The sequence below is a fragment of the Vipera ursinii genome (assembly GCF_947247035.1).
Source record: "Vipera ursinii genome assembly, chromosome: 3".
NCBI lineage: Eukaryota > Metazoa > Chordata > Lepidosauria > Squamata > Viperidae > Vipera > Vipera ursinii.
Genome location: NC_139516.1, coordinates 202,741,617 through 202,885,795, shown reverse-complemented (window position 1 = coordinate 202,885,795; position 144,179 = coordinate 202,741,617). Strand labels below are relative to the sequence as shown.

The following is a 144,179-nucleotide window of genomic DNA, read 5'->3' as shown; positions in this document are numbered from 1 at the left end:
AGGCTCTTGAGAAAACAGACAATGTTCTTGCCTTCATTTTGGAAGAATCAGCTGTTCTCTCTGTAACCACAGCCCAAACTCACCTTAACCTATTTCCAAGGGTCAATCTTTACAGAGATTCTCAATCATCCAGGTCCTGGTTGTCCCAAAGATGCTTTTTCTTGGGGGGGGGGGTTTCCCCCTCTGAAAACATTTAGCTTCTCATCCAAGGAGTTTCTTCACTTCTCATGAAGTTGCCGTGCTCCCATTCACCCTCTCTATTCCTTTTTCTCATGAGCAGACACCTCCAGCGGCCTCAGCAAAGAGTCAAGAATTTTGCTACCATCGGGCATTCAAAGGTGTAACTACAGCAACTGAAGAGGGCTGGAGAGATGAAACTCTACAGCTTAAAAGACTGTAAAAATACTTAGAGAGATAAAATACTGAGCTAAACAGGATGAGATTTATTTGGGCCAGTAGAGAACACAACAAAATAAACGGTATGAAAAAATAAAGAGAGATATGTCAGACATTGAAGATCATCAAAACAGGTCGAGGTAGATGTTTCTGGGGGAAAACAATGAACATATAGAGAGGGTCCTGATGAAAACTTTGGCTGTGACTTTTATAGAATCATAAAGCTGGGAAAAACCTTGGAGGTTTTCTAGTCCAAACCCCTGCCCAAGACAGGAGTCCTTATAACATCCTGCACAAATGGTTGTCTGATCTTTTCTTGAAAAACACCAACAATGGAGCACCCACAACTCCAGGAGACAAATTGTCCCTGTGATTAATTGTTGTCATAGTCAGGAAATTCCTCCTTATTTCCAAGTTGGATCTTCTTCTGAGGATCTTCCTGCTATCTTGTCCTGCTCTCAGGTGCAAGGGAGAGTAAACCTACACCCTTTTCCGTGTGGCAAAACTTCAAGTATTGGAAGACATCTATCATGTCACCCCTAAGCTTTCTCTTTGTTAGACTAAACACAGCTAGTTCCCTTAGGTCAAGGGTAGGTAACCTTGGCTCTTCTATGACTTGTGGACTTCAATACCCAGAATTCCTGAACCTGCCATGCTGACTCAAGACTTCTGGGAGTTGAAGTCCACAAGTCATAAAAGAGCCAAGGTTGCCTATCCCTGCCTTAGGTATTCATTATTCGATTTTGCCTCCAGACCCCTTATTATTTTTGTTCCTCTTCTCTGCACTCTTCCTTGGACCTTGTATCTTCTTTTTGTAATTTAGAGCCCAAGATCATCCATTAGTGTTCAACTCACCCCTTGAGGCTAGAGTTCAGATACAAAGACATGACTTTTTTGGTAGAGGTCCTGAAAGCATGATCATTAACTGAGATTCCATTTGGGGGGATGGATACCTTGGATAATTGTCCAAGGTATACAAATGGGAAATAAGACTGAAAAATATTGAAAGATTTGCAATATAGCTTGATGAGCAGTCTCAGGGGTTGTTGTTTTTCTTCCACCTCTGCAGGATGTTTGTGCATCGGCTGTTTTACAGCACAGCCAATACCGACAAACTCTTCTGGAGTTTCTTAACGTTGAACAGTCCAGTATTCTCACTCACTTTTTCAAATTAAAAAAGAGTGAGCAATTCAAGCTTGGGAGAATATTAATTAAAATATTTGTTACAATAATAATAATAATAATAATAATAATAATAATAATAATAATAATAAGAAGAAGAAGAAGAAGAAGAAGAAGAAGAAGAAGAAGAAGAAGAAGAAGAAGAAGAAGTAGTAGTAGTAGTAGTAGGAAGGGACCTTGGAGGTCATCTAGTCCAACCCCCTGCTCAGGCAGGAAACCCTATACCATTTCGGACAAATGGCTGTCCAGTCTCTTCTTAAAAATTTCCAGTGTTGGAGCATTCACCACCTCTGGAGGCAGGTTGTTCCACTGGTTAGTTGTTCTAACTGTCAGGAAGTTTCTCCTTAGTTCTAGGTTGCTAGGTTATCCCCATGCTCACATAGCTACAACTGATAGTTGCTACAAGACCACGGGATTAATATTTTGGTATTTTGGACTATTTTAAAACTTAATTCCTGGGTCAAGGGGAATCTGAGAATCATATGGGAGGATTTAGTGGTATGGGTTTCTGCCTACTGTCCAATATCTGACTCTCTTGCCCGTAGCTGGTTTAATCTCTAACTAGGCCAGACTAGGATCCTCATTCCTGACCTAGATTTTTTTTTACATGATTGAAAATGCTAGGGCATATATATAATCATAAGGTTTAGAAGGGACTGCTTTATTATGCTGTCCTCTGCTGCTTTACTGTAGCTATTCATAACCTCTGGAATTATTGTTTTCATTAATTTTTCCCTCCGTCTTAAATAAATAATGCAATGCTTTTCATTCCCCGGTAATAAAATGAATTTGCTCAGTGAGAAAAGAGTCTGTGAAGCAGAAGTATCAGAATTAAAAACAAAGCTGGGAGGGAGCTTCAGGGGGAAAAAAAATCTAAAAATAAATAGATTAAAACACAGGTAATCCTTGAGTTACAATCCTTGATCGTTGTAGCTGTCAAATGGGTCAATCATGTGACCGACCTGATTTCACAATCTTTTTTGAAGGTTGTTAACTGAATGCAGCGGTTGGGGGGGGAAAGTGCAGTTTTTAAGGGAACCCATTTGTTCACTGTGGCACAATTTCACCAAAAAATAGAAGTAAGTGCCAGTTTTCGGCAAAACTATTGTAAAACACAGTCACGTGACCGAGGGACACCACAAACGGCCGTATATGCAGCTGTGTTGCCAAGTGCCAGAATTGTGATCATGTGACCACAGGGGGAGGGCCTCATAACTTTGGATCCAGATTGTGAGTCTCCTTTTTGTAACTTTGAATGGTCGTTAAGCAACCAAAGCTGCCAGGAGGTATGCTAAATTACATAAATTACATTCCTTTGATTCTTCAATAGCTTCAAGTTCTCCAAGAAATTTCAGGGCGGGAGTGGATTTTGATAAGTCTGCATAGTAGTAGGTTTGTGAAATTTTACTTTAGCCACTGATCATATTCCAATATCTCAGAGGTTGCAATAAAGAAGACGGAGTCAAGCTATTCTCCAAAGCACCTGAAGGCAGGACAAGAAGCAACAGATGGAAACTAACCAAAGAGAGAAGCAACCTAGAACTAAGGAAACAATTAACAATTAACCGGTGGAACCACTTGCCTCCAGAAGCGGTGAATGCCCCAACACTGGATGTTTTTAAGAAGAGACTGGACAGCCATTTGTCTGAAATGGTATAGGGTTTCCTGCCTGAGCAGGGGGTTGGACTAGATGACCTCCAAGGTCCCTTCCAACTCTGTTCTTCTGTTATTTTGTTCTATGGTCAGTGATTTCATCCTATTATTGTTATTTACGCTTGACAATTTTGCCATTTGCCAAAGGCCTTTTGCATTGAGGAAGTAGAACAGAAAAGAGATTCAATTCCAACAATCCCATTATCTTCCTTTTACCCCTGCCAAACACATCTCCTTTCCCCGCTCTGGCTCTTTATGCATTTCTGATTTGCTGCATTTTCCGTTTCTTTCCTGAATACAGCAGTTCCAAAGTACAGGCTTTATTGCTTATTGTTCTTGCAAATCTCGAATGCCTTAAATGCCTTTGTTAGTGTAACTTGCTGTGGCATGACAGCTTCAAAACACAAAGGCAAAACTGAATCAGCAAGTAAGTCAGTTTATCATGGGCGGCTCTGGGTTCAGCTGCACTTCAATTTCTGAGGATTTTTTTTCCCCCTTCCAGCATTCTTTTGAGAAAGATGGTTGAAAGGCAGCCTTGGAAATGGGAGATTCGCCTGCTAAAAGAATCGACTTTCAGATTTTAATAGCCCTTTAATCTCGCCACTTAAATACAAAACATCAGTTTTCCTTTGATACTTTTGAGGGACAGCAGAAAATGCAAAGGGATAATAAAAATGTTTCTCCCGGGGCTACACTAGGCGACATTCTTGTGATTCTTCAGTAGCTTTGGAAAATAGTTTGACTTCCTCGTCTTTGTAGGAGCCCCTCAAATTTTAGAACACTGCTATTATGTCTCCCCTAGTCCTTCTTTTCATTAGACTACTAGACATACCCAATTCCTGCAACCTTTCTTTGTATGCTTTAGCTTCCAGTCCCCTAATTATTCTTGTTGCTCTTCAGGCATACAAAAGCGTATAATATTATTAAATACATTGGTGCTTGTTTGGGTAGCTTCAGATGCCTGCTGCTGATTTTTTTTTTACTACCGGTAGCACTAAATCATTCTATCTATCTATCTATCTATCTATCTATCTATCTATCTATCTATCTATCTATCTATCCATCCATCCATCATCTATCTATCCATCCATCATCTATCTATCTATCTATCTATCTATCTATCTATCTATCTATCCATCTATCATCTATCCATCCATTATCTATCTATCTATCTATCTATCTATCTATCTATCTATCTATCTATCCATCCATCATCTATCCATCCATTATCTATCTATCTATCTATCTATCTATCTATCTATCTATCTATCTATCTATCTATCTATCTATCTATCTATCTATCTATCTAGTTTCCTACTTGCATGTCTTTTACTTTAGGCCAGTGGTTCTCAACCTCAACAACTTTAAGTTGTGTGGACTTGAATTCCCAGAATTCACGCTGGCTGGGAAATTCGGGGAATTGAAGTCCGCACATCTTAAAGTTGCTGCCCTAGGCCCCATCCTTCCTTAGTTCCAGCTTTTGTCATCTTTCCAAGTATTCCTTAGCTTTCTTTTTAAATATTTTTTTCATCCTCCACTATTGAGTCTTTATCCCAGCAGATACATAGCAAGAAAAACTCCCAGCATTAGTAAGATGTCCTCTATCGTGGGAAAACAATAGTTTTCTTCGGCTATCATTCTTTTGTCATATTAATACATTTCTTAATTTGAAAAAAGTCTTTTTTTTCATTCCCATTTACCACTTGAAAACTCTAAAATTCATGTCGCAGCTCCAAAAATAGTTTTCTAGTACCTCTGCTTCTAACTGTAAGCCCAAACCTCTGTTTCATCATCCCCTCGTCTACCAACACTTCCCTCTTTCTTACAGATTACAGTTGCCGTTTGATCTTGATATCATATCAACTGGTGCGTGTATCTAAAATAGGCACTTAATGTCAAGGGGGAAAAAAGATTTCTCTGTTGTTCATGCATTCAGTATTAGGTGCCCTTGGATATGGTTCCTATAAGCAAGTACCAGCAATGCTTGCTGATAAAAAAAATGCTAAAATTAAAAAATGCTTAAATTTACATGGTACTCTATCACTGTTTATGAAAACTACCGGCAGAATTTGCTATATTGAGAGACTCTTTCCCATACAAAAAATATGTGTATACGCTTCTTTTAAGATTATGTTGGCTGTAACAGAATAACAGAAATGGAAGGGACCTTGGAGGTCTTCTAGTCCAACCCCCTGCTCAGGCAGGAAACCCTATACCATTTCAGACAGATGGTTGTCCAATCTCTGCTTAAAAACCTCCAGTGATGGAGCACCCACAACTTCTGGAAGCAAGTTGTTCCACTGATTAATTATTCTAATTGTCAGGAAATTTCTCCTTAGTTCTAGATTGCTTCTCTCTTTGATTAGTTTCCACCCATTGCTTCTTGTCCTGCCTTCAGCTGCTTTGGAGAATAGCTTGACACACACACCCCTCTCCTTTGTGGCACCTCTTAGATATTGGAACTCTGCTATCATGTCACCCCTAGTCCTTCTTTTCATTAAACTAGATGTACCTGGTTCCTTCAATGTCGTATGTTTTATCCTCCAGACACCTAATCAACTTTGTTGCTCTTCTCTGCCCTCTTTCTAGAGTCTCAAAATCTTTTTTATATTGTGGTGACCGAAACTGGATGCAGTATTCCAAGTGTGGTCTTACACACTTCTCTGCACTCTCTGAGAACAAAAGAAATAATTGTTGCTCCCCTCTGAAATTATTTGCCTTACTTCTTCCTTTTGAAGATACCTTTTTCAAGCAAAGGTAGTCCTCAATTTACAGCCATTTGTTTAGCAACCATTAGAAGTTACAATGGTGCTGAGAAAAGTGACTTATGAACCGACCTTCACATTTACAACCATTGCAGCATCCCCACGGTCATGTGAGAAAATTTGGGTGCTTAGCAACCAGCATGCATTTGACAATGTTTGCAGCATCCTAGCGTCATGTAATCTCCATTTCTGACCTTCCAGACAAAGTCCGGGGAGGGGAGAGACAGATTCACTTAAAAACTGCAGTGATTCACATAACAACAATGGCAAAAAAAGTTCCTAAAATCAGCAAGACTAACTCACCCACGGCCTTGGTCAGCAAGAGAAATCCTGGTCCCAACCATTTTAAGGGAAAATAGAATGGAATGTAGAACTGTGCATCTCTTGGACAAGAGAAGGGGATTTTAATAAATTCCTAGTGATGATTCTGGAAAAGCAAAAATATTGACATAAGTACAAAAAGCAGGCTAGTTAGAGCAACAGCCTTCCCTGTAATGATGTACGGGTGTGAGAGTTGGACACTAAGAATGGCTGATCAAAGAAGAATTGACGTCTTTGAACTGTGGTGCTCACTAAATTATTGCCAAATACCATGGACAGCCAGAGTACCGTAACTAACAGAGAGATGTTAAATCATACAAAACCAGACACATCACTAGAAGCTAAAAATCATGAGACTACGTCTGAATTATTTTGGCCATGTTATGCATGCAAATTCATTGGAGAAGTCAATATGCTAGGAATGGTTAGTGGAAAAAGAAGAACGGGCAAGCAAAGGGACAGAATCAAGATCATACGAAGTGTTAGTATCAATTTACAATGCCTTAGTAAGGCCACACTTGGAATACTGCATGCAGTTTTGGCCACCACGATGTAAAAAAGATGTTGAGACTCTAGAAAGAGTACAGAGAAGAGCAACAAAGAAGATCAGGGGACTGGAGGCTAAAACATATAAGGAGTGGTTGCTGGAATTGGGTATGTCTAGTTTAATGAAGAGAAGGACAAGGGGGACATAATAGCAGTGTTCCAATATCTCAGGGGCTGCCCCAAAGAAGAGGGAGTCAAGCTATTCTCCAAAGTGCCCGAAGGCAGGACAAGAAGCAACAGATGGAAACTAGTCAAGGAGAGAAGCAACCTAGAACTAAGGAGAAACTTCCTGACAGTTAGAACAATAAACCAGTGGAACAACCTGCCTCCAGAAGTGGTGAATGCTCCAACACTGGAAGTTTTTAAGAAGAGACTGGCCAGCCATTTGTCTGAAATGATATAGGGTTTCCTGCCTGAGCAGGGGGTTGGACTAGATGACCTCCAAGGGGCCTTTCAAGATGATGATGATGATGATGATGATGATGATGATGATGATGATGATGAAGAAGAACATGCTAGCTTGATAACATCAAAGTTGAGCATCCAAAAATCGAAAGAAGCTGTGCTTGACAGGGCTGCATGGAGAGCCTTAGCCTATAAAGTCACCAAGAGTTGAACATGACTAAATGGTTAAAAACAACAGTGATGGTTAGTTTAGCTCCAGCACAAGAGAAGCTGATGGGTACAAAAGCTTGTGGTAAGTGAAAGTTTGTAAAACATACACACTAAAAGTACAGCAAAAACAGTTCCAGTTAGGGAAGAAATAAAAGACAGCGGCAGAAATCAACATGACTGCAACCCCCCCCCCAAAAAACAACAACAACAACAACAACAAAAAGCTTAGCGAAGATCCAAAACCAATAAAGGACATAAAAAAGAAGGTAGATTAAGGGACAGGAGGTTTTTTCCCCCAGACATTTATAGGACTGAATTAGCCAGAATTCTTTGCCCCAAGGGACTGTTTTGATGGCATCTGAGAATCTCTGGGTTAAGTAGGAGATGAAGCCTACGGATGGAAGGAGGACACGGTTATGCAAAACGAGTGTCATCTGCTAATGGCAACAAGCGAGTGACCTGCTGGGCAATTGATTTCTTGAACTGTCTGAAATGAAATGGATGGCCTCAGCTGGGTCTAAGTGGGCAAATGAATTAGGCTTTCTTTTCATAGTCTAGGACTGACGTTAATGAATATTACCACTACCGTCATTTTTTTTTCTCCCTGTCTTCTGAAATGGAATTACCTAACACGACGGGGTCAAAGGGACATTTCAAACAGAGACAGATAAATAATCTCGATATGGGACGTGCAGCTGCTTGCCTGTTATTTTTTCTACCACTAAAATAATTTATGATTCGCTGGGCTTGATAGGAGCCTATAAAAGTGGTGCAACCAAGCCCCCATGGGGTTTATCAAGCTTCCCGTGTGGATAGTTTGCAGATTAAAAAAAAAAGGCTGGGCGATCCCAGGGTAAGACTGGGACCTGTTGGATCGCCACAGGCAGTCCTCATCTTAAAACCATTGGTTTAGTGGCTGTTTAAAGTTACAATGACACTGGGGGGAAAAGGGACTGATGCTTTTTTTCCCCCCACCCTTACAACTGGTTACAGCATCTCCATGATCACGAGATCAAAATTGGAATGCTTGGCAGCTGGCATGCCTTTATGACAGTTGCAGGTGTCATGTAATTACCTTCAGATGGGGAAGCCAGGTTTGCTTAACAACCATGACACTAACTTAGCAACTGCAGTGATTCACTTAACAACTGTGGCAAGAAAAATAAAATGGGGCAAAACTCATTTAACAACTGTCTTGCTAAGCAATGGAAATTTTGGGCTCCGCTATGGTCATAAGTCAAGGTTTATCTGTATGTGTTTATTTATTTACTGTATTTTATATTCTGCCTTTGTTAATTTTTTTGTAAATAGCTCAAGGCAGTGAACACACACAATATTCCTTCCTCCTTCTAATATTCCCACAACAACAACTTTGTGAGGTGAGTTGGGTTGAGAGAGGGAGGGACTGGCCCAAAGTCACCGAGTCAAGCTTTCATGCCTAAGGCAGGACTAGAACTCACAGTCTCCTGGTGTTTGGCCCAAAGTCACCCAGCTGGCGTTTATGCTCAAGATGAGACTAGAATTCACCGTCTCCTGGTGTTTGGCCCAAAGTCACCTGACCAGATTTCATGCCTAAGGAGGGACTAGAACTCAGAGGTGAGTGGCCCAAAGTCACCCAGCTGGCTTTCATGTGTAACCCAGAACTAGAACTCACAGCCACTGGCTTCTAACCTGGCGCCTTAACTACTAGACCAAACTGGCTCTTTAGACCTTGCTTAACCACTAAATCATTTAACCATTAGACCAAATTGATCATGAACTGGTGCACTCCCTGTGTGCTAGCCACCATTTTGGTTATCTTACTTGTTTTTATTTTTAATTTAAAATTGTGGTTCTATTATTTTTAATATATTTGGCTTTTAGGGAGTCTTATTTTATCAGGTATGCTGCCCAGATTCACTGTATGAGATGAGCAGCTATGCAAATATGATAAATAAATCATATTTGATGTAATTTATTAGATGTAATACATACATAAATAAAACCCCAACCAAACATGGGAAACTATGCCCAGTTCAACAGACCTCAAATTATATAACCTTAGTATAATGCCACAACAGGCCCTACAGATATATTGACTGGTCCATGTATTTCAAGGAGACCTTAAAGACCCTATATATCATGTCCTTTTCTTCAATTGATCCTTGATACCTAATGCATAAGTTCCCATAAAATGATAGAGAGATTGAGCATTATAGCAAAGCTCTATTTTAGCGCAGTGGGACTTATTCTAAATATTTCATGAAATCAAAAGCAGCTATCGTTCACAATTTCCTGTTAGACAGTACTTTAGAAAGAGACAGCAGAAAATAAAGATAACTTAAACACCTGCAGATACACAAAATGTGGGGTACAAACAATATTTTGTACTCCTACATCTCCTTTCTAAGCTCTACCCCACCTACAGTGAGTTTAAATTGATCCGAAAAAGCACTTAGTGAATTAATCACCTAAAATGGAAACATCACCTGTCTCTCAAGAAAATACTGATATACCAGCATATATAAATGGATTATAGGCATGTTGTTTCTTGACATTAATTATTTTATTATAAGAACAGATTATCACATAGAAATAATACATAACATTAATGTCCTAATTTTACCTATTTTAAATCAAGGTGGAATATTTATACCACACACACACATTCCTGTTAGAGTTTGTGACGAAGAGTTTTAAACAACTTGTCAAACCTTCTGACTCTTTAAAATGTTCTGCAACAACAGAAGCTGAATATCTTAAATCTTTAGTTATTAGAATAGAATAGAGCTGGAAGGGGCCTTGGAGGTCTTCTACTCCAGCCCCCTCAAGCAGGAGAACCTATGCCATCTCAGACCGGTGATTGTCCAGTCTCTTTTTGAAACTTTCCAGTGATGGAGCACCCCCAATGTCTGGGGGTGATTTTCCAGATGTAGTATAAGGTGGTGGGCAAAGTGTTTTGCAGGACGTAAGGCAAAAAAGTCAGTATGTCAATTACAAATAGGGTATCAAAGTCCTGTTCTTAAAGTACATTATGATACTTATGAAAAAGATTGTGGGCTGTGGGCAACATATTTTTTTTTTTGACCCACCTCTGCAGATGCTCCTAATGATGGGAACTTAGGGTAAAATGGACTAGTATTATGAACAGAGTTGAGATTAGTCCAGTTGTCCTCAATCTGATTTCCTTCTAATGAATTGGGGTTACAACTTCAAATTCCTGGCCATCTTCTAAAAGCAATACAGGAAGCCCTCGACTTACGACCACAATTAAGCCCACAGTCATTAGGTTGTTGCTGTCACTAAGCAAGGCACCCATACAATCCCGGCTCTCCCCATTGCAGTCATTATGCAGAGCACAGTGGGTCTCGGGGATGAGGGAAGCTCGGGGTTGCTGAACAAATGGTCAAAATCTGAGGATCACATAACAGAGTTGGAAGGGACCTTGGAGGTCTTCTAGTCCAACTCTCTGCTCAAGCAAGAGAACCTATACTATTTTGGGCAAATGACTGACCAATCTCTTCTTGAAAACCTCCAATAATGAAGCAGCCAGAACTTCTGGAGGCAACCAGTTCCACTGGTTAATTGTTCTCACTGTCAGAAAATTTCTCCTTGGTTCTAGGTTGGTTCTCTCCTTCATATGTTTCCATCCATTGCTTCTTCCCCTGCCTTCAGGTGCTTTGGAGAATAGCTTTGCTCCCTCTTCTTTGTGGCAGCCCCTTAGATATTGGAACACTGCTATCACGTCACCCCTGGTCATACTAGACATACCCAATTCCTGCAACTGTTCTTCATATGTCTTAGCCTCTAGCCCCCTAATCATCTTTATTTCTCTTCTTTGCACTCTTTCTAAAGTCGCAACATCTTTTTTTTTTACATATTGTGGCAGTTTTAATATATGGAGACGAAATGAGCCATATTTTTTTTCAACCTTCACACAAAACCACATACCAATGGTGGACTAAAATGTAACTGCCTCTTTTTTGACCTGACAGTTATGCAAAACATAGCCTGTGTCATTTTTCTTTCCTGAGGAATTTGGATATGACCTACTTTAACATCACTGCAGATCAGCCAAGAGCAGCAAACATGGGAGAAGTCAAAAGGAGCACGAATTTAGCTTATAGGAGCTTAAAGGTTATAGGCATTAGTACTGGAGAGACTTGGTAGGGATATGAATGACTGATGGCTACAATTTTTTTGCTGAAATATGAGCATAGATGAGAATAGGCAATTTTGGGCTCAGTTGGCCTGTTAAGTCGAGGACCACCTATATTTATAGGTTAAAAAATGGGCATATATGGTATACTGAACTTTAAAAAGGAATTTTAGTTTGGAAAAGAATTATACTGTATGGGATCATCCACAGTTCAAAAAAAATATGTGACTTCTTGGATCAGGAATAGGGAACCTCGGCTCTTTTATGACTCATGGACTTCAACTCCCAGAATTCCTGAGTCAGCATGACTCAGCTTAGAAACCTCTCCCTTTCCCCTCAGCATGGCTGGCTCATGAATTCTGGGAGTTGAAGTCCATGAGTCATAAAAGAGCCGAGGTTCCCTCCCCCTGCCTTGGGTACAACCACGACCCACTTACTCAAATCAGTTGAATGCTGAACGATCTCAGTCTCCTCATGCAGAATGCTAGGCTTGTTTACTTTTACACTTGATTGGTTCATTGTTCAGTGTGTTGTGTAAACACAGAAAATGGGTAGATCCGGTAACCAAATTAACCACGCCGAGTAGACACAGTGGATGTTTCTCACCATACGACATCCTAGAAGAATAATCATAAGACTATGGCTCCCTTTACATCAGGGGTCTTCAAACCTGGCCCTTTTATGACTTGTGGACTTGGTGGAGCAGTGGGCTAATGCCTCCTTAAGTAACACCAGCTGCCTGCAATTAGTGCAGGTTCGAGTCCCACCAGGCTCAAGGTTGACTCAGTCTTCCATCCTTCCGAGGTAGGTAAAATGAGGACCCAGACTGTTGGGGGCAATTAAGCTGACTTTGTAATAATGCCGCTAGGGCCCCCACTCGCCCCCAAAGCCCTAATAAGCAGGCATATACATAGAATGAAGGCTACTGCTAAGCTTGTAAGCCGCCCTGAGTCTTCGGAGAAGGGCGGGATATAAATGGAATTAAAATAAAAAAAATAAAAATAAACTGCCAGAATTCCTCAGCCAGCGCACCTAGCTGAGGAATTCTGGGAGTGGACGTCCACAAGTCATAAAAGGGCCAAGTTTGAAGACCCCTGCTTTACATGATAAATTAAATTACAAAGAAACCAATCACACTTGTGTTTGTGTTTTATGAGCTCAGCTGAGTTTAGTGCTCATCTGGTGTCAGGCTAGCCAAGAAAATCAGAATAATTGCATAAAAAGGATGGTTAATTGGTACATAGGTTTTTGGGTTTTTTTGAAGACACAACTCTTAAGTAATCCTTGATTTACAATTGTATTTTTGCCTACAGTTACAGTTGTAAGCTGTGATGGTCATTAACCAGGTCATAACGTAACTATGCCTGATTTTACAACTTTTTGGGGGGGCAGTTGTTAAGCACAACCATGGTTCACGTTAGGCGTTCTTTTGCAGGAAACCAAAAGTATATGCTGGTTTTCAGGGAAAAAACAATGCAAATTGTCATTTGATCTCAGGACACTGCAAATGCCCCAAAATGCGGGGTAGTTGCCAAGCATACAAAATGCGGCAATGTGACTTTAGAGGGCACCCGGATGTCAGAATTTCAAATGTGGGTCATAAGTACCTTTTTGGGGATCCATTTTAAGTTCAAACAGTTGCTAAGCAACCGATTATAAATTGATGACCAATTGTATTGATAGAGATAGAATAGAAAATAATGGAATGGAATGGAATGGAATGGAATGGAATGGAATAGGAGCTGGAAGGGACCTTGGAGGTCTTCTAGTCCAGCCCCCCGCTCAAGCAGGAGAACCTATACCGTCTCAGACAGGTGACTGTCCAGTCTCTTCTTGAAAATCTCCAGTGATGGAGCTCCCACAATTTCTGGGGGTAAGCTGTTCCACTGGTTGATTATCCTCACTGTCAGGAAGTTTCTCCTTAATTAAAAGAGTTAAAAGAGTTCTGAGTGTAAGTAAGAGGAAAGAAGTATTTCCAACAGGCTAGTCTTGAACACCAAGAAAAGACTTTTCTTAGGAACCTGCCTACAAAGATTCGAAATTATCATTTGTTTACTGTCCTGCCCCCAAACAACAAAAGGAAAATATATTCTTTGTACCGCTGAAAGGGCTGTAGCTATTCCATACTAGGGACACACCCTTCCAAACAACCACAAAGGGTTCACCCTGTTCTCTGGCTTCCTTGCAGTAGAGTCCATTTTTGATTCATTGCTGTACTATGCTAAGAATCCAATTCATCCCAAAGTAGGGAATGCAAGCCATTGAATGACAGGATTAATTAAAGGCAAGGATCGGAGCCAACTCTATCCAGAGGAGGTTGAAACAGAAATATGGAGAAAATGCATGGGTAGGGTCGGGATGTTAAAGTGGAGGATTCTTATCTGATGTTTCCACCGTCTACTCCAAGAAGCACAGAGTAAGGAAATTTCAGTTAAAGTTCTTACCAATTGAACTTTAGTTTTTTTGTTTAATGTTTGTGTTTTCCAAGGGGGAGGGAATGGGGAGAAGCTTCCCGAAGTCCAAGTCCAATTACCACAGCTAAATTACAGATGAAACACTGTGAAAGCACTGAGTCCTCCGGGAAAGGGTGGTATATAAATGTAATAAAATAAATAAATAAATAAATAAATAAATAAATAAATAAATAAATAAATAAATAAAAACAATAGAGAGCCAGTTTGGTCTAGTTGACTAAGGCACCAGGCTTGAAACTAGGAGACTGTGAATTCCAGTCCCACCTTAGGCACTAAAGCTGGCTGGGTGACTTTGGGCCAGTCGCTAGAAGACTGTGAATTCTAATCCTGCCTTAGACACGAAAACCAGCTGGTGACTTTGGGCCAATCCACAGGAGACTGTGAGTTCTAGTCCAGCCTTAGGCATGAAAGCTGTTGGGTGACTTTGGGCCAATCACCAGGAGTCGGTGAGTTCTAGTCTTGCCTTAGGTATGAAAGCTGGGTGGGTGACTTGGACCAGTCACTCTCTCACAGCCCAACTCACCTCAGGGGGCTGCTATTGTGGGGAGAATAGGAGGAAATAAAATATACATAGGGAATTTTTCCAATAATAAAGACATTTAAATTCACTTCTGTATGACACCTCAAGTCTCACATTTGAAATACATACCGTAATGGTGCTGATGGCAGCATTAAACATCACTGCAGTTATCAGGATGTGCTAAATTATCTTGCTGTGGTGGCAATCACTTTCTTCTCATCTGAAAATTGTTTGTAAAATGAAGACGCCCCTTTGTGTTTCACAGTGAAAAGTTCAAAACCGCTAAAACGCCTAATAAATTTCAAGGCTGCTATTGATTACACTTTTATTTGGTCTTTATATGGCTCTTCAGTGCTGACAATACTCCTACTGTATATGCTATAACTGTAGGGTCCTTGATGCTCTCTGAGCTTGGTTGTCTTCTTAAAGACATTTCATTACCAAACTAGGTAACATCATCAGTGCTAGAAGGGAGTAGTGTTTGCACAGAGGAGGAGGAGGAAGAGGACTGTGGGGTCCTTGGTGCTGTCTGAGCTTGCTTGTTTTATTGAAGACATTTCATTACCAAACTAGGTTATATAGACATAGTTGGTACTGAACCATTTGCAAGAAAACAACCAAGCTCAGAGAGCACCAAGGACCCCATAGTTCAACCATGAACTACAAATTTTCTATCAGTATGTTGCAATTGTTGTAAATACATGTTGATTGCCAAGAGCCCAAATTTTGATTACTGCGGTCATTAGGTGAAAGGACTGACAGTCGTGTATTTTTTCACCGCCACTGTTAAGTTCCATCACAAGTTGCTGCAGTCATGTGACATCACACTTTATATCTGTGTCATTTAGCAATGCAGTTCGCAATCCCAGTTTCCCTTGTTAACTGAGGACACAAGCGAAGTTATGGCATTTCAGAATGCCATTTTTTCATGCCAGTCACACAAAGGTGTGAATAGGGCTTCTGCTCAGGGTTTACAATGTCCAAGGTCCCACAATGGACACCAGTGAATAGTGGCTGGTTTAGGAATGAAGGTCTCCTGCCTGAGCATCCCACCACTATTCTGGTAGGATGAGTTGAGTGAGCTGTTTGGCCCATAGGATAGAAGACGTGACAAAGAACGAGATGCCTAAGACTGGGGTGTGATGTGTCTTTTGCTGAAGGGTTTTCATTTTTCTGCCCTTTGTCCTCCTCTTCTATATTTATCTATTATTTACAGGTAGTCCTTGACTTACAACAGTTCATTCAGTGACTGTTCAGAGTTACAATGGAAAAATAATAATAATAATAATAATAATAATAATAATAATAATAATAATAACAACAACAACAACAACATGCCAGATATCGCAGTCATAGAGAACCGAAGCATACAGTTGATTGATATCACTGTACCAGGAGATGCCAGAGTTGAAGAAAAAGAACTGGAAAAAATTATGAAATACCGCGACCTGGCCATTGAAACTGTGCAATTATGGATGAAACGCGTAACAGTGATACCCATTGTCATCGGGGCACTGGGAGCTATGTCCAAAAACCTTGCAAAATACATCAAGAAATTGCAGCTTCCTGCAATAACTCCAGCAAAGCTACAAAAAACTGCGCTACTCGGAACATCTTACATTTTAAGGAGGTACCTGGTTGATATCTAGGATGCTGGCAGCAACCCGTGTCAACCATTAGTGCCAGTCAATTTGAGTGTTCAGTTGTCTGAGTTTCATGTTTTATGAATAAAAGTTTTAGAATAATAATAATAAAAATAATAATAATAAAGTTGGAATGTATTTTAGAGGTCATCTAGTCCAACCCCCTGCTCAGGCAGGAAACCCTATACTATTTCAGACAAATGGCTGTCCAGTTTCTTCTTAAAAACTTCCAGTGTTGGAGCACTCACAGCTTCTGGAGGCAGGTTGTTCCACTGGTAAATTGTTCTAACTGTCAGGAACTTTCTCCTTAGTTCTAGGTTGCTTCTCTCCTTGACTAGTTTCCATCCGTTGCTTCTTGTCCTGCCTTCAGGCGCTTTGGAGAATAGCTTGACTGCCTCTTCTTTGGGGCAGCCCCTGAGATATTGGAAGATTGCTATCTATGTCACTCCTCATCCTTCTGTTCATTAAACTATAGATACCCAATTCATTTTTGATGTGTGCCGTTGTGCCCACAGTAAAAAAAAATGACAATAAAGGTTATCTTATCTTATCTTATCTTATCTTATCTTATCTTATCTTATCTTATCTTATCTTATCTTATCTTATCTTATCTTATCCAGCAGCTGTTCCTTATATGTTTTAGCCTCCAGTCCTCTAATCATCTTTGTTGCTCTTCTCTGCACTCTTTTCTAGAGTCTCAACATCTTTTTTACATTGTGGTGGATGCAGTATTCCAAGTGTGGCCTTGCCAAGGCCTTGTAAAGTGGTATTAATACTTCAAGTGATCTTGATTCTATGGCTTACGACTGTTTTTCACACTTATAACCATCCCGGCATCCCCGTGGTCACATGATCAAAATTCAGACGCTTGGCAACTGATTGATATTTGTGACGGTTGTAGTGTCCCAGGGGGGGTCATGTGATTCCCTTTTGTGACCTCCTGACAAGCAACGTCAATGAGGGAACCAGGTTCACTTAACAACCGTGTTACTAACTTAATAAGCGCAATGATTCGGTTAACAACTATGACAGGAAAGGTCGTAAAATGGGGCAAAGTTAACAACCGTCTCGCTTAGAAACATAAATTTTGGGCTCAATTGGGGTCGTAAGTCGAGGACTACCTGTATTGGTAACTGCCATGAGGTCAGCTGCATATTAATTTATTTTAGGACAACTGCTAAACATTTGTATTGTTTGTAATGCTAAAGCCATCTGACTTCATACTGGCAAAACAATGACTATAATTCCATCACTTTATACTGGCCAAAATAGTATTGTTTAGGGCAGAACCAAAATAACAGAGCAAAACAAAAGTCTTAGCATCCATCCAGCTCATGGATAGAGGAGGATTACGAGAGTGGAAACTGAACAGATCCAAAGGTTATTAAGTTAAGAAAGAGTTAGTTGGCCACTTTTCAGTTAAGATTTCCCCCAGATCTAGTTACAAACCCCAGAGAATAGGACTGAGCCTGGAATGTTTGAGTTACAGCTCCTCTTGAATTTGTAATTCCAAAATAAGAATATTTGGTGAGTCTAAATCCCACTGAAATTTGTGGGATTTCAACAGATGTTTAAATTACAAAGTATTTGTCATTCTCCAGATTCCAGTCTTAATGATATTTATGAAAGCATAAAGCAGAGATGCCAGAAAATGGGATTAAACCTCCTTTTTGCTTTATTAAATTTGGAATGATTCGAGACATACACATTTCCCCCACCCCAAAGCATTAACATGGGCAGAGAGAGTAAGTTAACCGAAAGCTATGATGAATATAAAGGGGACTCCTGTAATTGCAGCCAGAACAGGAAGGGTAAAAGGAAAAATAAAACCTTCAGCCCTTTCCTTTGCATTCGTCCTGCATGATATTGCTTCGCTAATAGTCTGCATGTAAATTAACAGACATTCCAGGGAAATACGTTTGATTGAAAATCCACTGGGGAATATAAAGTGAAGGATGTGGAAAGCTAAATTGCTCAAGGCAATCTGAGGGACTAAAATAGCAGGGAGGGAAAGAGTTTTATTTATTTATTTATTTATTTTATTTTATTATTTTAATTCCATTTATATCCCGCCCTTCTCCGAAGACTCAGGGTGGCTTACAAGCTTAGCAGTAGCCTTCATTCTATGTATATGCCTGCTTGTTAGGGCTTTCACACACACCCCAAGCGGCATTATTACAAAGTCAGCTTATTGCCCCCAACAATCTGGGTCCTCATTTTACCTACCTCGGAAGGATGGAAGGCTGAGTCAACCTTGAGCCTGGTGGGACTCGAACCTGCACTAATTGCAGGCAGCTGGTGTTACTTAAGGAGGCATTAGCCCACTGCTCCACCAAGGCTCTATTTATTTTATTTTATTTTAATTCCATTTATATCCTGCCCTTTTCCGAAGACTCAGGGCGGCTTACAATTTAAGCACAAACCAATGTGCTTAGCAATAGCCTTCATTCTATGTATATGCCTGCTTATTAGGGCTTTCAACCCCCCCCAAGCGGCATTATTACAAAGTCAGCTTAATTGCCCCCCCAACAATCTGGGTCCTCATTTTACCTACCTCGGAAGGATGGAAGGCTGAGTCAACCTTGAGCCTGGTGGGATGCGAACCTGCACTAATTGCAGGCAGCTGGTGTTACTTAAGCAATACCTCACCTAGTTTGTTTTCTCCTGATTTGGTTGTAACACAGTTCAATCCTCATGCACTCCAGCCCCAAGAGCAATATGTTTCATAGATTCATAGGGCTGGAAAAGACCTTGGAGGTCATCTAGTCCAACCCCCTGCCCAAGGCAGAAGTTCTTATAATAACCTGGACAAATAGCTGCCCAATCTTTTCTTGAAAACCTCCAGCAATGGGGCAGCCACAACTCCTGGAGGCAAGTTATTCCATTGGTTAATTGCTTTCACAGTCCAGAAATTCCTCCATATTTCTAGGTTGGATCTCCTTTTGAGGAGCTTCCACCCATTGCTTCTTGTCCTGCCCTCAAGCGCTACAGAGATTAAGGGTAAGGGTTAGGGTTTATTACAATGTTTATTCCAAGTGGTTGGTGAAAAACCATCTCTCTGGTTCGTTCACATTGTAAAATGATGTTCAACAGATGGTGAGAGTTCATTTTTCACACATACACATACATACTCATTTCAGCAGGGGCCAAAGGAATTCTCACACACACAAAGAAGCCACATCAAACACTACATTTTCACTAGGTGAAAGAAATATGTCAGGCCTCCATCGTACCTGTGGTATTAACATGCCTCAGTTACACCTCCCCCCCCCTGCAGTTTCCCATGAAACTTCACAACTTCTTCTTGTGGTCAAGTTCTTAGCTGTACCAGTGTGTTATTCCTCTTTTTCCACTTCTATTGAAAGACAAACGTGCAAAATCTGTGACATTTTCTCTTAGCTGGAGAGGAGTGATTTGAATCCCAGGCAATCACACCGGACTTATTTTCTGTTGAATGGGTGCGGTGTCTGCCATATTCTGCTAATTTCAGCATTTCCCTGCCGTGCTCCACTGCCTGGCAATTAAAGTACAGATTCAGAAGGTGTGATCTTGGGGAAGTGATGATGTTACCTAGCATGGTAGTGAAATGTCTGCAAGAAAACCACCAAGCTCAGAGAGCACTGAGGACTCCACACTCTTGGGGAAGTGGTGACACACATGGTTCCTCCTTTGTCTTGGGTGATCAATGCTGGAGTTGCCCCATTTTTGCAATCTCCTCCAGCAGAGTCAGTCCGACTTTCCAAACCAGTACACCAGCCCCATTTCTCTAAATGTTCCTATTTGACTGCTCAGAAGCACCTGAGAAGCTATTCCATCCGGCAAAGCGAAGCTAACCTCAGTTTGACTTTTTACCCTTTAAAATTCTTTGAATTCAGCTGAGGAGATCCAGCTGAATGCACCCTCTCCTTCCTCCACCCCCAAGCAATAAACAAAGGAACAAGTTTGTAGAGGAAATGTGGGTCAGTCTACTTTTTAAAAAGAAAGCCTAGTGTGACAAAGGAGAATTAAGTGGTTTGTGGCTTTCCCTCCAAAACTTGCAGCTTTGTTTTAAATTCACGAGGTTCCATCCTGGAGTACCTTTTTGCATGAGTTCCCACGAAGGGGGGGGGGGCACTAGAAGTCAGAGTCTCCTAATGTTGGCCTAAAGTCACCCAGCCAGCTTTCATGGCTAAGACAGGACTAGAATTCCCAGGCTCCTGGTGAGTGGCCCAAAATCCCCCATCCAGCTTTCATGGCTAAGGTTGAACTAGCATTCAGTGTCTCTTGGTGATTAACCCAAAGTCACCCAGCCAGCTTTCATGGCTAAGGCAGGACTAGAATTCCCAGGCTCCTGGTGAGTGGCCCCAAATCCCCCATCCAGCTTTCATGGCTAAGGTTGAACTAGCATTCAATGTCTCTTGGTGATTAACCCAAAGTCACCCAGCCAGCTTTCATGGCTAAGGCAGGACTAGAATTCCCAGGCTCCTGGTGAGTGGCCCAAAATCCCCCATCCAGCTTTCATGGCTAAGGTTGAATTAGCATTCAATGTCTCTTGGTGATTAACCCAAAGTCACCCAGCCAGCTTTCATGGCTAAGACAGGACTAGAATTCCCAGGCTCCTGGTGAGTGGCCCCAAATCCCCCATCCAGCTTTCATGGCTAAGGTTGAACTAGCATTCAGTGTCTCTTGGTGATTAACCCAAAATCACCCAGCCAGCTTTCATGGCTAAGGCAGGACTAGAATTCCCAGGCTCCTGCTGAGTGGCCCAAAATCCCCCATCCAGCTTTCATGGCTAAGGTTGAACTAGCATTCAATGTCTCTTGGTGATTAACCCAAAGTCACCCAGCCAGCTTTCATGGCTAAGGCAGGACTAGAATGCCCAGACTCCCAGTGAGTGGCCCAAAATCCCCATCCAACTTTCATGGTCAAAGTGGACCTAGAACTCAAGGTCTCTTGATGATTGACACACTCAGCCCGCTTTCGTGTCTAAGGCAAAACTAGAACCCCGTTTCCCTGCTTTCTAGCCTGATGTCTTAACCCTAGACCAGGGGTAGGCGCAACTTTGGGCTGTTTTATGAGCGGTGGACTTCAACTCCCAGAATTCCTGAGCCAGCCCTGCTGAGGTGAAAGGAAGAGGTTTCCAAGCTGAGCCATGCTGGCTGAGGAATTCTGGGAGTTGAAGTCCACGAGTCATAAAAGAGAGCCAAGGTTGCCTACCCCTGGCCTAGACCAAACTGTCTCTTTCAGGTAATTCAGAATTTAATCCCTTAACTGAGCCCAACTCCCTAGCCTAGTTGATGCTTGAACCGGACAACCATTTGTCTGAAATGTCACAGGGTCTCCTGCTTGAGGAAGGGGTTGGGCTAGAAGACCTCCAAGGTCCCTTCCAACTCTCCTGTTAGTCTGAACTGAGCAAGTCCCTTCTCCTCTTAAGCTTGATTCTTCTTCTTTCCCAAACAAAAGCAACAAACGGTTTGACCGGGAAAAGCAAAACCTTCCCGGTATATAAGCATTCTTGGCGGCTTTTATTTATTATTTATTTATTAATTTAATTTGTATACCGCCCTTCTCCCGAAGGACTCAGGGCGGTGAACAGGGCAATACATAATAAAAACAAGATACAAAAATTAAAAATTATTAAAAGTAATTAAAAGTCTCTCTTTTTTTCCCCCTAAGCCAGGGGTAGGCAACCTCGGCTCTTTTATGACTCCTGGACTTCAACTCCCAGAATTCCTGAGCCAGCCAAGCTGGCTCAGGAATTCTGGGAGTTGAAGTCCACGAGTCATAAAAGAGCCGAGGTTGCCTACCCCTGCCCTAAGCAAAGTCCAAGTCACACCGGGGACATTTTTCGGTTTGATTCGGAGCCACCAGCCCGGAGTCAGGGATGAACCCCCCCCTCCCAAAAAAATGGGGTTGCCGCGGGCACGCGCGCGGAGGAGGAGGAGGAGGGGCTGCTATTGCCCAGCGCGCGCCCGCTCCCTCCTTGCCAGAATCCCGCCGCACGCGAAAAAAGGGACGAGGCGCGTGCGCCGGCCGCTTCCTTGTTTTCCTCACGTGACGCGGCGGCGAAGCCGGGGTGGTGGTTGGTGGTGGTGGGGGGGAGGGAGAGGAGTGGGCGGGGCGGATTAGTCAATCATTCTCTCTCCCTCTCTCTCTCTCTCTCTCTCTCTCTCCCTCTCTCTCAAAACAAAAACTTACCCCGGAGCGCATGCGCCGCTTGGAAGGCTTTGAAGGAGGGCGCGCCTGCGCGTTGACGCCCGCGCTCTTTCTCTCTCCATCCTCCGGAGTAGGCGGGGCAGGCGAGCAGGCAGGCGGGCACGCGCACGCGCGCGTGCGTTCTGCTCCGCCCGCTCGCCCGCTGGCGGAGGCGGCTGCAGCGGGCGGCGCGGGAGCGCGCGCGGAGGGAGGGAGGGAGGAGGGAGGAGGGAGCGAGGAAGAGGCGCGTTGCTCGGGCGGACGGACGGACGGACGGACGCGCATCCTCGGCGGTCCTGCTCGGGGGGGATTGCAGCCGGGCTTCTCCTTTCTCCTCTCCCGCCGCTGTTGCTGATTTTCCCCCTCGCCTGGTCCCTTCCCTCTCCCCCCCCCGCCGGCTGCAGCTTGGGGGGGGCGCAGCGGAGGGGTCGAGGGGTCGCCTGCGCAAGTTAGTAGCTCCGGGATGAAGGGGAGAGACCCTCTCGCAGCAGCCCCGCCAAGGGGAGAGTGCTCCGTCCCTTGCAGAGCAGTTTCCTCCCCCCCCCCAGTTTCCAGGATTGGGGGGGTGGGGGTGAGGGCTACGACCCGGGCCAAGAAGGAGAGATGGACTCCCCCTATTTTGGGGAAGGGGAGATGCCAAGGGGCTGGTGTACCCTCTCCGGGGCTGGAGGAGATCTTGGCCGAGCGCCCCTTCCTCTCCTGGGGAGGCTGCCCACCCCTCTTTCCCCCCCCCCCCACTTCTCGTTGCTGGGACCAGGAGAGATCCAGTGGCTTTCTGGAGCTGGGAGAGATCACTTCGCATTTTTGCAAAAAGGGGGAGGGGGGGTTGAATGGCTGGACCTGGCACTCTGCTGGCAGCTTGTTAGCAAAGTCTGGGGAGATCTTGGGGGTGGGGATAGTTGGGGGTGTGCCTGGGACGCGCCCCCTTTGGGGGGTAGGGGCTCTGGGAAGACCTGAGCAGCCCCTGTTGACTTTGGATGGCGGAAGACGAGCTGGTCCTGGGGAGACAGAGGTGGCCCAGGGGAGATTCCTCCCCCCCCAACCCTCATTTAGTATAATCGCTTCCCGGAAGGGCATCCTGCTTCTCCTCTGTTTTTAGCAGGTTCCCACTGCAGTCAGAGCCGAGCTGATCTCCTCTCCTTGATGCCCTGCCTTGTCTTTAATGCTCTCCCTCTCTTGTCTCTCCTTTCTTCTCCTTGTGGCTTTCCGACTGTCCCCATTGGGCAGGACCATGCCGGACCAGATCACTGTGTCGGAGTTTATTGCTGAGACTACGGAAGATTACAATTCCCCAACGACGTCCAGTTTTACCACCCGGCTACTGAACTGCAGGAACACCATCACGCTGCTAGAAGAGGTACAGTACATGGATGTTTGTCCTCTCCGTTTGGGCTGCGGATGCTGCCTTGCGTCCTTCGTGATTGTGACATGTGTGCTCTGGGCGATAAGGGGCTACAGAGCTCCTGCACCCATTTGAAAGGCTGGGAGGGAGGCCAGCCTGCGTGCTCTCCCTGCCATATCCTGCTATTTATTTGGCATTCATGGTGACACTAGGGGCAACAGAGGCAAGATTGTTTGTCCATATAATTACGCAGAGGAAATGGTTGTATGGAATGAATGAAGCTTGGTGTATCTTTGGCACAGGTGAAACAGTAAATAATTAGTGGCAAGGACAAGCAGTGGAGGAAATTGCTCACATATGCGGAACCCCAGCAAAGTCTCCAATGAGAAGTTGGAAGATGATAAAAGTAAGGGAGGATGCGGTGGTTTATTTTGTGACAGGAGTAACGTGCTCAGTCTAATCCATTTTCCCCAATATTAAATGTCAAAATTAGCAAAGATGTCCTTAATGTCTGCAAAATATACATGTGGAATGGACTGTACAAATCTTGCAGACAAGAAACTGTGTTGTTTTTATAAAAAGAATGCATAGCAGAAGAGATTTTTGCAAAATGAAGCAAAAATAACCTATTTCATTTTTCTATCATGTCATTATATCATTCCTTACATCGTTATCCCATCATCTTACAGTCATTGGTTAAAAGGCTACAGAATTAACTTAGTATTTTTCTGGCATCCTTTAAATTATTGCTGGCAGAAAATGCTTCCTGGCCTTCTTGAAAGAGCTTTAATTCCCTGACACACACTGAGATTGCACTGATAATGCTTTTGCTTTAGGGAAGACAAAATGACATTCTGAAAGATTGGTGGTAATTGTGTCTTTTATTCAGAGAAGTCTTGCTTAAAGCCATTTTAATGTTGTTAAGTAATTGGATAATAGAACCAAAGATCAATTTCATAAAATGTCTTGTTGAAGGAATGGCATTGTTTCATATTTGTAACTTTCTACTGTGCTGTGGCTGCTTGATAGTTTTTGCTGTGTAAGTACTGTTTTGTACAATTTCCCAAATGATGAATGTAGCCAATCAAATTATCAAGTGTTCATTCAGCTTAAGAGATCAGTGTGTTATGGGGTCAATGGGTTTGGTCCTGAATCCTTTTGGCTGGCTCTTCCAAGGTCTGTTGATCATGTTGAGTCTTTCTCTTAAATCCCATTATGTCATCTTTCAAGCTTTCTTCTGAAAGGAGTTTGGTAAGATAAAGGAAAATCAGAGCTTTGCTTGCAGTTTGACAAAAGATAAATCACTCCTGCTGCTACCATCGATTTCTGGTTTTCTGATCCCAAAAAGATGTAGACGGGAGGAATTTACAAGTCATATGATTCTCTGTCATCTTGCCTGGATAGGGTGGGGAAACAGCTGGAATCTGACAATTCAGGACTTTTTCTGGGTGACCTTCAAGCTTTAATAAAGTGCCTTTGAGGATTGTTGTTATTTAGCAAGCAATTTTAAATCCAGTTGCAACTGTGAAATACTAAAAGACATTATGTTACTCAAGTTAACACTTTTGCCAGGCAAAATGTATCCACAGTGACCTTCTGTGTTGGCTGCATAGACTTAATGTATCAATCTTCATAGTAAGCTTAGAGTTTTACTAGATTTTTTTTTCATTAGAGTTTTGTAGAAGCTGCTACACTTTGGCTAAAATGTGTTATGAAAGTATTTTCTTGAAGGCTGTAGTCTTAAAGCATCTTGGGTAAAATAAACTCTTGAAATAAATTGGATATAATTATTAGGTCAGCATGTATTCAAATCCTTGGCAATGTTCAGAATAGTGAATTTAGAGATATTTTTATTCTTTTTGAGAATGCTCAGAAATATTGTTGGACTAACCCAGTTAGTCCAGTTTTTAATACTAGGCTACTTCAAGATATATGGACTACAATTCCCAGAATTTCCCAGCATTGAAATCCACATACCTTAAAGTAAGGATCAGGCCTTTGTACCATAATTTCTTAAAGTTATTTTATACATTTCTTTTCTTTGGTTAATCATCGAATCTCTCTTCTTTTTCTTGGTAAGAAAATAACAAATATCAGTTTTTTTTAAAAAATTGTTTTCTCTACTAACAAGAAAGCAGAAAGATGTTTTTTTCTTGTATTTATATCATAACAAATGGAATTAACGGAGAAAGAAAAAGAACTAATGAAATTCAGTGGTTTTATTGATTGTCATTTTTTGTTGTTGTTTAAGTAGCAAGCCAGATTGTTGATTGCTTGGTTTATAAAAACTTAATGATTTTCTGTAACATTTTAAGGACTTAATTTTTCTCTGCTGGAGAAAAGAATCCTCAGCATGGCCAATTGAAAACTATTTAGTGAAATGTTTGAAGCAGAAATGGTTGCAGTTGATAAAATCCCTACTTTACCTAACGGATTATATTTTTAAGAATAATTACCAGTATTTTTTTCTTCAAAATAGTTCTAAATCAATTTGCTGAAGAATGTTAAGGGAGAAAAAACTATATGCTACCAATATGCTTATTTATTTATTGAATTTATATGTCGCTTATCTTAACTGTTGAGTGACTTTGGGCAGCTTACAACATCATAAAACAATAAGAGATATTAAAATTATTAATATACCAATAATAATAATAATAATAATAATAATAATAATAATAATAATAATAATAATAATAATAATACACATAATTAGGCCATGCAAAGATGATATTTTTCCCCCTTAGGTGCCCTGTATTTATATTCTGATATCACCAACATTGTTTGGAGATACTACTCAAATACCAAAGATTTTACCTTGAATAAAGACAATGTAAGTTTGAATTGCAAACAATGATGGTCTATCCCACTATAGTTCTGCATTTTGAATACTGTTTACTCAGATGATACAACATAGAGAACCGTGATGAGTATTTATTGGAAATCTTTCTGTGTGATTCGTTGAGATGTCTAAAAAAACACGTTTTCTACTGTTGTCTCTAGTTTTCTCTTTCATTACTCTGGCAGCATGGGCTTATTAGAAGTATTTTGATGCTACCCTGACCTTGAGCTAGAAATGAAGCATTTCAGAGCTTCAAGGAAGAAAGCTGACATTTTGAATGAAACTGGATCCAAAATGGCTATCTTTTTTTGCCTGTTAAGTGTATTTGGAGCCAGTTATCTTCTCTGAAGCCTCTGCGGGACTTTGGCAGATAAGAGTTTATTCCCAAAGACAGTAATCCATTGTGTAGACCAGGGTTCTTCAAACTTGGCCCTTTTATGACTTGTGGACTTCAATTCCCAGAATTCCTCAGCCAGCGTGCCTGGCTGAGGAATTCTGGGAGTTGAAGTCCACAAGTCATAAAAGGGCCAAGTTTGAAGTTTTCAAAGTTGGAGACTTTATGGTGGGTGGATTTCAGCTTCCAGAATTCCCCAGCCAGCCTAAAACCTGGGATAGATTTTCCACCCATCAACTGATGGGTAGCTATATAAAACAGATGGAGGATGGCTGCATGAATAATATGACCAGTTTCAGCTTATTGAGAAGGGGTATCCAGAAGACTGCTTTTGAATTGTGGTGTTGGAGAAGGCTCTTAAGAATCTTTTGAAGCAATGAGATCAGACCAGCCAAGGAAATCAACCCTGACTGTTCTTTGGAAGGACAGAGACTGAAGCTCAAATGCTTTGGCCACTAAATGAGAAGAGAGGTTGCGGGTTTTTCGCACCCGGCGGGCTCCTCATGAACTTGCCAATAAATGAGGACACGTCTCTCTGAGCGTTCTCGGGATGAGGGCCCAGACCGAAGTCCCAAGCTCTCTTTTATTGAGATACCAGCGGTGGAAATATCACAGGTTTCCTACAAGAGGTATCATTGGAGAAGATCCTGGTGTTGTGAAAGATTGAAGGCAAAAAGAGAAGGGGACGGCAGAGGAGGAGATGGTTAGATGGTGTCATTGGCACAAAGAACATGAATTTGGACAAACTCTGGGAGATGGTGGAGGATAGGGGAACTGGCATGCTGTGGTCCATGGGATAGCAAAAGTTGGACACGATTTAGTGACTGAACAACAGCAAAATCCAGAAGACCCAGCAGTTGTAATTGATAGTTACAGCTGTGATGGCGCAGTGGTTAGAATGCATATGGCAGGCTAACTCTGCCGACCGCCAGCAGTTTGATCTTGACCGGCCCAGGGTTGACTCAGTCTTCTATCCTTCTGAGGTCGATAAAATGAGGACCCAGATTGTTGGCGAGAATATGCTGGCTGTTGTAAACTGCTTAGAGAGAGCTGTAAAAACGCTATGAATTGGTATATAAGTCTAATTGCTAGTGCTATTGCAGACATACGGAGTTTGGCATTTGAAATGCTTTCCATTCGCTTTACTAACTTAGCTCTGGGTCATGTGACCAGGAAGGATGTATGGAGCAGACACAAATATTCTGAGCCTCTGCCTTGCTGTTCCTCTCGTCGGAATACACGGGGAGTTTTTTTTTTTTTAAAAAAAACCCTTTGCAGTCTCTATCCCAGCGTTTCCCAACCTTAGGAACTTGAAGATGCGTGGACTTCAACTCCCAGCTATGCTGGCTGGGGAATTCTGGGAGTTGAAGTCCACGCATCTTCAAGTTCCTAAGGTTGGGAAACACTGCTCTATCCTGATCTAGCTTATTTTTCCAGTCTGACCTTTCTTTTGTTGACTTCTACCCCCCACCCCACCCCATCAAATTTGATCCCATTCTGTTCAGTTATTTGGGAGAGTTATGCTACCAGTGGAGACAAATCCTTTTACTTACACTCTTTTTCACATTCCATTGGGTTGGAAAGAAAAATAAAATAAAAAAAAGAATCTCTCCTTGCAGAAACTCAAAACTCGCAGCATTCAAATTGTCAAAACAGAATAATGTCATATTTGTTTGACTCTATATTCATTCCTGGCAATTATCATTATGCAGTTTGACTATGTGCATGTGTATATCTATATATGTATGCAATATATTTGATTATATTGTAGCTGATTATATTATAGCTGATTATAGTGTAAATATAATTTGTGGGAGTCCTGCTGAATGCGATCAAGTGCCCATTTAAGACAGTATCCTGTTTCATAAAATGTCTAAACAGATGTCTCTGGAAAGTCTACATATAAGATATAAAGACAGTAATTTATTTTTTTAGCAGTTTTGGGTACTATGTGGTATTCCAAAGGGATCTAAAAGTAATGGTAAAATACAGGTAGTCCTTGACTTATCACCACAATTGAGCCCCCCCCCAAAAATGTGTTGCTAAGTGAGACAGTTAAGTGAGTTTTGCTCAATTTTATGGCCTTTCTTGCCACAGTTGTTAAGTGAACCGCTGCAGTTGTGAAGTTAACAAGACGGTTGTGAAGCGACTCTGGCTTCCCCATTGACTTTGCTTGTCAGAAGCTTGCAAAAGAGAAAGTTTCCCATACAATTAAATTTCAATTACGTGCTCCGTTCGGTTGACCATAAGAGTCCTGCTCTGTAGTTTTCCTTTTTTGCTTTCTGCAATTTGTGACAAAAGAGAGAGGAAACAGGATGTTGTGGAAGTTGAAAACCTACTGTTGGTATAATATAAAACAAATATTTTTATGTCTTGATTCATTATTCATTATTCTGAGGTGTGTCGACATGCATGCACCATAGTATAATTGGTGCAGTTGCAGTCTGGTTGTTGGTGCTGCTGTTTTTAGGCAGTGAACAGTGCATATGTTATCAGATAAATACCATGAACCATCCTGTTCTTTCTGGATATTCAACAGTAGTTAATGCCTCATCGTTGGAGTGCTTCAGTGCAATTTATTATTTTTGCAGGCACATTAGCACAGTCCTTTTAGTGTGCTGAATGGAAATGGTCTCTTAAGCTAGTGAAGTTTGAATGTTTAAAGCGTACAGCTGCAGGCGGTAATGGCTTTAGGAAACAGAATCCAACAGCAAATGCTATACATTGCTCAATATTTATGCACATTGGTTTTTGTGACTATATTTGGTTGAGACTCGCTCTGAAATTTTGCACTTAGAGGTCTGTGGTGCACGCATGTGCCTTTAATCACTAGACACGCTCGCTACAAATTTTAGTCTTCAGATTCCATAGCAGTGGAATAATACAATACAAGCTGAATTGAAATTCCACATGGATTTTGCACGAGGATATTGGCAGATACGATTATTGCAGCTTGCTGTTGTAATTAGTACCTTTATCCTACAGTTGTAGAAATGGCAGGAAGTATTATCTGCTATAAAGCAAAGATAGCCTATAACAAGTTATTCGGCTTGAGACTTGCAGGAGCAGTGGGTTGATTTTTCCAGACTTCTGTGCTCATGGGATTATTTTCAAATAATTAATACCCTAAAAAATTAGGAGGGGCGTGATGGCTCAACGGTTAAAGATTCTGAACTTGTCAGCTGGGAAGTTGACAGCCCGGGTTCGAGACTTGAGCGTCGTACAATGAGATGAGCTCCTGTCCCTTGCTGCAGCTCCTGCACACCTAGCAGCTCAAAAGCATGCAAATGCGAGTAGATAAATAGGTACCACTTCGGTGGGAAGGTAACAGGATTCTGTGTGCTTCGGCGTACAGTCATGTTGGCCACATGGCCATGGAAGTGTCTTCGGAAAAACGCTGCCTCCCTCGGCCAAGAAGCAGTGATGAGTATCGCACCCTAGCATCAGACACGACTGGATAGTGGAAACTTTTTACCTTTTTTAATCAATTAGGAAAATCACACCCTAATCAAGGAACTACCAAGAAGAAAACCATAGTCACACCAACACCAACACTGACAGGGCAACCTATTGTATATAATCTGGAAGCAAAAGCCAGTCCCTATCAGCACTGAAGATCTAGTTGGGTAATGAAAAATCTTCCAGAAAAGAGCTAAGCTCAGAGAAGATCAAAGACTTCAGTCCTAAACCAGGGGTCCCCAACCCCTGGTCCGTGGACCAGTACCGGGTTGCGGCATGCCAGAAACAAGGTCACGCAAACAAGCATAGCCCCATCCGTGGATGCAGGCACACTCTGGTCCGTGGAACCACGGAACTGGTCCCTGGGTACCTCTGATCTGAGGAACACTTTGCATGGACAGCCAAAAATGGGATCATAATGCTTAGATCAGACATGTCAAACACAAAGCCAGATCCGGCCCGCGAAGTGGTTTCATGCGGCCCATGAAGCCATCCTGGAAACAGTGAGGGAACGGCCCCCACTGCCTTGGCCCTGGCCCAGAGACCCTCCTTCTGCCAGAGACCCTCAGATCCGTCCCACTCCTGCCCAGGCCCCCATAGGCACCCTTGATGCGAACGATGTAGAGCAGGCCACGCCCACCCAGTAGGCCATACGCATTCTAGCCACACCCACCCAGTAGGCCACGCCCACCCAGGCCACACCCACCCGGCCCCCTGAGGGCAACCACAATACTGATGCAGCCCTCAATGAAATTGAGTTTGACACCCCTGCCTTAGATATATATATGTGGATCTTTGGTCATTCGGGTTTTTTCCCACGTAGAATTGCAGGCGTAAGAGCAACGTTTCGACAAAATCCCATCCGTCATCCTCAGGCTGGTGGCTTCAGCTTCCTTCTTCTTCTCCCAGATTATATATATATAATAAGAAAAAGTTAAACAGTTTTTATTGCTAAAAGATCTTTTTATTTCATCCCAGTGTTTGCTTAGTTTGGTAATTTTAATATGCCTGGGATTCGCATATTTAATCTTATCAAGGAATATATACATAAATAATAATAATAATAATAATAATAATAATAATAATAATAATAATAATAATAATAATAATAATAATAATAATAATAATAATAATTTTATTTATATACCACCCTTCTCCCGAAGGACTCAGGGCGGTGAACAGGGCAAATGTATAAAATACAAAAAATACAAAAGTTAAAAGGAATTAAACACAATGCCCAAGGTAAAAAACAATAAATGCAAATATTAAGAACAATAAAAAACCCAACCCACCCCCCATCAGGCCAAGCCGGCTTGTTCAAATAAATGCGTTTTCAGATCGCGTCGGAATAATATATATATGAATGAATATAACCCTTGATTCTAAAACCATAGCTGTGTTTTGAGGATTTGTTTGACGTTTATTTTTTTTTCTTCAAAATGTAGATGTACAAGAGGAAAAGCATAATAGCATTACGTGAACACAACATGCTTCCCTGCCCATGAGGATTTAAGACACTAACAATATGCATGCACACACACACACACACACACACACATGCACACAGTCCTCAACATTCGAGCATAATTGAGCCGAAAAATTTTAAGTCTGTTTTGCCCCAGTTTACAACCTTCCTTGCCACAGTTGTTAAGTTAGTTACATGTTTGTTTAATTAATTAATTAATTAATTAATTAATTAACCAACCAGTGGAACAACCTGCCTCCAGAAGCGGTGAATGCTCCAACACTGGAAGTTTTTAAGAAGAGACTGGACAGCCATTTGTCTTAAATGGTATAGGGTTTCCTGCCTTAGCAGGGGGTGGACTAAATGACCTCCAAGGTCCCTTCCAACTTCTTCTTCTTCTTCTTCTTCTTCTTCTTCTTCTTCTTCTTCTTCTTCTTCTTCTTCTTCTTCTTCTTCTTCTTCTTATTATTATTATTATTATTATTATTATTATTATTATTATTATTATTATTATTATTATATCCCCATTGACTTTGCTTATCAGGAGGTTGGAAAAAATCATAAGTCACTTTTTTCAGTGCCATTGTCACACCAAACAGTCATTAAAAGAACTGTTGTAACTCGAAAATGTCCTGTACACACACACACACACACACACACACACACACACAGAGAGAGAGAGAGAGAGAGAGAGAGACAGAGACAGAGAGACAGAGAGACAGAGAGACCGAAAAAGATGGTAGCATATGAATACCTTGAAACTTTTCTCCACTTTGCAGGTTTTGCTATGTGGTCTGTGATAGGGTTTTATCTTATCCTACTGCTTGTGCTCAAATGCTGAAAGAAAAATATTGATGTTAATGCCCAATGAATGTTTAAGCAGAACATCCAGTTATTGTTAGGACAGAAAGCAATTTGCTGCAAAATAAAACTCAGTGTAACTAGGCCAGCATATCTGTAGTTGTTTTTTTTTAAAAAAAAAAACCCAGAATGATTCATAATAAGGGCAACAAATGGATGTGGGGGACGATTGCTAAGTCACATTATAGTTATAATTAAGTCCCAGAAGCTGCTTGGACATGAATTTCCAATCTGAGTAGATAGCCACTAGCAAAATACTTTTTGTCTTCTTATCCTTCAAACCCCGGATGACCTTTTTTGAGAATTACTTTGTTTTTTTCCTCTACACAACTGGAATTTCCTTCTCCTTTTGAGTCTGGCTTTTGGAATTTTTTTAAATGAACACCAGAACCCTCCTGTAATTTGCTCTACAAAAAAAAAAGCGTCATGATGATTTTCTAGAAGTGAATGGCTTAAGCGGGAGTTCTTAGTAAGGCCACTCTGCTGTGTCTGTTTTCCAGTGAATTTGTTCAAAATTGGGCTGAGTCAAATAGAAGGAATAGGGAAAATGTAGGTGACTGGCTCTGACTTTACTGTCCTTCAGATCTATGGATTTTAGTTTCAGACTGTCTGGCACTAGTCAAGCTCCAAAACACCTGAGGGCAGGACAAGAAGCAATGGATGGAAACTAATCCAGGAGAGAAGCAATCTAGAACTAAAGAGAAATTTTCTGAAAGTTAGAACAATTAACCAGTGGAACAACCTGCCTCCAGAAGCTGTGAATGCTCCAACACTGGAAGTTTTTAAGAAGAGACTGGACAAAGATTTGTATGAAACGATATGGAGTTTCCTGCCTGAGCAGGGAGTTGGACTAGATGACCTCCAAGGTCCCATTCTATTCCATTCTATTCCATTCCATTCTATTCTATTCTATTCTATTCTATTCTATTCTATTCTATTCTATTCTATTCTATTCTATTCTATTCTATTCTATTCTATTCCATTCCATTCCATTCCATTCCACTCCACTCCACTCCACTCCACTCCACTCTACAACCATTCCATTCCATATTTTCTATTCTATTCTATTCTATTCTATTCTATTCTATTCTATTCTATTCTATTCTATTCTATTCTATTCTATTCTATTCTATTCTTCCATTCCATTCCATCTGAGATATTTTGGAGATTGATTTAGGATTGGAATAAGTCAGTGCCATGGTACTTCGGCATTGAATCAGGAGCAGCATTATAATTACTGAAAAGATATTGAGAAAACTTTGTTTGGGTTAGGATATCTTTTGTGGGATCCTTGGTGCTCTCTGAGCTTGATTGTTTTCTTGTAGACAGGCAACATCTTCAGTGGACTTCAGAAGATTCAGTGCATCTTCAGTGCACTCAAGCACTGATGATGTTACCTCGTTGGGTCATGAAACGTCTGCAAGAAAACATCCAAGCTCAGAGAGCACCAAGGACCCCACAGTCATTGTTCTCCTCCTCCTCCTCCTCCTCCTCCGCAAACACCATTCCCTTCTAGCACTGATGATGTTACCTAGTTGGGTCATGAAACGTCTGCAAGAAAACATCCAAGCTCAGAGAGCACCAAGGACCCTCAGTTCAACCCTGAGCTACAGCTATTCTCTTCTGTTGGTATATATCTTTTGCATTCCCACTTAGATTGAAATTCTAAAGCAATTGCTGTAAGACATAAGAGTATGATGAACACCCTTTTCATACCAAAGCTACCAAAAAGGAGATTGCTTCTGTTTTCCACAAAAGACAGTCTGTTTTGGCTAAGCCAGGGCAAACTGTAATGATATGAAAACGATCGCATCCTGAGCTTGTTGGGGAAAGGATGAGGGACAGACAGATGGATAAGCTGCTAAACCGCATCTTTCACAAAAACCCTCTTTTTCACCACTAGAATGGTATGAGACCCTTTTTTCAAGAGGTCTTTAAAAATTTATACCCTGGCAAATTCTTTCAATCTAACTTGAAAAATAAGTTAATTACTATTGTTATGAAGGACTGTAATTACATTGTAAAATATGTAGTGTGGTTTTTTTTGGAAAAACCCTGCTAGATATTGAAGTTTTTGGTTTACAATTGCCATCTCAATTTCTGCCAAACAGATTCTTCCTCCGTCATAGTGGCATGGCTAACCCAGAATCTGAGTCAGAGTCCTTTGTTTTAAAATCCATGGTGAATGTTTAAAATTTTAGAAAGAGTAAACTGACAATTGAACATACAGAAATTTGTTTCAAGTGATGGAAAACGCCACCTCTTTTAAAAGCCCATGAAATGGATCTTTTTGATGGTGTTCAAATACTGTACTTTTCAAAAAATGTTGCCATTTTTTTTAGATTATGATATTATATATTGGTGTTATTATTTGTTTGATATATTGATATATGTTTGATATATATATATATATATATATATATATATATATATATATATATATATATATATATATATATATATAGGTCTTGGCGTATTCGGGTCTTTTCCTGTGTAAGATTGAGAGTGTCTTGGCGACGTTTCGGCAAGGTCCCACTCATCATCTTCAGGCTGGTGTCTTCGGCTTCGTGCTTGTGCGAGCAAAGTGTGATCGGAGCTGCTGTCTCTCTATAAATAAGCACGAAGCCGAAGACACCAGCCTGAAGATGACGAGTGGGACCTTGCCGAAACGTCGCCAAGCCAAGACACTCTCAATCTTACACGGGAAAAGACCTGAATATGCCAAGACCTACATACCTGTACCTGTGAAAATCTACGAATATACATGTACATACACATACACATACACATACATACGTGTGTGTGTGTTTTAAATGTTTGTTAAGCATTCAGAATACATTTGCTTAGTCCCAGACACAGTACAAATCTTATTTCTTGTTTCAGCCTAGCCCAAGGCCATCTACAGGCAGTAGCCACAGCAGTGGCAGCTCATATTTGTGTTAATTTTTTGGCTTGCTAACAAAGAATAAAGGGAGACTGATATGATCATTTCAAACTTATTTGTTCTCATCAGTCAGCCATACCCTTCTGAGATTCAAACCTGGGCCGACTGCATCTTAAGCAGTTGTTTTAACCCCTAGGCCACAGAGTCTCTCTCTCTCTCTCTCTCTCTCTCTCTCTCTCTCTCTCTCTCTCTCTCTCTCTCTCTCTCTCTCTCTCTCCCCCCCCCCCTCGGGCTAGGCTGAAACAGGAAATGAGAGTTGTTTCATTACTCAACTAGGCCACAGGTCTGCAACCCGCGGCTCCAGAGCCGCATGCGACTCTTTCAGCTGTCTCCTGTGGCTCCCAGTTGTCTGCCATATGCAGTCCAAAAAAAAAAGTGGGACTAAAAAAGTTCAACCAATCAATTCAAATATGCAGGGTAGGTGCATATCTCACCTTGGCTCCATTCTTCAGTCAAACCCTGTTCTGCACATGCGCGCATGTATGCGCATATGCAAACATTTTTTGCGGCTCCCAGTTTTTCCTTTTGTGAGGGAACCGGTTCCGAGTGGCTCTTTCACTGTTTCAGGTTGCTGACCCCTGGACTAGGCAATCATTATTTCACAGTATCCATGAGGTATACAGTGTTTGTATACTATATAGCATACGCTGATGCGTTACCATCCCTAACTTCATTTCTTATTCAAGCTACTGCACAAACAAGTTTAGGATTATAAAGAAGGTGAATGACATTGTCTATGTTGTTATTTGGTATTTATATTACATATTGAATTTGTGTTGGTTTATTTTAATGTGGGTTAAAAAATTAATTGTTCCTTTAATTTATCTTGATTAAGATTGTAACCTTTTCTGAAATACAGGTAGTCCCTGAATTATGAGTATAATGGAGCCGGCCTATTTCAGTCATAATTCATGTGACGGTTGTCAATCGGGTAAACCACGTGACTGACCCAATTTGTTAAGTGGACCAATTGATCCTCTTGGGGTGGTTTTTGCCAAAAATCAGAAGTAAATGCTGGTTCTTGGCAAAATAGTTGTAAAATATGGTCATGTGACTGCAGGACACTGCAAACAGATTTAAATGCAACCCAGTGCAGTTAACATGACTGGGGGGGGGAAAGCGGGACAGCTGTCATAACTTTGAATCTAGGTGGAAAGTAGATTGGGGAGGGTCTATCATAACTTTGAATGGTTGCTAAGCGACGGGTTTTAAGAACTACCTCTGGATACCATTGCTATGGAATTTTGTACATCACTTCCCTAGCACATTGGGACATAAGAAAAGTTGATTTATGCTGCTTCTTGTGTTTCTCTGGATGAACAAAATAATATGCTACATCTCAGGTATTTCTAGATCAAATTAGCAATGTCAGTAGCTTATACATAATATACGTACATGTGGGTGCTCATTACATGTACGTAATTGAGAAATGACCTTATGAGGAAGTTTACTTTAAGGAAGTGCTTTAATATATTTTAATACCTTTTATCTTGCCAAATTTAAAATTACTGTTAAGACTGTATTTATTCCTTTAAAAGTAAACTCTTATATTTAGAGCTTAGAAAAATATCACTTAAGATTGTATTCAGTGGTGACTTTACTGAGAAGGAAGGAAAAAGATGCTCCTTATATCATTTGGAAGAGTCTTGTTATTATTTTTGGATGGATGATGAAAGTGGTGTTTAAATTAATTTTAAAAACCTCCTATCACAAATGTATATTAAATCAGGCTTGTATTGGCAAGATACAATTGAACTCAAAGGATCCATTGAACAGACTTCAGATTTATACCTCTAAACATCTATAGATTTAAGATTGTAGATTTCTCTCTCTTGATGTTGATGATTCCTTAGATCAGTGTTTCTCAAACTTGGCCAGTTGTGTGGACTTCAACTCCCAATTTTTAGACATAATGGACGTCAGGTCCCAGAATTCCAGAGTCAGCCATGCTGGCTCAGGAATTCTGGGTGTTAAAGTCCACACATCTTAAAGTTGTCAAGATTGAGAAATGTTGCTCTGCATGTTCACTTTGGTTATTGGCAGATGGTATTTTTTTAAAAAAAAATATGTCCAGCCTTAATATTAAAAAAAAATAAAAATCCTTAGCCTGAACAAGCTGGTCATATTCCTGCAATCTGAACATTGCAGACAGGAGTAATGTGTATTTTTAAGTAGCTGACAAATGTGTATTTTAAGGTAGGTGGAAGAACGTTGCTCATGTTGATCTTCAAAAATAGAAGAACAAAAGAAACAGACTTTTGAGGTATTCCATATTTCAACCTGTTCCTTCCATATCTTACAGCATTAATCCATAAGCTACAATTCTTTTGCCTCTGACTAATTATGTTATCAGTGAAGGCAGCATTTTAAAATAAATCCTTACAGGAAATGTGGTTTTGCTATATCTTTCAGGTAGGGATTGCTATTATTATGATTTAGTTTGTGTATGAAATTTCTGTTGTAAGGTACATTTTTACACAATGTAGGTTGTATATTTTTGCGAACTATCAAAACAGAAAATTGAGAACATGTTTGGTGTAGTGGTGAAGGTGCTGGCCTGGAAATTAGGAAACTGAGTTCTACTCCTGCCTTAGGCATGAAAGCCAACTGGGTGACTTTGGCTAATCACCAGGAGATTGTGAGTTCTAGTCCCACTTTAGGCATGAAAACCAATCAGGTGACCTTATGCCAATCACTAGGAGACTGTGAGTTCTAGTCCCACTTTAGGCATGAAAACCAATCAGGTGACCTTGTGCCAATCACCAGGTGACTGTGAGTTCTAGTCCCACCTTAGACATGAAAACCAGCAAATTTGGCCATTTTGTAAGTCAGGTTTTTCAGTGTCAAAACCAATGGTTTTAGATAACGGTTACTGCTCTCTCACACTTCGTTGTTATGCTGTTTAACTTGTGCTTTCTATGTTTTTCCATTTTTATCTGCTGTAGTTTTTCTTTCAAACTAAACTTATTGCTACGCATAGATATAAACGAACATAAGCAATTTCCAGAGATTCCCATCTGCTAACAGTACAGAATCTGCCAACAGAATGTTTTCTTTAGCCATGTATCATCCAGATGCGTCTCAAGTAGTTGGGGGGCTCTTTGGACCAAATTGGAAGATTAGGGAAAGGACCTGTTTGTGTGTTTGCGTGTCTCTGTCTGTGTGCACGCACTTGCACACCAGCAGGGCGAAGAGCAGTGAGCAGGTCTCCTTAGCTGAGCAGAAATCTGCCTACCTAATATTAGTATGGAAATGGCAAAAGAAATTGTTCTTGAGTGTGATTAATGTTTTAGGTATTATAAAAGAATGGAGTTTGTTTTTTTTAAAATAGCATTATGATGGATACAAAACATTGCAGACAATTCTCCAAGTTCATAAACAGTCTTGAAAAAGACCCCACATTTTAGAGGTCAACTAAACAGATAGTATGAGTGTAAGGACTAAGGGACTACAACATGATAGCAATGTTCCAATATCTCAGGGGCTACCACAAAGAAGAGGGAGTCAAGCTATTCTCCAAAGCACCTGAAAGCAGGACAAGAAGCAACGGATGGAAACTAGTCAAGGAGAGAAGCAATCTAGAACTAAGGAGAAATTTCCTGACAGTCAGAACAATTAACCAGTGGAACAACCTGCCTCCAGAAGTGGTGAATGCTCCATCAGTGGAAATTTTTAAGAAAAAAAAAAGGACAGCTATTTGTCTGAAAGGGTATAGGGCAGGGGTGGGCAACCTCGGCTCTTTTATGACTCATGGACTTCAACTCCCAGAATTCCTGAGTCAGCCATGCTGAGGGGAAAGAGGGAGGTTTCCAAGCTGAGCCATGCTGGCTCAGGAATTCTGGGAGTTGAAGTCCACGAGTCATAAAAGAGCCGAGGTTGCCCACCCCTGGTATAGGGTATCCTGCTTGAGCAGGGAATTGGATTAGAAAACCTCCAAGGTCACTTCTAACTGTTATTCTATTATCTCTGCCCAAAATATCTTCATATTGTGCCAGAACACTGGTTTTATGTGGTTTACAAAAAGCTTTCTACTTTTGGGGAAATCTTAATTACTGTACTGTTTTCTATGGTTACCAGTGATTAAGGAAAGAGTGAGGTGTTGGGCAATTAGGAAAGTAGGTTGGGGTTTTCAAATACCTTTGAGAGCTATTACATCTTTAATTTAACATCTTTTAGAATTATACCACTCATTAGTTTATCTTTTGTTCTATAAGCCATACTTTGGGCATAAATACGTATCTCTTTTAATCAATTTAAATAGAGGCCTGTTGGAAGCAGGGAATATAGGTGAATTATTCTTTCATTTCCAGTTGGCATGTTTAGTACCTCTGTAAAGCTACTAAAATTGCATTCAATGCAATCATTTAACGTGGGTTAGGTGACATTATTTGGGGTCCTGCTCTGTACATGAATTGTGCAATTTGCTGGATTTGAATGAATATTTTTTACCGATTTGCGAACTACACAAGTTGCTGATTTTTCTCTATTCACTCTCTGTTATACCATTAAAAAAAACCTTAATCCAACTTAATCAAGCTTAGCTAGGTATTTATCTGGTCTGTTTAAACATGTTGTGCCAACGTCGCTGCTCAGATTTGCTGCCTTTTTAAAGAAAATAGCAGTTACTGTTTGAGCCTTATCAGAGCTAAGTAGGTTTGGTTTGTGATCATGCTATTGCCACAGATGATTAAAAAACAATGATTGTTTTAAAGAAGGGGCCTTAGATATGATTATAACAGCACAACTAATGAAGTAATAGGGCAACTCTGAGATTGGATGTAATCAGTCAACCATTATCTTTACTCTCAAGTCTTTTTCTGCTTCAGTTGTTCTCTTTTCACCTGACTTGGAGTTCAAACTGTTATTGGCATTTCAAGTAATAGGAATGACTTTGCAACCAGTGTTTCCAGAACTGAGCAGTGACACACATGCATACTTTTGTAGTTGAGTATGCGAGTGACATGTGTGCAATTTTTTTCCTTTGATGCTAAGAAATGTTGATCTTGCAACTTCTTTATGAATCACAAACAATTTTACAGCATTTCTGATTGCATATTTATGTATTAGGAAAAGAATGTTCAGTCCTGGGTTTTTTTTTCTATATGAACTGGAAGAAATGGAGAAATTCTACTGTAGAACTTCCTGTTATTAGTCACTGAAATGTTATACAGCATCATGTATGTGCGCAACTAAAAGTAGTTTCCGTGCAGGTATCCCTCGGCTTACAACGATTCATTTAGTGACCATTCAAAGTTACAACGGCACTGAAAAAAGTGACTTACTACCGTTGCAGCATTGCCATGGCCACATGATCAAAACTTGGACACTTGAGAACTGGTTCGTATTTATGATGGTTGTATTGTCCCAGATGAATAGAGGAGGAGTGGAGTGGAGTGGAGTGGAGTGGAGTGGAGTGGAGTAGAGTAGAGTAGAGTAGAGTAGAGCAGAGCAGAGCAGAGCAGAGCAGAGCAGAGCAGAGCAGAGCAGAGCAGAGCAGAGCAGAGCAGAACAGAACAGAATAGAATAGAATTATAATAGACTAGACTAGACTGACCAGAACAGAACAGAACAGAACAGAACAGAATAGAATAGAATAACAGAGTTGGAAGGAACCTTGGAGGTTTTCCACTCCAACCCCTGTTCTAGTAGGAGACCCCATATCATTTCAGACAAATAGTTGTCCAATCCAGAACATTTACAAATTCTGCAGGTAGGTTGTTCCACTGATTAATTGTTCTGACTGTCAGGAAATTTCTCCTTAGTTCTAGGTTGCTTCTCTCTTTGGTTAGATTCCATCCGTTGCTTCTTGTCCTGCCTTTGGGCGCTTTGGAGAATAGCTTGACTCCCTCTTCTTTGGGGCAGCCCCTGAGATATTGGAAGACTGCTATCATGTCACCCTAACACCCGGTATTATGTAATCCCTTTTTGCAACTTTCCAACAAGCAAAGTCAATGGGGAAGCCAGGTTCATTTAGCAACTGTGTTACTAACTTAACTTCAGTTAGTTAGTTGGCAAAAAAAGGTGATAAAGTGGAGCAAAATTCGCTTAATATCTGTCTCACTTAACTACAGAAAGCTTAGGCTGAACTGTGGTTGTCAGTCAAGGACTAACTGTACTAGCTGGAGCAGGGGCATTTGTAAACCAGGACAATTAATTGCTGATACTAACTAATTACAGGTAGTCCTAGAATTTTGATCGTAATGGAGTCTGCCGATTATGGCCATAACTTATGCCGGTTATAAAACACAGTCGACCTGATTTTACGTCCTTCTTTTGTGGTGGCCGTTAAGCAAACGCTGCAATTGTTAAGTGAGCCAGTGATGCACTATGAATCAGTTTTGCTGAAAACCGGGAGTAAATGCTGATTTTCACCAAAACTATTGCAAAATGCAGTCATGTGACCACAGGATGCTGCAAACAGCTGCAAATATGGCCCAGTTGCCAATCATCTGAAGTGCAGTCATGTGACTTGGGGGGGGAAGCTGTTGGAACTTCAAATCTCATTTTAAGTAGGCCCAAAGTTGGTCCATCAGAAATTCAAATGCCCACTAAGCAACTGATTGTAATTCGAGAACTACCTGAATGAATGTAGGAGGAGAGCCACGCTACTTACTACATGGCAGCAAAACATCTGAAGCTGTTTGGTGGCATCTTTTCAAAGTAGCAGATATTATTAATTATTTGCCTTTCCAAGCAAACTGCAGCTCACAAAATATTGTGCCTTTTAATAATATTTGGTGACTTTAAAAGGTGCGTTGGGATTCTTTCTGATTTTTGACTAGTTAATGTAAATAGTGGTACAGAAAATTGGAATGAGTCATCCCCTCATCTTTTGTGGTAAGTCTTTACTCAATTTCAGGAAATCTTGGAGGAGTTTTAATCCATTTTACTCCTAATGAATAGCTTGTTAGATAATTACAGTCTAATGGAGACTTTTCTCAACAAGCACCTGTAGGACGAACAATTTGCTGCTTAGCTACCTTATGTCGTTCACTTAGTGTTACATAGATATTTTTTTCCAAACTGTACCAACTGGCTTTAAATTTATATGACTTTTAATAAGTATATTTTTGAATTAATTATTCTGTGGTGACTGTTTTCTGTGATTTAGTGGAAGAAAATGCTTATCATGTAACTATGAAAAGATATCAAGTACACGTATCCTCAACTTACAACAGTTTGGTTACTAAAGCTACTGTATAATGCACTGGAAAAAACTTTATGACCATTTATGACCATTGCAGCATCAGCATGGTCACGTGATCAAAATTCAGAGGCTTGGCAACTGATTCATATTTATGATGGTTGAAGTCGCCTGGAGTCATGTGATCCCCTTTTGCAACCTTCTGACAAGCAAAGTCAACAGGGAATCCAGAATCACTTAACAATCATATTACTAACTTAACTGCAGGGATTCACTTAATAATTGTGGCAAGAATGATCGTAAAATGGGGCAAAACTCACTTAACAAATGTCTCACTTAGCAACAGAAATTTTGGGCTCAATTGTGGTTGTAAGTTGAGGACTACTTGTATAGTCTTTCTTTGGTGGCCAATGTGTAGCTTAAGAAATCCAGAAACTAATCAAGGAGAGAACTTAGAACTAAGAAGAAATTTCCTGACAGTTAGATGCTCCAACACTGGAAGTTTTTAAGAAGAGATTGGATAACCATTTGTCTGAAATAGTATAGGGTTTCCTGCCTGAGTAGGGAGTTGGACTAGATGACCTCCAAAGTACTATTCTATTCTATTCTATTCTATTCTATTCTATTCTATTCTATTCTATTCTATTCTATTCTATTCTATTCTATTCTATTCTATTCTATTCTATTCTATTCTATTCCATATATATATGTAGAAAATTCCCTCATAGAGTTCAGTCAAGGATTATATTCCTGTTTGTCTAAATTAGGCATATCAAACTGTCGGCCCGCAGGCTGGATGCATCATGCCGAAACTGCGCCCACCCCATTGCCAGCAATGGGGGAAAAGTTGCGATACATTGCACGATGTCACGTGTTCGCGAGTTTGGCATGCCTGGTCTAAAATTCTTTCTGGGCAATTCTGATACAGTAGATAATTCTCACTGCATGAAGAAAAGAGAGGTCTTATCTTATTGTGAATGTTTATGCTTATGCTTCCATTTTTAGGAATGCAAATTAATCTTTTATGAAGTAAATACATCTGAGCAGGAACTGTTGAATTCAGAACGTAATAAAACATATTTCTACTTGAACTCTCATGCTCTCAGTTCTCCTACAGCCCCTGTTCTGCCTAGAGCAGTATTTCTCAACCTCAGCCATTTTAAGATGAGTGGACTTAAACACCCAGAATTCCCCAGCCAGCAATGTTGAACAGAACATTGGTGAAATCTGAAGGATCACATTGTTCACATTGAAGAAGCTTGGATAAGCAGAAAACTCCATACATGTCCATGCAAAGTGTTCCTTAGATCAGAGGTCCCCAACCTTTTGGGCACCAGGGAGCGGTTCCGTGGAGAAAGGCTTTTCCACAGATTGGAGAGTGCATGGTTTTGTGTGCTGCCTGCATCCCACGGATGGGGCCTTGCTTATCTGTGCGGACTGGTTGCTAGCATGCTGTGGCCCAGTACCGGTCCATGGACCGGGGGTTGGGGACCCCTGCCTTAGATTGAACCACATGGTTTTGTTTAGGTTGCAGTTCCATACTTTGAAAAATCCTAAAGCCAATCATAATGACTCTGAAGGAGGGTTTACTTTTGCGTCTGTGCTGTATATAATTTTGCAACACGATTTTTGATTTTGTGCTTATTTTTAATACTTGTAACTTGTTCTTTGGAAGCAGTGACATGTTACTCGGATTATTTTTGGAAGATTACACAATTTTGGCAGCAAGAAATGCAGAGTGATTTACAGGGATGCAAGAAAATTTTGTGTTGATACCCATAGAAGAGAATTAATTACACATTAACTACACTACTAGTTCAGAACTACATAATAATCTATTTTGAATTTGTCTGACTGAAATGAATAATCTTAGCCACAAGTTAGAAAGAAGAAATGATTTCTATTTGTTGTTCCCATCACTCTCTTGAACTTGTAACTCTAATTTATATTTGTTTCTGTAATCAGTGAGAAAGAATTCAACATAGGTTAGAGTAGAGAGAGTTGTTCTAGAGAGAAAATTACCAATTAGTTTTGAACAGCAAGTCAATGAAAGTCAATGGTAAAGGATACTTTGAAATGTAGAAAAATTCAGTTAAAGGGTGTTGTACAAGTCATAAAAGGGCCAAGTTTGAAGACCCCTGTTGCAGAGTGTTCGGTCAAGGTAAAGCACCAAGAGACAACATGATGACATGTAGGATATTTGGGAGTTGGGAGAGAGACAATAATATGGACTTCTAAGATTTTATTTTAACTTTACCTTGAGATGTTAATGCTGCTATCAAATACTAACAAAAACTCAACTAACAAAATATTAGAAATTATTAATTTCAAATTAAAATTGAATTTATTCTTGGTTCACCTAGCTTTGGCTATCTTGATTACTTCCATATATTTTGAACGACAGGTAATCCTCGACTTACAGCAATTCATTTAGCGACTATTCAAAGTTACAACAGCATTGAAAAAAGTGACTTATGATGCTTTTTCACACTTATGACCATTGCAGTAGCCCCATGGTCATGTGATCAAAAGTCAGACGCTTGGCAACTGACTCATATTTATGACGGTTGCACTGTCCTGGGGTTATGTGATCATTTTTGTGACCTTCTAATAAGTAAAGTCAATGGGGAAGCCAGATTCATTTAACAACCATGTTACTAGCTTATCAGCTGCAGTTATTCACTTAACAACTGTAGCAAGAAAGGTCATCAAATGTGGCAAAATTCACTTAACTGTCTCACTTAGCAACATAAATATTGGTCTCAATTGTGGTTGTAAGTCAACCTGTACAGTCATCTGGAAACTATGTTGTGATTCAATATTGAAATCACAGGATTTCAAAATCTTGCCTCCTTCATTATTTTTACTGAAACCTAATGTTAATCTCATTTGTAAACCTGACTAGAAAGGTTCTTCCTTAGCATTCTTAATTAAAAAAATAAATAAAGTAACTGGACTGTGGAAAGATGACTTTGCAAAATACGTTTTGTAGCATTCATTATGTCTATTTTGTTCTAGATTTCCTGGGTCAATATATCACTGAAAAATAGTTGTTAAACCAAATTATTGAACTTGGTTAACTTATTTTATAGTGACTGAGTATAGCTCAATAAAAGGGACGCGGTGGCTCAGTGGGTTAGGACGCTGAGCTTGTCGATCAGAAGATCGGCAGTTTGGCGGGTCGAATCCCAAGTGCCGCGTAACAGAGTGAGCGCCTGTTACTCGTCCCAGCTTCTGCCAACCTAGCAGTTCGAAAGCACGTAAAAATGCAAGTAGAAAAATAGGGACCACTACGTTGGGAAGGTAACAGCGTTCTGTGCGCCTTTGGCGTCTAGTCATGCCGGCCACATGACCACGGAGATGTCCTCGGACAAGCGCTGGCTCTTCGGCTTTGAAACGGAGATGAGCACCGGCCCCTAGAGTCGGAAACGACTAGCACACACGTGCGGGGGAACCTTTACCTTTTATAGCTCAATAATTGTAATTGTAGCTCAAATATTTTAACCTGTAAATTAATTAATCAAGAGTCTCTAATTTTACTTATGGGAGAATATACTGAAAGTATTCTTTATCTTGGATAACAAGATGTGGTAACATTTGCAAATTGCTGATCAAAGCTGGATTATTTGAGGTCCTCGCAGTGAAAGACCTATCTTTCTTATCAGTGTATATAGCAGAATACCAGATGCTGTATTTCAGTTGTAAAACTAATTAAGCTGAATAATCTTTCAGAGAAGTGAAGCTTATTCTTTAGTATATTGATAATTAATTCAATGTGTTCTTTTACAAAGCTGTATATTCTCTCTTTTAAGCAGTTATGAAATACATTTCAAAGGAATACCTTCCCTTTAGAAGGCTTTCTTTTTCATATAATTGTTCACCTAATTAACATGATATTAATAATTTAGTGCACTTGAAAAAAAATGAAATCTCCATCTTAATTGTCAGTGTTCAGCATGATGGGCTTTTTTATACAGAGTGTCTTTTAATATTGTTACTTTGGCTTTTATTAACTGAATACAAAAACAAACTGAAAAATATACTATCTGGAAATTTTAAAAAGAAAACAAAACAAACAGAAGTAACGAAAACAACATTTATTTGTGGATTGTTGTTGTTGTTAGTTGCGAAGTCGTGTCCGACCCATCGCGAACCTATGGACAACGTTCCTCCAGGCCTTCCTGTCCTCTACCATCTTCTGGAGTCCATTTAAGCTCACGCCTGCTGCTTCAGGGACTCCATCCAGCCACCTCATTCTCTGTCGTACCCTTCTTCTCTTGCCCTCAATCTTTCCCAACATTAGGCTCTTCTCCAGTGAGTCCTTCCTTCTCATTAGGTGGCCAAAGTATTTGAGTTTTAGCTTCAGGATCTGGCCTTCTAGAGATCAGTCAGGGTTGATCTCCTCTAGGACTGACTGGTTTACTTATTTATTATTTATTATTGGGACTTATATGCCGCCCTATCTCCCGAAGGACTCAGGGCGGCTAACAACAGTAACATATAATAAACACAGAAGTTAAGATAAAAATTAAAATTAAAGGCCTCTGTACAATAAATTAAAATTAAAATTAAAATAAATAAGTTAGAGTTAAAAATTAAAAACATAATTAAAATCCCTGTCAGTCCAGGTCAGCCAGGTGGAAAAGGAGTGTTTTGAGGCCGCGGCGAAAGGACCGGAGATCTTGGGCCATCCGAAGCTCATGGGGGAGCTGGTTCCACAGGGCTGGCGCTCCCACAGAGAAGGCCCTCCCCCAAGGTTTGATCGCCTTGCAGTCCAAGGGACTCGCAGGAGTCTTCTCCAGCACCATAGTTCAAAGGCCTCAATTCTTTAGCGCTCAGCCTTTCTTATGGTCCAACTTTCACTGGCATACATTGCAACTGGGAAGACCATAGCCTTGACTATACGCACTTTTGTTGGCAGGGTGATGTCTCTGCTTTTTAGTGTGCTGTCTAGATTTCCCATGGCTTTCCTCCCGAGGAGCAAGCGTCTTTTAATTTCTTGGCTGCAGTCCCCGTCTGTGGTGATCTTGGAGCCCAGGAAAATAAAATCGGTCACTACCTCCATTTCTTCCCCATCTATTTGCCTGGATAGAAATACATACCCATCTATTCATGGATAGAAATACATAATATAGCCATGTGTATGCAAGTGACTAAAGAAGACTATTTGTAGCTCAGGGTTGAAATGAGGGGGTGCTTGCTGCTGTCTAAGCTGGGTTGTTTTCTTGCAGACGTTTCATTACCCAAACTAGGTAACATCATCAGAATGGAAGTTTTTCAGAAGAGATTGGATAACCAGTTGTCTGAAATGGTATAGGGCAGGGGTAGGCAACCTTGGCTCTTTTATGACTTGTGGATTTCAACTCCCAGAATTCCTGAGCCAGCCACGCTGAGAGGAAAGGGAGAGGTTTCCAAGCTGAGCCATGGTGGCTCAGGAATTCTGGGAGTTGAAGTCCATGACTCATAAAAGAGCCAAGGTTGCCTACCCCTGGTACAGGGTTTCACGAATGAAGGCAAATGTATGTGTCCCAGGATAATGTTGCAGGATCCGATCTGGGTCAGTCACTGGAACTAGAGATTTAGTCTTCTGAATTTTCTGACTTGTGCTGGAGCCCATCCTCAGGAAATTTCTGTCTCTCCAGAATACGTGTATACAGTTTCCTGCTTGAGTAGTGGGTTAATAATTTAATTTAATAATTTGATTTCTATACCACCCTTCTCCCGAAGGACTCAGGGTGGTGTTGCACTAGAACAGTGGTCCCCAACCTTTGCAGCATGGCAAGGGGGAGAGGGGAACCAGGCCATCCAAGCGTCAGGCCAGTGCATGCACACGTGCAGCTCAACTTGCACACACAGCTCAACTTGCTCAAGATGAGCTCCACACATATGTGTATATGTGTCAGCCCACTGCTCACATGGCCCGGTTGTGAATAGGTCATGGCCTGATAGTAGACCATGGCCAGGGATTGTGGACCCCTGCATTAGAGGGTCTAGGACAACTCGCTACAGTCAAATCGTGACCAACTCACCACGGGACAGTTCATCACAGCCAACTCGCCGCAGGACAACTTGCCACGGGACAAAGGTTACTTCATGTCGAAGAAATGGTAAAGTAGAATCTTAAGAAAGGATTGAAAAGGAGAGACAAAATGAAATGGGAACATCAAAAGTTAGAATAATTTTTTTAAAAAATATTTTAAATAATGAAATGAAATTTTTGAATTGGCCTGCGGCTCAGTTTTCCCACAGCGAATTGGCTGCAGTGAGTGAGCTGTGGTGAGTTGTCCCATTCTGGCACTAGAAGACCTCCAAGATCCCATCCAACTCTTGTTATTCTGAGAAGGAGTGTGCAGGGTTCACAAGCAAAGAGGGGAAGGAGGGTGCAGTGCGTGCGAGCGAAGGGGGGAGTGAGAACGAAGGGAAGAAGGAGAGCATGTTACCTGTCAATGAAGGGGGAAGGAGGGGACAGGGACTGTGATCAAAGAGGGAAAACAGGGTATGGTGCAAGTGAAGAAAGCCCCCCCCCCCGCGGGGTATGTGTGAGAATTCACTGGAGTGACCTGAAATCTTTCCTGCTGGCTTCCCCATTGTTTTTTCTTGTTGGAAGCTCGCAGGAAGGTTACAAATGGCGATCACATCAGCACGCGATGCTGCAAACAGTCATAAGTGCAAGCACGGGATACTGCAAACAGTCATAAGTGTGAGCCAAGTGCCCAAATTTGGTTCATGTGACCACAGGGGTTACTGCCACAGCCAGAACTTTGAGGAGTGGTCCTACGTCCCATCATTAATCACTGTTGTCACTTTGAGCTTCACTCTTAGCTTTTTCTACAGGCTAACATTTGTAGTTGGATTGAAGGAAATGGTTCATGAATGTCTCTCAGAGACCGATAATGGTGCTTAAACAACACTTTACAGCTGGCAAAACTATTCTGCACTGCTTGTTTTGCAATGAAATACACAAATTGAAGCAGAAGTTCTTTTTTCCCTGATTTGACTTTCTTTCACTCCATTTCCTTTTTCCTTCTAGGCCTTAGATCAGGACAGAACTGCACTACAAAAAGTGAAAAAATCTGTAAAAGCAATATATAATTCTGGGCAAGGTAAGCTTTATTTCTCTATATAATTATTTACTATATGTTAAAAAAATAATAAATACACTTGAAATAAGTTGTTTTGAACGATGAGGATTAGGAAGAATTTCAAAATATAATGGAGTGGGAAAATATGGGTTATTATTACAATATTTTGACAAGAGATGAACCAGACTAAAGAAAGTAACTTTAAACATTTTTTTAAAATGCAATTTTTTTCGATTTACATCCTTTTGTTTATATTCCTAGAAATTATTGAAATGTTCATGACCTACCTTTTAAGTGTATATATACATACTCTGTGTGTGTGTGTGTGTGTATGTGTGTGTATATACACACACACATACTGTGTGTGTTTGTGTATGTTGTGTATATATATGTGTGTGTGTATATATATATATAGGTAAAGGTAAAGGTTCCCCCGCACATGCGTGCTAGTCGTTTCCAACTCTAGGGACCGGTGCTCATCTCCGTTTCAAAGCCGAAGAGCCAGCGCTTGTCCGAGGACGTCTCCGTGGTCATGTGGCCGGCATGACTAGACGCCAAAGGCGCTCGGAACGTTGTTACCTTCCCACCGGAGTGGTCCCTATTTTTCTACTTGCATTTTTACGTGCTTTCGAACTGCTAGGTTGGCAGAAGCTGGGACGAGTAACAGGCACTCACTCTGTTACGCGGCACTCGGTATTTGACCCGCCAAATTGCCGACCATCTGATTGACAAGCTCGGCGTCCTAACCCACTGAGCCATAAAACCTTTTAAGTGTATATATACATACTGTGTGTGTGTGTGTGTGTGTGTGTGTGTGTGTGTGTATCAGGGATGGCAAACCTTTTAGACACCGAGTGCCCACCCGCTCTGCTGCCCGCCCCACAGGGCCTCCTACTGCCTCCATGGCCTGCCGCAGCAGTTTTCCCAGGCGGCCCTGCAGTGTCATAGCGGCTACACCCTCTGCCTGTGCCCCAAAGCAGCAGCTGCACGTGATGGGGTGCGAGGTCAGAGTCTTGTCCCTGCTGCCCAGCTGCCATGTCCTGCTGCTCTGCGTGGGCCGCACCCAGGGGTGGCTCTCCAGGGGGGCTGCTGGTGAGGGGGCTGCAGGGGGGAGGCGGGGCTAGGGCAACGGTGTGCATGCGCACAGAGTGCCATCACTGGCACGTATGTCATAGGTTCGCCACCACTGATAGATATACTCCTAAATCTTAGAAATAGTTATGGTTTTCTTTTAGTTTTTTTTTTACTTCTAAACACAATTTCGGATATATATTTAACACCCAGATTGTTGGGGGCAATTAAGCTGACTTTGTAATAATGCCGCTTGGGGGTGTGTGTGAAAGCCCTAATAAGCAGGCATATACATAGAATGAAGGCTACTGCTAAGCTTGTAAGCCGCCCTGAGTCTTCGGAGAAGGGCGGGATATAAATGGAAATAAAATAAAATAAATAAATAAATAAATAACATACTGATTAAAACTAGAAGAACCAATATTTGACGCAAGTGGCGATCACCAGAAATCATTGGAGGATGAACTTAACTCAGAGAGTAGGGAGGCCTCCTTTCATTTCCACTTGCCAGCCAATATTTATTTAAAAATATTTATACGGATGCTCTTCTTACACAACACAACTCTGGGTGGCTCACAACAACACTCAAATGTCATAAAACACCAAAAGAAATAAAAAATATTTCAGACAATCAGGGACACTGTAGCATTCTTCAACTGCTATATCAATCGTCATGCAGGTAGTAGCTGGATGATTTTATATGCATGCACTAATGAATCTTAGTGGTGAATATTAACAGCTTTGCTAGAGCAGAATAACATCTGCTTTTAGCAGCTAAAGTGGCAATTATGCAGCGTTGTTTACATTCATCATTAATTTTTAATCTCTCTTCCCTACGTTAAAAAAAATGCGCTTGCATTTTTTCATGTACGAAAAAGAAAAATTTGAGAGTTGACATTTTAAATACTGGAATACAGAATACTAAATAACAGAATAACAGAGTTGGAAGGTCCTTGGAGGTAACAGTAATAGTAGTAGTAGTAACAGCAACAACAACAATAATAATGAAGTTGGTCCCTTTGTTCTAGCAAAGCTGTTCTTTTCTATCCTATCCTGTCCTGTCCTATCCTATCCTATCCTATCCTATTCCTCTCCTCTTCTCCTTTCCTCTCCTCTCCTCTCCTCTCCTCTCCTCTTCTGTTCTGTTCTGTCCTGTCCTGTCCTGTCCTGTCCTGTCCTATCCTATCCTATCCTATCCTATCCTATCCTATCCTATCCTATCCTATCCTATCCTATCCTATCCTATCCTATTCTCCTCTCCTCTCCTCTCCTCTCCTCTCCTCTCCTCTCCTCTCCTCTCCTCTCCTCTCCTCTCCTCTCCTCTCCTGTTCTGTTCTATCCTATCGTATCCTACCCTACCCTACCCTATCCTATCCTATCCCCATTCCAACCTCTCCTAGGCTTCTGCCATTCCCTTGTGTTATGTTTCTGTTCAGAACCTTTAATGAAAAAGTAAGTTATATTCCTAGAAATAAATACGTTGTTGAAAGCTGTTATATTGCTTTGCATCATGGCAGCTTTAAAAAGCCAAAAGCCCAAATTAAAGCCAGATGAGGTAGAAGAAGCGGCAGGCACCAAGAGAGATTTAGGACTTTGTTGAGTTTCCAAAGAGCAAGCATGTAAATTTGTAAGAGGAAAGCATCAAAGAAAGATATAAAGATAATAAAACTGCCAGTTCCCCTTCTATTTATTTATTTGTATCCCGTCTTTATTGTTTTTACAAATAATTTGATGTAGTGAATATATTGAACACATCTTCCGTCTCGTATTTTATCCACAGCCACAATCCTGTGAGGTAGGCTGGCTCAAGGCAACCCAGCTGACTTTCATGGCTAACTTGGGACTATAACTCAACATCTCACCATGATTGGCCCAAAGTCATCCAGATAGCTTTCATGCCTAAAGCGGGACTAGGGAGTTACCCTCTTCTGGTGATTGGTCCAAAGTCACCCATGTGACTTTCATGTCTAAGGCAGGACTAGAACTCACAGTCTCCTGGTGATTGGCTCAAAGTCACCCAGCTGGCTTTCATGCCTAAGGCGGGACTAGAACTTATCCTCTTCTGGTGATTGGCCCAGAGTCATCCAGCTGGCTTTCATAGCTAAGGTGGGACTATAACTCATAGTCTCCCACTTTTTAGCTTGATGCCTTAACCACTAGACAAAGTTGGCTCTCATTTGTTTAATTTGTTTAGTGCAACTGGTCTTATTTGTTTAAGGCAAAATTTTGTAATGCCTGTTCCTAAAACCACTTTGTGGGAAGATGAAACAGCTGCTTACCTAAGGCAGATAGTTGTTACCGGATTTTGGTTGTACATCTTGTTAGCCCACTCCAAAAATGTATAAGAAGAACATCTTTTTCCCCACAATACAGGTAATCCTTGACTTAACAACCATGACTGCAGTTGTTAGTCATTGTAGTCCAAAATCGAGGTATCATGTGACAGAATTTGATTGTTCAGCATTTTTGGAGGTGGTTGCAGCATTTTACCCAATGTTTTTTTTTACTGGAAATGGAAATTAAAATGCTAGAAACCCATGAAAAACATCCAAAATCACAGTCTTGTGACTTCAGGAGACTGCAAATGGTCATACAAGTGGACCAGTTGCCCCAAAGTGTGACCACAGGGGTAGGTGTAGCAATTGTAACTTTGATATTACATTGTAAGTGACTTTGCAGCCAGTCGTAAGTCAAGGACTACTTGTATACTTGCCTTTCACAGTTGTTTTCTGGCAAATGGGCAGCATGTATGTTGGTTAAATAAACAGACAATTAATTTGTAATTCAGGCTTAATATCGAATTGTGAGATTGATTAAATTTTGTCTTTGAATTCTTTCTGCAGTTTCTGAAATGTAAGAATTTATATTCTGTGCAGCCTTTCTTGGTCCTTTTTTAAGCAGATTGGATATTATATCTTTCTATGACAAAATATATTGCCATAGGAATTTCTGCAGTTGGGGCAATAAAATATTTCTTCTTTGGGTCCCTTCCCCCCCCCAGCATCTTATGGCCGTGATGCACTTATTTAGCATTATTAATATATTCCATACTTATATTAACTATATTAAGCATCTTGCCTAGTGCAGCTTTTGTTGGACAGTCACAGAACAGAAGAGTTTTAATTAACCTTTAGTTTGTTTGCTGTGATTCATAGCCTTTATTTATGCCATGTCCTTTGTTACTCAACCACAGTCAAGGAGATCAAAACTCTTAAGTGAATAATTTGTTTCTGATTCAGGGAGGAAAACTTCTGCTTTGTTCTAGGAAACATTCTTTTCTTTTTGCTTGTTTTTCCAGTTTCATCACTGGCCATTGCTGTTTTTCTTTCTCTCTTTAATTAACATGCTATTAAAGCATGGTGATTCTTTAACTAATATGCTATTTAAGCATGTCCTGACAATTGAACCAGGGAGCGGTCTTTAGTGTATGCATATTCAGGCGCAGGTAGTCCTTGACATATGACCACCACGGAGCCCAAAATTTCTGTTGCTAAGCCAGACATTTGTTAAGTGAGTTTTGCTCTGTTTTCTGACTTTTCTTACCACTGTTGTTAAGTGAATCACTGCAGTTGTTAACTTAGTAACACGGTTGTTAAGTGAATCTGGTTTCCCCATTGTCTTTGCTTGTCAGAAGGTCATAAAAGGGGGATCACATGACCCCAGGTCACTGCAACCATCATAAATATGAATCAGTTCAAATTTTCATGACATGACGATGAGGATTTTTGCAACGGTCGTAAGTGTGAAAAGCAGTCATAAGTCCCTTTTTTTCCAGTGGCGTTGTAACTTCCAGTGGTCACTGAATGAACCGTTAGAATTTGAGGACTACCTTTATGTACTACCACAAGACGTTCCTGGAATGATGATGTGATGTTGCTGCTGAATTTTTATTTCCAGGTCATTCGTCAAATTCTTTTTTTATAGTCTCAGCTTCAACTCTTTGTAAGAGAGCAAAACATTGTTAGGATTATTTCTCCCTAAAAGTCCAATATTGGTCCTGAAATTAGCATTATTAGCATTAGGGCCTCCCAAACCATGTATCTTTGGTTTAGGGCTAATACTTCGGTATCTTCTCATGTGATGTTTAAGGTCTTTAAGACCTCTACAAACGTTCTTTGCCATGTATTTCAAGGGCATCCTCTTGGTCATTTCACATCGGGGAAGAATCCATTTCATTGCCATCTCCATATGGAGTATATAACTTGCAAGTTGAAGCCAGCTGCGTGCAACTAGGTTATGTAATTTGCAGGAGAAACTCTTTTGGAGCATTTCTTCGTTATTAACATGAACAAAATAGCAAATCTTTAGGATTCGATGAAGACATCTTTGTTGGAAGACGTTGAAGAAACTTCACTTCCCATTCAAGAAACTTCTTCAGCTCTGACTGGATGAATGGAAGGATTTATATTCCTTGCAGTCAGCTGGTCATTTGCATTCTTTTAGAGAGTTTTTGAAGTCCCTGGAGACTTATCTGTCTTCAAGGTCACCTGAGTAGTGCAAATGGGTGTGGAGCCTTCTTGGAATTGCTGAAAGGACTGTTGGTTGTAGACTGGAGATTGATGATGTCACATCCCTCCACCCCTGTTGAGAGAGGGCTCTTGTTAATAGTTAAGAGTCTCTTGTTAATACTTGCTGATGCCGTCCAACTGAAAATAACTAAATGAAATAACATAACTTTAATATCTTTGAAATGAAGAAATGACCAATTTTAGCATTGTTCTTCTAGAAAAAAAATATTTATTTTACTTCTTTCTGCTGTTATTTTGTCTTCTCGCAGAGTGGAATTAACTAAACATTTTTCTCTTTTAGAACACGTCCAAAATGAAGAAAGCTATGCACAAGTGCTAGATAAATTTGGAAGTAATTTCTTAAGTAGAGATAATCCAGACCTGGGCACTGCTTTTGTAAAATTTTCCATGCTAACTAAGGAATTGTCAACACTGCTTAAAAATCTGGTAAGATGCTTCTATTCCTTTTGTCCTTCAATATATTTACAATTATTATTATATAAGGACTGTTATATAAGTTATATAAAATGTAGGTTATATTGTTACATAAGCATTGATTGTAATAAACAACTGAACCCTTTACATTTCTGGAGGGAGCATTATAGTGTAAATCCAGCTCTATGCAGCTATGGAAAAAATGTTACATTTATTGAGTACTAACGCAATGTTTTTAAGCACTTGGTCCAGCTGTGTGAATGACTGAAGCTATTCAGTCTACACAATCATTTGTAATAGCATTTGCCCTAAATCTGGATTTTAAAACTAATTTTCTTGTCTGCTTTTTTGTACTGGATATTTCTGGAGAAACGGTTGAAATGCTGTTGAAATAATTTTAAGTGAATGTGTATTTTTTTTCTCCTTCAATCTCCTCCTGTTCAGTACATTTAATAAATCTGTTCAGTATTAAAATAATAACTTTTCCATTCCTCAGAACACAAAACTGTAAAGCTATAAAATATTGTTTTTATTGTCTAAATGTATAGGAATTATTACTACAAGGTACAAATACATGCCATTCAATTAAGCTTATTTTGAGGGATACAATAACAATTAGACTTATATACCACTTCACAGTGCTTTACAACCCTGTCTAAGCGGTTTACAGAGTCAGAATATTATCCCTAACGATCTGGGTCCTCATTTTACCCACCTCGGAAGGATGGAAGGCTGAGTCAACCTTGAGTAGGTCAGGATCGAACTCCAGGCTGCGGGCAGACTCATCCTGCAATACTGTATTCCAGGGGTATCAAACTGATGGCCCATGGGCCGGACGCATCATCTGGAAGCCGCGCCCACTCCATTGCCGGCAAAGGCAAAAAAGGATCCGATACGTTGCGTGACGTCACGAGTTTGACACGTCTGCTATATTCTAACCACTGCACCATACAAACAATAGAATGAATGTAATATCTCATCCAACATGTGATCATAATTTGCCCTCCTTCTCTTTCTCTTCCCTTCTTTCACGTTCTCTTCTTTAATTCTCCCTTGTAATTCTAGTTTGGAAAGTTAGTGTGTTGGATGTGCTGGCGACCTGTGGCTGCCACAAAATGGGAAGTAATTTTAAGAGGTGACTAAGATTCAGTATGGAAGCATACAGTGGAAATCCTGTTCCTGTAAATGAATTGTATTTAATTTTGGGTGTTCTTTCAGGTCAAAGTAGACATTGGAGATTTCCTGGACAAGTTTATTGCAGTTTTCATACCATTATTTTTAGGAAGTGGTGTCCCCCTTTCTTCTTCCTAGGGCTTAGAAAGAATAAGTGGCCCAAATTCACCCAGTTGACTTTGTGTTTCAGGTGGGACTGGTACTTATAGCCTAATTTCTATAAGTAATAGAAATTCTTCCTTCTCTAATACCATGTGAAGCAAATATGTAGTATTTGTTATATTCTAAATGCTACATTTGCATTTGTTCCATTGGTATAAAGTGGGGGTCACCAAACATGGCAGCTTTAAGACTTGTGGACTTCAGCTCCCAGAATTCCCCAGCCAGCATGAAGAATTCTGGGAGTTGAAGTCCACAAATCTGAAAGTGGGCCAAGTTTGTAGAGCCTGATGCAAGGGAAATTCTAAGCAGTTGCTTCTGTGGGGTCCTTGGTGCTCTCTGACCTTGCAGATACTTCATTACTCACCAGGGTAACATCATCAGTGCTATTGAGTGTGGGGTTTGCTACCTGTTAATATACAGTAGCTTGGTCTACAAATGTTGGTGGGGGGGTATGCCTTTTTTTTGTTAGTTGCTTGATTAGGGTTGTTTTCTCCTTGACTGGTTGTCTGATGTTAATCCCTGCATATCTAGGTATTGGTTACAGAAGAAGATGTGTTCTGATCTTTTTAGTTCTTTCTTAGCTTTCTTATTGCCTCTTTCAAATGCTGGGTAAATGTAGTTTATCTCTATGGGTCTGTAGATGGCTGTTTTTTTCTAAATGAAAAGCTTCCAGGAAGGCTCTAGCAGTTTTGAATTTGGCTTAGTCTAAGACAGGGGTAGGGAACGTTGGCTCTTTTATGACTCATGGACTCCCAGAATTCCTGAGCCAGCCATGCTGAGGGGAAATGGAGAGGTTTCCAAGCTGAGCCATGCTGGCTCAGGAATTCTGGGAGTTGAAGTCCACAAGTCATAAAAGAGCCAAGGTTGCCTACCCCTGGTCTAGGATGTCACAGCTTCCTAGTTGAAGCTATTGTTGAGTCTCTCCAAAGTTGTTTTTGGAAAATAACCTCAGTTATTCTGTCAAATCCATCAGCAACAACTTCCAAAGAGGGTCAATCTGGCAAAAGCAGCATTGCACCCTGTAACACAAGCGCCACTCATTTCTAATGGAATATCTGGATGACAAGGGGAAGAGATATTGCCTAGGAAACAATCAGATAAGGCAGGCAGGAGCCCAGAGTAGCTTAACACTCAGAGAAAGAAATCAAGGACAGTCCTTTCCTAATGTGTCATGCAATTAAAGACGGCAGCAGGAAGCTTGTACCTTTCAGACTTGCAAGATTTCTTTTAACGTAGCCTTACGGTAAAGTAGAATTAATTTCATTTAGTTGTGTTTCCTGTCTGGATTACCTGGGAGGGGTGACACCCATTTTTTATGAGTGTTTTGATGTTGCACATACATCCAGAAGAGGTAGGCTTTTGCTGTTTTGAAGAAAGCAGCAGGAGCCTGGGACATCCATGGCTATCAGATAAAGAATACTTCCTCAGGGCTCTTCACGTCAAAATGACAGCATCTTGCATGAACCTTAGCTAGTCAGTACATAGCAGCTTTGAGTTCATGTAATATGAATGTATAAATCTTGAGCTTCCGTATTTAGTATCAACGTTTCTGCTCTTCCATTGGTTCCTCTCTGGTACCCCAGAGCAATACAGGTAGTCCTCAACTATTTCTTTAGTGAATGTTCAAAGTTACAAATGTGATCAAAATTTGGGCGCTTGGCAACTGGTAGGTGTTTACAAGAGTTACAGTGATTGCCCTTTGCGACTTTCACAGTCAGCTTCTGACAAACAAAGTTATGGTTTGATTCCAAATAGAGCTGGAAGGGACCTTGGAGGTCTTCTAGTCCAACCCCCTTCACAAGCAGGATACTCTATACATTCCAGACAAGTGGCTGTCCAGTCTCTTCTTAAAAACCTCCAATGATGAAGCACCCACAACCTCTGAAGGTGAGCCAGTCCCCTGGTTAATTGTTCTCACTGTTAGGAAGTTTCTCCTTAATTGACAGGCATGTCAAACTCGCAATGTCACGTGACGTCGCGCGACATATCGGAACTTTTTCCCATTGCCGAAAATGGGATAGGCGCGGTTTCTCCGTGACGCTCCAGCCCGCGGGCCAACAGTTTGACACCCCTGTTCTAGGATGCTTCTCTCCTTGATTACTTTTCATCCACTGTTTCTTATCTTGCCTTCTGGTGCTTTGGAAAATAAGTTGACTCCCTTCTTTGTGGCAGCCCCTCAAATCCTGGGGTATTGCTACCATGTCACCCCTAGTCCTTCTTTTCTCTAGACTAGCCTGTAATGTATTGGTATTTTACTTGAACTATTTCACGTGTCTGTTTGAATGCTGCTTAAGGTTGCTCAATTGGTATGTCTGTGTAACGGTCACTGACTAAGCCAGACTTGTTGTCTCCAAGAAGATCATTGGATGATTTGGGGTGGAAATGGGTTCCTTTAAACCTATTGGCCGCCGCCTAGTGGCCAACCGTATAAGTAGCTGCGCAGAAGCCTCTGTTTCAGTTCTGTTCCTGTTTGCCTCAATAAAGCAATGCTCCTGTTTGCAACCTCTCGTCTCGCTTATTGCCAGTAAAGAACTCACTACACAACATAGCCATACCCAAATCCTGCAACCGTTCTTCCTATGTTTTAGTCTCCAGGCCTTTAATCATCTTAGTTGCTCTTCTTTGTACTTTTTCCAAAGCCTCAACTTATTTTTTCTAATGTGGTAACCAAAACTGGATTGTAGTATTCCGGTGTGGGGTTACTAAGGTTTTATAAAGCAGCTCTAATACCGTACTTCACACGATTTTGATTCCATGCCTCGGTTTATACAACCAAGGATTGTATGAGCTTTTTGGTTTTGCTCATCATGCATTGGCTTCAACATCTTGTGATCTTTTGGATTAATAGTTTTTAATAAAACGAACGACAAATCTGCAGACGGTTGAGAGATGCAGGAACGTTTGAAGCTGATTTTCAGGGATCAGATTTCATACATGTAAACTTCTTACCCCAGTGTTTTTCCGGCCCTGGGAAACTTGAAGATTTACAGACCTCAACTCTCAGCATGCTGGCTGGGGAATTCTGGGAGTTGAAGTTCACACATCTCCAAGTTACCCAAGTGGAAAAAACGCTGAACTAAATCCTACAAGCTTGCCCACGGACTTTGCCTTCATTTCTTTCCTTTTTTATGGGACCCTACTGGTCCTGTTTTTTTCCCCCTTGTATCTCCAAATGCATTGGCTTGCCCTAGCGCCTTGAAAAGGCTTCACAATTTGACTCAAATCTCAACGTTCAAATTATTTTACTTTTTTCCTTTCTTTATAAAAGGCAAAAAAAAATAATAATCCTCGGGAGCCTAGAGTGGGACGAAGCCTCATCAAATGGCTTATCTGATTGATGGTTGTTGCCAGGGGTGGGGATTATTGTTCTTACTGTTTGCCTATTGGGTTTTTATTTTTGCAAGCCCCCAGAGTCACGGAGAGTGAGTGGGCGGCCGTATAAACCCTCTTAAATAAATAAATAAGTTTCTCAACAGAAGAACAGTTTGCCTGTTCTTCAAGGTAGCCTCCCCAGTTCTGTTTTAGTTTTGAAAACTAAATGAAAAACGAAACGGAGAACTTCTTCCCCCTTCCAAAAAACAAACAAAGAAAAAAGCTGTGAAGTTCAAAAGGCTCCCAGCTGCTTTAAAGAAGTAAAATCTTTGGAAAGCCCATGGATGATCTTCAGCGGTGGTTAAACTGTGTTGGCTGAATATTGTTCCGCAGTGCTTGAAACGGTTTACTCTTTTATCTAAAAACACCTCCTTGAAATCCTTTTCTTCTTGGTGTTAGCTTTGTTAACTAGGATAAAACCTGTGCTGTGCAAAGTTTGGTCTACTGCCAATATGCATGAATAAGTTAAATTTCGGCTCTGGAGTGCAAATGCCTCCTAGAAACAAGACAAAAAAATGAGGTTGATTCGGTACTCGTAGACTAGACCTTGACTGACGACTGCTAAGCTTGTAAGCCGCCCTGAGTCTTCGGAGAAGGGCGGGATATAAATGGAATTAAAATAAATAAATAAAATAAATAATTGAGCTCAAAATTTCTGGTGCTAAGGAAGACAGTTGTTCGGTAGGTTTTGGCCTATTTTACGACCTTTCTTGTGGTTAATAAATGAATCGCTGCAGTTGTTACGTTAGTAACAAGGTTGTTAAGTAAATCTAGCCTCCCCATCGACTTTGATTGTCAGAATGTCACAAAAGGGGATCACTCAGGACACTGCAACCGTCATAAATAAGAGTCGGTTGCCAAGTGTCTGAATTTTGATCACATGATGCTGCAAGAGTCGTAAGTCTGAAAAATGGTCACTAGTCAATTTTTTCCCAGTGCTGTTTTGACTTTGAACAGTCACTAAATGAATGGTTGTGAGTTGAGGGCCACTAGTAGTCCATTTTAAATTCACTGTTTTTAAAATACTGAATAATATTGCTTTTTCTTCCTAGCTGCAAGGGTTGAGCCATAATGTTATCTTCACCTTGGATTCCCTGTTGAAAGGAGATTTGAAAGGAATTAAAGGGGTAAGCCTTGACATTTAATATGGGCTTTAATAATAGGGTGGTGGCTTCTCTGGTTTTGCTGTTACCTATCAATGTAACAGGGACGCGGTGGCTCAGTGGGTTAGGACGCTGAGCTTGTCGATCAGAAGGTTGGCAGTTTGGCGGGTCGAATCCCGAGTGCCGCGTAACAGAGTGAGTGCCTGTTACTCGTCCCAGCTTCTGCCAACCTAGCAGTTCGAAAGCACGTAAAAATGCAAGTAGAAAAATAGGGACCACTACGGTGGGAAGGTAACAGCGTTCCGTGCGCCTTTGGCGTCTAGTCATGCCGGCCACATGACCACGGAGACGTCCTCGGACAAGCGCTGTCTCTTCGGATTTGAAACGGAGATGAGCACCGGCCCCTAGAGTCGGAAACGACTAGCACGCATGTGCGGGGGAACCTTTACCTTTACCTATCAATGTAGTGGGGATAGTATCACGTTTGCATGAACAACTGACAACCTCTGCTTGCAACTGCATGCTTATCTTTCCCATCAATCCTTTTTTAAAAAAAATAAACTTGAGATATACGAGCTCTTAAGATTCAGGGTGGGGGGGAAATACTTAAAGCTTTTAAGTCATTGTATAAGCGTGGAACGATACCTTAAGTGTACACATATAAAGATAGCACTGCCATAAACTTATTTCAAGTTAATTTTCTCTTCCCTAAGGATCTCAAAAAACCTTTTGATAAAGCCTGGAAGGATTATGAGACCAAATTGTAAGTATGGTTAACTTTGCTGAACAACCAGTTGTGCTTAAAGTCAAGACGTTTATTGTACACAGCCCAGAGTCCCTCTTTGAGCGGGATGGGCAGGACGGAAATGTGAAAAATAAAATAAAATAACCTCCTGTCTTTCTATACAGGTAGTCCTCAACTTACAACCACAATTGAGCCCGAACTTTATGTTGCTAAGTGAGACATTTAATGAGTTTTGCCACAGTTGTTAAGATAAGATAACCTTTATTGTTATTTTTTTTTACATTGAACACATTAAAAATGAAATCTGTTGCCTATTCTCAAAAGAAAGCATATATCTACCCATACACATACATAACACACATATACATATGCTACAGTAGTGGCCCAAAATTTGGAAAGCTTTTGGGAAAAGTGTATAGTAGAAATGCTAGCTTTGGTTAAGTTTCCACAATTTTTTCTTCTAATTTCTTTATAACTGTAGCCTTGTTCACTTAATAATACTATTTTACATCGCTTTCTGGGCAACCAGTCAACTCTTTGCACCATTACTTTAATTTTATTACGTTTTACAAGCTCACTAAATGAAAGAACACACACACAAAAAAACCCAACCCACTTGATAGCGATCACACAACACACTGACAAATGTCCTCCTCTCAGCTTCAATAAACGACATCAATACCTGAACCCTACTGTGCTCTGATTGGCTCATTGCCAAAACAAGTAGGATGCATAAAGGTAAAGGTAAAGGTTCCCCCGCACATGCGTGTTAGTCGTTTCCGACTCTAGGGGCCGGTGCTCATCTCCGTTTCAAAGCCGAAGAGCCAGCGCTTGTCCGAGGACGTCTCCGTGGTCATATGGCCGGCATGACTAGACGCCAAAGGCGCACGGAACGCTGTTACCTTCCCACCGCAGTGGTCCCTATTTTTCTACTTGCATTTTTACGTGCTTTCGAACTGCTAGGTTGGCAGAAGCTGGGACGAGTAACAGGCGCTCACTCTGCTACGCGGCACTTGGGATTCGACCCGCCAAACTGCCAACCTTCTGATCGACAAGCTCAGCGTCCTAACCCACTGAGCCACCGCATCCCTTATATCTATATCTCCACCCATACATACACCCACATATACATATATACACACACTCCATTTTGAATACATAATAGAAGGAGGAAGCTTGAGAGTTCACAAGGTTAATACAGTATGGAACAATACTGTGACTGAATCTGGATGCTCTGCTTCGGATACCACAGAGCCCCCTCCTGTAGGAGGAAGTAGGAAGGTTGGAGGGAAAGAGGAGGAGAAGTGGGGAGAAACGGGAGGGGAGTGGTGAGGGAAAGAGGAGAGGAGAGGAAGAAGAGGGAAGTAGGAAAGAAAGGAGAAAGGGAGAAAGAAAGTAGAGAAGAGGGAAGAGAGAGAAGGAGGGTGGATACAGTGAAACGGGAAATGGACGAGCAGCACCCAAACCTACGTGTATGTATTTATGTATGGCGCTATATTTGTTGACGTTTGTGGAAGAAATGGGAAAATGAAATTGAATATATAAAATAAAATAAAATAAAATAAAACAGAGCCCCCTCCTCCTAGAAGGTAACTGTTCTGTACCAGCCTGCTACCGGCCTTGCAGAAAAGGCAACCCCTTTACAGACGGCAAGAGGCTGGAATACCTCTGCCAAATTTATTACAAAAACAAACAAGACACGAACCAAGATACCGGAGCTTTGAAACACTATCTGAGCGGTTGCTTTCAGCAAACCAGCCCTCCCCACACAAGTCCTTTATAAAGAGTTCAGGGCGTGGCCTCTCTCTCCCTCCTTCCGAGAAGCCCCATTGCCTTCCTCTGTTTACTCCTACTTGACTGCCTCCTGCGTCGGGCGTCCTTGAACAGGGCCAGCTGTGGGTCATCTTCATCCACCTGTCAGGCTCACACAGCTGGGTCTCCACCAGGTGGGAGGGGCCTGGCTGGGGGCTCTGCGGAGCCTCAAAGCCATCATCAGCAAGTTCTTCAACACCCCCCTCCTCCCCCTCATCTGAGTCATCCGACCCAACTGCCGAACCCACAGGCTGACCCTGAATCACAACAGTAACAGGGAAAACAGGTCGTGAAGAGGATGCGTAGTGTCCCAGACAATCTTGCGGACCCTGCTCAAGCAACGCTTGAGTAAAGGATTTCAACTGTTAAGTTAGTAACACAGTTGTTAATGAATCTGGTTTACCCATTGACCTTGCTTCTCAGAAAGCGGATCACATGATCCCGGGACATTTCAACCATCATAAATAGGGGTCAGTTGCCAAGCAACTGAATTTTGATCACATGACCCTGGGGAAGCTGCCGCGGTCGTCAGTGTGAAAAATGGTCACGAGTCACTTTTTCCAGTGATGTTGTAATTTTCAACGGTCACTAACTAAACTCTTGTAAGTTGAGGACTACCTGTACTTGAACTCATTTCACATGTCTTATCACTTCATGGTTCATCGTGTCAAAAATAAATGTATAACTCAGCCCCACTTAGGAATTTGTAGCAGTGCATCCTACTGTTTGTTTGTTGCCCACGGGTGGGGGAACCCCAGACCTGAATCACGTTGCAGTTTTTAAAAGTAATAAGTAAATAAGGATTCAAAACATATTGCAGTTCTTTTTTGGAACAGGATTGCTTCCAAAGTTAATTTCCTTAAAATGAAGCGTAAGATGGAAAAACCTCCAATGCCAATGCCAAGGTGGTATATAACTCGAATCGTTCTTGACATGCTCATGTTGGATTTCTAAAATAGAGTCCTCTTCTTGGTTTTTAGCACTTAACAGCTTGCTTTTAAGGTGGAGAGCTATTTTAGTTTTGGATTTATTGTTTGACAATGTCTGATAAAATGCAAAACATGAGAAATGTCGTTTCTATATCCTAGATACTCAGTGGGTGGTTTCTTGGGATTGACAACATTTGACAGGTTTCCTAAATGCTTTTGGGTGGGTCTTGTTTTGCAATTTGACAGCACGAAAATTGAAAAGGAAAAAAGGGAACACGCCAAACAACATGGGATGATACGAACAGAGATTACTGGAGCTGAGATAGCAGAAGAAATGGAGAAAGAGAGAAGGCTGTTTCAACTCCAGATGTGTGAAGTAGGTCACGTTTTAAAATTTAAATGATTAAACATTAATAAAGGAGAACATTTGTAGGTCAGAGTTGACATGAGGGGTCCTTGGTGCCCTCTGAGCTTGCTTGTTTTCTTGCAGACGTTTCATTACCCAAACTAGGTAATATGATCAGTGCTAGCATTGGGTAATGAAACATCTGCAAGAAAACAAGCAAGCTCAGAGGGCGCCAAGGACACCTCATGATTAAACATTCTATAAATCTATTTATCCTGGCCACAATGTATAACACAACTTGAAACCTGTGTTCTTGGTGCTGTATAAACTTGGTTGATTGCCTACATACATTTCATACAGACATCTCTAAGCGGTTTACAGAGTCAGCATATTTCCCCCAACTGTCTGGATCCATATTTTACTGACTTCGGAAAGACGGAAGGCTGAGTCAACCTTGAGCTAGTCAGGATCAAACTCCTGTCTATAGGCAGAGTTAGCCTGCAATACTGCTTTCTAACCACTGTGCCACCAAGGCTCCATGGTTATTTGTGTCAGTTATCTCTGCCATAATCCAAAGCGATTCTAGGTGTTTACAGATAATCAAAACGTTAAAAATGAATGTGATGCTAGCATAATTCGTAAGCAGCATTTATGATGAACTTGGACTTTGCGTATGGAGTTGTAGCATATTGAGGAACATACAAACCTGAGGTTTGCAGCTTTTCATGCATCTAAATGTATTTAGTGCAGTGGCGTACTGTAGAACAGGCTTACTACTTTAAAGCACTTAATGCAAATTTAGACCAAGCTAAATGATGTTTAAAAAGGATGCTAATTGTATTAGGAAAGAAGACATAACAATAGCGTTAGACAACTTAGAAAGCACTATTCATCACAGTATTGGTTTAATATAAAATATCCTTGCTATGTTTTGCTCTTCTACATAGAACACAATTTTAATCACACATTAGCAGCGTGCCTTTAGATGCTAGCTGTAAACAACTTGTGAGATAATTGCTAAATTTGTTAAAATAGATTTCAAATAGAACCTGCATTTGAATGCAGCTAAGCCCAAATGTATAATTATCTACTGAGCTTTTATTTATTTTTTTCTCTCCACAGTATCTCATTAAGGTTAATGAAATCAAGACAAAAAAGGGCGTAGATCTTTTGCAGAATCTTATTAAGTATTATCATGCACAATGCAAGTGAGTATACTTTTTCAGATATTCATCTGCAATGGGTTATTTAAAATTTAGAAGGTTTTTTTTTTTCTCCCCGGGGATGACCTCACCTGCTTTTATTGAAATTTCTCCATTTCAAGAAAAACAAAATTTGAATGGCCTTTGTTCAAAACCTCAGATGAAGTCACAGATATTTCATTCCTATTGTTTTCGGCATAGAATGTTTGGTTTGATTATCCTTTCACTGTCGCACAAACTGGTTTGAAAAACGATTCAGGAGGTGACTTGCTATAATCTGGAAAGAGAAGAAAAAAGCTGCTTTGAATGTAAGATATAATTCACATTGAAGGAAATTTACTATTGCTTGGCCTGTGCTTGTTAAGTGAATCATGCAGACATTAAGTGAATCTGGCTTCCCCATTGACTTTGCTTGTCAGAAGGTCGCAAAAGGTGATCACATGAGCTCGGGACAAGTGCAACCGTCATAAATACATGCCAGTTGCCAAGTGCCTAATTTTTGATCACGTGACCATGGGGATACTGCAATCATCGTAAGTAGGAAAATGGGTCATAAGTCACTTTTCCCAGTGCCATTGTAACTTTGAACCGTCACTAAAGGAATGGTTATAAGTCGAGGATTACCTTAATCAAATTTATATGGGGACCCATCTCATATAAAATGACTCTGGGCAGTTTATAACAGTCAGAATAAAAAAAACAACACACACATAATCATAAAAAAAATAAAATCGATATTAAAAATGAAATTTTGTAAGAATCTAGAAACCCCAGAGAGAGAATGAGTATATTCATCTCAGAAATGGAATGGAATGGAATGGAATGGAATAGAATAGAATAGAATAGAATAGAATAGAATAGAATAGAATAGAATAGAATAGAATAGAATAGAATAGAATAGAATAGAATAACAGAATAAGAATGGAATAGAATAGAATAGAATAGAATTACAGAATAAGAATAGAATAGAATAGAATTACAGAATAAGAATGGAATAGAATGGAATAGAATAGAATAGAATAGAATAGAATAGAATAGAATAGAATAGAATTACAGAATAAGAATAGAATAGAATAGAATTACAGAATAAGAATGGAATAGAATGGAATAGAATAGAATAGAATAGAATAGAATAGAATAGAATAGAATAGAATAGAATAGAATGGAATGGAATGGAATGGAATGGAATGGAATAGAATAGAATAGAATAGAGCTGGAAGGGACCATGGAGGTCTTCTAGTCCAGCCCCTGCTCAAGCAAAAGAACCTATACCATCTCAGACAGGTGATAGTCTTCTTAAAAATTTCCAGTGATGGAGCACCCACGATATCTGGGGGTAAGCTGTTCCACTGGTACATATCTCTGGTTCCCCTGTTGACATGGGGATGTGAGGAATGGGGCAAACCTAAATATTGGGGGAGGGGAACCTGTGAAATTTAAAACCCGATTCCAATATTGCTGATAAATAACATTTTATTTTCATTATAGTTTCTTTCAAGACGGCTTGAAGACAGCTGATAAACTCAAACAGTATATTGAAAAGCTAGCTGCTGATTTATATAACGTAAGTCATTCACAAGATAGGGCCTTTTTTGATAATTACCTACGGCGGGGTACACTTATCCAAGAATAAAAAGTGAGGTGAGATTCACAAAATCACTTTCACGAAAGGACTAGCTGGCCTTGCCAACTTTCAGACTTCTTAAACTAACTGGACTAGTTTGCTTAGATTGCTGAGAATGAAACGTCTATGGAGATTCTCAGTCATCCAGGTCATGGTTGTCCCGAAGGTGCTTTTTTGAGGAGGCAACTGGATATTCCCTGTTTTTCTTTGAAGACGTTTCGCTTCTCATCCAAGAAGCTTCTTCAGCTCTGACTGGATGGTGGGGAATGGAAGGATTTATATTCCTTGCTGACAGCTGGTCATTTGCATTCTTTTGGAATGACCAAAAGAAGACTCAGAGAAATAAAATAAAAGTATTTGGCTGTCTACACATTTGAATAGCCCTCTGGTAGATTGGCTCTGTCATGGTACATTATAGAAATAAATAACCTTATTATAATTTTAGGAACTTTTGAGGAGCTATTTAAGCCAATCTTTCTTAACCTTGGCAACTTTAAGATATGTGGACTTCAACTCCCAGAATTCCCTAGCCAGCTAATGCTGGCTGGGGAATTCTGGGAGTTGAAGTCCACACATCTTATTATTATTTATTTATTATTTGGATTTATATACCGCCCCTCTCCCGAAGGACTCGGGGCGGTGTACAGGGCAATTAAAACACTATATACAACACATAATATACAAAAATTAAAATAAATTAAACCAGGTAGCCCTAAACAATAAAACACATTCTAAAATGTAAAATTTTAAATTTTAAATCTAAAAATCCCAGTCCCTCAGTCCAGGCCGGCAAGTTCGAATAGCCAAGTCTTCAGGTCGCGGCGGAAAGAGCGAAGGTCGGGAGCCATCCGGAGCTCAACAGGGAGCTGATTCCAGAGGGCAGGCGCGCCCACAGAGAATGCTCTCCCCCTGGGGGCCGCCAGTCGACATTCCCTGACCGACGGCACCCTGAGGAGGCCCTCTCTGTGGGAGCGCACAGGACGATGGGAAGTTAACGCCGGCAAAAGGTACTCCCGTAAATAATCCGGACCCATGCCATTTAGTTGCCAAGGTCGAGAAACACTGCTCTAACCTATACCTTTTTTGAAACCCATTGCCCTGCACCCATGTGGATATCACAACGACTTCAACATTACGTGGGAATCTGTTCCAGCAATTTTCTTTTTTAAATTCAACTATATTTCTATAACGTACCTCTTATGTACCTAGGTTAATACTCAACCAGCCCCACTGTTCCAAAAGTCTCCTGTGCTGGCAGTTAGTGTAAAAAGGATTTGTGTGGTAAAATGGTGTTTTGTAGCGTGAGGAATGCCTGACTTTGTGGTCAAACCATGGGATCAGTAATTTCTTGAAAGTGACTGTGGTTGTTTTACAAGAGACTGAATGTACTTCCTCTATTTAGCTTGTTTTGAATATATACATTGGTAAAAAAAGAATAAAGAAAATCTGCATTCTCAATACTTCCTTTCTGGAGTGAGTAGATTATAGTTTTCAGATAATAAAAAAATAACGAAGAGAGGAAAAAAGCAAATATTTCATCTCCACTACACATAAAGGTAAAGGTAAAAGTTCCCCCACACTTGCGTGCTAGTCATTTCCAACTAGGGGCCGGTGCTCATCTCCCGTTTCAAAGCCGAAGAGCCAGCGTTTGTCCGAGGACGTCTCTGTGGTTGTGGTCGGCATGACTAGATGCCAAAGGCGCATGGAACGCTGTTACCTTCCCACCGTAGTGGTCCCTATTTTTCTACTTGCATTTTTTCACGTGCTTTCGAACTGCTAGGTTGGCAGAAGCTGGGATGAGTAACAGGCGCTCACTCTGTTACACGGCACTCGGGATTCGACCCGCCAAACTGCCGACCTTCTACACATACATACAGATAATTAAAGTATAAGGCATTGGGCTAGGGACTAGGAGACGATGAGTTCCAGTTCTGCCTTAGGCATGAAAGTCAGCTGGGTGACTTCTGGCCAGTGACCAGGAGACTCTTGAATTTTAGTCCTGCCTTAGGCATGAAAGCCAGCTGGGTGACCTCTGGCCAATCAACAGGAATCTACGAAGTTCAGTCCCACTTTAAGCAGGAAAAACATCTAGGTCAGAGGCCCCCCAATCCTTTGGGTACCAGGGACCGGTTCCATGAAGAGGGGTATGTTTTCGTGTGCTGCCTGCATCCTCAGATGGGGCTTCAATTGTTTGTGTGGCCCAGTTTCTGACAACCTGCGGACTGGTACCAGTCCATGGACCGGGGGTTGGGGACCCCTAATGAATGAATGAACCTTTATTGTCAAAGTACAACCATGTATACATTGAGATTAGCTGAGCCTCCCTTCGTGCTCCCACCCCCCAACTCACAGTGAGAACAAACCCTCCATCTTATTACACCATGTGAACTAATTGTACCACAAACTCTAAGCAACTTTGAGTTAATCACCAGGAGACTGTGCGTTCTAGTCTTCTGGTGTCACCCAGCCAGCTCGGTGTCCTTGGGCCAGTCACACACACTTAGCCCAATTCTCCTCAAAGTGTTGTTATGGGGGGGGGGGAAATAGGAGGAAATAGTGTTAAAGTATGCTTGCTGCCTTGGGTTACTTATATACTAATAAAGGCGGGATAAAAATCTAATATTATGCACAGCCACAAAGACAGACGCTTAAGTAGATTGATGTTGATCCAAATAATAAAGGAATGTACATGAGTAACAAGTTGTGGATTTTTTCGCTCTAGATAAAACAGACACAAGATGAGGAAAAGAAGCAGCTCACTGCATTGAGGGACTTGATAAAATCCTCATTACAACTTGACCAAAAAGAGGTAAGAATCACAAGCAAAACTAGTATCAGCAAAGGGTTGGATGCTGATGCATTTTACGCTGAGTAAAGTCTGCATTTAAAATTACGCTAACAAACCCCCCACCACCACCACCATTCCTAATTGGGTTATTTGCATTATATTAATTATTGATATACAGTATGGAATATGTCATTTCTTGTAATTAATAGCTTATGGCCAGAGAGTGTGGAAAACAAAATGAAGAAAGAAAACACCCAAGCAGATCCTGGGAAAGATTTGTAATATTATAAAGTCTCCTAATCTATTGCAAGTTACTTATCTGCCATTCTTCAAGGATATCACAAGTGTGACTCAGACATGCTTCTAGCTTGTGGTATATATGTGAGCCCTATAAGGTAAACCAGAGTAAGAAGCCTACTATTTAATCTTTCCAATGTTAAGTCTTTTGCATTATCTTTTAAAGTTTTGTATCATTCTGCAAACTAGAATCACTGTAGCCAGGGCTTTTTTTCTCATAGAACGCTCATAACGGAGTTCCGGCACCTTTTTTGGATGGAACCTTATAGGATAGGCAAGGAGGGTTGTATGACATGTGTGAGTTCCGGCACCTTTTTCTTTTACAAAAAAAGCACTGACTGTAGCAATGAGATGGGCGGAATATAAATTTAGTAACTAAATAAACCAATGCCATGTAAGTCTAGAACTACTTTTATTGGAACAGTTCTAGCGATAGAATCTTGCAAGTCTGAATGGGCTTCCCTCCTCCCTCCCTTTCTCTTCATGAGAGTTGGAGAGGGGCCTTTCTGAGGCATTTTGCCAAATTACTTTCTTGGAACAGGCTCAAACTGTACTTGTCTGATCCTTGCTTTAGTGCAGTGTAATCCTTCTTGTAATCCTTTAAGGCCATTCCCTAAGACATTTGTAGCATAATTCTTGCGATGGAAAATACCAGAGTTGTTGGTTCAACTCTCTTGTCATTTCTTGAACCCATTCCTAGAACGGGACGGTCTGTCCCCCAAGTTCATGACAGAAAACACCTTGCTTTCTGTCCCAAAAGTGGACAAATCATCTTCTGTTAGGACTAAGCATATCTATATCCAGCTCATTCAGCTTTCATAGCAGTGAGTTCCTTGATCATCTCTGAGTTGGGCTCCATTTTATGACCTTTCTGCTGTGGTTGTTAAGCAAATCACTGCCATTATGAAGTGAGTCGTAGTAAGTGAATCTGGCTTTCCCCATTGACTTGATTATTGGAAGATGGTTGGGAAAGTTGCAGAGATTCCTTAATTTTCTCAGGATTTTTCGGCTGACTTCTTTATCCTCTGTCTTCTACTTCAGTCAGGCGTGCCATCTTCTTAGTTGGACAGCTATTTGTCTGAAACGGTGTAGGGTTTCCTGTCTGAGCAGGGGGTTGGACTAGATGACCTCAAAGGTCCCTTCCATCATCATCATCATCATTATTATTATTATTATTAAATTGCTACCATTTCTTTTACATGCTGGCATTTATGGCGATGTTACTAGATTTGGTTGAAATTGGGCATATTCATAGATCAGCTCAGATAAATGAAAAATGCTGTGTGGCAAAATATTAAGTCAACCTGTGTCCTTTTAAAACCATCCATCCCATTAGGTTCTCAGGTATTCTGCCAAATTATTTGTCTATTTGTGAAGTACAGTTGCAAGAAAAAGTATGTGAACCCTTTGGGATTATGTGGTTTTTTGCATGAATTGGCCATAAAATGTGCTCTAAACGTCATGTAAGTCACAACAATAGAAAAACACAGTCTGCTTAAAATAATACTACACAAACATTAGCTGTTGTCATGTTTTAATTTAAGATAAGATGGAAACATTCACAGTGCAGGGTGGAAAAAGTATGTGAACCTTTGGACTTAATAACTGGTTGACCCTCCTTTGACAGCAATAACCTCAACCAAACGTTTCCTGTAGTTGCAGATCAGACCTGCACAACGATCTGGAGTAATTTTGGACCACTCCTCTGCACAAAACTGTTTCAGTGTAGCAATATTCTTGGGATGTCTGGTGTGAATCGCTCTCTTAAGGTCATGCCACAGCATTTCAATCGGGTTGAGGTCAGGACTCTGACTGGGCCACTCCACGTTTGAAGTTTGCAAAAGAGCACCTGGATGTTCCACAGCACTACTGGCAAAATATACTGTGGACAGATGAAACCAAAATTCAGTTGTTTGGGAAAAACACACAACACTATGTGTGGAGAAAAAAGGCACAGCACACCAACATCAAAACCTCATGCTCACTGTAAAACATGGCGGAGGGAGCATCATGGTTTGGGGCTGCTTTGCTGCCTCAGGGCCTGGACAGATTGTTGTCATTGATGGGAAAATGAATTCCAGAGTTTATCAGGACATTTTGCAGGAAAACGTACGACCATCTGTCCGCCAACTGAAGCTCCGCAGAGGATGGGTGATGCAACAGGACAACGACCCAAAGCATACAAGTAATTCAACAAAACAATGGCTTCAACAGAACAGAATACGCCTTCTGGAGTGGCCCAGTCAGAGTCCTGACCTCAACCCGATTGGAATGCTGTGGCATGACCTTAAGAGAGTGATTTACACCAGACATCCCAAGAATATTGCTACACTGAAACAGTTTTGTGCAGAGGAGTGGTCCAAAATTACTCCAGATCGTTGTGCAGGTCTGATCTGCAACTACAGGAAACGTTTGGTTGAGGTTATTGCTGCCAAAGGAGGGTCAACCAGTTATTAAGTCCAAAGGTTCACATACTCTTTCCACCCTGCACTGTGAATGTTTCTATCTTATCTTCAATTAAAACATGACAACAGCTAATGTTTGTGTAGTATTATATTAAGCAGACTGTGTTTTTCTATTGTTGTGACTTACATGACGTTTAGAGCGCATTTTATGGCCAATTCATGCAAAAAACCACATAATCCCAAAGGGTTCACATACTTTTTCTTGCAACTGTAGTTAGCTCCCTCTCCTTCTCTCTCTCTTTCTCTCTCTCTCTCTCCCCCTCCTTCTCCCCCCTCCCTCTGTGGATTTCTTTCTGAGTGTTTGATAATCATTTGCTTATCCAGCTGTTTGCTATAGATCTATCCTTTCAGCTATCAGCTAGCCAGCCAGCCAGCTCCCTCCATCAGGGGTGTAACTCTAGGCACCTTACATATTATGGTTAGATCAGAAAACAGGTAATAGAAACAGCAAAAGACAAAAATGCATATCATGCACTACAGAAGGACAATTCCGAGCAATCAGAATAAGCTATCAGGGAGCAGATTATCTTGCTTTAGAACCATATTTTTATAGCTTTATGAAAGAACCATTAATGTATGGGTCACATATACCTTGTGATGTGATCCAGACAGGAAGCACGCCCTGATGAACTAATTCCAGTTTATTGTAAACAGGAATCTTGCAAGTCTGAAAGTACCTTTCCTCCTAAAGAAAATGGGAAGGGCCCCTTCTGGGTTGTTTGTACACCCACATTCCTTCTGTGGGCTAAGCTACCTCATATCTTATCCAACCATTCCCCTAACTGTGGCTCCTCCCCTTGTCTGCCAAGGTCATTTGCACACACCATTTCATCATTTTGGGAGGATATTGTTTTATAGGGTACACACAGCTTAAGATAAAGCCTGTCTCCTAAGCTCACAGAAGAAATGAGGTGTGTGGAAAGCACCTCAAGAGATTATGTTGTTATAGCCTCATAATAAAGGTATGTCATTACTTAGGATGTTGATTTCTTGTCTGGAAGGGCTGGCATCAATCTTGCAAGTCTCAAAACACATCTCTGCTCCATTGCCTTCACTTTCCAGGGAACTAGAGAAGGGTCTGAGATGCTTTCCACACCTCCATTCCTTCTGTGGGCTAAGAGGTCTCTTATCGCACCATTGTTGCTCTTCCTCCTCCCAAGGCCGATCCCACAGACCATTAATCAATCAGTGGAATGGCTTGCCTTCAGAAGTTGTAATGCTTCATCACTGGAGGTTTTAAGAAAAGATTGGACAACCACTTGTCTGAAATAGTATAAAGTCTCCTGTTTCAGCAGGGTGTTGGACTAGAAGACCTCCAAGGTCCCTTCCAGCTCTGTTCTTCTATTCTATTGCGTTCTGTTCCATTCCATTCCATTCTTCTTCAAGATTTATTTTTTTTAAATTTTAATTCCATTTATATCCCACCCTTCTCCGAAGACTCAGGGCAGCTTACAAGCTTAGCAGTAGCCTTCATTCTATGCATATGCCTGCTTATTAGGGCTTTCACACACACACACCCCAAGCGGCATTATTACAAAGTCAGCTTAATTGCCCCCAACAATCTGGGTCCTCATTTTACCTACCTCGGAAGGATGGAAGGCTGAGTCAACCTTGAGCCTGGTGGGATGCGAACCTGCACTAATTGCAGGCAGCTAGTGTTACTTACTCCGTGAATGACAGCATTCACGGAGGGGGCTCAGAATGCAGAAACCCTTTCAGATAAGATAAGTCAGACAGAAAGAGTAGGAAGTTGGTCTTATAAGTAACCAGATCCTAAGTCTCAAAGGGCTTTATGATTGACAACCAATGAATTGCATCTAATATTACTGTAGTGTTCACCTTTAGATTAATATTCTATAGCCCACTGAGTTAAAAAGTGGAGTAAAAGAGTTTTAATAAAATAATAGCCGTCACCTTCTCAATCTGAGAATCAGGTGGCAATGCTCACTGATTCTTATTTTGCCAAACCCAGTTATGCTCAGAAGAATGTGTAAGTGCTGCTTATAAAATTCTTTAATAGTGACTTTCTTCGTGCATTGGCAATGGGCAAAATTAACCATAGTCCTAGTTTATTTAGCCTAGATAGCATTAAAGTGAGTATGCTTTTTATATGTTTATTAGTCTCTGCTTTGCCCTTCCACATTTTTAAAAATGAAGCAAGCCACTTTATTCCTTTAGTGGACTGTGCATTATGTATCCTACCTGAGTTTAGAGAAATATTTATTTCCTTGGGCAAATTAGTTCACATTAATTTAAGATTTTGTGGCAAAGAATGAATGAAAACCATCCCTCACAAGGTTTTTGTAGGTCACCATTAAAACTATTCAAAACCTATTTTTGTTTCTTTGGAGAAACTGCAAACTGACTGAAACTGATTGCTAATTGAATCATTAAAATATTTTTCGGTGAAAAGCTAAGAAACAATACTGTATTTATTTTAATAACTTTTCTGGTACATTTCAGGGCTGAAACATCTTTTTCAAAAGGAGACATAATTTAAAATTCGTGATTAAAAGAATGCAACCTTTACAAATAAGAATCACACAGAAACAGATTTCATTCCAGAATCGGAAATAAAATGACAACAACCTTTAAATTCTCCTTTTGAGATCAGATTTTGCAAAACAGATGCAAAAAACGGTTCTTTAGATTCCAATTGAAAACAGTCCGCGGAGGAAGTAGAAATTATATCTTTGAAAGAGAATTATGTAGCCGCAAAACTCCACGGAGAAGCTTGTTTTTCCCATGCCTGCCAATTTAATGGCCTGCGAGTAGCACGGTGACCCATATTTTTGTGGCCGTCTCAAAGGCCAGTTAGGCTTAAATAGTTGAAGGAAGTACTTTAAAACACCCAGTTCCAGGATGCTTAGCATTTTATTGGTGCTAGTTTAATTCAGCCATTACCGTCTTTCATTTATCCGATGCTCAACAACCCTGCCTAAATGCATCTTCCCCTGGAATCCTTTCATTATGGTAATTACCATAATGATAACTCTTCCATTTCTGGAGCTTCCTGTGTTTTTGTTCTAGAACATTGCTTTGTTTTACTTTGTTCTCTTTGATTCAACTTTAAATAGCTTAGCTCAGGGGCGTCCAACCCTGGCAACTTTTAAGACTCGTGGAGTTCAACTTCTAGAAGTCCCTAGCCACCCTGGCTCAGGGGTGTCCAAGCTTGGCAACTTTTAAGACCTGTGGACTTCAAATCCCAGAATTCCCCAGCCATCATAGCTGGCTGGATAATTCTGGGAGTTTAAGTCCATGAGATGTAGAATTATCAAGATTGGACATCCCTGGCCTAGCTCTTTAAACTTAATTTACACTTCATTTTTATACATGGAGGATTGAAGGATGTGGATGATCACTTCCACTCTCTTGTCTAGTGGCTTTAGCCATATGGGCTAAAGGTTCATCCCACGAATGGCATTGTTGTAACAGCAAGCTTCTTCCTTGTGAGGATTCAACTTTTGCTTCTTGTCCCTTGGGAAAACAGGCTGTGAACGCTGCCAGATATTTGCAAGTAACTCTCGGGGAAAGCTCTTATATTCAGAAACTATTATGGTTACTTTGTCTTCCTCCCGAGTTCCTGCAATCAGTGCAAAGTTCCTGGAGCCTCCCTGTGATGGTTCAGGTAGTCCTCGACATACCTGAACCAATGGTCACTTAGTGACCATTCAAAATTACAATGACACTGGAAAAAGTGACTTATGACCAATTTTCATACTTATGTCCGTTGCAGCATCCCTGCGGCCATGTGATTGTATGCTTGGCAACTGGTTAGTATTTATGACAGTTGCAGTGCCCCCGAGGTCATGTGATCACCTTTTGCAACCTTCTGGCCAGCAAGGTCAATGGGGAAGCCAGATTCACTTAACAACTGTGGAAAGAAAAGTCATAAAATGGGGCAAAACTCACTTAACAACTGCCTCACGTAGTGACAGAAATTGTGGGGTCATACGTCAAAGACTACCTGTGTGTGGAAATGACTCTGGGAAACAGAAAAAGGTCTACAGTCTGATAATAGCAATAGCAATAGCACTTAGACTTATATACCACTTCACAGTGCTTTACAGCCCTCTCTAAGCGGTTTACAAAGTCAGCATATCGCCCTCAACAATCTGGGTCCTCATTTTACTGACCTTGGAAGGATGGCAGGCTGAGTTAACCTTGAGCCGGTCAGGATCGAACTCCTGTCAGTGGGCAGAGTTAACCTGCAGTACTGCATTCTAACCACTGGGCCACCATAGCTCTTTGGCAGCTCAGTCTGCAGCTAGTGGGAAAGCATTGGGAGCATTTTTAGTCTTCCAGAGACTAAAAACAGAGGAGGCAGAAAATAGTTGAAGTCTTTTAAGATTCTGTTAATGTAGCTGTCATGGTTCCAATGCTTAAGACTAACTAAATCAGAACTCCGAGGCTAGAGGCTTCCTCAAAGAACATGTTTATTGGTTACAAAATATTGGCAGGGTCAAAAGTGAAACCAAGTCTGAAATTCCCTCCAAGGAGTTACACTACTCCAAAGTCAAATTTCCCACCCCAGTGCTATGCAATCGGCTACGCTCGCCAATAGAAAAACGTGGCGGGCTTTCCAATAAAACGCCTAACCCTCTAAGGCAGAAGTCTTCAAACGTGGCCCTTTTAAGACTTTTGGACTTCAACTCCCAGAGTTGAAGTCCACAAGTCATAAAAGGGCCACGTTTGAAGACCCCTGCTGTAAGCTAACTGACCTTAGCTCCCACAGGACTCAGAATTGTTTAGACTAGCGAAAATACTCCACACCCCCACCCTTTCTTGTGGCAACCTAGAACAATCAAGATGGATTCGCCAGGTTCGTTGTAGAGTTGACAGCAGCCTTACAATAAGATAGGATTACATCATCTGTTCGTGTTTCTTGTCTGGGCTACCTTGCAAGACTGATAGCATGAACTGAGCTGCCTCTTCCAGGACATTGCCCTGGCTGCAAGATTTCCTCCTGCCTCCCAAGGTCATTCCTACACATCATCTACTTCTTGTTGTTCTTCAAGTCGCTAAGTCGTGTCCAACTCTTGGCAACCCCATGGACCATAGCACTCCAGCCCCCCACTCCCCCTGTCCTCCATTGTCTCCTGGAATTTGCCCCAAATCATGTTCATTGTGTTGATGACACTATCTATCTACTCCTCTGCCATCCCCTTTGCATCACAGTCTGGTTTGGAAGCATCCCTGCTTCGGACGGAATGCGGTGCAGAGAGTGGTGAGGATGGCTGAAAAGATCATTGGCAGTTCCCTCCCTCCCATCCAGGACATAGCACAGAAGCATTGTTTGAACAGGGTCTGTAAGATTATCTGGGACACTACTCATCTTCTTCACAACCTGTTTTCCTTGTTACCTTCTGGGAGGAGGGGGCTCCATGGTATCCGAAGCAGAACATCCAGAACATCCAGATTCAGCCACAGTTTTGTTCCATACAGTATTAACCTTGTGAACTCCGTTATATATTCAAGATGGACAGTGATTAATATTTATATGTTACTTATATGTAAGGATGTAGGTCTGTACATATGTTGTATATAGTATGTTTTAAATGTGTGTTATGTATGTGTACACTTTTCAGAGTGGGCAACTAAATTGAGCCTTGGTGGAGCAGTGGGCTAATGCCTCCTTAAGTAACACCAGCTGCCTGCAATTAGTGCAGGTTCGCATCCCACCAGGCTCAAGGTTGACTCAGCCTTCCATCCTTCCGAGGTAGGTAAAATGAGGACCCAGATTGTTGGGGGCAATTAAGCTGACTTTGTAATAATGCTGCTTGGGGTGTGTGTGAAAGCCCTAATAAGCAGGCATATACATAGAATGAAGGCTACTGCTAAGCTTGTAAGCCGCCCTGAGTCTTCGGAGAAGGGCGGGATATAAATGGAATTAAAAAAATAATAGTTCATTTTTGATGTGTGCCGTTGAGCCCACAGTAAAGTGACAATAAAGATTATCTTATCTTCTCCTTTTGCCTTCAATCTTTCCCAACAATCAGGGTCTTCTCCAAGGAGTCCTCTCTTGTCATTAGATGGCCAAAGTATTTGAGCTTCAGTTACAGTCTGTGTCCTTCCAAAGAGCAGTCAGGGTTGACTTCCTTTAGGATTGACTGATTGGATCTCCTTGCAGTCCAAGGGACTCACAGGAGTCTTCTCCAACTCCACAATTGTAAAGCATCAGTTCAGTCTTTTTTATGGTCCAGCTCTTTCTTATGGGCTCAGCCTTTCTTATGGTCCAGCTCTCACGGCCATACATTACTACTGGGAGACCCATTTAATGGAAAGAAGCGGTACAGAAATATGAGTAATATATCTCATTTATTCACAATAGGTTTTTTTCCCCCTTTCCAGTTCTACTGTTCAACACTAGCCCTGCCCGGTTGCTGTGAATGAAACACCAACACACTACAAAGGTCATTTTGCTCCCTGGGCATGTAGGATGGGATTAAAAAGTTAGATTTGTTGCTCTAGTACACGGGCATGTGCCTCCCCTTCAAATAACTCTTCAGTATAGAGCTTTTTTGTTAAATCGTCTCGGAAATCTGCGATTTTGCATGATGGAAGGGAGCAACATTAAACTTGGCGTCTTGTGTACTGTTTTCCACAGTGACTTCGTGGAAAGTGTTTCTAGGAAAATAGGCGAACTTATCATGAGTTTCTAATTAGTGCCCCATTCAATAACAACAACAATAATAATAATTTTCTCAAGGCTGATGTTAAAAGTAGAAGGTAGAGCAAGTGCATAGTGTAAAATTCTTCCCTGCTAACCGGATCATCTCCTTCGGTGCTTTGTTCCTTGTAAAAATTGCAAGAACGTCGTTGCCATTCTGGATCTACGTAGGGAAGTGTGGAGGAGGAAAACAGTTTGGGAAACAGAAGCATGGAGAAGAATGAAAGGGTGTTCTGGTGTTACATTTGGGGGTAGGGGGAAAAAATCTCCTTATAGGGATTTTTCTGTGTTTCCCAAATTTACCCACTCTATCCAAAACAACGTTGTACTCACTGAGTCGCATGTTAGTTGACACGATGCAAAGAAAAGGACTCAGATCTTGTGGGGAAATCAAGTGCTCTTGTTTCAGATTCAACAAATCTTAACGAAAGTGAAACATAGGGAAAGGGGGGAATTGTGGTTAAATTTTAGTGTCATTAATTTCAAATTCAGAATCAGTGGCCATTTATCAGAGCATACGCTACAGAATGGCTGTCAGTAAGCTCTTGGTATTGCTGTTCTGTTCTATCTTTAAAAAAACATACATAACAGGTGATCTTCGACTTATGATCGAATTTAAGCCTGGAATTACAGTCGTAAGTTGTGCAAGTGTTTAGGAGGTACATCATGTGATCGCACCCAATTTTATGACCTTTTTTTTTTTTGCAGTGATTGTTAGCAAATCCACTATTTGCAATGGGTGCTCTCTTTTTTGGTGGAAAAACCAGAAGTAAACGCCAACTTGCAGCAAAAAACCCCCCAAAACATTGTAAATTGTGGCCACATGACCACAGGATATTGCAAACTGCCATAAAGATGGGCCAGTTGCCGAGCACCCAAAATGCAGTCACATGACTACGGGGTGGGGATAGGCATTGGAATTTTGGAATAGGGTTGCAAGTATCCTGGGAAGGTCCATTGTAACTATGAATGGTTGCTAAGTTCCCTCTATACACAATTTCTGTGGGGATTTGTGTCACATCTTTCTATTGGCATTAAGAATTTTATTATAAAAGAAAAACAATTGTCTGATCCTTTCTGACTATTTTTTATTACACCCCTTGCTAAGTCTTGAGAATTGAAATAGGCTGCAAAGTATTATCCTTTTAGAAAAATAAATTGTCTTTTCTCTTTCTCTCTCTCTCTATCTCTCTCTCTCTCTTTTTTGTTTTTTGCCTTCTCTGATCGAAGTCTAGGAGAGTAAGTCAATGCATTAATGGCTATTATATTCACAGTAAATTTGCAGATCTTGTCGTCACTGTCAGTCACATTTTTCATCAGGCTTGTGTATTTGTGTATGTTTACCATAGGTATATACAGACATCCGCACATGTATACCTTTGAATTTCATTCGAATTTCAAACCCAAGAACAAAAATGAGATGTTGGAAATATCATTGAACAATCAATATACATGTGTTTTACATGTGTGTATATAGCTTGCTTGCTTCCATCTCTTCTATGTTTTTTCCATCGTACATTCTGATTTTATTTTTAACTAAATGTGCTGCTAAGTTTTTCATTCAGAGCTATTTGACACTGTGGAAGTATGCAATAATCCTTTATCTGCTAAGCCAATATATATATATATATACACACACACAGTCTGTGTCCCAGTCTTCTGTAAACGAAATCATTCTCTGTGCTGTAGTTCTGTAAATAAAGGAATTAAGGTGAAGCAAAGAAAACAAAGATCTAATCAGGGGAAGGAAAATATCAATATATTTGTCCCTTTCTTACTGTCTAGGATTCACAGAGCCGGCAAGGAGGATACAGCATGCATCAACTTCAGGGAAATAAAGAATACGGCAGTGAAAAAAAGGGATACCTTTTAAAGAAAAGCGATGGGTATGGATTTCACACTACGATCTTTGACAGATGAATTAATACAATGAAATGATTTTTTTTTAAAAATGCAGAACTGACTTCTTGGAATAGAGCAAGTATTTTGTATTCCATTTATTGCATTCAAAACCTTCCAGCATTTCAAAAATTGGCTTCTGTTAATGCTGGTGAGAACTTTTGCTCCAAGAAGAGAATGGACAGCCATTTGTCTGAAATGGTATAGGGTTTCCTGCCTGAGCAAGAGGTTGGAATAGAAAGCCTCCAAGGTCCCTTCCAACTGTTCTGTTTTGTTCTGTTCTGTTCCGCTCCATTCCATTCCATTGCATTGCATTGCATTCCATTCCACATTTTCTATTCTATTCTATGCCATGCCATGCCATGCTATGCCACTTTCTATTCCATTCCATTTTCTATTCTATTCTATTCTATTCTATTCTATTCTATTCTATTCTATTCTATTCTATTCTATTCTATTCCATTCCATTTTCTATTCCATTCCATTCCATTCCATTCCATTCCATTCCATTCCATTCCATTCCATTCCATTCCATTCTATTCTATTCTATTCTATTCTATTCTATTCTATTCTATTCTATTCTATTCTATTCTATTCTATTCTATTCTATTCTATTCCATTCCATTTTCTATTCCATTCCATTCCATTCCATTCCATTCCATTCCATTCCATTCCATTCCATTCCATTCCATTCCATTCCATTCCATTCCATTCTATTCTATTCTATTCTATTCTATTCTATTCTATTCCATTCCATTCCATTCCATTCCACTACATTATACTACACTACACTACACTACACTACACTACACTACACTACACTACACTACACTACACTGCATTCTTGTCCAATCAAACATCTCACAGCAGCTCAAGAGAAGCACATGGTTGGTTGAGACTGTGGTATAAATCTGTTTTTATATAGCTAATAAATAGGCATTTTAAAATATTTTTTTACAAAGGATACACATAAATATATTTCATGTGTTAGAAAAGGAAGATTCATTTTTCAGCTTGGTTCACCTCGGTTTGACGTAACTTGAAAAGCTGTTATAGGGATTTTATGTGCTAAATGCACTAATCATAAAAAGGAATTGACTTAGGTTTGAAGGGATCATGTATTTATAGGTTGCTTGAAGAAAATAAGTCTACGTACAGGTAGTCCTCAACTTATGACCACAATTGGGGGCAGAATTTCCATGGCTAAGCAAGTGTGGTTAAGTGAGCTGCACCTGATTTTACAACTTTTTGCCACGGTTGTTAAGTGAATTATGCAGTTGTAAGTCACATTTTCAGTGCCGTTGTAGCTTTGAATGGTCACTAAACGAATAGTTTGTAAGTCGAAGACTACCTGTATTTCTTTTTAATATTCATGCATTATTTATTTTTTAAAAATCAATCCGCATGTATTTGAAATACATTTTTTTTCTAAGCTGACACGACATACACATTCCTGAGAAATCGAAACACAAAATAAAGAAACTAGACGTGATGCCAGAACTCTTAACCATAATGTCCCATTTCGTAGCTGAGCACTGTGCAGTCTCAAGGTTATTTTCCTATAAATCAGAAAAATAAAATTGCCTAGGAAGGCAGCCTGTTTTATTGCTGTTTTATTGATCAGTCACAAATCCCCACTTCCAAAAAAAATAAAAATCAATCTCTTTCAACCCTCTTCCTAACTCTGATAGAGATATTAAGTATAATTAAAGATTCAGCCCAAACTCCATTTATTATAACCCAGTGGAATGTAATAACGCATTCAGATCTGAGCAAATATGACTAAACATGTCAATAATTTTAAAGTTCAGTCTTTATCTTTTAATGAGATGCTTGTTGTTCATTACGTATTAATTGACATAGTAGAAAGGCCATCGTTGTGCATTAAATTTCTGCATATTCTGATCTCTCTAAAACAGGAATATCCAACAACTTTGGCAACTTTAAGACTTGTGGACTTCAAATCCCAGAATTCCCCAGCCAGCCACGCTTCTGGGACTTGAAGCCCACAGGTCTTAAAGTTGTCAAAGTTGGACACCCCCGGTCTAAATCTTTGAACTGAAATTAATAAGATTTCCAGGTGTGTGTTAGTAGGTGAGCCAGTAATTTTTATGAATAAAGAAATAATGATGTTAAGCATAATCTGGACAGACTACAGGAGGATCTGGACAGACTCGAACACTGGGCACTATCTAACAAAATGAAATTCAGTGGTGAAAAAAGTAAGGTTCTACATTTAGGCAGGAAAAATCAAATGCACAGGTATAGTATAGGTGGTACCTTGCTCAATAGTAGTAACTGTGAGAGAGATCTCGGACAATCACTTCAATATGAGCCAGCCGTGTGCTGCAACTGCCAAAAAAGCCAACACAGTGCTAGGCTGCATTAACAGAGGGATAGAATCAAGATCACGTGAAGTATTAATACCACTTTACAATGTCTTGGTAAGACCACACTTGGAATACTGCATCCAGTTTTGGTCACCACAATGTAAAAAAGATGTCGAGACTCTAGAAAGAGTACAGAGAAGAGCAACAAAGATGATTAGGGGACTGGAGGCTAAAACATATAGGGAACGGTTGCTGGAATTGGGTATGTGTAGTTTAATGAAGAGAAGGGTGAGGGGTGACATGATAGCAGTGCTCCAATATCTCAGGGGCTACCACAAAGAAGAGGGAGTCAAGCTATTCTCCAAAGCACCTGAAGGCAGGAGAAGAAGCAACGGATGGAAACTAGTCAAGGAGAGAAGCAACCTAGAACTAAGGAGAAACTTCCTGACAGTGAGAACAATTAATCAGTGGAACAACCTGCCTCCAGAAGTGGTGAATGCTCCAACACTGGAAGTTTTTAAGAAGAGACTGGCCAGCCACTTGTCTGAAATGGTATAGGGTTTCTTGCCTGAGCAGGGGGTTGAACTAGATGACCTCCAAGGTCCCTTCCAACTACTACTACTTCTTCTTCTTCTTCTTCTTCTTCTTCTTCTTCTTCTTCTTCTTCTTCTTCTTCTTATTATTATTATTATTATTATTATTATTATTATTATTATTATTATTATTATTATTATTATTATTATTATTATTATTATTATTATTATGTTTGTGCAAATCAAAACTAATCCAACTTTCCATCAGGAGGTGCAATTTGTTGAAGTTGTTCAGTTGCTAAGTCATGTCCAATTCTTAGTGACCCCATGGACTATAGCACACCAGGCCCACCTTTCCTCCACCGTCTTCCGCAGTTTGCCAAAACTCATGTTCATTGCATTGATGACACTATCTAACCATCTCCTCCTCTGCCGTCCCCTTCTCCTTTTGCTTTCAATTTTTCACAACAATCCACCGTCTTCCAAAGAGCAGTAAAGGTTGATTTCCTTTAGGATTGACTGATTGGATCTCCTTTCAGTCCAAGGGACACTTCAAGCGTCCTCTGTAACACCACAATTCAAAAGCATCAATCTTTCAGCCTTCCTTATTTATGGTCCACCTCTCGCGGCCATACATTACTGCTGGGAAAACCATAGCTTTGACTATCAAGTGCAATTTAGCAGGGGTCAAAAAAGTGTGGGGGGCGGAGGTCCAAAACCAGTATGGTGTTTGGTTAAATGTTAATTTAGTGTTATTTTAATTGAATGGATAAATTAATGTAGCTGTTCCCCATATGCTTAGTCATTACGCGTGCAGGCCTGTGGCGAGGGCCTGGGTAAGAAGCCTAATGAAAGAGCTTTTGTAAAGAAAAATGTAGATCATGGAACAGGGAAAAAAAATAACACAGCCTTTTCTTTTCAGAAAAGTACCTACTGTGCATGAGGAAAAGTAAAATGCCTTTTGGCAGTGTAAAGTTGGAAGAAATAGGACTTATACTGGGGAGAATAATGTGGCTGTTTCAACCCAGTTTTGCTGAATTATCGTCAAGCAGAACTAAGTCTGCACCTGCCCTGTTTACAGAATTACAGAATAACAGTTGAAAGGGACCTTGGAGGTCTTCCAGTCCAACTCCCTGCTCAAGGAGACTCTGCACCATTTTTGTTAGTTGTTAACAAAGCTAACACCTTTATGCTAACATATTTGTTAGCTGTTAGATTGGTGGTAACAGATCTAAGACAGGTTTGTCACAGCACAGGTCAGGGGTCTTCAAACTTGGCCAATTTAAGACTTGTGGACTTCAACTCCCAGAATTCCTCAGCCAGCCATGCCGGCTGAGGAATTCTGGAAGTTGAAGTCCACAATTCTTAAATTGGCCAAGTTTGAAGACCCTTGGCACAGGCGATACGTGATCTCATTTGGGGGGGGATACGCCAGGCCTCCAGACCCTTTGGGCCACACAAGAGGGCCCTGATCTTCTGCGTGAGAATCGGGCTTGTCTCCTACCGTTTTTGGATGCCGCAAGGCCATGCAAGAGCGTTCTCCCAAAATGTCTCCCAGGGCTCGTGCACCCTGGAGGTACCTCAAAGAGGCACTCTGAAAAATATTTACAGTTATGTATGTTTTTAATTATTTGCTAACAAATTTAAGTAGTTTAATTTAACTTGACTTAGTATCATTTGTTTTGAATAATGAGTTTCTGTCAGAGGTAAGGGATATACAACAGGTGAGTTAAAAGTTAGGTGTTTTTTTTTTAATTTTTAACACCCTGCGCTTTTCCATCGTTCTTAGATAGTAGACTGGTTGACTGCCTAGTGGTGTGTCATTGCACGCAGTGTATATAAAACTCAAGAAATTCAATGGAGCAGTGAAAATTGCCTATGAAGAAAAGTCCTATTTATGTGGGGTCCTTGGTGTTCTCTGAGCTGTGTGGTTTTCTTGCAGATGTTTCATTACCAAACCATTGCACTGATGATGTTACCTAGTGTGGTAACGAAACATCTGCAAGGAAACCACCCAGCTCAGAGAACACCGAGGACCCCACTGTTCTACCTTGAGCTACAAATATTCTCTTCTATCAGTAGTCCTATTTGTGTACTTGAGTAATATAGGGGTTTTTTTTTCATTTAGATACAAATTGTGTATATTTCTGACAAATGCGGGAAGTATATCAGATGGTGCCTGCTTGTTCTGCCGCACCCGATGGGAAAAAAAATCTTAATTTTGAATAATAGCAGATTGATTCATATTGCTTTTTTTTTTATCAGCATACGTAAAGTTTGGCAGAGAAGAAAATGTACAGTTAAAAATGGAATCCTGACCATTTCGCATGCAACTGTGAGTAGTCTTTTTATATTGTAAATGATTATCCCCACCCTGTGGAGTGAAGTTAATATCAAGGCTAGTCTAGTGATTAGATCATATTAGATTAATTTTATTTTGGACTGAATAGCAGTAGAACAATACAGCTGTCCTCGACTTACGGCTCCAATTGGGACTGGTTGGGACCTTTTTTTTTTTTTTGCTGTGGTCGTTAAATGAATGTAGTGATTATAAATGAGAATCCAATATTTCAAAATGGGCATTTTTTTGCTGGAAACTGTTTCTCCCTTGACTTTGCTCCTCGGAAAGATGCAAATGGTGATCACGTGACCCCAGGACACTGCAACCGTCATAAGTACATGCCAGTTGCCAAGTGTCCGAATTTCAATCACATGAACATGTTGTCAACGCTGCTAACATCGGATGTTTTTGCTTTGACAACAGATGTAGATGCAACCATTTTCTTCTTTTGCTTTTACTCTTAGAGTTAGATGGTGCTGGGGGGAGGAATGTGCATGAGAGTTTAGCTAGACATAACAATACTGAACCTAGTATGAGAACCAAGGTTATTGAAATAAGAGATGATAAGAATTGGCCAGCTGGAGAGGAAGCCTGCATTTCAAACTAATTGGGGAATGTGATTTATGACTGTTAATTGGGGGAGGGAATTGTGCTTTAATACTATGTGCTCAGGAAAGGGGAACTCAGTTTTTGGCTTCGTCTATGTAAGTGCCGATGCTATGCTACTCAAATAAAGATTCTTTGAGGTGAACAGTGCCTTGAAGTTCTTTGAAGAGTTTCATCTGTCGGAACCATGACACATGTTGTTCATGTGATGTTCATGTGATGTTTCAATGGTCACAAGTGTGAAAAAGGGTCACAGGTCGCCCTTTTCAGTGCCGTTACAACATAGAACTAAACAAACGGTCGGAAACCCAGGACTATTCCTAAAGGCAATTTCTGTCTGCAAGGAACAGTGATAATATTGTCTTACACAGACCCATGGAATATTTCTCAAGGGACCACTTTCTGTGGAGAATCTACTTCTCTGTTATTAGATTAGATAACGTTTATTGTCATTTTTTTTCCCTGTGGGCACAATGGCACACATTAAAAATGAAATCTAGTTGCTTCCTCTCAAAGTATACACATACATAACATTCATTTAAAACATACTATATACAACATATGTACAGACCTACATCCTTACATATAAGTAACATATAAATATTACTCACTGTCCATCTTGAATACATAACGGAAGGAGGACACTTTAAAGTTCACAAGGTTAATACTGTATGGAAGAAAACTGTGACTGGAAGGAAGGAAGGAAGGAAAGGAAGGAAGGAAGGAAGGAAGGAAGGAAGGAAGGAAGGAAGGAAGGAAGGAAGGAGAGGGAGGGTCTGATGGAAGTCCTGCCTTAGTCCTTCCCTGCTGCCCTTTCACCATCCCCTTGCCCCTTCCTCCTGGCCTATCCTGGGGTGTCTCCCATCCTATTGCTAAGGAAGCTTTGAATACAAAGCTGGGTCTCCTTACATGGAGAGGGAGTAGGCCTCCCTCTTGACTTTGCCCTCATACCCATCATGAGCAACCTGGCTAAGGAGAGCAAGCACAGCAGCATCAGCCTTGAGGAGGAGGTAAGTGTAGCTGGGCACCCCTTGGGGAAGTGGGGCTGGGCTTAGTGCCGCAGGTGCTTGAGGATTGGGCTGGGCATTTGACCTCCGCGCCACCCTCCAGCCCCCCCTCCCCCCCACATGGCCTGAGAGGAACAGTGAGGCTCCTTCAGTGGACCATGCCTTGGCACTTGCCCGGTCCCATCTCCTTCTGCCAGAGACCCTCAGATCTGTCCCACTCCTGCCCAGGCCCCCATAGGTACCCTTGACGCAAATGATGTAGAGCTGGCCGTGCCCACACAATAGGCCACACGCACTCCAGCCACACCCACCCAGTAGGCCACACCCACCATGGGCACACACACACCCTGCCCCCCCGAGGGCAACCATAATGCTGATGCGGCCCTCAATGAAATTGAGTTTGACATCCCTGTTATACAGGTAGTCCTCAACTTACAATGGCACTGAAAAAAGTGAATTATGACCGTTTTTCATACTTACGACCGTTGCAGCATCCCCATGGTCACAAGATCAAAATTCATACGCTTGGCAACTCACTCATATTTATGACGGGGACAGCGTCCTGGGGTGACGTGATCCCCTTTTACGACCTTCCGATCAAGCAAAGTCAGTGGGGAAGCCAGTTCACTCAACAACCGTGTTACTAATTTAAGTGATTCACTTAGCAACCATGGCGAGAAAGGTTGTAAAGTAGGACTGTTGCACTTAGCCACAGAAATTCTGGCCTTGATTGTGGTCATACGTCGAGGCCTAATTGTACTTCACAATGCTCTATTTTCTGTTGCGATTCTACAGGCTTCATAACGCCCTAGTTTGAGTTCTGCTAAATTTCCGGTAACTTCTCAAAATTGGGCATAAATATGTGAATGCATATTTTTCTTTGCAAACCATTATTTATAATATGTAGATAAAAATGTACGTATTCCTTGTAATGCGTGAAACACTTTGGATTATTGGAGTAGGCAACCTTGGCTCTTTTATGACTCATGGACTTCAACTCCCAGAATTCCTGAGCCAGCCATGCTGAGGGGAAAGGGAGAGGTTTCCGAGCTGAGCCATGCTGGCTCAGGAATTCTGGGAGTTGAAGTCCACCAGTCATAAAAGAGGCAAGGTGGCCTACCCTTGTAGATCAAGAAATCTATTGTTAATTTAAATATAGTCCTTCATTTAAGAGCTTTGGTATTAGGAGTTTTCCTTGTTATTACCTCACATAACACTTAGTAGTAGTTATTGTAGCCAGACGTTCACTCCCAGCTCATACAAGACAGTCTCCAGGGAAATTTACCATTTGAAAATAAGTTTTGATATTTAGATGTGTTCCCTTATATAAATGAAATTCAAAATTTAGAAGGTTTGCCATTCTGCTGTCACTCAGTGAAAATCATTGGGAGCAAATAGCTTTCGTGGTTTTGAGTGATGGTCTGGCTTAAAACAGAGAGTGTAAATTGAAGCCTTAAATCACGTTTACAACTTTTGAGCCAAAGTTGCTTCAAAGAGGATAGAAATAGCAAGGAAAAATTCCAGTCTGATTAATTCTGATTTAATGGTCAGCCTTGAGCAAATATCGCCCCCTTGTGTTCTGTCTGTTTTCCAAAGCATTCCATCTGCGTCTCTGAAAAGTGAGGCTGAATTTGGTACAGGCAGTCCTTGACTTACAGCAGTTCATTTAGGCACCGTTCAAAGTTACGACAGCACTGAAAAATATGACTTGTGAACGTTTTTCGCAGTTACGACCTTTCCAGCATCCCCAGGGTCACGTTATCAAAATTCGGATGCTTGGCAACTGGTTCATATTTATGACCATTGCTGTGTCCCGGGGTCATGTGACCTTCTGACAAGCAAAGTCAATGGGGAATCCAGATTTACTTAACAAACAAGTTACTAAGTTACTAACTGCAGTGGTTCGCTTAACAACTGGGGCAAGAAAGGTTGGAAAAGGGGGCATAAGTCACTTTACAAATGTCTCGCTTAACAACATAAATTTTGGGCTCACTTTTGGTTGTAAGTCAAGGACGTCCTGTATTCAAGAACAAGCTGTCATTAGTAGTGATTGTGGAATACTTTTTCTAATGGATGGAAATAGTTTCTTCTCAGTTGCAAAATTATCTCCATCCATGTCTGGCCAAATTAATATGGGTTTTTTTTTTTGTAAAGTAATAGAGAAAGAAATAGTTTTTCTAGAAGGCTTAAAAGAGACTTTTTTTTTTCTTTACCAGCGTTGTGTTAGAACGTATTTTTTTAAAATCATTAATAACCAAGCTCATTTTGATTTAAAAGCTAAGCTAATGATGGCTGTTTTTCTTTATTATTATTTCTGTTTCCATTTTTTATGCTTAGTGTAGCCTTTAGATTACTGTAATCAAGTAACGGAAAGCAACATTAGTGTCATGATGAAGGCACCAGGCTAGATACCAGGAGACTGTGAGTTCTAGTCCCGCCTTAGCCATGAAAGCCAGGTTGTTAATTTTGGACCAATCGCCAGAAGACTGAGAGTTCTAGTCCCGCCTTAGGCTTGAAAGCCAGCTGGGTGACTTGGGGCCAATCACCAGGAGACTGTGAGTTCTAGTCCCGCCTTAGCCATGAAAGCCAGGTTGTTAATTTTGGACCAATCGCCAGAAGACTGAGAGTTCTAGTCCCGCCTTAGGCTTGAAAGCCAGCTGGGTGACTTGGGGCCAATCACCAGGAGACTGTGAGTTCTAGTCCCATCTTAGGCACAAAGCCAGCTGGGTGACTTTGGGCCAGTCTGTCTCCCTCAGCCCTAGTAAGGAGGCAATGGCAAACCACTTCTGGAAAAACTTCCCAAGAAAGCTACAGGAACCTGTTCAGGCAATCCTTAAGAATCAGACATAATGAAACAGAAGGAAAGAAAATTAATATGCCTCCTGACATCTCATGAAAAAAAATCAATTCTTCCAAACCTTCTAACATTTCTCAGGAATGAGTTACAGATAAGATGAAATTGTTTATTTCTGTTAATGCACCCTTAGCCCACCAAGGACTATTGGTGCAAATGAAAAGGTCAATACATTTGGTAATGGACAAGGGGAAAAAATACAACATCAGTGCGATAGTGACCTTTAAGTTAAAAATATAATGAAACAGACATTAAATAAACTGAAATTGTGTTTTTCTTATGTTTAAGTCAAACAGGCAACCTGCTAAATTAAATCTGCTGACATGCCAAGTGAAACCAAATGCTGAAGACAAAAAATCATTTGACCTGATATCACGTATGTCTTTCAAGTTAATTACTTGGGTTTTAGGTTGTTTAGGATTGGGGGTTATCTTGAACAGTCGTTGGAAGATGTACATGTCAAGCCTTGGTTGGAAGCCAAGAGATTCAGGCAGTTCAAATGAGTATAAAGATTTATTGCAAGCTTAAGCTATCTACAATAATCTGGCCAACTAATGGACAAGGGAAATGAGCAGGAGATAAGAAGGAATTCAAGGTGGGCTGGACTTAGATCTCTTGTGGGCACGCTGGGACTCATGATTTATGACACGTTTGACCCTTCCCTCAGGCTTAGCCTATAGTACATTTATTTAGAAGAGAACTGGGTAATTTACAGCCTGTGGGCCGTATCTGGCCTATGGGCAGTCCAAGTCCGACCTTCAATGGTGAGAGTGGGAGGGCGGCAGTGGCAGAGGGCAGGGTGGTGGTGCAGTGGTGGCATTGGGGGGTGGTACAAAGGCAGCAGAGGGGGCGTTGTCAGCTCTCCATAACAGTTCCAGTTTCTCATGTGGCGCCTTGGGAAAATTAATTGCCCACCCTTGATTTAGTACTATTCCTGTCTGGATATTTTTGTAAGAGAAAGTTAGCTCTTTTTTTAAATGTGAACAAAATGTTTCCTATTGAAAATAGAATCTCTGAAGGTTCCCTGACTCATTTCAGCATATGTCCTTAGTTACTAAACGTTGGCTTTTAAGTCTTTAAATATTTTTTTTTCTCTAGGAATGCAATTAATGTGTTCATTGTTTTGAAGATTTGCATGTTTATGTTCCAGATAACAGAACATACCACTTTCAGGCAGAGGATGAACAAGATTATGTCGCGTAAGAACATTTTCCTTCCTGGAGTTATTAGAAAAGTTCATTTTTGTCCAGTTAATAAACAAGATTAATGTTGCCTGCTAAAATGGCTGTATACAGGTAGTCCTCAACTTACGACCACAATTGAGCCCAAAAATTATGTTGCTAAGTGAGACGTTTGTTAAGTGAGTTTTGCCCAATTTTATGACCTTTCTTGCCACAGTTGTTAAGTGAATCATTGCAGTTGTTCACTTAGTGACAACAGTTGTTAAGTGAATCTGGCTTGCCCATTGACTTTGCTGGTCAGAAGCTCGCAAAAGGTGATGACTTGACCCCAGGACAGTCTAACCGTTGTAACTATGAGTCAGTTGCCAAGCGGCTGAATTTTGATCGCATGACCCTGGGGATGCTGTTCAAAGTTACAGGCACTGAAAAAAAGTAACTTATGACCATTTTTCACACCTATGACAGCTGCAGCATCCCTGTGCTCACATGATCAAAATTCAAACGTTTGCCAACTGATTCATATTTATGACAGTCACAGTGTCCCAGGAGGTCCTGTGATCATCTTTTGTGACCTCCTGACAAGCAATGTCAATGGGGGAAGCCAGATTCATTTGACAATTGTGTTACTAACCTAAGATCTGCAGTGATGCACATAACAACTGTGGCAAAGAAGGTCGTAAAATGGGACAAAACTCACTTAGCAACAGAAATTTGGGGCTCAGTTGTGGTCATAAGTCGAGGACTACCTGTGTTGTGTCATGTCTTTCAAACTTTCTGGTTTCACCTCTTTCAAAGTTTGAAAGAGATGGGACAAAATAAGAATACGGGACAGTTTTCACATTTTGTTCTTGATGTATTTCTTTTATAGTTTCTTATGTAGAGTAATTGATGTTGTTATTATTTCTGTTTTATTTTAGGTGGATATCAGTACTGACCAACAGCAAAGAAGAAGCTTTGAATATGGCTTTCCGTGGAGAACAGAGCACAGGGGAGAACAGCCTAGAAGATCTTACAAAAGCCATCATTGATGACATTCAGAGATTGGCTGGAAATGATGTCTGTTGTGACTGTGGATCACCAGGTACTTGGGTGTACATTAACAATAACGTTTTTGGGAAATTTATTTATTGCAGAATCTTTGCACAGATTCGCCTTATATACCAATTGCGCCCCTTTTGGGACCAAGATGCCCTACGTACAGTCACCCACGCACTCGTTACCTCCTGTATAGATTACTGTAATGCTCTCTACATGGGGCTGCCCTTGAAGACCACCCGGAGGCTTCAGCTGGTGCAGAATGCAGCTGCACGGGTTGTGATGGGAGCACCCCGATACTCCCATATTACACCCCTCCTGCGTGAGCTGCATTGGCTACCAGTTGCCCTCCAGGTGAGATTTAAGGTGCTGGTACTTACCTTTAAAGCCCTACATGGCTTAGGCCCGGGATACTTGCAGGACCATCTGCTGCCGGGAACAAATTCCCATTGTCCAGTACGCTCACACAGAGAGGGCCTCCTCAGGGTACCGTCAGCTAGGCAATGTCGGCTGGCGACCCCCAGGGGGAGGGCCTTCTCTGTGGGAGCACCAGCCCTATGGAATCAGCTCCCCCCTGAGCTTCGGATGGCCCAAAATCTCCAATCCTTTCGCCGCGGCCTCAAAACACTCCTTTTCCACCAGACTGACCTGGACTGACAGGCATTTTAATTAATTATATTTAGAATTTTTAATTTATTTTTTAGTTTTTAATTTTAATTTATTGCACGGATGATTTTAATTTTATTTTTATCTTGATTTCTGTACTTATTATATGTTTTGTTGTTAGCCGCCCTGAGTCCTTCGGGAGATAGGGCGGGATATAAATCCCATCAATCAATCAATCAATCAATCAATAAATAAATAAATAAATAAAATCAATCCAATCTGAGCCAGTCACTGGGACCAGAAGTTTAATCTTCCAAGCTGGAGCCCATCCTCAGGGAACTTCTCTCTCTGCAGAATGTGTGCTTTGGGCTATTCCGTTGTGTCTGGATTTTTCTTCGTTGATTGGGGTGTTGATGTCTGGCTATTAAGTCATTGGCTGTTGTTTCCTTGGGCTCCTAAGTAGCTGATAAGGTGGTGGTAAATCAGCATTCCTGCTGACTGACAAGGGGCCTGTTTCCCAGGCTTCAATCACTTCCCTGGCTGTTTTTGTGCCTGCTCGTCCAACAATCTTAGTAGCTGTGAAATTGAATGTGTGTCCTTATTCACTGCAGTGTGAGGCTACCAATGAGTTCAGGTCTTCTCATCTGACCGCTCGCTTGTGTTCTTGCAATCTGGTGGTTAGCTTCCTTCCCATCTGTCCTACATAGTCACAGGGGCAATCCATGCAGGGAATCTGGTAGATTACATGAGAAGCATCTTCCACCTCCAAGCAATGTTTGCATTGTATGATTTGTCCTCATATGGTAGCCTCTGGGTGGTGTGCGATGCCCACTTGCAGATCTTGGAAGCTGTATTCTGCTGCTTCCAAAATGTTTTTTATGTATGGCAGGATCTTAGGAACCATACAGTTTCTTTCTATTTATTAATATATATATATATATATGGGTGCCCAACTCACACACAGATGACTCCTGGAAGTTTGTTCCTAAGACATATTTGATATACAGTCTAAAGTATAACAAAACTATCAAAAAGCATCAGGTTTTTCTGATTATAGTAAACTAAGGGTAATCCTCAACTTACAACCATTTGTTTAGTGATTGTTCGAAGCTATAACAGCAATGGAAAAAGTGACTTATGACCGTTTTTCACATTTATGACCACTGCAGCATCCCCATGGTCACGTGATCAAAATTCATAACGCTTGGCAAATGGCTCATATTTATGACAGCTGCAGTGTGCTGGGGGGGGGGTGTCACGTGATTCACTTTTGTGACCTCCTGACAAGCAAAGTCGATGGGGAAGGCCAGATTCACTTTACGACCATGTTACCAGTTTAACAACTGCAGTGATTCACTTAACTATAGCAAGAAAGGTCTTAAAACGGGGCAAAACCTACTTAACTATCTCGCTTAGCAGTGGAAATTTTGGTCTCAATTGTCATAAGCCTAAGCCAAGGGTATGTAACCTTGGCTCTTTTATGACTTGTGGACTTCAACTCCCAGAATTCCTGAGCCAGCCATGCTGAGGGAAAAGGGAGAGGTTTCCAAGCTGAGCCATGCTGGCTCAGGAATTCTGGGAGTTGAAGTCCACAAGTCATAAAAGAGCCAAGGTGGCCTACCCCTGGCCTAGGCCTAGGCCGCTTTATGACTCGTGGACTTCAACTCCCAGAATTCCTGAGCCAGCCATGCTGAGGGAAAAGGGAGAGGTTTCCAAGCTGAGCCATGCTGGCTCAGGAATTCTGGGAGTTGAAGTCCACAAGTCATAAAAGAGCCAAGGTTGCCTATCCCTGGGCTAGGACAATCTGTACCCAAACTTGTTCTTATTGAAAGATTTTTTTTAACGTTTTTCTTCTCTGTTTTTTATTTTCTTTAGATCCAACCTGGATTTCTACTAACCTGGGCATTTTAACCTGTATAGAATGTTCTGGAATACACAGAGAAATGGGTGTTCATATTTCTCGTATCCAATCTTTAGAATTGGACAAATTAGGAACATCTGAACTCTTGGTAATTAATTACCTGCTGTAATTTTAAGGAAAAAATGGATAGACCAGTATTTATGTTCCACCTTTATTATTTTTATAAGTAACTTAAGGCATCAAACATAACTTTCCTCCTCTTATTTTCCCCACAACAACAACCCTGTGAGGTGGGTTGGGCTGAGATAGAGTGACCGGACCAAAGTCACCCAGCTGGCTTTTATGCCTAATCCAAGGCTAGAACTCCACAATATCCTGGTTTCTAGCCTGATGTCTTAACTACTAGACCAGGGGTGTCCAACCCTGGTAATTTTAACTCCCAGAATTCCTCATCTAGCATAGCTGGCTGGAGAATTCTGGGAGTTGAAGTCCACATAAATTTGCCAAGATATCCCTGCACTAGATGAAACTGTCTCTCCCACTAGACCAGGGGTCCCCAACCCCAGGTCTGTGGACCGGCACTGGGCCGAGGCATGCCAAGAAACGGTCCTTACAAACGAGCAAAGCCCCATCCACGGGATGCAGGCAGCACACAAAATCACGCACCCTGCGGTCCGCGGAAAAAACCTCTCTCCATGGAACCGGTTCCTGGTGCCCAAAAGGTTGGGGACCTCTGATCTAGACCAAACTGACTATGCATTGATAATCCTTCAGAAATCTACATTCAATCTGGAGTTGAGGCTGGAAGCAATTTGAGGTGTTCCAGGGGATTTTGGTCCTGAGACAGATTGGTTTTGTCTGCCACAGCATATCCAGGATATCTGGAGTCTCTTCCTATTCAGAATAGTTACCTCCAGAAACTGAGATGGTGTGGTTTGGAAGAGGTTGGGCATTCTTGGGAAGTTTAGCATTGCCACGAGATTCAGAATGCTCAAATCAGGAATGGGTTTGAGGAAAGCCTACTAAGTTGAATCCAGACAAGACTAATGTGTTATTGGTAAACATGAAACTAGACACAGGGACTGAGGTTAATTCTGTTTTGGTTGGGCTTGCATTCCTCTTTGCCAGGGGTCTCCCAACTTTGCCCTTTTATGACTTGTAGACTTCAACTCCCAGAATTCCTCAAGTCATAAAAGGGCCAAGTTTGAAGACCCCTGATATAGACTATTGAGTCTTGCATTTGGTTTTCACTCTCAGCATTTATAAAACTGTATTGAAGGACAGCTTTTAAACATCAGATAGGTTTAAACTATATTGTGGTTGCAAAGTCTTAGATTAATGGCATCTGTTTAATTGCATGCTTTTTTTTGTTTCTTTGTTTCATTCTTAGCTGGCCAAGAATATAGGAAATAATAGTTTTAATGAAATTATGGAGGGAAACTTACCGACTCCGTCTCCAAAACCTACTCCATCAAGTGATATGTAAGTAACAAAAAAAGTGCAGTTTATAGCTCACAAACACCTATGAGACTTGTGCAAATTATTAAACACTTCATTTGCAAACAACATGTTCCTCTGATGCTTTTCTGAAAGCTGCAAAGTTGGAGGGAAGAGGCTGCTTCAGGACCCTTTTGTAGGTTTCTCTGGGTATACTTGTTTGTTTATATTGTTTATATTTGTTTATATTGTTTATATTTCTATAGCTGCTCATCTCAAGTTACTCTGGGTTGTGTACTTAACAAAGCATAAAAACAAAGACAGTTCTTATTATTTATTTATCAAATTTATCTGAGCGGGGTACATCATGAAAACAAAGACAATTTTTAGTTATCAAATTTATTTACTGCATATCTCACGGCTCAGGCAATTAAAACTATTAAAACAGTTAAAAATAATTATATATCATATCCAGTAAAAATACAGCCAGGAAATGGGGGCCCTTAATACATTCGGGGCCACAGACCCAGGCATACAGCTAAGTCTTCACAGCCTTGCGTGAATTTTATCCTGGGATCCGTGGTGGTGCAATGGTTAGAATGCAGTGTTGCAGGCTAACTCGATTCTCACCTGCTCAAGGCTGCCTCAGCCTTCCATCCTTCCAAGGTCGGTAAAATGAGGGCCCAGATTGTTGGGGGGGGCAACACGCTGACTCTGTAAACTACTTAGAGAGGGCTCTAAAGCACTGCGAAGTGGTATATAAGTCTAAGTGCAATCACTATTGCTACCGTTATCTGAAGGGAGCAATGGCAGAGAAAGCATGTCTCCTGATTTTTGCCATCTGACATTCCTTGGCTGATGGGATCCACAGCATGCCCATCCTGCCTGCCTGAATTGGATGGGTAGAAACAACTGGAAGAAGATGGTCCCGCAATTCACCCAGGTCCAAGTTGTGAAGGGCTTTGCAGATGATAACCAGCACTTTGAATTGCATTCCGAAGCACATTGGCAAGCCATTCAATCCAAGGAAGCAATGATGTGTCAAACACCTAACACTCTTTATTCCCATTCAGCTTCATTCTGCACTACAGATTTCTGGATGCTCTTCAAGGGTAGCCCCATGTAGAGTGCTTTGCAGTAGTTCAGACAAGAGGTCACGAGTGACTGTGAGCTGTTGCTATGTGTAGATACTCAGAAACCACTGCTGCTGCAAAAGCTGAAAAAGGAAGTTGCTGGTTTTCCACACATCCCATCTGAAGCATCTCTCTAGCAGACCATTATGGATTATGGAGACTAGATGAATAAAGATGACTTAATGTTAAGGGTCGACCTGAAATGTAACTTTGAATCAGATCATTTCTGTAAAAGCAGTCTGGTTAACATTTTTTGCTTTGTTTTGTTTTCAGGACTGCCCGTAAAGAATTTATTACTGCTAAATATGTAGATCATAAATTCTCCAGAAAGACCTGTGCATCGACAGCAGCTAAGCTGAATGAACTACTAGAGGCTGTTAGATCCAGGGATTTACTTGCACTAATTCAAGTTTATGCAGAAGGAGTTGAACTCATGGAACCATTGTTAGAGCCTGGACAGGTGAGATCTCAGATTAGGGATCTGAATTTGCATACATTTAAGAGACATGTGTATGCGGGGAAAAAGTATAATAATAATAATAATAATAATAATAATAATAATAATAATAATAATAATAAGAAGAAGAAGAAGAAGAAGAAGAAGAAGAAGAAGAAGAAGAAGAAGAAGAAGAAGAAGAAGAAGAAGAAGAAGAAGAAGAAGAAGAAGAAGAAGAAGTTGGAAGGGACCTTGGAGGTGATCTAGTCCAACCCCCTGCTCAGGCAGGAATGAGGATTGCATCATAGTCATGATATTTGTAGCAATGCACACACCTCTCTATGTTTGTGTGTGTATGTTGTGATTCCGTGCCAGCCAGTGGACCCGGCAGCTGAGTCCAGGGAATCAGAGGAGGAGGAGGGGCTTGGAGAGCCATCAGAGTCAGAGGAAGGCTCTAATGAGCTCCAGGACTTACAATCTGATGAAGAGCCTGGCCCCTCCACTCGTGCTCAGCTGTGCTGGGAAGCTGAGTCAGACTCTGAGGACTCACAGCTGGAAGACATCATAGACGCTCGTAATCGCCGAAAGGCAACAAGAGCAGGACAGAGGGAGGCAATGGGGTGGCTCCAAGGGAGGAGGAGAAGGCATTGAGAAGCCACTCCTTGGTGCTGCATAATAAAAAGGGAAGGTGTGGGCAGTGCTGGTTACTGAAGGCAACCGTTTGCAAAGGACTCATGTTTCATGGGATCCTGTTCTGATTGCCTTGCCTGTGAACAATTCTCCGTTTGAATCGTGTTTTGTTTGTCTTTGCTTTTGGGACATTTTGCAGGTCTGTAAATAATATTAAAAGGGGTTTGTTTTTCCTGCATTTCCAGCCTACTTGTTGGAAGAGGGGTTGGTCTTTGTGAGCTAACAAAGACTCGCGAAGGCTGGGACAGAACAGTGTATATGTGTAGAAGTGTGTATTGAAATAGATCTATAATTAACTTTTTTTGTTTTAACCAAACACTTCTAAGTAGCCCATTCCTCCTGCCTTTAGCTTGGCTCCTGATATATCCAACTATTACTTCGACCTAAGAAAGTAAACAATTGCATATTCTTCCCGGTAGTCATCAACTTATGACCATAATGGAGCTGGGATTCCCATCATATGTCATGATGGCCACTTGGCAACCTGTGCACTTTACAGCCAGCTGCAGCCGTTCTGCAGTCAGATGACCACAATTTCTGTCATTTTTTGGCTGGTTTCCAGTAAAAATCACTAAACAAATGGTTATAAGTCAAAGACTACCTGTACCGTACACATATATGGTGGGTAAGAGTGATCATTTGCACCTTACCGAACACTTTTTGGAAGATTTCCTGTTAGAACAATTAATCAGTGGAACGGCTTTTGCCTCCAGAAGTTGTGAGTGCTCCAACACTGGAGGTTTTAAGAAGAGATTGCATGGCCATATGTCTGGGATGGTATATCTTCGAATGCCTGTGCGGGGGGTTGGACTAGAAGACCTCCAAGGTCCCTTCCAACTCTGTGGTTCTGTTAGGGCAGGGGTGTCAAACTGCCAGCCCGCGGGCCGGACGTGGGAAACCACGCCCACCCTATTGCCGGCAATGGAGAAAAAGCTCCGATACGTCACGCGACATCGCGAGTTTGACATGTCTGTGTTAGGACATAAATGAAGCCAGAGCTGTTAATTTTCACCTTTTCTTTCTGCCTTTAGGAGCCAGGGGAAACCGCTCTTCATTTAGCAATCCGGACTGCTGATCACTCCTCTCTCCATCTGGTCGACTTCCTTGTACAAAACTGGTAACCGCTCTTTGTTTTTATTGTGGTATAAATTACTCTCTCCCTGACTTTCACAGTGTAATCGCATGCATAACTTAGGCACACACTCTCCTCTCTGCCTGTGGTGGGGAGGAGCCCCCAGTCACTTGGCCTTCCGTAAAGGTGTAAAAATATGGGTCTGTGCCCTTGCTTGGGCACCCAGACAAGTACACAACCCTGGGGCTGTTTAGCCCCCCTAAAAGCCCTCCCCGCCCACCTCTCAGTTTCTAACATTCTTGCCTTTTTAAAGTTTTACACGCTGTTTTTTTTATGCTTTCAGTATCTTATTGTAGATCTTCCCTCTGTGAAGGGGACGGGCAGTTCTTAAACATGGTTGATGGCTAACATAGTCATTGTGGTTCACGTATCTTTTACACTTTTTACAGAATAAAATGAATTCGCGAATACGTGCTGCATGTCGATCCACAATTATTTATTTATTTATTTGATTTGTATACCGCCCTTCTCCCCAAGGACTCAGGGCGGTGGAATTAGGCATGGAAGCTAATATAGGGATTTTTTTTTCTTTATTTTTTAGTGGAAACCTGGATAAGCAAACAGCATTGGGGAATACAGTTCTGCATTATTGCAGTATATATAACAAACCAGAATGTTTGAAGTTGGCTTTGAAGGGGAAGCCGACTTTGCATCTAGGTAAGTTCTCTCCAGTATTAGTCAATAAAGAGTACTAGAAGTATATGTTCACAGACACAGACACAAACATGTGTGTGTGTGTGTGTGTGTGTGTGTGTGTGTATGTGTGTGTGTGTCTGTGTGTGTGTGTGTGTGATATATATATGTATGTATGTGTATATGTATGTATGTATACACTATACAGTAATCATGGTGGTGAACCTATGGCACGTGTGCCACAGGTGGCACACAGAGCCCTCAGTCCTAGGCCTTCAGCTGGGTTTTATAAAACCTTTTCGCTTTAGGCCTCCGCTGCCGTGTGCAAAAAAAAATGTTTACTCAATCAATCAATTTCAACATCTCAGGGGAAAAAAAAAAGATCTCGCAAAGTTGGAATTGATTGATTAAACTTTTTAGTCCCACCCAGTCTGCCGTTACCATCACAGCCACGCCCACCCGATGGGCTATGCCCACCCATTTGGCCACACCCGCCCAATGGGCCACGCCCACCCGGCACCTGACGATACATAAGTAGGTTTTGGGTTGCAGTTTGGGCACTCGGTCTCTAAAAGGTTTGCCATCACTGCACTATAAAATAGGCACAGTTGACTGGAAGTAATTACCAGTATTTCTCTAGTTATTACCCTAAAAAGCTTTTCCTGAAGTGCAGTCTCCTGACGATTTTTTATTTGCATTTTGTTCATATTTCAGCTCAGCTGTCCCTGCTTTTGATGTTAACTTGTTAAAATAAGATGCCATTGATCAAACGGTTGAATAATGAACAGTTCTCAAGTGTTGCCCAACATTCATAAATGAAATATAACATGGAGGGGCCATAATTTGTCATTCTTGATTCCCGTATCTGGTTTTTCGCACCGGTAACCAAGGAACTCAGATTGTGCCTGCTTGCCATTAGATCGCTCCATTGCTCACATGGGCAAAAAGCAAAGCATTATTTTCATTCTGCAGTTTGCCAACATCAAAAAAATCCTATACGTGGCACACACATAAATTTCCATTTGTTCTAATTGCAGGAAGTCCTCAACTTATGACCACAATTCAGCCCGGACTTATGGTTGTAAGTTGTGACGGTCATTGAGTGAGGTACCCATGTGATCGCTTTAGCCCACAATCCCTGTTGGACCTGTTGCATAGTCTAGTGCAGGGGTCGGCAACCTGAAAAAGGAAAAGAGCCACTGGGAACCGGTTCCATCACACATAAAAAAAGTGGGAGCCGCGTGCATGCGTCCATGCACGCGCATGCGCAAAAAACGTTTTGTACATGCGCAAAATGGGTTTTTCTTGTGCATGCGCGGACGCGCGCGGTTGCCATTTTTTTTATGTGTGATGGAACCGGTTCCCGGTTGCGCGACGGCGACGGCCCGTTTGCAGAGCTACCGCCTTCGGCAGCCTGCAAACATGCCGCAACAGCTTTCCCAAAGAGCGGAGCCGCTGCCCGTTCACACGGAGGTGCGCACACACCTCTTCAAAGGTTTGGGGAGGTGCGCGTGCACCTCCGCCCGTTCGGAGAGGTGCGCGCGCACCTCTCCAAACGGGCGGTGCCACTCTCCATTTGGAGAGGTGCGCGCGCACCACTGCCCGTTCGAAGAGGTGTGCGCGCACCGGGCGGCTGGGAGCCGCAGGAGATGGCTCAAACATTTGCATGCGGCTCCGGAGCCGCGGGTTGCCGACCCGTGGTCTAGTGACCTCATGGGTTCTTAAGCGAAGCATGGGGTGTGCACAGCAGTGGGGGAGGCCCTTGGAAGCTGGACACAGGCCCCAGCCTGCACTGCAGCACCTCCCCATCTCACATGAGGCACTACATGCTCCAATGCCTGTCGCGCTGGGTCTCATACACTTCGGCCTCTCCCCTCCTGGTCATGCCCCAGTTCACTTACCTTTCTGGAAGTCATCCCAACGCTGCTTTTTTTAAAGAGGCAACTGGGCTTTCTTGTTTTTTCTTTGAAGACGTTTCGCTTCTCGTCCAAGAAGCTTCTTCAGTTCTGATTGGACGGTGGGGGAATGGAAGGATTTTTATTCCTTGCAGACAGCTGGTCATTTACATTCTTTTCGAATGACCAAAAGAAGACTGAAAATAGTGCAAATTTTTATTTTTTTTATTTTAATTCCATTTATATCCCGCCCTTCTCCGAAGACTCAGGGCGGCTTACAAGCTTAGCAGTAGCCTTCATTCTATGTATATGCCTGCTTATTAGGGCTTTCATACACCCCCCAAGTGGCATTATTACAAAGTCAGCTTAATTGCCCCCAACAATCTGAGTCCTCATTTTAAGGAATATAAATCCTTCCATTCTGCACCATCCAGTCAGAGCTGAAGAAGCTTCTTGGATGAGAAGTGAAATGTCTTCAAAGAAAAAAAACAAGAAAGTCCAATTGCTTCGTGAAAAAACGTCTTCGGGACAGCCATGACCTGGATGACTGAGAATCTCCATAAACTTTCTGGAGATCACTTCTGGAAAGAAGAAGCAACCAATTCACTGTGGCTCCTTCCTATAGTTTTATGTATACTTTACTTATTTGGCCAAGTGTCATTAGACACAGAAGGAATTAACCTCCAGTACAGAAGCACTCAGTGTACTTGTAAAACAACAGATAATAATAATATTTATTATGTTGTTGTTGTTATTAGTTGCAAAGTTGTGTCCGACCCATTGCAACCCCATGGACAATGTTCCTCTAGGACTTCCTGTCCTCTACCATCTTCTGGAGTCCATTTAAGCTCATGCCTACTGTCCACCCACCTCATTCCTACTGTCCACCCACCTCATTCTCTGTCATCCCCTTCTTCTATTGCCCTCAACCTTTCCCAGCGTTAGGCTCTTCTCCAGTGAGCCCTTCCTTCTCATTAGGTGGCCAAAGTATTTGAGTTTCAGCTTCAGGATCTCGCCTTCTAAAGAGCAGTCAGAGTTGATATTTATTATAGGAGGTTAGGATCCTTGGAACAGTCTTTATCAGAAATTGGGGGAATGTTAAAATGTACTAGCATCTTCTACATTTTAAATGTCATTCAGTGGGAAGCTTGTAGGTTGCAAAGCAAAACACCGCTTTCAAAAATATTTTCTTTAAGTAATAGGTAGTCCTCGATTTTGGTAGTCCTCGATTTACGACCACAACTGAGCCCAAAATTTATGTTGCTATTGAGAAATTTGTCAAGTGAGCCTTGCCCCGTTTCACAAATTTTCTTGACACAGTTGTAACGCAAATCTGGCTTCCCCATTGACTTTGCTTGTCTGAAGTTTGGAAAAGGTGATCACATGACCCCAGGACACTGCAACCGTCATAAATGTGAGTCAGTTGTCAAGCATCCGAATGTAAATCTCATGGGGATGTTGCAGGGTCGTAAGTGTGAAAAATGGTGATAAGGCACTTTTTTTTAGTGCCGTTGTAACTTTGAACTGTCATAAATTGAAGACTTACTTGTATAACTAAAGTCAGATACCTTTCTTCTCTATAACAACCGTTTGATTTTCTTTGCCTCTTTTCTTTTAACGGTTAATGAATTTTTAACTTCATGGCAATATTTGGAGGTTTAATTTTATCCCGACACTTTGCAGTAAATCAAGCTGGAGAAACGGCCCTGGACACAGCGAAGAGATTGAAAGCTATCCAGTGTGAAGATTTGGTAAGAAAATCATGCTTTTTTTACAATTAGAAGATGGGAAGGGAAAATTTGCCTGAAAAACTTTCTTGTCTTTCCTTTTTTTTTCTTTTTGCAAGTATAGAATGGGATGAATCGGCTACAGACAGAGATGCCAGGCTGACATTCTGCTCTTTTTCAGCCTTTCTCTATTTCCCCCTAGCAAAAACAAGAATTCCTCATATCAAAGCATGAACTGTTGCGTGAGAAAGTTTATCGTGCTGTATTTCTTAATTTCTTTTATAATCGCAAAGGATTTTCAATAAGTCAGACAGAGCCGTGCGTTTCAGGAGAGTACAAAAGGTCTTGGCTGAGGAAAGAATGTGCTCTTCACAAACACAAAGGATGACACTTCAGAATTACATGTATTTCAGCTTTCCCAGGCCAAAGTGGGGAAACTAAATCCACACGTCCACGTCGAATACGAGTGGAATCTTCGGCAGGAAGAAATGGATGAAAGTGACGATGATCTGGATGACAAGGTAAAGAAGAATTGGGGGATTACAGGTAGTCCTCGCCTTACAACAGCTCATTTAGTGACCCTTCGAAGTTGCAACGGCACTGAAAAAAGGTAACTTGTGACCATTTTTCAAACTTATGACCGTTGCAGAATCCACATGGTCACGTGATTAAAAATTTGGACACTTGGCAACTGACTCATATTTATGACGGTTGCAGTGTCCCGGCGTCCTGTGATCACTTTTTGCGACCTTCCAACAAGCAGAGTCAATGGGGAACCGAGATTCACTTAACAACCGTGTTACTAACTTAGTAAGTGCAGTGATTCACTTAACGACTGTGTCAAGAAAGGTCGTAAAATGGGGCAAACCTCACAACAACTATCTTGCTTAGCAGCAAAAAAATGGGATCAATTGTGGCTGTAAGTCGAGGACTACCTGAGGAAGTTGCCAAAAGCGAATGGTTGATTTACAAAAAATGCATTTATTATATCCTGCTTTTCTATGCATAATTGTATAACATACAAATTTAACCAGTAGTTACCACATTCATGAAAGTAAATTGTTAATAGTCCATTAAATACTTTTTGCGGGGAGGAGGAGGAGGAGGAATCAAACCTCTATTTTGTCTGACTTTTAATGATTCTGAACAGTTCCAAGAAGGCTCCACACCCATTTGCACCACTCAGGTGACCTTGAGGACACAGATAAACCTTCAAGTGGCTCTAAAAGAATGTAAATTCTGTCTGCGAGGAGTATAAATCCTTCCATTCTGCACCATCCAGTCAGAGCTGAAGAAGCTTCTTGGATGAGAAGCGAAACGTCTTCACAGAAAAACAAGAAAGTCCAGTTGCCTCCTGAAAAAGCACCTTTGGGGCAACCATGACCTGGATGACTGAGAATCTCCACAGACAGATTCTGAGCGATGTAGCTTCAAAGATACTGGAGTAGGATAGATCTTGATTCATTGTACGTGTTTTCGTGTGATGAATGCTAGTTAGCTCCTGAACAAAATACTAATCACCTATTTAGAGCTTCACTCAGTAATGGTTAGGAAACTGCCAGGCAGGTTGGAAGGAGGGAGTCAAGCAAGGGTCTAGCTTGGAGTCCTTACACAGCTGCAAGCAGCATAAACGTAACATTCTCCAAGATCCTTGAAGCCTTATCTGGCCATTCCCAGGGGAAGGCAGACAGTCAGACGAGATTCTTGTGATATACAGTAGATGTTAGTAAAGTTACTGACTTATTCACAAGAAATTCTAGGTGATTGCACCTGGCAATAATAAAATATATTTAGAAATCATAGGTCCATGTATAACTCTCTAACCTATTTTCTTGCCTCCTCCAGTTCTAAGGTTCTCAGAGAGTTTAAAAAGAGTTAATCAGCTTTCTGTGTGCTCAGAAATGCCTCTTGGGGAGTAGATGTCTTTCTCACGAGATGTATAATGCAAAGTTCTGCCCGCCGTTGAAATAAATAAGGAAACCTCTTACGACAAAACCGAAAATCACTGTTCATGCCTCAGCGGCTTACCGAGCAATCTTCATTTCCTGTTCTTCAGCTGGAAAGTTTTGACTTTATTGGTCAAATAGAGAGGGCACTTTGAAATAAACTTTATTAGTCAAATAGAGAGGGCACCTTGAAATAAAAAGTGTTATTTTTTCCCCCCTACAGCCTAGTCCCATTAAGAAAGAACGTTCTCCGAGACCGCAGAGTTTTTGTCATTCTTCCAGTATTTCTCCCCAAGACAAAATGGCTCTTCCCGGTCTTAGCACTCCACGAGACAAACAGAGACTCTCCTACGGCGCCTTCCCACATCAGATTTTTGTCTCTGGCAGCATCGACTCGGCCACTTCACCAACAGCAGTAGATGGGCCTCCGCTTCCTCCCAGAAACGCTGGAAAAGGTATTGGTTCAGCCATCTTGTGAGGGTTGCAGGAATGGGGCTTGATTTATGTCCCCTTCCCTCCCAGTTCTGTAGAAACTTACCGTTTAATTTTAGCTTTCTGGAAGAGGGTGTTCAAGTGGTGATGATGGGTAGCAGTTCGTTTCACTAGCTAGGCATATTTACAGAAGCGCAGAAAACCCTTTTTCCCTCTTTTTATGTATTTTATAAAGCTGACAAAATAACATTTTGACAGGGCATTGCTGCGAAGCTATAAATTCCAAAATTTCCGGACAATGACTTATATAGGCAGGCATTAGTATTTTGCAATTATTGGAAAAATGAGGCTGAATTTGGCCCAGGTAGTCCTCGACTTACAACAGTTTGTTTACTGACCATTCAAAGTTAACAACAGCACTGAAAAATGTGGCTTATGACCATTTTTCAGTTAGAACCTTGCTAGCATTTGCAACCATCTGACAAGCAAAGTCTGTGGGGGGAGCTGGATTCACTTAACAACCGTGTTACTAACTTGTCAACTGCAGTGACTCACTTAACAACTGTGGCAAGAAAGGTCGTAAAATGGGGCAAAACTCACTTAACAAATGTCTCACTTAGGAACAGAAATCTTGGGCTCCATTGTGGTCATAAGTCAAGGACTACCTTGGGGATGGAATAAAGGACAATTCTTTAGTATACTTAGAGGAATCATTCTGCTGGCACTAAATTCAAGCATTTTTGAAATAAAAATGAACGCTTGTGTTTAGAAACTTTTACACAAGAATTAACAAATACTCCTGGATGCTTTAATAGTATTAGGAATGGTCAGGATGTAGAACTTCCTAGCGGTATTTCTGCTTGAAATCTGCTGATTTTCTTATTCAATGATTTGAAAATCGGAGCTCCATCTTCTACTACATCTTAAGCAGAGGGTGACACATTTTTATTCCACACTAATCAGTGATTATATTATTGCCATTTTAAAATACAGCTGTTATGATCACCTTATATTTTTTATATATTTTTTAGGAAATTCTATGTAGTATTTTTGTTCTTTGTAACTAGCAGATAATAGTTACAAATTACACTCAGTAATTTGAGTGATGCCATTTTTTTAAAAAAAATAATCCTGTTTTCACTATTACTTTGTAATGTGGAAGATGTGGGAATCTTTTCATGCATTATACAGACTTGTGGTTTGCTTAAAAATTATGTATAAATAAGCCACAATTTGTCTTTCCCCTACACACTAAACCTTAGATTCTCGTTTTCAAGTGGCAGTAACCAGAATTGTACAGTATGCTAAGCAAAATCCAAACAAACCTGATCAGTGCTTTTTTTGTAAAAGAAAAAGGTGCCAGAACTCACACATGTCATACAACCCACCTTGCCTACCCTACAAGGTTCCATCCAAAAAAGGTGCCGGAACTCCGTTCTGAGCGTTCTATGAGAAAAAAAGCACTGCTCCTGATAAATGTGTTGAATGTAAATTATATTTCTAAAGAGGTTTCGATTTTAGTTCTTAGAATATCCTCCATAATAAATCAATTGATTTTAAAGCAAAAAATGGTTTATGCTATCAATTATCTTCCAAGCTTTACTCAGGTAGATGGTACTCTAGTTTCTTAGTTTCTATTGTACTTAAAGTTCAAACCAAATGGGTGCACAATTGCCTAAATATGCCAAATAATATCAAAGTGATAAAATAATTTTAATATGAGTAGAGGAAATATTTTAAAGCTTGAATGTATAAATTCTTTTCAGACGAAATCTCATTGATTATAGTTAGGCTTAATTGGAGAATGATTGCATCAAATTGCTCTATATATCACTTGATGTGAAAAAAAGTTAAATTATAATTTTTTATGTTTGGTTATTTGTAAATGCATAAATTCTGAGTCTTCAGTGCAAAATCTGAATGCCCTTGTGGACAAAAGATGCCAAGCTTAGTTAGCATAGACCCTATACTGGGGGAAAGCTTTTATGAAATATAAATGATTTTTAGAAACACTCCATACCTTGCAGTCTAAAGCAAAGGGAATCACAATTAGGATGGTGGATATTATGGTTTTTATGGTATCAGATCAATTCAGTATGAAATTTTAAAAAAGTGGAGAATGAAAATAGAATGGAAATCTATTTAGTTTTGAAAATTTAACTTTTTTTTTACAGCAACTACAGATACAATTTCAAAAATATATCAGCTCTTATTTGAAATAAATGTTGGTGAATCTACCCTAAAGTAGATAAATTCCTTAGAGAATTGTTAATTTGCATCAAAATAGGAAGTGTGCTTGAACATCAGTGGCACCTAAGATTCTCAAAGCCTAAAAATATTCAGTGAACTATTATAATGACTATAAACTGAAGGCAGCTTTCTCTAATCTTTGACATGTAATAATAGCATTAGAACGCAGTGATAATAATAGTTTATGGATCAGCTGTTAGGCCATATCAGAATATAAAATATAAAACACAGAACAGTAATAATACCATATATTAAAAAGAGAATAAAAATATGTAAAAGAAAATGCGAGCCCTATTTCTATGTCACCTGTACAATTTACCACAATCTGTACTGCATATATAATTCTCAACTGTATTGTTTTGTTCAACTGAAGCCTGTATTTTTTGGATTCTGACCACACACGAAAAGTGGATCTTTTAATATAAGATCCCAATAAGCCATACTTCTGTATAGGTGTTATATATTCTGTCTCTGGAGCACAAATATGATACATTCCAAGTTTTCGGAAGAACATTTTTAATGAGATTTCACATGTAATTGAACAGAAGATTGAAGGTTTTCCCCCACGGTTAGGTTTATTAGATATATTTGATAGCAGAACCAATTTTTTTTTGTAAAAATAAAAAAAAAATCAAATAATTTTTAACAGTCAAATTAATTATTGCTAAAGAGTGGAAATATCAAGGTAATATCTCAAGATATACAATATGATAAGATCTGTTCCATTGTATTGCCTGATAGTTCATTGCTTAATAATGAAAAGTAGCAAATCATTATTTTGTGAGGAAGAGCAGGATGTTTTATAGGAGATAAGGATCTTTGCAACAAACTTTATCAGAAATTAGGGAAACATTAATTGTCAATTACATTTTCAGTGTAATTAAATGGAAAGCATGTATGTTGCAAGGCAAAACGTCACCTTCAAAACCATTTACTTGAAGTAATATTCATAGGTAATACAAGTAGTCCTCAATTTACAACCACAATTGAGCCCAACATTTCCGTTGCTAAGCAAGACATTTGTTAAGTGAGCTTTGCCCCATTTTACGACCTTTCTCACCACAGCTGTTAAGCGAATCACTGCAGTTGTTAAGTCAACAACACTGTTGTTAAATGAATCTGGCTTCTTCATTGACTTTGCTTGTCAGAAGGTCGCAAAAGGGGATCACGTGAGCCCGGGACAATTGCAACTGTCATAAATACATGCCAGTTGCCAAGCTTCTGAATTTTGATCACGTGACTATGGAGATGCTGCAACGGTTGTATGAAAAATGGCTGTAAAATGATTTTTCCCAGTGCCGTTGCAATTCTGAACAGTCAATAAATGAACTGTTGTAAGTTGAGGACTCCCTGTATCCCCAAATCTAACCTGAGAGCATTCTTGGAAAATAAAGTGGATACATGATACCAATCATCTCTTATCAGAGACCACTTAACTTTGCCTAGCAAATTTGAATCCTAGGCTTGGGTTCGAAAGAACTTTTTCGGACACGTTTTAGCTAAATGAATCTTTACTGCAAACAAGAACAAAGAACTTTGTTGATTGCCTTTGCACGTGCTCCTATACCCGTGGTGATTCGAACCCGTAGCTTTTCATCTTTTCCATTAATGAACCATCTTGGTTTATGGTGCTTGGTGCACCTGAAAGACTACACTAGGACGACTGTAATCGTGTCCAACTATGACAGATACCTAAAAGATGTGAATCCCCCCTTGCTTATCAGTTGATATATGCTCTCTCCCGAGATAAGATACCAATGGACACAGATTTAATTTAATTTAATTACTCAGATGGAATACGTTATCTTTTCTTAAATAAAATTGTTTAATTTACAATGCAAAGAAACTTGTGATTACAATTAATAAGCATTCTTGCCTAAACTCACTCACACTCACGCTTCTTTATCAGGGTGCTAATCAAGCTTAATAGAATGAAGGGAGATATATGCTGTTTTGTTGCTTAGTATGCACACCATCAACAAATGAATAGTTTGATTAAATCTATTTAATTAATGTATTTGCTTATAATCCTACAGCTAGTTTTTTTTCTAGAGGAATAATGAGTCAGCAAAAATATAAATAAGCTGAAATTAATATGAAAACAGACATCAGACACATAACAGTGTTGAAACGTATCTATTTTGAGACTAAAATTGTTCTATTAAAGATTACGTGATTCAATTCAAATCACGTTCAAGTAGATAAACGCATAATCAAGGGTATATTTCACATTGATAAATCATTCACCTCGGCTTGTTAGTGTTTTGAACTTGAGATCTTTACTACATTAAAACTGTACTTTTGGCTTTTGACACAATTCTTTTAGATTTAACATTAGATATAATAAGTAAAATTATTACTTAGATTTATTCATTCTAACTTTGATGAATATTTTTATTGATAAATAGTCAGATCTACTCTTAATCATATCTGTAAACCACCAACATTAATGAATGGGGTTTACCATAGTAACTAACTTATTCTACCGATAAGACTCAATATAGCGGAGATTATTTTTGTGTGACATAATCACCATTTAAATAATACACTCTTTGCTTTAGCTCTATTTCTAAAATTGAATGTTCCGCCCAGATATGTTATTTTTGTTTAATATTTGTTTTTTCAGTGTATGAATATTTATATATTGCACCAGTTATTCTTAAGTACATTCACTGAAATCATGGATTTCAGTGTAATATAAGGCCCTTGATTTACGAATGAAGGAAAATGTACATGTCCCTGCATAATCCAATTGCAGGATCCAATCTGGATCGGTCACCGGGACCGGAGGTTTCGTCTTCCGAGCTTTCGGACTCATGCTGGACCCCATCCTGAGGGAACTTCTCTCTCATCAGAAGGTTTCACACATTCTGAGGTTCTCTTGAGGATGGACGCCGTCAGCTAGTGAGTCTGAAAGCTCAGGAAATTAAATCTCTGGTGACCGATCCAAATTGGGGTCAGTGGATTTACTTGGTATTGTATGTAAACTTCTCTTCCTGCATCATAGGTTTCTTTGTGTTGCCTTCTCTCTGAAACTGTGTGTATGTCTCTACATGTGCATCTATTTCTCCAATCACAGTAATTGCTGGAAACATTAATAGTTGGAAAAGAATTTTGCTAAATTTTCCACTTTTTGGAATGGCCGTTTGTTGTTGGTTTTTTGTTTTCTTCACTCCTTTGCTGTATTTTTCCTGTTGTCTGATTTTGAGATTCCCTTGTGCTGTATTGGTGTTAACCCATCTTTTGTGTTGATAAGAAGACATTTGTTTATCTCCACAGGTCCAACGTGCCCTCCTTCAACACTCCCATTAAGCACTCCAGCCTCTAGTGGCAGCTCCACCCTGTCTAAGAAGAAACCCCCTCCCCCACCCCCTGGACACAAAAGAACCCTATCAGACCCACCCAGCCCACAACCTCATGGGCCCCAGAATAAGGGCCAAATGTCTTGGGGTGAGTTATAATAATATTCATACTGATTTAGTTTCAATGCCTGTAGGGAAAGGACAGGTAGAGCCTGGGGGTGGAGTCAAGAGAGGAATCAGTCTGGAATCATTACATTCCCACAACTGGTCCAACTCCAGCTCCCCCTTGAATTCCATTAACTCTTATCGAATACCAATTTAGTGCTGTTGACTAAATTCTTGTGTATCGGCACAAGCAATATATCTTGGCACGCAGTCCTGATTCTTTGAGCCTAACAGTGCCCTATCCAACCATGATTAAGGAATTCTCACTATGATTTACTATAGTGGGAGATGTAAGTTGCCAGCTTGTAGGGAGTCCTAGCCCTAACTGGTGTCCCATGTTATGGTTTGAACTTTGGGAAACATGATTTCTGTTGTTGCTTGGTGTGGTGTCTTGACAAATCTTACGTTACTGTGTGTCTGGAGTCCTTCAGCGTGGAAGAATAGAGAAACAAATGCAAAATGGAAAAGGTAAAGGTAAAAAAAATGCCTAATATTTGAAAGTTCAGGACATGGTTGCAATTCTCTGCAACATGAGAACATGGTTGGTTATGATGTTTTAATTGAGCTGGAACCACTGGTTATAAATTAAATGCTCTTGCTGGCATTTTAGAGTTCCTCCAAAGTTTTATAGCTCATTGTTTTGTTTTGTTTCTGAAACCTGTGATAGATAGAAAATTATGACCTCCTTGTAAAGCCAGGAAGTTTGTTAGAAAAACAGTCTTTGGATCAGTATGTATTTTGTGTTGGGAGATGACGCAACAGTAAGTTTTGAAGCATCCTAGGAAACCTTTTGAAGCTGTTGTCATCCAACTGTTGACCTCCCTCTAACATATTAATTTTGTGTTCTGCGGGAAATGGTTTAAATTAGCATTTTATGGTGCTAAAAAAAGAGATAATAAAAACAGTATGCTTCAGTTATAGTTTCAGAACATTTCAGAGGACTAAAACGTTTAATTGATTAAGTTATGATTCCCTGCATTAGGCTATCTGTTTTTAATTTTAGCTCTAAAAAAGGTCCAAGGATTGTTTGAACTACATACTTTGTTGTGAATGGTTTTGAATCCAACAGCATAAACATTTATGCTGATTTATGTCCAACATTTTAAAAAGTCTAAAGGACCACTGAAATTTAATAGAAATGGAACATTGATTCAAAACAGAGTGAAAGCTGAAATTCGTAAACAGTGGAGCTGTAGATGAATAGACTTTCTATCAGCTTAAAAATCAAATCTTAATCTTTTTATAAGGCTATCAACAGTTGCTACATATTCAAAGTGCCTTATACATCAGCGCAGGTAACATATAATGATAGCCAAATATATTTCTAGATTTATACAGAATATAGTTCTAATTCCTGAAGTGCAAAAAAAGCTAAACAGGAATCTGCTGAATTCTATATTGTTTGACTACCAAGTTATATTTATTTATAGCCCACCTTTATTATTTTTTAAAACATAACTCAAGGTGGCGAACATACCTAACCCTCCTCCTCCTATTTTCCCCACAACAACAACCCTGTGAGGTGGGTTGGGCTGAGAGAGAGAGATTGGCTCAAAGTAACCTGGACGACTTTCATGCCTAAAGTGGAACTAGAACTCACAGTCTCCTGGTAATTGGCCCAAAGTCACTCAGTTGGCTTTCATGCCTAAGGTCGGACTAGAATTTTCTGTCTCCTGGTGATTGGCTCAAAGTCACCCAGCCAGCTTTCATGGCTAAGGTGGAATTTGAACTCATGGTCTCCCACTTTCTAGCCTGGTGCCTTAACTCCTAGATCAAACATGAGCATAATTAAACAGCAGAAGATCAAAAATAAAATTAACAATAAATTACAACACAGCGTCTGAGTCTGTAGCAGCCGTGACATGTGAGAGGAAGAATGGCATACACAGATATTGTATTGTGCATTGTATTTGGTGTTAGTGTATCTGCAGTTTTCAAGTGATGAATGAGATCACCTGTACCGTATTTTCCGGCGTATAAGACGACTGGGTGTATAAGATGACCCCCTACATTTCCTGTTAAATTATAGGGTTTGGGCTATACTCGCCATATAAGACTACCCCTCTTCCAACGCACACCAAATAAAAATTAAAAAACATCAGATTTGATTTTAATATGGTAATTTTAATTCATATGCTTATGACATGCAGGTACTTAGTAGGAAAACTGTCACTTATAAACATAAGGCTGTTTGTCATCAAACATGTAAACATAAAACAGTGCAAGTTGATTAAACTTTTCCTAATTCACTCTAAAGCTTTCCCTGTGCAGACCAAATCGGAGATCTGCTCCAGGTTTTCTAGCCAACCCGCCCAGTTCCTGAGTCAAATGTGTCCTTAGAGCTAAGCAGCTGCTCTGACTGCTGCATTCCCCACCTGCCTTTCAAGTTGGGATAGACTGCAGCTGCTCTTCAACTTTAAAAGGAAAGACGCCCAAACCCCCGCCTGTAAAAAATCACAGACTGCAGCTTCTTCTCCAATTGGTCCCGTTTTCCCTGCGCAGACCAAATGGGAGATCCGCTCCAGGTTTTCCAGCCAGCCCTGTCCCTAAAGTTTCAGCACCCGGCGTATAAGACGACCCCTGACTTTTGAGAAGATTTTCATGGGTTAAAAAGTCATGTTATACACCAGAAAATACGGTATTTTGTCTGTTTTTATTACCTTAGTTGTTTGTAATTTTTTTGAGTATGCCGTGAATTTTAAGTAACCTTTTCATTAAAAAAGGAGGAATATGTACAAGATGAGTTTCAACACCTTCTAGAGAGGTTCTTGAAAGTTTGTGAACCCTTTTAATTTTGTGAATAATTTCAATATTTGTGCATAAACATGAGTTAAAACGTTCTCCACAGAAGTCCTAAAACTAGATAAAGAGAACAGAGATATGTACTTTGGATCATCTTCCTTAATAAGTAAATTAAAATATAACATTTTTAACTGGCATAATTTTGTTCTCTTCTTTTAGGGCTTGGGTGGAGAACAGATCAAGCTTTAGGTCATATTCATAGAGTAATATTGAGAATTCAAAAGGGTTCACAACCTTTTAAGCACCAGTATATACCTTTCCTATCCCTAATATTCTGGAGTATTCAGCTTTCTTGTCAACGTTTATAACTGTTAAGACCATTTTCTTTAAGAGTTTCTCTCTGTATCATCTTTTAGTAGTTCCATGCATTTTGACTGGTCTGAATCTCTTGAGATCTCCCTATTCTGATTTCCACTCTTGGCTTTCCAGATTATGAGAGCGTTGATGGAGAAAAAGATTACAGTTTTAGACAGCCTAAATCAGGTTAGGAAGTAGGGAAAGTGGTGTGCATTTCTAGTACTTCTTCTGGATAATTTGCCTCCAAAAACCATTTTTATTTACAGCATCCAAGGCTAGCTCCAAAGCCCACTGGAGCTGGGCAACCTATAAATCAATCAAGTGATCAATCAATCAGAGAACGTTTGCTTTGGAGGTCTAACCATCCTTGGCCAATGCGAAATGTATCAGAATCAAATACGGTACATTTTTTTTCTCTGAAAGTTTGAACACGTTGCTTGTAGCAGGTCTAGTAAAAGAGAAATAAAGACTTTGTGAATAGAAGGTGATTGGGGGCTGTGTAATCCCAGGAGCAGGCATACAGTATTTGATTGAAGGAGTTGCCAGTGGGTGCAGTGTATGTGATAGAGATAGAGACAGAGACAGACAGACAGACAGACAGATACATACATCCATACACACACATATGAAAGAGAAAGAGATAGATAGATAGATGATAGATAGATAGATAGATAGATAGATAGATAGATAGATAGATAGATATGATAGGCAGAGATGATGATGCATATGATATATATTGATGATAAACAGATTCTGAGATGCAGTCGGTACTGAATAATGTAGATGAAATTGAGTTTGACATTAGGTTGAATTGACTGTTTCATTTTGAATATTCTTTCCTCATTAGCAGTCTGATTTTTATTGTATCAAATTACAGATAGTCCTTGACTTACAACCATTTGTTTAGTCATCGTTTGAATTTACAGCATCACTGAAAAAAGTGACTTATGACTGCTTTTCACTCTTAACGACTGTTGTAGCATCACCATGGTCACATGATCAAAATTTGGACACTTGGCAAACAGTTCATATTTATGGCGGTTGCTGTGTCCCGAAGTCGCACAATCACCTTTTGTGACCTTCTAACAAGCAAAGTCCATGGGGAAGCCAGGTTCAATTAACAACTGGGTTATTAAGCTAGCAACTGCAGTGATTCACATAATAACTGTGACAAGAAAGTTGTAAAATGGGCCAAAACTCACTTAACTGTCTTACTTGACATCATACATTTTGGGTTTAACTGTGGTCATAAGTCAAGGATTACCTGTAACGTTTTGGAAAGCCGTGCATCTTTCACTGAAATCATTATACATAAGAATATACGTCCAAAGCTTTATGCCATTTCTATGACGGATTCTAATCATTTAATGTCATGGCTGCTCCTTTAAACATTTTAATGTTCAATATTCTTACTTTTAGGTAATGACCTGGGCCCGCCAGCCACCAAAACTGCGAACAAATTTGAAGGGATGTCTCAACAGTCAGGGTGAGATATTTATATGTTGATGTATATTTACTGTCATCACACAAGAATGTGAAAGCAGATATGATTTTCATGTTGTAGAGGATTTTACACACACACACACACACACACAAACACACACACACACCTGCATTGATATCTCCTTTTCTTAGCTTCTTCTAGTGCAGACATGTCAAACACAAGGCCTGGGGGCCGGATCCGGCCCGCGAAGGGGTTTCATGCGGCCCGCAAAGCCATCCTGGAAACAGTGAGGGAACGGCCCCCACTGCCTTGGCCCTGGCCCAGAGACCCTCCTTCTGCCAGAGACCCTCAGATCTGTCCCATTTCTGCCCAGGCCCCCATAGGCACCCTTGATGCCAATGATGTAGAGCTGGCCACGCCCACCCAGTAGGCCATACGCAGTCTAGCCACACCCACCCAGTAGGTCACACCCACCCTGGCCACACCCACCTGGCCCCCTGAGGGCAACCGCAATGCTGATGCGGCCCTCAATGAAATTGAGTTTGACACCCCTGTAATCTAGTGTTTGCACAGTTTGCGTTCAACGGTAGTCCTCAACTTAACAACCATTCGTTTAATAACGGCTCACAGTTACGATGGCCTGGGAAAAAGTGACTTGCGACCCATTCTTGAGTTTACAATTGTACCACCCCCACAGTCACATGATCACAATTCGAGCACTTGGCAACCAATTCACATTTATGAAGGTTGCAGCGCCTTGTGGCTTCACGCTCGCAATTTGTGATTTTCCTTAACTGGCTTCCAACAAGTCCCATGAGGAAGAGGGATTCACCACACGGTTTGCTTGCGAGTGTGGTAACAATGACAGTAAGCCCCTCTGTAAGATGTCCAGTCTGAAAAATGTTTATGTTGGCACCTCTGTTCTTAAATACGAGGCTTTTTTTAAAAAAAACCATGAAATTATAGAATTTAACCTCTTGTGTCTTTTCTTCATCAGCACCGGGAGTGCTAAGACGGCCTTAGGGCCCCGAGTGCTTCCAAAACTACCTCAGAAAGGTAAGGCTGATAGTGGAAAAAAAGCTAAGCAGGGTCAGGCAAGGTTAGTCTTGGAATGGGAAACCGCAAGAATATCCCAGGGCTGTAAGTTAGATGAGGAGGAAAAAAAAATACCATGAAAGAACTTCATTATTATTATTATTATTAAGAACTATCAAGATTGACTCAAGGGGTATTTTATGTCAGCATGTTAATATGCTGAGTAGCTTTCACTTCAAAAGAAATAAAATAAAAAAAACCCACCCTGGACAATCTAAGCTAGGATAGTGAATGAAGGTAGGAGACCTATAAAGTCTGCCTTTGATGTAGTCAAATTATGGAGAGCAGATTCCATGAATTTTTACTTCAAACCATCTTTCAGTGCAATTCAGTGTGTGTGTGTGTGTGTGTGTGTGTGTGTGTGTGTGTGTGTGTGTAAAATATGTGCAGAATTGCATTGAAAGATGGTTTGAAATAAAAATCCATGGAATCTGCTCTCCGTAATTCAACTACTTTAAGAGCCAGCCGTTGCAAGTATGCAACAAGTAGACTTTTGCCTTAAATTCTCTTTAGCATTCTCTCTTTAAATTCTCTCAGTTCAGAGACTAAAAGTTTCGTGCGGTCAAGGCTTAATTTAAGGGTGACTGCTAACGATCCACTTTTAAAACGGTCTTTTTACCGTCTTCTTTACCTTCCGTTGTTTTGGGTTGGTTAAATCGTTTTTGTATTTTCAGCTAACCCTCTTCTCTCTTCTTCCCAGAGATGCTTTTTCCAAAAGGCAACTGGACTTTTGTTTTTTGTTTTTTGTTTTTTTCTTTCAAAAGGTGCCGCTTCTTATCCAAGAAACTTCTTCAGTTTCTATGAATCTTCTAGGATGAGAAGCAAAATGTTTTCAAAGGGAAAAAAAGAAAAAGAAAATCCAATTGCCTTTTGGGGGGGAAAAAACAAAAACCTTTGGGACAACCACGACCTGGATGTTTGAGAATCTCCATAGACTTTTCTCTCTTTTTACACACCTATGCAAGAAAATGGGACGCGGTGGCTCAGTGGGTTAGGACGCTGAGCTTGTCGATCAGAAGGTCAGCAGTTCGGCGGGTCGAATCCCGAGTGCCGCGTAACAGAGTGAGCGCCTGTTACTCGTCCCAGCTTCTGCCAACCTAGCAGTTCGAAAGCACGTAAAAATGCAAGTAGAAAAATAGGGACCACTACGGTGGGAAGGTAACAGCGTTCTGTGCGCCTTTGGCGTCTAGTCATGCCGGCCACATGACCATGGAGACGTCCCCGGACAAGCGCTGGCTCTTTGGCTTTGAAATGGAGATGAGCACCAGCCCCTAGAGTCGGAAACGACTAGCACGCATGTGCGGGGGAACCTTTACCTTTACCTTTATGCAAGAAAAAAATAAAAATAAAAGATTGTGCTATAGAAAAAGAAAGAGTAAACGAAAGAAACCACAGGTGTTCGTTCCCCCTGGCCCCCCCCCCCTGTATATAGCATTTGGGCTTTTGAGACTGCATGTTTATCACTTCTGCTGCTGCTGTCTGCGGGTCCCAGTATAAATTAGTATATTGTGCCCAATAAAGTTGATACCGCCTGGTGCGCCAGTTGCGGCCCTATCTGGACCGGGATGCCTTGCGTACAGTCACTCATGCGCTCGTGACCTCTCGTCTGGACTACTGTAATGTTCTCTACATGGGGCTGCCCTTGAAGACCACTCGGAGGCTCCAACTGGTGCAGAATGCAGCCGCGTGAGTTGTACTGGGAGTCTCCCGATACTCCCATGTTACACCTTTGCTCCGCGAGCTGCATTGGCTGCCGGTTGCCCTCCGGGTGAGATTCAAGGTGTTGGTAATGACTTACAAAGCCCTACATGGCATGGGTCCGGATTACCTATGGCAACACCTGCTGCCGGCGTCAACTTCCCTCCGTCCAGTGCGCTCCCACAGAGAGGGCCTCCTCAGGGTGCCCCCAATCAGAGAATGTCGACTGGTGGCCCCCAGGGGGAGGTCCTTCTCTGTGGGCGCGCCAGACCTGTGGAACCGCTTGCCGGTCGAGCTCCGGATGGCCCCCGACCTTCGCTCCTTCCGGCGGGATCTAAAAACTTACTTATTTGAGCAATCCGACCTGGTTTGATGGGTTTGGTGGTTGGGGTTTTTACATGGTTTTTTAATTATTATATATATCGGGCATAATATTTAATTGTTTTTTAACTTTTGTACTTTGTCTTTTAATATTTAGTGCCCTGTACACCACCCTGAGTCCTTCGGGAGAAGGGCGGTATAAAAGTTTAATAAATATAAATAATATAAAGTGGCGGTGGTAAAAGTGGAATGGAGACAGATGGGATTTGTTTCCCCCCCTCCCCCGAAAACAGGGAAGGAAAAGCAAAAGGCTTCATTGGAAATTCTCTCACTGTTTTTGCTTTTCGTTTCAGTGGCGTTACGAAAAATAGAAACAATTCATCTCCCTTCGCTGGATAAATCCAGCCACCAATCTGAAACTTTTCAAAAGTCCGCTTCACTTTGTATCGATCTGCCCCAGAAACTCCAGCCTGCAGATTTAGCCCCCAAGCCAGGAGAATTACCCCCAAAACCCCAACTGGGGGACCTGCCTCCCAAACCCCAACTAGCAGACTTACCTCCCAAACCCCAAATGAAGGATCTCCCTCCGAAGCCACAACTAGGAGAAACTTTGGCAAAATCTCCTGGTGGGGAGATATCCTCCCGATCTCAGCCCTCTGAGGCCAATCAGAAATCGCCCAATATGGATCTTTCCCCAAAGATACAATTGAAAGAGATTGTCCAGAAACAAGCATCTGAAGAGTCTGGAGATACAACTCCTGGATCAGCGGAAACCCCTGTGCCACTTCCTAGAAAAATAAACATGGTAGGTCGATAGCTTCTGTTTCCGATGTTATGGCCCCATACTGTTGTGGTGATGATGATGAAGGATGGATGATAATGTCCATTTAGTCATGTCCAACTCTTGGTGATTCTATAGGCTAGCCCAGGGGTAGGCAACCTTGGCTCTTTTATGACTTGTGGACTTCAACTCCCAGAATTCCTCAGCCAGCCACGCTGAGGGGAAAGGGAGAGGTTTCCATGCTTAGTAGCCATGCTGGCTAGGAATTCTGGGAGTTGAAGTCCACGAGTCATAAAAGAGCCAAGGTTGCCTATCCCTGGGCTAGATCTTTCCTTGTCTTTCAATCTTGCACTAATTTCTTGCTCTATCCTCTGGCTGGTGTCACCTTTGATGGTGCCATACAGGTAGTCTTTGACTTACAAGATTCCATTTAGTGACCATTACAAGTTACAACAGCACTGCAAAAAATGACTTATGAGCATTTTCCACTTATGACCATTGTAGCACCCCCATGGTCGAGTAAATCAAAATTCAGACACTTGGAAACCGGCTCATACTTATGACGGCTGCAGTGTCCCCGGGTCACGTGATCCCCTTTTGTGACCTTCTGACAAAGTCAGTGGGGAAGCCAGATTTGCCTAACAACCCTGTTATTGCAGTGATTCACTTAACAACTGTGGCAAGAAAGGTCGTAAAAATGGGAAACTCACTGAACAGCTGTCTCACTTAGCAACAGAGGTTTTGGACTCCATTGTGGTCGTAAGGCGAGCACTACCTGTAATCGTAAAACAAAGAGGCAAGCAGATGCTTAGCAGGACTAATTATTCTCCAGATTTGTACATCTCCAGGCACAAGTATGTTGATTGGTTTAACACAATTATTGGCATTTCTGTGAATTCAGCGTTTCAGAAATACACCTGCACGTGATAAATTATACCTATAAAATGTAGTGGTGTTGAGAGCAGGAAATCTTTAGGTTTCTAGGTGGTCAGTAAAACGAGGATTATTATGCTTTATCCCTGTTCTGAAAGAGACAATTGCATCATCAAGTGGAAAGATTTTGCCAACTCCTTACTCACAAGTGGACCGGCCTTATCTCAGTGGCCTAGAAATCTGCCCTAGGTTTTCTGACTGCAGCTGAATAGGCTTATTGGTCTCATAGTAGGGTCTATGGCAATGCGGCACGGCCAGCTCGCCGTGGGACAAGAGTTACACTAATATCAAAGAAATGGTAGAATAGAACCGTTCAAGAAAGGATGCAAAAGGAGGGACAGGACTGAAATGTGAAGGGCAAAAATTAAAATATTTTTTAAAATTTATTTTAAGTAATTAAGCAGAATTGTTAAATTGTCCCACAGAGTAGTCCTGTCGTGCGTTGGCCCTGGAGAGTTGTCCCACGGCACGTTGGCTGTGGTGTGTTGTCCCGTGGCGAGTTGTCCTGTGGCACATTGGCCATGGCGAGTTTTCCAGTGGTGAGTTGTACCATGGTGCATCGGCCATGGCGAGTTGTCCCGTGGCATATCCTCCCATGAAATGTGTCCCGTGGTGAGCTGTCTCATGATGCATTGGCTGTGATGTGTTGTCCCGTGGCAAGTTGTCCCATGTTAGCTGTGGTGAATTGTCCTGTGGCGCTTTGGCCGTGGCATGTCCCATGGTGAGTTTTTCCCATGGTACGTGGCCATCGTGTGTTGTCCCGTAGTGTGCCGTACCATGGCGCATTGGCCATGGCGTGTTGCCCCATATGTAGTACCATGGCACATTGGCCGTGGTGAGTTGTCCTGTGGCATGTGTCCCATGGCGTGTTGTCCTGTGGCACATTGGCTGTGACATGTCCCATGGCATGTTATCCCATGGTGAGTTGTCCCGTGGCGAGTTGTCCCACGTCTCATGGTGAGTTGTCCCATAGTGTGTTGTCCATGGCAAGTTCTCCCGTGGCACATTGTCCATGGCATGTTGTCCTCTGGCAAATTGCTTTGTGGTGCATTGGCCACGAGCTGGCTATGGTGAATTGTTCCATGGCGCGTTGGCATGGCGAGTTCTTCCGTGGCGTGTTGGCTGTGGCAGGTTGTCCCATTCCGCTTACAATTAGCAACCTAAAGGATGAATGACACATCTTTTTTCCATCTTAGCTAAAATGATATACTTGATTCTTTTTGTTCTTCAGGGAAAGAATAAAGTCAGGAGGGTGAAGACAATCTACGATTGCCAAGCAGATAATGACGATGAGCTTACATTTGTAGAAGGCGAAATTATTATCGTAACAGGAGAGGAGGATCAAGAGTGGTGGGTAGGTATTTTTCTACTTTTAACAGTTTAAATAAAACAAAGGATAGATTTTAGTGGGATATTGTTATTGGCACGTTGTTTGTAGTTATATTAAAGGGGAGTTAAAGCACATTATGAATTTGGTTAATTGTATATTATGCATAATTTTTATTTAGAATATGATTATTGTAACTATAATCCTGTATTTAGCTCTGGGAAGTGGGGGGGAGTGGGGGGGTTTGGGGTGGGAGGGATTTGGGGATATATTGTAAAATTTTGTTTTTGTAAAACTCTTTAATAAAAAAATAAAACAAAGGATATAGCACATATCAGTATGCAGGTCATCCTCACATAACAGCAGTAATAAGGAGAAAAATTTCCATCACTAAGCAACCTGGCCATAAAGCATAACATCACACAATTACATTGTTTTGAGATGAAAATTCCAGCATTTCTGGCTGCTGTCATTAAGTAAAACACGGTAGGTCATTAAGGGAGGATGTCACATATGATCACCATTTTTGACCTCCTGCCGGTTTCCCTACTCGTAGGAAGCTGTGAGGGAAAATCACATATGGCAATTGGAGGGTCACACGGATGCTGTGATGTTGTTTAGTGCAAGGCCTTATACAACTGTAGTTGGCCGTTTTACATGATTGCTTCTGGAAACAGAAATCTAGGGCAGGGCTTTTCAACCAGTGGTACGGGTACCACCTGTGGTAGATTGGCACCTGGCAGGTGGTACGCAAGCATTCTAGACAAGTGGTAGCGGGGGGAGGGGAATGAGCTGCACCAGTGGCAGCACCGCACAAGCCTGAGCGAGAGACGGCTGGAGCTGCAGGGCTGTCAGGGCTCAGCGGAAGCGCCAGGATCAGCGCCAGGATCCAGCTGGAGCTCGGCGCTGATCCCAGTGCTTCTGCTGAGCCTACAAGAAGCGTCGATCAGCTGAAATGTTGCAGCATCTCCAGGGTCTAGTGATTTACATTCAGATGCTTGGCAACTGATTCATATTTATGACAGTCACAGCGTCCCAGGGTCATGTGAAGTGACCAAAACCTGCTGCAACCACCCAGCAGAGGGGGGGGCAATAAAAACCAAACACACTCCCCCCACCCCATCCCCGCTGCTAATCCTCAACAGAAATGCTCACAACAATGAAAACCTCAGACAGGAGGAAGAGCGCAGGCAGGCAGGCAGGCAGGTGTCTTGCTCAGCTGTGGCTTGGGGGGGCACTTTTTCCAGTGCCATTGTAACTTCGAACAGTCACTAAGCGAACTGTTGTAAGTCGAGGACTACCTGTACTTCATCACTTTTTTCCTTTTTTTTTTTTTGGTCATCAAGTTTTTGACCCCTTGCTAGGCGACTGGTGGTACTCGGATGTTGCCATATCCTAAAAGTGGTGCAATGGGTGAAAAGGTTGAAAAGCCGCGATCTAGGGGTTTGCACGGCCCCTGGAAATTTAACACAAACCCCATTATTAATTCACTTTGTAATGTTTATATTTGCCAAACCTTGTCAGTCCCTTAACGACTGCGTCATGAAAGGTTGTACCATGGGGCAAAATTCACTTTTGACAACTGCCTCGCTTAGCCACAGAAATGGACTCAGTTGGGGTTGTAAGGTGAGGACTACTTGTTCACACGGTGGAGGCCTCTCGAAAGCTTCCTCCTCCCGAGAATGCCTCCTGCCAAATGATGCCTGACACCTTGCTCTTCTCTTTGCAGATCGGCCATATTGAAGGGAAGCCAGAACGGAAAGGGGTCTTCCCTGTCTCCTTCGTCCACATTTTATCAGACTAAATCCAATCGGAAACTTGAGTATTGCACATTGTTCCTGCAAGTCAGGCTTTAAGCACGAAGCAAAACAGCTGCTGCATCCCTGTAATTCTGTGCATAATTGTGGATATTGATGTATATATATATAACTGCTGTTAACAAGACAAGAACACGGTCCTGCCCGTATGAGGGACTGAAACCTGTATTGTATATAGAAGGTGTTTCTTTGCCATTGCCAGTATTATGGTCATTGTTGAAGCTGGCATGCCTTACTGGGTTGCTCAAGCCATTCTTGGCATCAAGCACTTAATATTTTTTTTGTCTCTGTGTGTGTGTGAACTGCCAGCTTTCTAAATAAACTGTTAGTTCCCATTCAGTCCTATTCAGCTGTACAGAATTTACCGTTCGTAGTAATACATCAGTATTCTCAAAGTAGGTAGCTAGCAGCGTTTCCCTTTCTCCCCACCCCCCCCAAAGGAACAGCTGGTGTCAGTTGGCAACCCCCCCTTCCTTGGTATCCATCCATCCAACCAATGAAAATATGCACTAATGCTACAGGTAAAACCAGTAGAATTGTTGTGGTGCATTAAGCCACATGTTCATGTTTGTATTGTGTAACTGCAGTCTCTTCCTGTGCTCTTTTACCTCACTCGGCTCCATCTGAGAAGTCTTTAATAAAAATTATTCAGCCTCGCAAAGAAAACACACAGGAAACTCCTGGCTGGAGGTTTTCTTTCAGGATCTCAGTATAAAGCACATTCCTACTGCGCGCATGGCTTCTTCATATTTCTGCTTATAGTCTCTGTTCAGGCAAGAACTTAAGTGACATTGGTCAGCTTGTGTTTCCAGTTTCAAATAGGGTAGCTTTGGAGCGATCTCCTTACCATCCAGATCAAAATGTCAACTGATCAGAGTATTAGCTGGCTGTCTAATTCGTTCACTAAGCTATTGGGGGATTTCAACCTTCATTCCACCTAAGCCATATTCAGTCACAATATGGCTATTGTATTACTGCCTGGAGAACTCAAAATCGTTAGCGAAACAATTAAAAAAAAATATCCTTTCCTGAAAAATAGCTGCTGTTTGAGAAGCCACAGGAACATCTGGAAGTAGTTTGCTTGCCTAAACTGAACAATGCCAAGAGTCTGGCAGCCACAATCTTAACAATGTAGGAAGGACCTGTTTGGACCTGTGATTATTAAGACTGCTAAAATATTATGACTGCAGCTTCAATTCATTTTTTTCCCCAATCAAGGTAGTAAGGGCATAATTCCTTTCGGCTACGTATTTATTTGTTAAGACTGCATGCCTCAAACACAGTTTGGAAGAAGGCTTCAGACTTTGCACAATAGCCACACCTCTCTGCTACACAATTAGGTGTTCTCTGAAATTTCTGCAAAACCTGAAAAAAAGTGCCACTCCTTGCAGTTTAAGGAGCTGATCCCTTAAAGTGATAGTACATTTTTTTAAATATAGATTTGCATGGAAGCCTACAAAAGGTATCTGATAAACAGCAGAGAATTGATGGGCCAAAGCACTTCTTCCTAAACATTTTCAGAATAGATAAAACCTTTTGGGAGGGTGCAAATGGATAGAGCTAGAGTTTTGTTACATATTTTGCAGTTTTACTGGGCAGAAACTGGTTAAAAAAACTACTTTGCCAATAGACCAAGTTTCACTTCCTCTAGAGCAGTCTGTTTAAATTCCATCTCAAAACAATTCATTTCACTCCAAGCACTGAGCTCCAATTAATTACATGTTAAATCAAATAAACTTGAGTTTTGCAACACATCCATAGCCAAAGCAATATGGACCTGTTTTTTTTTTTTTAAAAAAAACCCTCATTGTTTGGTTAACATACAAAATGCAATCAGTTTAAGAACTCTTAACATGAAAGAAAGCAAAGCATTTATCAGCTCTTATTGCAAAGTGACTTTTCAAACCATTGCTTTGTCTGGGTCAGGTACATTTTGTTCCAAGGTATAAGATGAATGAGTGAACCTGTTTGCAAACATTCCGGCTTAAGCTGTTTATATAAATGCTGGAACAAAAATGACTTAGCATTCCATATTGCTTGTTAAGCATCCTTCCAGTGCATTAAAGGAGAAAACTCATCCACTTTGTCAACTGTCTTTTAAAACAAACTCAAAATCCACGTTTTAAAAAAAAGATGAAAGTGAACCTATAAAGGTGTGTAAAATGATGTAGAGTCAAATGTCTATTATTTTGTAAGCTTTTTGAAGTAGCATATGGATTTTTTCAATAAAATGAGTTCCATCGGGAACCAAGAGCTGACTATTTGATTTAGAGTCCATAGGCGAATTAAGATGCAATGTATGATATATAGGTTGAGTTTAAGTACAAGGGTTCTTATTTAAACTCAGAGCCACTATCTGCAATTTTGTACATTTCATGATATATTTGGAAAGCCTGCTTGTTTTTTGGAGGTTTTTTTTTTCTCCCAGGGAGGGAAGTATGTTCTGGAAATGATGTGTTATCTTACTGTTGAACAGCAATTGCTATTTATTTTTTTATGACATACTGCAACCACCTGTAGAAGAAAAACAGATCTTATAGTACTAGTTGATACTGAAATCTCCTTTGAATGTTACAGTCATCATCCTACACAAGTACACTTGTCTCCTTATGTGTTTAATGTGACCGTTCGAGTACTGTATGTGTTAATTTCTACTTTTTTAATATTTAAAATTGCTTTTAAATAAATGTATTCAGTTGATTCCAGACCTTCTGAATGGCCTTTTATCAACCAGAGCTTTCTTCAAGAGGAAATAGATCGGAATTAAGTCACAATAGAGTAGGCCTGCACTGATAACAGAAGGGACCTTGGAGGACTTCTAGTCCAACCCTGTACCATTTCAGACATACGGTTCTCCAGTCTCTTCTTAAAAGCCTCCAGTGTCGAGCACCCACAACTTCTGGAGGAAAGTCATTCCATTGATTAATTGTTCTGTCAGGAAATTCCTCCTTGGTTCTACTTGCTTCTGTCCTTGATTAGTTTCCATTCATTGTTTCTTGTTTTGCCTTCCGGTGCTTTGGAAAATATGTTGACACCCACCCCACCTTCTTTGTTGCAGCCACTTAGATATTGGAATATTGATATCATGTCGTCCCATTCCTTCTTTTCACTAGACGAGACAAACCCAATTCCCGCAACCGTTCTTCATATATTTTAGCCTCCAGGCCCCTAATCATCATTGTTGCTCCTCTCTGCATTCTTTCACTCAAATTTACCATCCCTTTGCAGCAAGTAAAGCCCTCCTGTTTTTCTTTTTCTTTTCCCAAATCAGGAAGGGAATCCAGAGGTGTAAGCTCCACAGAAAAGTTAAAAGCCCGCAGGCAAAAGCAAACTATTTTTGAGTTGTTGCCAAGAAAATAATACACCAACTCACCTTAAACAAGACTTCAGCTTCCTTCACTGACATATACATACACACACACATACACACACACATATACATAGATACGTATATGCCTAGATGCATGTATGTATCTGTCTGTTATGTGCAAAACCAGAGTACTCAAAAGCATTTCCGTGGAATCATTGAGCCCCCAGACCCAAAACATTCTGCTTTGAGAGAGCTGCTCCTCTCCGTTCAGATCCTAGCAGCATCCAGACTGTGGCCCAGCACTTCCGCTGCATTGCCCGTCTCTTGCCAGAGGCCAAGATGTCTAACTGGGTAGCATCAACTTACGGAGGGTATCAGATCTCATGCCAGCCATTGACCTCGCCAGTCATTTCGTACTAATGTTGAAAAGAAGTGGACAGAGCAGCAAGCCCTGAGGCCCTCCACAACGCAGAACTCTTTGGAGAGACCCCCTCCTCCCCAATCCAGTACTGGAATCCTACTTACTGTCTGTGCTGCCCCTCCTTGATTTTAGAGACCGTTCCCATGAGTTTCCCTGTTCTGCTTCCATCCTGGTCTAGTAGCCAAATGAAAGCATTGCTTAGCAAGCTAACTTGAGATACTGTGGAATAAGTGGCGGGGTGTTTTGTCATTCTTGGGGTGGCCTTGTGGAAATGCCTTTTGACTCTCACTCATGTTACTTTTCCAGAAACCTGAAAATAGGGGTGACGGATGAAAACCACAGAAGAGCCGAGCTCTATTCCTTTACAGATAGTCCTCCACTTACAGCCATTCATTTAGTGACCATTTAAAGTTACGATGGCACTGAGTGACTTATGACCATTTTTTACACTTACGACCGTTGCAGCATCCCCATGGTCCTGTGATTAAAAATTCAGACGCTTGGCAACTGACTCATAAGTATAAGACTTGGCAACTGACTCATAAGACTCATAAGATGGTTGCAGTGTCCTGGGGTGGTGGTCACGCCATCCTCTTTTGTGGTCTTCGGACAAGTCAAGTCAATGGGGAAGCCAGATTCACTTAGCAACCATGTGATTAACTCAACAACTGCAGTGATTCGCTTAGCAATGGTTACAAGAAAGGTCGTAAAATGGGACAAAATTAGCTTAACAACTGTCTCGCTTAGAAATTTTAGGCTCAATCGTGGTCGTAAGTCAAGGACTACCTGTATTTAAATACAAACAGCCTGCCATCGTGGCCAGTTGCAGTAAATCGTCAAATCTCCTGACTTCATAATAAAGCAAGGGCACCGGACTTCCGGTGGCGACGCGGCGCCGAAGACAGCCGTTTTCGGGCTGCCCGCTCCGCAGCTGTGTTTTTCCATCGTAAACAGCGCCGATCAGCTGTTTAGATGGATTTGAAGCCCCCTCCTCGGGAGAAGAGGAAGGGGTGAGGCCCCAGGTAGGGGTTGAGCTCTCTGGGGCCGCCTGAGCTGAGAGCTTGGGCGGCTGAAGGATGAGCCCCCCCGAAGCCTGGGTTGCTCCGAGCTGCGCAGCGCCTCTGCTCTGGGATTATTGGAGCAGAGCCAGGCGTTAGCAACCACCCCTGCCAAATGGAAATACTTTTGATTATCAAGAAGCAGGCAGAGCGGTACAGGAGGTCAAGGTGAAGTGGACTCTTTATTTTTACACTCTAGCTCAATGGATTTTATAGTTTCAAAGTGAAAGTGAGTAATAAGTGAAAGTGGGGGAAGATGGCGGCTAAAACTTCTAAAGCTCTTCGGAATGTGGGTTTTTCCCTGGTGCAAGAGACCTCATTGCAAGCTTTGTTTCCTCCTGCATCTCCCCCGGCATTGACGCTTAAGGATTTACAAGACGCTCTTGGAAAGCATGTACAATTGATGTCTGATATGATGGATGAAAAGTTGAAAAAGCTGGAGGAGAAAATGGAGGAGAAAATGGAGAAATTGGAGAAGAAGATAGAAGAGAAGCTGAGAGCAATGAGGCGGGACATTTTGTCTAAGGTTGAATCCGTAGCTGAATGTGTGCTACAGCTGGATATAAAAGTGGAGGATCTCAGTCAAAAGAACTCTATATTAGAAGCAAAGGTATTAGAAAATGAAAATATAAGGGATAAAATGGACGAAGAATTGAGCCTTGTTCAGTATAATCAGATGCAGTATGCTATTAGAATTAGGGGTTTAAAGGAGAATGGTAAAGAAGATTTAAAGCAGCTGATTTCTGAGGCTCTGGAAGGGGTACTGGGCCAGTCAGCATCTGAAATTAAGGGAAATATGGACAAAGTTTTTCGTGTAAATTCATGGATTGCAAGACAGAAGAAGTTACCCAGAGATGTGGTGGTCTATTTTACAAAGAGAGTAATGAGAGATGAAGTTATTCAAGCTGCTTATGATACTAATTTGGTAATGGATGAGCAAGAAGTTTTGGTTTTAAAAGAGATCCCTCCGAAGATCCTAAGGAGAAGGAAAGATTTTGCATTTTTGGTACAGGAACTTAAGAAACGTGATATTAAGTTTAGATGGGAGATTCCAGTTGGATTGGTGGCGACGTATGAAGGTAAAAGACATGGTTTGGTTACTGTGGCTCAGGCACGTGATTTTTATAGTAATGTGTTAAAAGCAACCCCCCTATCATTTTTGGAAGCTGCAAAAGGATACGGTGGGGGAAAGCCTCAAGATGTTACAGATAGACAGACAGAGGACAATGGTGTTGGAGGGGATCAAGTCACAGTTTCATCGGTTGCTGCAGGAGGCCAGAAGAGGACGCGTGCTGCCCTAAGAAGAGCGAGACGAGAGCAAGAGCAAGATCAGCAGAAAGTTATGGAATCTCCAAAGCGTGCTTACAGTGAAGATGTGAGAGAGGAGCGGTCTAAAGAAGTTTTGGGGGTCATGACAGAGGTGCTCCAAAAGTTTTGGGGCGTTAAGATTGCTGATTAACTTTTAGATTAGAATGTCAATGGAGTAAAATTATTATAGAGGAGAAAGAAGGTTTTTTTTCTTTTTTTTTCTTTTTGTTAATATTTTACACAATTTAAGATTGCTTGCTAGAAAAGTATATTAGGGTAATGGATTTAAAGTATGTGTTGAACTAAGAATGGGTATGTAAGCTCCTAATTAATAACAAGTTGTCTTAGAGATTGCCTAAATCTTTTTTTATATATATATTCTTTGTATTTGAACTTTTATTTGAATTTAAGGATGATTTGGAACTGTGAGACATTTGGTGTGATACATGCAAGAACTATTTTTGATCGTAGTTTAGTTTGGTTGGAGATTATTAAGACTAACAGAGATAGGCGCTTTTGGCGTGTAACTGAGAAATTGTTTGGAAATTAGAGAAAGGTGGGAGAATGTAAATAGCAGGTGAAAGTTTTTTTGTTTTTTTTCTTTTCTTTTTCTTTTTTTTTGAAATTAATATGAATAAGGACTGGGATTAAGAAAATTTATTTTGAGCAAAGCTTTTTTTCTGTTTTCCTCTTTTTTTTCTCTCTACTTTATTTGTAATGTTAATATTGTTTGTATTCATTTTATATGAGCTAGAGAGAGATAGAATTTATAGTTTATTGTTGATAACATAAGGGTGTCTATGTTTGTTTTTTGATTTTATGCCCTGTATTTAGCTCTGGGAAGTCGGGGGGGGGGAGGGAGTGGGGGGGAGCGATAGGGAGGGTTGGATAGGGGTGGGGGAGGGGGGGATTAAAGTTAAAATGTATTGTAAAACTTTTTAAATAAAGCAAGGGCACCATCTAACCACGAACTTAAAAAAAAATAAATCCAAAAAAATGAATCATTGACGGTAGTCTTGCAAAAGAACCCTCAATTCTGTTAACAGGATCTGCTGCCTCCACATCTGTCTACTCCTTTTGCTAACATAAAGGTAAAGGTTCCCCCGCACATGCGTGCTAGTCGTTTCCGACTCTAGGGGCCAGTGCTCATCTCCGTTTCAAAGCCGAAGAGCCAGTGCTTGTCTGAGGACGTCTCCGTGGTCATGTGGCCGGCATGACTAGACGCCAAAGCCGCATGGAACGCTGTTACCTTCCCACCGTAGTGGTCCCTATTTTTCTACTTGCATTTTTACGTGCTTTCGAACTGCTAGGTTGGCAGAAGCTGGGACGAGTAACAGGCGCTCACTCTGTTACGCAGCACTCGGATTCAACCCGCCAAACTGCTGACCTTCTGATCGACAAGCTCAGCGCCCTAACCCACTGTGTCCCTTTTGCTAACATACATACACACACACACACACACACACACACACAGAGAGAGAGAGAGAGAGAGAGAGAGAGAGGTTTCAAGAATGCAATGTCCCTCATTGGGCTGTTCTATATTATTCATAATTGAGTGACAGTTTATGTCGACAATATCCATCTATTTATTTATTTACAAAATTTATTGGCTGCCCATTTTACCTCAGGATAACTCTGAGCAGCTTACAATTGTAACAATTGTACAAACTAAAAAGATACAGAAAATATACTATTCTTGGCAGATTGCCTGATTGGTGGCCTCAGAACCCCTGTGAAGATAATAGAAAAAGAATTGGAAATATTAAGGGTACACATTAAAAATAGATTCTGAATTCAAACGCAACGGATAGTGCAGTTCCCAACTACAAGGAACCATTTTCCGTAGAAGTGTCTCTGCTTCAACAGCCTGGCTTTATGCCAGCTTCCTGGCCATTCCAACCAGACTGGAGGGCATATGGGTGATGTAGTCCCATGCTTTCCTCAGCTCAATCTACATATTTCAACAGACTGGTTTTGAGCGCACTGTTGCTCTTCCATATCCATCCATGTGTTTTCATTAGACCCTCAATTATCTGGGAGGAATAAATTTAATAAGCAACGAGGATCTTGCCAGGGCCAGGTCTGTCATTTGGCATCATGGCAACTGCTGAGACAGATGTGGAGAATGCAGTAGCAGCAGGATATCACCCTGAGCCTGTGTCTGGTCATCAGCATTGAAATAGGAGTCATCTATCAGTCCAACCACCATTCACAAGTGGAGCAAAGGGCAGACATCATTCCATTTTGGTCTCAGATTCCAAAACAAAAATACAAAAACAAAAAAACAAAACCCTTGACCAGGGGTAGGCAACCTTGGCTCTTTTATGACTCGTGGACTTCAACTCCCAGAATTCCTGAGCCACCATGGCTCAGCTTGGAAACCTCTCCCTTTTCCCTCAGCATGGCTGGCTCAGGAATTCTGGGAGTTGAAGTCCACAAGACATAAAAGAGCCAAGGTTGCCTACCCCCGCCCTTGACCATTCTTGGCTCTAGCTTTTTAGAGATGCCAGGTACCAAAAAAGGGCAGCTTGTTCATTTGCCAGATATTCTGGTTGTGGCATGGGTTAACAATGCATTTGGACTCTGCTGAAATACTAATCCTGCCCATAAACATTCCTTAGGCTGAAGCTTGATTCCTAATGATGTCACGGCTCCAGGCGTCATAGTTTTGATAGACCCAGGGGTGCCAAACCCGCCACGTCATGTGATGTGTCACAACTTTTTCCCCGTTGCTGGAGCTGGGGTGGACATGGTTCTGGCATGATGCATCCGGCCCGTGGGCCAGCAGTTTGACACCCCTGCAATAGACAAGAGACAAATAAAGCAGAACTCCGAGGTTTGTAAATTCCTCAAAGAACATGTTTATTGGTTACAAAGTATCGGCACGGTCAAAAGTGAAACCAAGCCTGAATTTCCCACTAAAATTACCCAGTTACAAAGTATAATGCGCCACCCCCCAAAATATGCAATTTACTACTTTTCCCAATAGAAATGTTTGGCGGGCTTTTTAATACAACGCCCTGTCCCTAGTCCCGGGAGTAAAAGATGACCTTGGTTCCCATGGGACAGAATATTGTTTAGATTATCGCTTCTCGGCCTTTTGGCTAAGATCAAGTGTAGAATATTGTTTAGACTAGCGAAGAACCTGTGAAACACCCCCCCTTTTCATGTGGCAGCCTAGAATGAGACAAAGATGGCTGCAGCTAGGCTCATTGTAGAGTTGAGACCAGCCTAGAAATGCTCATCAGTTCTTTGGTGGGATCTTCTAGGTCAGTGATGAAGAACCTTTTAGAAACCGAGAGCCCAAACTGCAACCAAAAACCAATTTATATATTGTTGGGTGCTGGGTGGGCGTGGCCCGTTGGGTGGGTGTGGCCCATGGGGTGGGCATGGCTGTGGTGGTAATGACAGACTGGGTGGGACTAAAAGGTTCAATCAATTCCAACTTTTTTTTTCCCTGCGAGAAGTTGAAATTGATTGATTGAGCCTTTTTTTTTTGCACACAGCGGTGGCGGCCTAAAGCGAAAAGGTTTTATAAAACCCAGCTGAAGGCCTAGGACGCACGTCCCCACAGAGAGGGCTCTGCATGCCACCTGTGGCACCCATGCCGTAGGTTCGCCACCACAGTTCTAGGTGATGATGTTATCCATTCAGTCATAGCTGACTCTTGGCAATTCTATGGCCCAGATCCCTCCACAATCTACTGATCTTGCATGACTTCTTTGAGTTTTTCTATGCTCTGGCTGGTATCAGCTTTGACTGTATCTAGCTACATCAGGGATCCCAAACCCCCGGTCCGTGGACCGGCACTGGGCCCCGGCATGCCAGAAACCGGTCCGTGCAAACAAGCAAGGCCCCATCCACAGGACGCAGGCAGTACACGAAACCATGTCTCCTCTGGTCCACGGAAAAACCTCTCTCCACGGAAAGGTTGGGGACCTCTGAGCTACACTGTTCTTTGACGGCCTGGTTTCCTTTTACTGCTAACTCTTCCAAACATAATTGCTTTCATGAATGAAGGTGAATATACGTGTTCCAGGATAATGTTGCAGGATCCAATCTGGGTCGGTCAGTGGGACCAGAGATTTCATCTTCTGAGCTTTTGAGCTCATTCTGAAAATCATCCTCATCTCTCTCACCTGAATGTGTGAAAGAGAAGTTCTCTGGGTGAGAAGTTCTGGTGAGAGAGAAGTTCCCAGAGGATGGACTTCAGCATGAGCCTGCAAGCTCAGAAGACTAAACCTCTGGTCTGAGTGAAAGACCCAAATTGGATCCTGCAACACAATTGCTTTCTCCAGTGAATCCCACCATATGACATGGCCAAAGTAAGTGAGATGCACTTTAACGATTTTTGTCTTCTAGTGACAGTTCTGGTTGTCCTGTGCTCCAGTACTTGTTAGCCACTTTTGCTATCCAGGGAATACGCAGAAGCCTGATGAACTTGGGTTCACACACTTCTCATTAAATCTGGTTGGCTGTGTTGGCAGAACTATGAATTCGTCATCTGAAGCATGGTTAATATAACATAATCTAGACCTTTTTTTCGGGGGGGGGGGAGGGAGAGCTAAAAGCATCACTAAGGATATCTGTATTGTTAGTAGATCCGGGTTTCAAAAGCTTGTTAGGAGCACTAGAGGGCAGCAAAGAGTAACAGGACTTTGGCCCTCTAGCGGTCATCTGAAGTCTTGCAGGGAAGATCCGATAGCTCCAAATCTACAAACAGCATTCACACCGCAGGTTTCATCAGCTCAATTAAAAACCCAACTTTCATTGCCGCTAACCTCCGTACGCTGGCCGGGGAATCCTGGGAGTTGAATTCATCCATTTTTTAAGTTGCTAAAGCTGGAAAAAAAAAACTGGGTCTAGAGTCTAGACCAGGGGTAGGCAACCTCGGCTCTTTTATGACTCATGGACTTCAACTCCCAGAATTCCTGAGCCAGCTATGCTGGCTCAGGAATTCTGGGAGTTGAAGTCCATGAGTCATAAAAGAGCTGAGGTTGCCTACCTCTGGTCTAGACTGAACAATCTTTGAATTAATTCAGTTGGCTAACGTCTCCGGATCCCTTGACCAGCCTCTCACAACCTACCTATCCTGATCAGTTCAAGCCATCGTAGCCACCTTTCTACAACATAAAACGGATGAGATCTCATTGCTAATCTTGGCTTCATATTTTGGACCGTCACGTGGGGCGAGCCTCGAGCCCCTTTCGTTCGGAACCAGCGACTTGCCAAACCTCACGAAAAGGGAGGCAGGCAACCGCGCAACCCGTTTGGCGCCTTATGCAAAAAAAAAAAAAAAAACCTTCGCGGCACCTCGCGCTGCTAGATGTCCGTCTGCAGGGACGCCAACCCCGCAAAGGCTGCTCCGGATTCGGCTCCTTCCTCTACCAAAAGAAAAGGTTTACCTGGCGGGTTTGTGTGTGTGTGTGTGTGTGTATGTGAAAGAGTCTAGGCGAGATCTAAGCTATTGGGGTCGGCAGCTCTTTCTTTCTTTCTTTCTTTCTTTCTTTCTTTCTTTCTTTCTTTCTTTCCCCCCTCCCCATTTTCTTTTCCGCCCTCCCTCCTTTCCCCGATCCCTTCCTTTTATAGCTGTCTGTCTCTCTCTCGCGCGCGCTTGCGACTCGCCGCCGCCTCCTCTTCCTCGTAAACCTGTAGCAAGTGACGTTGTGTCTTCCACCAACCCGGAAGCTTCGCTGCCTTCTCGAGAGGCTGCAGGAATCTGGTTCCCCCCCCCTTTTTTTTTTTTTTTTGCATTTTGGTTTTTTTTTTCTTCCCCCTCCTGAGGAGGCGGCGGCGGCGGCGTGTGCTGGCGGGGGGGTGGGAGCGGCTCCAGCAATTAGCCCGCCTGCTTCTCGAGCCGGGCTGGTGCGAGTGATCGGCGCGCAGCAGCAGCGAACGGTGAGTGTGGCTTTCCCGGCTTTGGAATCCGGCGCTTGCGGTCCAGGGGGCTTCCGATGGCTTGGGGGCTGAGGACGACCCCCTCCCCCCCCGAGGAAACCCCTTGTAAGCGGGGCGAGGGCGGGGGGCGCGGCAATGCCTACGGGGAGCTCCCTCTTTTACGGCGGGGAGGAAGTAGCCCGAGGCTTTTGCCCGAAGAGAAAAAGGGATCGAGGAAAAGGAAGACGGGAGAGATCCGAGAATGGGCTTTCGGCTATTCAGGGCGCCTGCAGGCGATCCGAAGGGCGCCGTCCTGCCTCCCACCGGACCTCTCCGATCCCTTTGCTTTTGGGTCCGATCCCGCTCCGGCGGGAAGCCTGGCTGGGGGAATGGGGTTCGGGGGGCCCGCTTGCCCGCCTGGCCATGCGCTGAACCCAGCCCCGCGCTCCGCTCCGATCCGCCGGCGCCCAACGAGCCCCCCCCCACCCTCCAGTGCGCGCCGCTGCGGGGTGGAGTAAAGCGAAAGAAGGCACAACCCGTCTGCCTGGGCTGCCTGCACACGCGGTGGGGTTGGCTGCCTTGGGTGCTCCGGTGGGTCGTCCGGATCCGGCCCGGGGGTCGGGTTTTCCCTTTCCCCCCGGTCCGGAGGGAGGCTTGGAGCTCGGCGCATAAAGGGGGCGATGCTTGGGTAAAGGCTGCTCGTGAGAATGAAGAAAGGAGAGGGGTGGGTGGTTTTTTTGGGGGGGTTGTGTTTGCAACTCCACCCAGGAGAGTCCATCTCGCCCCGGGTGTAGAAAATTCCTGTAGATCTCGTTTAGGGGTTGAGTGCGGGAGGAAGGATCCGGATGGCGAAAGGGCGATCTGGGCATTGGGGGTCAAGCTGCAGAGGGTTCGGATTCTCCTCCCTTCCCGCGCCTCGCCTTGCCTTGCCTTCCCTTCTGTTCCGCAATCGGATCCGGTGTAGAATCGGTTGCGATACATCGGGGTTGTTTTGACATGACAAAAGCCAAACGCAAGAAGGAAACAACCGCAGGGTGGTCTTAGGGGGTTGTGTGAATCTAGCCATATGATGGGGAGATGCCTGGAAGGGAGAAAATGGTGGGTGGGTGGGTGGGCTCAGTGCTAACCAATTGAGCTTTGCTTGGGTTGGGAAGCTGAACAGCGTTGGATCTGGTTAGGATTTGGGTGGAAGGACCCCCAAGAGAATCCTGTGGCTGTACGCTAGATAGAGCATAGAAAAATAGGGTGGGAAGGGACCCTGGAAGGGTCTTCTAGAATCTAGACCAACCGTTGGGTCAAGAAGGAAACCCTGTAAGGAGAAACGGCTTTGGTATTTTTTTTACTCAGAAAACTGTACGGAGATAATAAACCTGGTGCTCAGTCAAGGAGGCTTTGCTTGTTTGAATAACCAGATGCGGTGGTAAGAATTTTGTACAGGCACAGGCTGCCGTTGCTCACCACAATTGGGAGCAGAATTCCCCATGACTAAACCAAGCGGTTGTTAATGTGAGCTGTGCCTGATTGTACGACTTTTTTTGCAACAGTTGCTAAATGAATCACATGGTTGCAAAGCAAAGCAGGCATCTCCCATTGACTTTGCTTGTCAGACGCAGGCTGGGAAGGTTGCAAATGGTGATCGTATGACCCCGGGACACTGCAACCATCCTGAATACCTGTCAGTTGTGAAACACCTGAATTTTGACCACATGACCATGGGGGATGCTGTGGTGGCTGTAAGTGTGAGGACTGGTTGTAATTCATTTTTTCCAGTGCCCTTGTAAGTGCAAATGGTTGTAAGTTAAGGACTACCTCTGCAGTTTTGGACAAAGTGCAACCAGACTTATTCCCAAGGCAGGACACCTAGATTATCTGTCTAGATTTTTGGCATAAAATATATTTTCATCAGGACTGGAATAAGTTAGGCCAGAATCCAAAGATTTCAAGAAATCATGCTAAATGATCTTCTACTGGGAAAAAGGGATGAAGCGGTAATGAAAGAATTCTAGGGGCTTGCTGAGTTTCAAAAGCATTTCCTATATCGGAGTTCTCCAATCTTTCTCAGTTGGTGGACCGGAGGGAAACGGAGGGGAAGTATTTTACGCATGCGTGCGCACACAAATAGGGCTGCAAGTGCAGGTGATGCAAATGGGGCGGTGCTAATGCCCGCATGACACTCTCTAGCACCACCCCGTTTTTGCCATGCGGGCGCTAGGACCACCCCATTTTCGCCGTGTGGCGTTGCATTTTCACCACACAGCATTGTGTTTTCACTGCACGGTGCCCCATTTTTGCCGCACGGCACCCCGTTTGCATGTCGGTAGCATAGGTGTGAGTGAGAGAGGAGTGCATGCACTGGCCAGCTGTTCTGCAGGTCGGTGGTCAGTAGGCCATGGCCTGGTAGTGGGTCCCGGCCCACAGGTTGGGGATCCCTGTCCTATATGAAAAACAGCATCTGAGCACTTTCTTCCCTCTTTCATGTTTCTCTGCTAAGTAATGGCATGCCTGGCCATCTAATAATAATAATAATAATAATAAATTTGGAAGGGACCTTGGAGGTCATCTAGTCCAACCCCCTGCTCAGGCAGGAAACCCTATACCATTTCAGGCAAATGGCTGTCGGGTCTCTTCTTAGAAACCTCCAGTGTTGAAGCATTCTTTTCGAATCTGGGTCGTAAGTCCCTTTTTCAGGTAGGTCATAACTTGGAACAGTTACTAAGCGATCAATTGTAATTGTAATTTACCGATAGTAAATTAGTTTCATTTTTAAGTACAAGGTTAGGTTTCTTCCTAGAATCACTGCAGTTGTTTATGAGTCACACGGCTGTTAAGTGAATCTGGCTTCTGGGACACTGTGACCGTCATAAGCAGGAGTCAGTTGCCAAGAATCTGAATTTTGATCACATGACTGGGGGGATGCTGCAACGGTCCTAAGTGTGAAAAACCAGTCAATTTTTTTTCAGTGCCATTGTAACTACAAATGGTTACTAAATGAACTGTTGGAAGCTGAGGACGACCTATAGTGAAATCTGCATTGTGAGCTTTGCACTTTGGATAATGTAGTCTGATGGGCACACAAGAATCTTAAGAGGCGAGACTTGTATCATGTTGTCGCACTACACAATATTATCATTCCAACAAAATACAATTACTGTAGATGCTCCTTGGTGTATATAAATCATGCCCAAAGGCAGCACCAAACAATGCTTCTTCTCCAGCTAAGGAATGACATTCCTGATACTTACTGCTTGGAAGCATCATTAATGGCAGCTTTATTTTATTTATACATCAAATTTAAAAACTGCCCATCTCCGTCATAAAGCGAGTACAAGTAGAACATAAAACACACAAAAGCTTTAGTATACAAATACTATATTAAAGGTAAAGGTTCCCCCGCACATGCGTGCTAGTCGTTTCCGACTAGCCGAAGAGCCAGCGCTTGTCCGAGGACGTCTCCGTGGTCATGTGGCCGGCATGACTAGACGCCAAAGGCGCACGGAACGCTGTTACCTTCCCACCGGAGTGGTCCCTATTTTTCTACTTGCCTTTTTACGTGCTTTCGAACTGCTAGGTTGGCAGAAGCTGGGACGAGTAACAGGCGCTCACTCTGCTATGCGGCACTCGGGATTCGACCCGCCAAACTGCTGACCTTCTGATCGACAAGCTCAGCGTCCTAACCCACTATTAGGGGGCCATTAAAACAAGAGTGGAATGAATGATTTGAATTCAAAGTTTAAAAGGCAGGGGAGGGTCTTCAAGGTGCTAACCAGCCCCATGGCTCCCCTTTTGATCCCAAATGGGTCGACAAACCCAGGTTTTTCAGGTACTTCTGAAGGGCAATTTGGAGTGAGTACAAGTAGTCCTCGGCTTACAGCCACAACCGAGAAAATTTCCACTGCTTAAGCAAGACAGTATATGAGCTTTGCCCCTTTTATGACTTTTCTTGCCACAATTGTCAGGTGAATCATTGCCGCTATTACGTTTGCCGCTTCCACACGGACTTTGCTTGTCGGAAGGTCGCAAAAGGGGATCGCATGACCCCCCAGGACACTGCGACCATCATAAATACGAGCCAGTTGCCAAGCGGCTGAATTTTGATCGTGTGAAAAATGGACATGTCATTTTTTCCCCAGTGCCGTTGCAATTTTGAACGAATGCTTGTCAGTCAAGGACTACTTACTTGCACGTTCCATATACCTTTTTAAGAGGCTGGGTGTGGCCAATCATTTATTGGCTTGCAAGCTGGTATCTACCATAGATTGGAGGTCGTGGCTTGCGTAAAATAGCACGAAAATGCTTAAGGATAAAACAGGGTTTGCCCGTGCTGGTAGCTTGTTGGCCAAAATTGGCCAGGTTTTCATGGTGCCCTCCTTGTGCTGAGCAGACAATCTGCATGTACTCTGAAAGAATAGCCTAGTTTTGATAGTGCAAACACAGGCAGACCTGGAGATGTGTGGACTGGGCTCCTGACTCCATGAGGGAGTCCGTTGGCCCTTCATCCACCATTTTACTGCAACGTGGCCGGCTGGGGAATTCTGGGAGTTGAACTCCATACATCCATACAAGTTGCCTAATTTAAAAAAACAACAACAACAAAACACTGCCCTAAAGAGACCTTGTTAGACTTAACCACCCCATTCAGCACAAAAACCTCTCTGCCCTTGTTTTTAGTCATGAGGAATGGGGTGGAAAACATAATCTGTGGCTCCTTTTTCTCAGCAGATTAGTCTGACGGGGTGTGTTCTATATAGCTCAAGATCTGTCTGAATGAGTGAGCTGGTTTGGTTAAGGAAAGTTAAGACTTTAAGGCCAAGGAACTAAAAGGAGCTTGAAGACAATGGAGATTCAACCACGGAGATTTTCTGAAAGCTGAGGAAACTGAGGACAAATACATTTTCTGTAGATGTACTTTAGCTCCAAAGGGGAACACAACTTGGCTGTCGACACGGTAATTGACGCTGACTGGCTGGCTGCCTACGGTGCCCTAAACTATGGTGTGATTTGTTTGGTTTTGGCCTTGGAAGCTATGTGGATTTAGCCAATTGGGGCTTGAAGTCCCTGGTGCTCTCTTGAGCTTGGCTATTTTCTTGCGGCCATTTTGTTACCCAACTAATAATACTTACAGTTGTCAACATTGATGGTGTTATCTAGTTGGGTAACGAAACGTCTTTCAAGAAAACCATCAAGCTCAGAGAGCACCAGAGGTCCGCAACCTTTGGGGCACCAGGGACCAGTTCCAGGGAGAGACGTTTTTTCGTGGACCGGAGGGGACGTGGTTTTGTGTGCTGCCTGCATCCCGGGGATAAGGCTTTGTTTGTTTGTGCAGACTGGTTGCTGGCATGCTGCGGCCCGGTACTGGTCCACGGATTGGGGACCCCTGGACTATTACAGTTCAGTCCTGAGCTACAAATATTCTTTTCTGTTGGTACAACTAGGGATTCTATGGCAGAATGAACTTAAGAGTGATGGTAAAGCAGCTCGCTGTCTCTGAGTTTTACCTGAACCACAGTGTGAACCATTTCTTTTTATTTAGCAATGTTTTTTTTTTGGTCAGGATTATAACAACCCGAGGACATCAGTGAGGAGGCTTAGCGAAGGAT

At 41.6% G+C, this 144,179-nt stretch overlaps 1 protein-coding gene across 3 annotated transcripts; it reads left to right on the top strand.

Annotated features, from left to right (window-relative positions):
* The first annotated feature begins 22,699 nt into the window (after positions 1-22,699).
* ASAP1 (ArfGAP with SH3 domain, ankyrin repeat and PH domain 1) lies at positions 22,700-129,313 on the top strand. Of its 3 annotated transcripts, none has more exons than XM_083360050.1 (29): positions 22,700-22,875; positions 23,655-23,784; positions 49,909-49,981; positions 55,841-55,986; positions 61,734-61,808; positions 62,498-62,547; positions 65,517-65,646; positions 66,739-66,824; positions 68,307-68,382; positions 71,165-71,251; positions 82,448-82,548; positions 87,690-87,759; positions 92,521-92,608; positions 93,383-93,431; positions 94,331-94,494; positions 96,930-97,063; positions 98,306-98,397; positions 99,759-99,945; positions 101,643-101,728; positions 102,285-102,400; positions 105,955-106,022; positions 106,412-106,519; positions 108,168-108,399; positions 113,906-114,076; positions 118,612-118,678; positions 119,634-119,692; positions 122,104-122,555; positions 124,696-124,814; positions 126,521-129,313. In XM_083360050.1, coding segments are annotated over exons 2-29 (3,213 nt in total). In that variant the 5' UTR covers positions 22,700-22,875; positions 23,655-23,658; the 3' UTR covers positions 126,522-129,313. The 3 variants fall into 3 exon arrangements, with proteins under 3 accessions (XP_083216176.1, XP_083216175.1, XP_083216177.1); XM_083360049.1 differs by having other exon boundaries at positions 124,696-124,818; XM_083360051.1 differs by lacking the exon at positions 113,906-114,076 and having other exon boundaries at positions 124,696-124,818.
* Positions 129,314-144,179: the final 14,866 nt, after the last annotated feature.

What these genes read in the sequence shown, in the direction of transcription:
- ASAP1 (XM_083360049.1), top strand. Translation starts at nt 23,659, where the DNA reads ATGCCGGACCAGATCACTGTGTCGGAGTTTATTGCTGAGACTACGGAA. An exon ending in CCATCACGCTGCTAGAAGAG is followed by an intron (nt 23,785 to 49,908) that starts GTACAGTACATG and finishes TTTTCCTTCTAG; the next exon opens with GCCTTAGATCAGGACAGAAC. An exon ending in TTCCTAGAAAAATAAACATG is followed by an intron (nt 122,556 to 124,695) that starts GTAGGTCGATAG and finishes TTTGTTCTTCAG; the next exon opens with GGAAAGAATAAAGTCAGGAG.